Raw genomic sequence first — 144,179 nt, 5'->3', positions numbered from 1 at the left:
TTATTTATTTATTTATTTTATTGTGAATAATTATTACTTTTATATAGATAAAAATTTAAAACGTAGATGTTTGTTATAAATTATAATATCATAAAAACACAAAATTATAAATTTATCTATGAATGCATGTAACACATGATTAATAATCGTTATAAAAGTATTAGTTACATTTGTAAGTTCAAAATACATAACTAACTATTTATACAAATCATACTTAGATTTAAAAATAATTTTTCATTTGTCACCTTTGCTATAATCTAATTTTGAGTTCTTAAATTTTTTTTATGTAAGAAATATTTTCTCCTTTTAAATATTCAAAAATAAAAAAAAATCAAAACAATAAAATTAAAAAAAATTCAGGGGATAGCAAGCATGACACACAAAAGCCAAAATATATTTTGGTTATTAAACCATATGAGTCCTATATAGTGTTATTAAACCCGACCCGGCCTAGTGGGTCGACTTGAGACCCGGTCAACCCGGTGGTTGGACCGGTCCAGGTTTAATAAAAGATCGGCTGAGGCAACAACCCGACCAAATCCGGGCGACCTGGTGGGTCGACCCATCACCTGGTCGACCCTGGCAAACCCGGACGAGACCCTTTTTTTTTTCAAATGTGGATTTGAAGCCCTTTCGTATATATACTCTATGTTCCCATGAAAAGGATATATATTTTTTCAATGTGGGATTTGAAACCCATTAGTATATATACTCTATGTTTTCAAGAAAAAAAATCATGTTTTTTCAATGTGGGATAAAAAAACCTTTTAATTTAAATACTTTAATTTAAAAGGATATCATAGTATCTTCTCAATGTGGGATTTGAAGCCATTTCGTATATATACTGTATGTTCCCATGAAAGAAGTTATATTTTTTCAATGTGGGATTTGAAACCTATTAGTATATATACTCTATGTTTCCATGAAAAACGTTATGTTTCTTCAATGTGGGATAAAAAAACTTTTTAAAATATTCTTTTAAACTTTATTGTTTACAATATGTATAACCTATATTTACATGATTTTTTCATATGAAATATTAAAACTTTAATTTTTTTTTAATTTTTCCAAGTTAACCCGAGTTGACTCGGGTTAACCCATGAAACCCAGGACTCGATCCCTTGGCCGGGTCAACCCCCAGGCCGGGTTTAATAACTATGGTCTCATACCAACAAAACAAAATTGAAATCATCTTACATTTCTATCTTTACCGTTTCTTTTTCTTCTTTAGTTACCGGACTTAAGAAAATATTTTGAACTATTTTCAAATAAAGTTGAATAAAAAAATATTTTAATTAAAATAAAAATAAATAAACTCTAGCGTCCATCTTTCATCAAATTAGAAAAACAAAGACAATACAATATGATGGATGAATGAATACATAGATGTAAGAAAAAACGAAGAAGCAAGATTAATAAGATAATTGTTGTCATCATGGTGAACCAAAATTCTCCATCATTTATCATGCACACAACCAGGTGAAAGTCGTTCTGTAATTAATTCCCCTGACATGGCCATAGGCTTTAATCCCCACAAATGTTGACCAGAATATCACCATCCTTCATTGTAAGTTCACACTTTTACTTTTTAACAAAGTAATTTTTTAAGAATATTCTATTAAAAATTTACTTGAGCAATTAATGAAGATTAAAAACAAAAAAAGTGAAACGAAGCGAACTCGGTTAGGCCTTGACCTAACTTAATATCACATTTAATTAGGGTTAGCCGCCTAGTATGGTAGTTGTCCTGAGGTTTGGTTAGCCCAGATAAATGCAGTTATGTTCCTAAAAGCCGCGAGCTGATAAGAAGAGCGAGGGGAGGGTTTTTTTTGCTAAAACCCCTGAATTTTCTAGCTTGAAGCTTTATGAAATTACAAGAACAAAGAATAACATGATTAAGAGAGATAACTTGGTCTGTAGACACTCGCCCTCCTTCTAAGGATGGATAGAAATGGTTGGGGAGTGCCGAGGCCCAACCAAGCCACGCTAGACTTAGTTGGATTGATGCCTAATTGAGTTTCCACATTCAGTTAGGCAGGTAGGCCAGGTTCCATGTTAGACTTGAAAGGACCTGCTCAACTGAGTTCTCCCTCTCTCTTTTCTTTCTCTCCTATCACTTTCCCTCTCCTTTTAATCTCTTTTTATTATTACAAGTTACAATCCTATTACAACTTTACATGGAAAAATAACAGAGAAATAGGGTTGCCACTTCAAGAACCTGAAAGATTTTTTCTAGATTTTTTCAGGTTTGTTTTTTAGCTACAACATGTTGTGTTCTAGCAAGAAAAAAAGAAGATTCTCTAAACACAATACAAAAGAAAAATATCCTACTCTATCTCTCTCTCTCTCTCTACTTGTTGTTCTTACATAATATCTATCTAAAAACCATAAAATGATTTTAACTTCCAAAGTTCTTTCTTTTTGCAAATAACACTCCCATTCAACTATTATCATGCATCCATGATGGAAGCTCAAATTTAGTGAAGGTTTTTCAAGCTTCATCACTACCCCCCTCTTTTACTCCATTAATCTACTTTGAACTAATTAAGTTTTTATATATGTTTTAATTAAGTGAGCGTCACAACGTTAAAAAACAAAGTTATGTTGGTTAATTGTCGTAGTTTATCTTGCCAAGCCTTTCAAGTATGAGTATATATGGCCTCTGGGAAAAAATCATAACTGAGATTATTAGAATTTAGAATATAGTAAGGCAAGAGACTGTCGTTATGCATAAAACTGTATACGCTTTTGCAAAGCCAAAAGAGCATGATTTTCTTGTTATTGGCTCTCGCTCGCCAGCAAGCAGTGCATCTTCCACGAGCACAAGCCAACCTCCACAATTTCGTTGCCATCAGGATCAGGGCATGTCAAATAAGTTGTTGGTTTCCATGAAATGTGAGAGACTACAAGGTGGTGCTAAAATAAAATGACAAAGATCTTTTATTTTTATTTTTATTTTCTTTTGTTGTAAAGATAAAAAAAAATATGGTGCAATTAAATTCAATGAAGTAATATTTTTGCCAAATTTTAATTAAAACTCTCCCTTTTATTTATTTATTTTCACTTTGCATTAATAATTTATTTAAATTTTAATTAATACCCTCCCCTCTTATTATTTAAAGTATTTAGTTAATCTTTTCTAAATAATATTGCATTTCTTAATTGTTCTTTTTAATTCTACAACATTCAAAAGATTATTGCAATTTATTTTCAAATTTTTTCATTCATATTTTAGGTAAATAAGCTGTATTTGCATGATGTGTTTATAAAAATAAAAATTATTTTTTTTTGATAAAATAATAACGAAACATCAAAATTAAAAAGAAAAATCGAGGTTAAGTATTTGCATATGCATTTTGTTTGTAGCTTTTACGAGAGAGAGAAAAAATAAATGTTATTTTAATATTTAATTATCATGAAAAACTCTTTCTTGATATATTTTTTAGAATTTATATATTTAACCTTTTAGACCACCCTTTTGGAGAGCTTTAATGTATTTAACCTCTAATTAATGATGGAAAGTTTCCTCTTCCTAAAAAACGAAACCTCAAATGATGGTTTTGTTTGCTTTCCCATTCAAGCATAGAAATGAAGGGTTATTTCCTTCTGTCTACATTATACTATTATTCTGACTGGAAGAAACACAGACATACATGCTTAGAGAACACACGAATTAAGACTATTATATGCTTACAGCGGATTAGACAAGTTCAGAATCATTTTCCTGGTGCAAAAGCATTTCAACTACTTGGCTCATTGTTGGTCTCTCATCTCTGTCTTCAGCTACACATTTTAGAGCCACCTCAAACAGGATTTCCATCCTACCCTTGTCATATTTTCCTTCCAATTTGGGGTCTATGATCATTTCTATCCAAGAGCTCATTTCAGTAGCTTGCTTCATCTTTTCTCTCACCCATGTAACCAGCCTCCTGTTCTCTATCTCCTCTGCTGGACACTTTCCACTGATCATCTCCAGCAATACCATGCCATAGCTATAAACATCCACTTTCGAGGTGATAGGCAGATTGAAAACCCACTCCGGAGCCATGTAACCTCTAGTTCCTCTTATCTTTGAGAAGCCTTTGTTACCTTGGCCACCTCTTTTCAGTGGCCGAGATAATCCAAAATCTGACACCTTTGGCTGGTAGTTGCTGTCGAGAAGTATGTTCTGAGGCTTTACATCACAATGTAAAACCCACTCTAGGCATTCTTCATGTAAATAAGCAAGGCCTTTAGCAGTCCCTACTGCGATGTCAAACCTCTTTTCCCAACCAAGTGAATTGGAAGAGAGTTGTTCTGCCAAGGATCCATGCTCCATGTACTTGTATACCAAAAGCCTGTGCTTTCCTTCTGCACAATATCCCCACATCTCTGTCAAGTTCATGTGATTAAGTTTCCCAATTGTGCTAACTTCTGCCTGGAACTCTGCTTCTCCTTGGTAAGCATCATGCAGTCGCTTAACGGCTGCTATTCTATGATCAGATAACATGCCCCTGTAAACAACTCCTCCAGCACCTCTTCCAATCTCTTTGCTAAATCCTTGCGTCGCCTTTTTTAGCTCTGAAAGGGTGAATTTTCTGAAACCAGTGGTAATTCTGTGGTGATTTTGCGTACCTGCGCTTGAGATCCGGTGAGTTCTTATAAAAAAGCACCGCACTATGAAAATGACACCGAGCTCAACCGATCCAACTACCATCGCAAACCGAACAACATACTTTAGTGATGCATTTTCTTGGTGTTTTGTGTATGTTCTGTTCAGCTGCTTGACAACTGTGCTGGAGCAATCTAACCCAGTTTCTTGAATAGGCAAGCTGGTTTTTGGCACCTTCAGATACATGTCTCCTTTGAAATTTTTTCAATGTGGAATTTGAAACCCATTAGTATATGTATTTTATGTTTCCAAAAAAAAAAATCATATTTTTTCAATGTGGGATAAAAAAACCTTTTAATTTAAATACTTCAATTTAAAAGGATACCATAGTATCTTCTCAATGTGGGATTTGAAGCCATTTCCTATATATACTGTATGTTCCCATGAAAGAAGTTATGTTTTTTCAATGTGGGATTTGAAACCTATTAGTATATATACTCCATGTTCCCATGAAAAAACTAATGTTTTTTCAATGTGGGATAAAAAAACTTTTTTTATTTAAATACTTCAACTTAAAATCTTAACATAATATCTTTTTAATGTGGGATAAAAAACTTTTTAAAATATTCTTTTAAACTTCATTATTTACAATATGTATAACCTATATTTACATGGATTTTTTCATATGAAATATTAAAACTTTAATTTTTTTTAATTTTTTCAAGTTGACCCGAGTTGACCCAAGTTGCATTAGTAAGTTCAAAAAGCATGATTAATCATTCATACGACTTAAGAACAATTTTCCATTCATCACCTTTGTGATAATCTAATTTTGGGCCTTAAAATTCTTTTATGTAAGAAGTATTTTTTTTCCTTTTGAAATATTCAAAAATCCAAAAAAAAAATCTAAACAATAAAAACTAAAAAATATCTTAGGGTCACAATTTGGCAAGAAATTTGAAGGTGGTAAAAATGGGCTAAATAGGGATTTAATCATATAATTAGAAGTTAGAGGATCAAATTAGACCAAATAACAAAGGTTAGGAACTCAATTGTAGCAACAGAGGGCCTAATTGAAGAAAACAATGACAATTTACATTCAAATTAAAGAAAGATATTAAAAATCAGGGCAGACGTGTTGAATAATCAAGTTTAAGGACTTAATTGAACTTTTAATCGCCCTAATTGATTAAATCAAGGGCTTAATAGAAATTAAAATTAAGTTTGAAAGTCATTTTAGACAAAATTGAAAGAATTAATTAAGTTCAAGGATTTAATTAAAATTTTAATTGGTTTAATTGATTTAATTAAGGATTTAATTGAAGAAAAATTAAGTTTGGAAGCATGATTTAAGTCAAATTGTAACAACTAAAAGCTTTGAGGATCAACTTTGAAGAAAAGAAAGTTTAAAGGCCAACTATGGGTTTAATTGAAGAGATTCAAAATGAAGAACCAATATGCAAAACATGTGTAAATTCAAGGATTAGAATTGATTGAATTTGGGGTTAAATTTTGATAAATTAAAAGTTTAATGGTCAACTACCGATAAAAGGACACAATATGAAAACTAAGGACCAATTTATAAAAGACAAGTGAATGAGTCCTTCAACTTAAATTTTACATGGTCTAGCTCTTTGTGCTTGTGATATGATGTAATTTGGCCTTTGACTCATATTTAATTTCTGGGTTTTTATATTGTTTTTTTTAAGCCCTTTCTCAATCGTTGGATTTTTTTTTCTTTTTTTTTAACCTTCCATTTTCTAATGATTCTATCAGTGTCTTCAACATATCTCTCGTTTGCCCCCCAGGGTGGGGTGTGATTCTAGTCATGGTTTTTTTTAAAAGGAATATTCTACTTGGCTCAAAATGGGATTGCAAGGGAATATCCTTTCAAGAACTGTGAAAGGATAACAAAGATGACATTTTCTCATTCCAAGCAAGGTTGGTTAAAACCAATAAATTTTGACCTCATCCAGTGTAATGATTTGGACTTGCAAGAATCCTGATTCACGAGTCCATAACTATCGAATCCACTATGTGTCATTATGCATACTACTAAAACCTAGCTACATGATGTGTGGTTCAGTTTCATGTGTAAGTTCAAAATTATTTGGTCACCTCATACTATTTTAACGAGCATCGAGTCATTTCTGGAATCCAAACACTTTTAATCATTAAGGATTGATTAACCTTAATCGCATGTTGGAGTTTGATCAAAATGTTTTGTCAAAATACCATTCGAAAGAAACATCTCATGATTTCAAGACAATAATAAGAGAAAGAATAAAGCATAATTCATTAAACATATGTGATGCATCAACGATAAGTGAAAACATATCGCAACAAAATACAAATGCTCATTTTCTAGATAATTGCATAATGTTTATGCCTTTGTTGGCGTTTTGTAAGCTACTGGTCATTGTTGAAGATAGAGGTAACTATGTGGTAGGTACCATCACTCTTCACACACTCAATCCGCCCCTTGCTTGCCAGCTTCCGGACTTGATACATGAAATTTTTGTAGTTTTCAATTGAATGGCTTAGGACTCCACTATGATAATTACATCTCTGGTTTGGATCATATCATCTAGGAAATGGTGGTTGCATGGGTTTTGACAGAGTCGGAGTAAGAATTCTGGAGTCTAATAGATATTAGTAGACAACCTCGAGTGGAAGGGGTATGTTGATCTCTGACAGAGGCATTTGAGTAGTTGATGCTATAACGAGACCTGACACACAACTAAGGTTTCCCAATTGAAAGTCATCTTCAGATTGGTTTGTCCTCATTGTTCTGGAATCCATGGTAGAACTTTCAATCTTTCCCATCTTGATAGCTTGTTCAATTATTTTAGCAATCCTCATAACTTCATTGAAATGTTGAGTTGAGCTTCCTATCAAATGCTCATAATAAGGGGATTGAAAGGTGGTGGCAAGCAACATCACCATTTCTGTATTCATAGTAGAGGTTGAACATGTGCTGCCTTATCTCGCAATCTTTGCGCATATGCCCTCACAGTCTCTTGATTTTTCTTCTCCATAGCCATTAGGATGGTTCTGTTAGGGGCAGTTTCCAGATTAAATTTATAGTGCTTTAAGAAGGCATCTACCAGATCTTTCCATGTTTTGATCCTTATATTGTCTAGTCTCATGTACCAGCTCAAAGCGGATCCAGTGAGATTATTTTGAAAAAAGTATATCAACATCTTATTGTTATGGATCATTTCAGCCATCTTGTTGTAGTATGATCGGAGATGAGTGTTTGGGTATTCTAGTTCGGTATACTTGACGAAGTCAGGCACTCTAAACTCCTTTAGCACCATAATATTTGGAACCAAACAAACTTCAGCTGCTATCACCAAGTGAATCAAATTATTTCCTTCAACTGCTCTCAATCTTTTTTCTAAGGTGGATATCTTGTCGAGGTTTATGAAATCGATGGACCTATTTTCAGAAGGCCCATCCGCTGTGACATCCACGATGGTTGGAGCTTGAGTTGGCTGGATAGGGATGGCAAGCACAAAGTGCTGCTTTGTTACATAATATGCCCCTAAGTTCTGAGATGTTGTGGGGATGTGAGCTGCTGATGCTCCTATAAGTGGTTGTGCAGAAATCCCTTTTTTCCATTCTTGGAGCTCAGCACGTGTTCAAGCAAATGTGTAAGTATAGCTAATTCACCTTTGATGCTCTCGATTTCATTTTGATAATGGGCCTCCAACTGAGCTCTTCCTTCATTTTTCATCTTTCAAGTGTAGCATATCTTGGGCGGGGAACCTATGTTTCAACCTGGAGTGATGTATGATAAATGTACGATAAATGTATGAGTATGTTTCTAAATGATGGACTCGCCTTTCAAGGGGTGACATATGGTCGTAACTCTTGCATGATGAAACAAGAATCTTGATTCTTGCCCAAACTCTACAATAAAATTTTTCTAAGTAACGGTCATTATGTCACCCATAATTCTTGAGTTCAAGATGCGTCAAGAAAGGTTTGCCTTTGTGCAAATAAAAATGGCACATATAACCTAAGGACATGCTCTATTCATTATGTGAGACAAAAGGTAAGTTTTCTACCTAGTCTCAAAACGGGTCTCATATATGCCCAGTGACCATCTTCGTAAAGACAGTATGGGGGCGTTGCAAGGAATAGTTAAGGCACATATGCCTACCATTACCAAGCAGGCATTCAGATATGAGTTAAGTGTTTCACGCATCTGAACCCTGACCAATAGTCATAGGGTAGATCGCTAATTCTCCCACCTAACTTAGAAGTTTGTGTGTGCTTTCCAAAAATTAAAGCATGTGATGCGTGAGGCAATTCTATACAATGCGTGAACAAATATGTACAAAATTTAAAGCGTGAAAGAAAATAAATAAAGGAAATGCATATTAAAATTAAACACGCAAACCACAACAATAACACAAAAATCAGACAAAACAAAGCTTAGTCCACAAGGTTCCCAGCAGAGTCGCCATTCTGTCGCACGTGTGCGGCGTCACAGCGATCGTCCACCCTCTCAAGAAAAATGTAATGGTCTATCTGGCAAATGTGGAGAGACAAGGAATTCTTGTCTCTTATAAGTGGGAAATTTGAATGGGAGTCGCCACCTAGTATTCTGGTCACTAGAAACCCTAACTGGTTTCAGAGATTGGGTACGGAGATTGGTTGCGTAAAGGGAAGGTATTAGCACCCCAACTATGCCCTACCTAAGGTAAGCTGCATTGTTTTGTTGTCTAATAAAATCTAAAGTCTTGTTGTGGTTTCTAATTGTCGGTCTGTCTACGATTTAAGAAAAGTCCTTCTCTGTAAGGAGATACTTATATTATCGGGTAAAAACCTAAATATTCTATGTTGTCAAAAGAAAATACTTTTTTAATATCAGGAATACGTTTTACATATAGATTCGTAATCCCTGATACTAAAACAACACAAAATAATTTTTTTTTGATATTTTGGCCTATGTTCTCTCTTGACTTTAATAAACTAGTTATTAAAGCCAAAATGCATGCTAAAACATTGTTTTTGGATGTATGAAAAACAAAATATGATTTTTTAGCTTTGAGACACTTGACCGTATGCACAAAAACATTTTTTTTCAATTGTTTTTTGTATTTTTCAAAAGTTGACAAAAACCGGGTATTTTAATACCAGATTTGTATTTTTACGGTGTAAAAATATAAATCGATATTAACCAAAATGGATTAAAAAAAACACGAGAAAATCACTAATGGTTTTTTTAGAATGGGCTAGCACCGGCCCAAAAATTATAATTGCTCACGTTCTGCATGCAAATGAAAACAAAGGGATACGAAGCAAAGAAGGGGAAGAAGGAAGAAGAGAGAGGTGGGGGAATTGACCTGCGGTGGCTGTTGTGGAGGCTCCCGGTGGTGCTCGCTGGTGACGGTGATGCTGGCGGTGAAATGATGAAAAAAAACAGGTGGCAGTCCTTCTCTCTTCTCTCCTCTGTTTTCCTTCTCTTCTTCTCTGTTTTTTTACTCCCCTCCCCCCCTTTCTTTTTCTTTTGGTCTTCAGCTCTCTGTTTTTTTTTCTTCGGTCTTCAAAGCCTCTCCTCTCTGCCCTCCTGTTCTTTTTTCTTCTTTTTTTCTTTCTCTCTATGTTTTCTTGCTCTCTCTCTCTCTCTCTTCCTCTGTTTTCTTCTATTCTTCTGTCTCTCTCTTTTTTTTTTTGTTCTTTTCGGTCCTCCCTCTCTTTTTTGTGCCTCTTCTCTGCCTCTGTTTTTATAGGCAGAGAAGGGCGGTGAAATGGCCTGCTTATGTCCGGTCAGGGGACAGGGCAGGGCGGTTAGGGAGCCTCTGTATAGCCACCCTGCGACTGCCCGAGGAGGCACATCTACTCCTTTTCCTCCAACACGTGGATTGGTCGATGTCTTTTTAAGAGAGAGATGGCGGTGGAAAACAGAGGAAGAAAAATCTTCTTCTTCCCCTACTTTGCGTGTTCAGGGGAAGAAGAAGACATATGGTGCTGTTCAAAACAGCACCGTTTTTGCTTTTTCTTTTTATTTTTATTTTTTTTTTAAAAAATGTATGAAACGACGTCGTTTTTCTTAAAACACGCCGTTTCATTTAAATGAAAACTAGCGCCAAAACGCATCTGATTCAAAATCAGGCCTTCAATTTGCGGGCTTTTGCATTTTGGTTCTTGGTTTTGGATTTCTTCAATTAAGTCCCTAATTGGCCATCAAACTTCAATATTATGCAATTAAGCCCCTGATTTGACCTAATTAACTTTCAAAAATTATAATTTGACCCCAGAACTTTAATTTATTCCAATTAAAGCCCAAATTAACTCCAAAGTCAATTTTTCTTGCAATCAAACCCTCTATAAATTCAATTAAACCTTCAATAAAATTTAATTGAATCCATAAATGTCTGATTTTGGACTTTTCTTCCTTCAACAAGGCTTTCATCAGTCAACAAAATACTGTCAAATTTTAATCTTTGTATTTTTGAACGTCCTCAACCAATTTTTGACCATTTTCTGAGCGCTCTGACATTCTTTTTTTACTGTTATTATTTTTTATTTTTTTCGAATATATATATTTTTGATATTTTTGATTTTCTTTTTTTTTTTGCGGGGACCCAAAAATAGGTTACAACATGCATCATGAGAATATGGATGTTCATATTATGATTATGCATCTCAAAGAATTATTTGATAAGGCTAATAGGACTGAGAGATATGAGACCTCATAGGAATTGTTCCACTGCAAGATGATAGAGGGTTCTTCAGTGAACATCCATGTTTTGAAAATGATTGGCTATATTAAGAAACTGAACCAATTAGGTTTTGTTATGGACCATGAGTTAAATGTTGATTTAGTCTTGCAGTCACTACCCCAAAAATTTTCGCAATTTATTATGAATTATCACATTAACAAGCTGGATAGTACATTGCCAGAATTGTTTAATATACTTAATATTGCTAAACGAGCCCTTAAAAAGGAAAAAAGATCCAGTTTTTCTAGTTCATTCTTCTAGAATGTCTAAGAAGGATTAGAAGAATAAGAGTGTTGTCTCTAAAACAAACAAACTTACTTGGGGCATAAAGAAAGACAAGGGCTGATACGAATCAAATTATGTTCAAATTTAGTCTTAAAATATCTCGTGGCTAGTTTTGCGAGATGGGACATAACTTAGACATGAGTGCTGTTGATTTTGAAGATTGTGTATGTGGGACATGGGAAATATTTTGGACAACAGCGAAATTGTCAGTTTGTAAGGAAAAAATATGGTGATAATTTTGGCGAGATGGGTAATTATAAGTATCGGGACCATATACTGAGTTAGGTTGAAGTTTGGATACAATAAGTTGAAAATATAAGCTTTTCAAGAAAAGAATGATCTAGAAATTTATTTAGAATAGAAAAAGAAAATGGAGTGGATTTTTTAGTGTCATAGTTATTTGGACATCAATGTGATTAAAATGAGATAAGTTATTATATTAGTCAATCTCAAAATTAATTTTAAATTTCATGAATGAAAAATATTTTCTTCAAAATTTTCAATAATGATTCATTGAAAATAAGCACTAATAATTTACTAGGAGCATTGAGCCATATTTAGTAGAGTTTAGATTCTTGAGGACTGATATCTAAAATACGTTATAGGTTGGAGGCTAAGCCATAGTTATTCTTAAATTATTTGTTATATAATCAATATTGATGTCATAATTAATTAATTTTTTTGTTAGAATTGTGTATTTTATTCATTAAAAACAACAAACATTATGTTTGCTTGGTGAAACACATGAAAGCAATATAATTGAAGAAATTCTTCCAACATATAGGGAGTTTCTGAAAGCATAACAACCGTATTCATTATACATAACACCCACAAAAATTCATCGTAACCGCGATTATTATACCTACGATCGTACTATGATCCTAACTCCATCTATATCCATCAATGCTGCTAGAGCCGCGTTGGTATCACCACAACTTGATCAATGCAACTCTGCTTTCGAAAATTACTTCTTAGGGCCCATACCTTTAGCAATTTCCTTGAGCACAAACTTTTGAATCTTCCCCGTTGATGTCCTTGGAAGCTCATCTTTAAACACTACAGTCTTCGGCACCATAAAGTGAGGCATATTGTTCCTACAAAAATCAATTATATCCTTTTCGCAAGGTTTTTGGTTCAGCCCATCTTTCAAGTCCACAAATGCACAAGGCGTCTCCCCCCAAAACTCATCAGGTCGACCCACAACAGCTGCCTCATGAACAGCAGGATGTGTATACAACACAGACTCAACCTCCACGCTACTAATATTCTCTCCACCGCTAATGATCACATCTTTGGACCTATCTTTGATTTCTAAATAACCATCTTGGTGCATAATGCCCACATCCCCCGTGTAAAACCAGCCATCCTTCATGCATTTTGACGTACCCAGTGGATCCTTCAGATAACCTAGCATTAAGCACCCGCCTCTCAAAACTACTTCTCCAACTGAAACCCCATCTCGTCTCATGCTCTCCCCTGTTCTGGGATCCACAACGTCCATCTCAGTAAACCCAGCCATGGTAACTCCTTGTCTTGCTTTTAGTCTAGCTCTCTCACTTGCTGGAAATGTATTCCACTTTGGTTTCCATGCACAAGACACCACAAGCCCTGCTGTCTCAGTTAACCCGTACCCATGACTCACCACAAAACCCAGTGACTCAGTCCTGAGTATCACGGCTGCTGGGGGTGGAGCTCCAGCGGTTATGATGTGCACTGGGTTCTTGAGGGGCTCAACGTCAGGAGATTTTGTTAGGATGTTTAACACCACAGGAGCACCACTCATGTGAGTCACGCCGTGTCTATGGATCAAACTGTAGATTGTGGAGGCTTCCACTTTACGGAGACAGATATTGGTCCCACCAACGGCTGCCATGCCCCACACATGGCTCCATCCATTGGTATGAAAGATTGGTAACGCCCACAAGTATACGGGTTGTTTTGGAACTCCCCAATCAATCAACGCTGCAGCAGACACGATGAAAATACCTCTATGAGATTGGACCACGCCTTTCGGAGACGAGGTAGTCCCTGACGTGTAGTTTAGGACGACTGGGTCCCACTCACTTTGTGGCTGGACCCACTTGAACCCAGGATCACCTTTCTCCACCATGTCCTCATAAGAGCAGCTAAAATGACCGGTCAGTGATGAAGATGATGATTGGTCTGCATCAGCGTCAGCATCATCAGTGATGAGGACGAGTGTAGGGCGTTTTGTGTCTGGAGGAAACAAAGACACGGCTTCAAGGATGAGCTCTCGTGAGAGGTAATCAACGAAAACGAGCTTTGACTCGCTGTGACGCAGGAGTATGCAAACATTTCGTGCGTCAAGACGTGTGTTGATGTTGTGGAGAATGGCACCAGCCATGGGCACGGCAAACTGAAGCTCATACGTGGCAGGGACGTTGGGGGCCAGAACGGAGACCACGTGGCCAGTCTCGATGCCGTAGGATGATAGAGATGATGCTACTTGGAGACATCTACGGTTAGTTTGAGACCACGTATAAGTGGTATCGTTGTAGATGATGGATGGGCAATCAGCGTATGCAATAGCTGCTCTTTCCAAGAAAGCTATTGGTGTGAGGGGAGTCGAGTTCACTGGGCTTGGCTTTAGTTCGTCCATTTTTGCTGCTCTTTGAGTTCGTGGTTTGCACTTGATGGCCTTTTTTCTTTTCTTTGTTCTTACGTTAATAATGTTCTTTTTAGGAGCATGAGTATAAATACAAGTGCTCCATTGATGAAACATAAGACGGTGGATGGAGTTTTGCTAAAAAATAGGAAACGTAAGACGGTGGATGGAGTTTTGCTAAAAAATAGGAAACATGATTTCCAGTTTGAGGAACGATCTTTTGTGTGTGTTTTTTCCCTGTGGCCTGCATATAACATATTATAACGAAGCCGCGTGAATTTGTATTTCATTTATTAGGAAGAGAAATTCCACTATAAAATTGTTTTATATATATATATATATATATAAAACCTAAGCGGACCACATATATAGGACAAAACTTTTAGGTGTAAATAAATTTATTTAATTGAGATCTTTTCATGTTTTTATAACAAGATATATTATTATACTTCTCAATTTGAAGTCATTAAAAATTAATAAATCAATGAATTACTAAGAATCACTAAGATGTTAGTAGCAAATATCTACATGGCAATGGAATACAATCATTTATTTTTATTAACATTGTACACTTCTAATTTTTTTTTATGTAAAATCAAAAAGGAAAAAACTATTAAAAAAACAAAAAAAAATGTGGTGCTTTTTTTTGTGCATCACCTTACAAAGTATTACTCATTTTAATAGTGTTTATTTGTTAATATATTTTTCTCTCAATTTTAATTTTATCATTTAACATTTAATTTTTAAAAATTGAACTTCAAAATCTTTTTCGATTTACTTTATATGAAGTTATTTAATCTCATAACCCAAGTTACAGGTTTAATGAATTAACATGACCTACTCAAGTTTTATTTTTATTTGCTTTATTTTTAAATTTCATCTCTTAACATTTTATTGATTGAGAATTAGACTTTCTAATTTGTTTTGGTTTACTTTTAATGAGGTTATCCTAGTTTCATGACTATTTACACGGATTTTACGAGTTAACTCAGGTTGACTTGAGTTATTTTTTTGTTTTCCTTCTATAAGGTTATCTCGGTCTCATGCTCCATGTCATGAGTTTAGCAGGTTAATCCTTGTTGACTCGAGTTATTTTTTTTTTCTAATTGGATTCTTTTTTCAATTTCATCCTTCAACATTGGATTGATTAGAAATTGAGTTTCATAATTTATTTTGATTCTATTTCTATAAGATTATTTAGTCTCATGACTTAAATCATGGGTGTTGTAACCCATTTTTGGGTCCCCACAATATATATATATATATATATATAGCCAAAGGAGGTTAGAAAAATAAACAGGAGGCAGAAGCGCTCAGAAAATGGTCGGAAAAGGGGTCAATGAGGTTAAAAATACAAAGATTGGATTTTTGACAGTATATTCTTGAAGGAGGAGAGCCCTGTTGAGAAGAAAAATTTGAAATTTGAGGAGAAAAGCCCAAATTTGGATGTTTCTGGATTTAATTGGATTTTTAAATGAATTTATAGGGGATTTAATTGCGAGAAAAATTGATTTTTAAGTCAATTTGGGCTTTAATTAGAAGAAATTTAAGTTTCGGGGCCAAAATATATTTTTTAGGAATTTATTAGGTCAAATCAGGGGCTTAATTGCATAAATATTGAAGTTTAAGGGCCAATTAGGGACTTAATTGAAGAAATCCGAAACCAAGGGCCAAATTGGAGAAGGCGCGTAAGTATAGGGGTTGTAATTAACGAAATCAGGGGCCTAATTGAAGAAATTGGAAGTTTATTGATCAATTAAGGGCTCAATTGCATAAATCAGAGGCCAAGGACTAAAGTGAAAAATGCAGCCAACAAGAGGGGCGGAGACCGAATTTGACAGGGATGCAATTGAAATGAACAAAAGATGATTGAGGGCTGATTTGAACATTGGCGCGTTCTGGCTCCACATATAAATAAAACGGTGCGTTTTCTCCAAAACGACGCCGTTTCATACATTCAAAAAAAAAAAGAAAGAGCAGAACGATGTCGTTTTGAACGACACTGTTCCTCTTTCTTCTTCCCCCCGAACATTGCAGCGGGGAAGAAGGAAAAAAGGGGCTTTTGTTTGAATTTTGTCTGGCCCTCTCTCGCCTGGAGCCCACCGACCGAACACACTGGCCGACCACGCACCTGCTAGAAAACCGGGGGGAGCCGAACCTTGGCAGTCGCGCCCAATGGCCGACCAGCCGGCTGCTCCCCATGAGAACAGTAAAAAGCCACGCCCTTGGCTCTATAAATAGACCCAAGAACACTGAAACTAGGGAGGAAAAGAAGGGGGAGAAAGACCCGAAAGGAGAGAACGGAGAGAAGAGAGAAAAAGTGAAAAAAAAGGAACCGAAGAGAGAGAGGAAAAGCTAAAGAGAAAGGAGAACAAATCAAAGAGAGGAGAGAACAAACCAAAGAGGGGGAGGAAACGAAAAAGAAGGGAATCGGGTTGAGAGAGAGTGAGTCGAAGCAAAGAAAACCATTAGGAAACCCAAGAGGAGGGGAAAGAAAAGCTTGAAACAGGGGATGAAATAAGAAAAAAACATAATAAAAGGAAGAGGAAATGCAGTAGCAGAAGAAGAGGAGAGGAAACGGAGGAGAAGGAAAGAGGAAGAATCCCTCTCTCCGCCGCTTGAGACAGCAGCGCCTTTGCTTGGAGTCGCCGTCCGTGAGCCAAGACACCACCATCGACCTCCGCCACAGCACCGCCAGAAGCGCAGCAAGCCACCGCCTCCCCCGCGCCAGGTAACTCTTCTTCCCCCTCGTGTTTATTTTTTCCTTCTCTGCATGCAGAACGAATAGCATTCTGCATTCAGGGGTGGGGGGAAAATAATTCCCCCCGCCCGTTTTGGTTGCTGGGCCAGGCGGATCCTGGCCCAGCCCTGCCTTCTGGGCCGGGTCTGGCCCAGAAGAGAAATACCAGATTTTTGTTGGGCCGAGATCTGCCCAACACATTTTGGGGCTGAGCCTGGCCCAGTTCATTGGGCCGGCCCAACCAATTTATATTATATATTATGTATATTATATTGTGTTTTGTATTATTTATATATATATATATATATAACAAAATTAATTAATTTCCTCGAAAATTATTTCAGAAAAATATGTGATTTTATGTAATTTTAATACTGTATTTTGATCAATATAGGTTTGTATTTTTATACTGTAAAGATACAAATCCGGTATTAAAATACCCGATTTTCGTCAAGACATAAAAAAAATATATTATAAGCTAAAAAAAAAAATGTTTTGTTTTCATGCATCCGGCCTAGTCTCTCCAACATATATATATAAATATTATAACATCATATTTTCACACAACAAAGGAAATTTCAAAAACAATATATGTATTAGCATGCATTTTGGCTTTAATAACCAGTTTATTCAAGCCATGAGAACTAGGCCAATATTTCAAAAATTCTAAAAAAATCTTTTTGTCCTCTTTTAGTATATGAGATTACGAATTTATACGTAAAACGTATTCCTGATGTTAAAAATATGATTTTTACATAGACGTTAGAATGGTTAGGTTTTACCCGATAAGATAAGGACCTCCTTATTGAGGAGGACTTTTCTTGAACCATAGACGGACCAACAACCAAAAATACAATAACACCTTAGCTTTTTATCAGACAATCAAACAATGCAGTTTACCTTAGGTAAGGCGTATTTGGGGTGCTAATACCTTCCCTTTACGCAACCAGTCCCCGTGCCCGATCTCTGAGACCAGTTAGGGTTCCTGGTGACCAAAATACTAGGTGGCGACTCCCACACCATCTCTCACTGCTAAGAGACAAAGAATTCCTTGTCTCCCTATATTTACCAGATATATATATCCCCCCATACATTCGAGGGTGGACGATCGCCGCGACGTCGCTCACGTGCGACAGAATGGCGACTCCGCTGGGGACCTTGTGGACTAAGTTTTGTTTTTGTCTGATTTGTTTTTTGTTTTCGTGGGTTTATTGTTAAATATAGAACTGTCTCATGCGTATATGCTTTAAATATTTTACACATATTTTACACATATTGTTCATGCATTATATAGAACTGTCTCATGCATCACATACTTTGATTATTGAGAGCACACACAAACTTTAAGTTAAGTGGGGGACTAGCAGCTTACCTTACGACTGTTAGTCAAGGTTTAAGTTTGTGTAAACCCCAACTCTTCGCTGAGTGCTTAGACTGGCAATAGTTGGTACATGTGCCATCTTATTGCCTACAAGCCCCCATATTGCCTCCACGAGGGCAATCACTGGGACAACAAGAGACCCTTTTTAGAGACTGAATAGCCAACCTACCCTCGTCAAGCACAAAAGAATTAGAACCGGCTATAGGGTGTATGCTCCACAAAGTACATTTTGCATAAAACAACCTAAACTATAAAGCATTTGGTTTTCAGGTCTTTTGAAACGATAAGATGGCCATCATTACCAAATTTACTACTGTGGAATACGGGCAGAATTCTGAATTGTCACAACTATCAGAGGGAGATTGCTCTAGATATGATGCAAGGAAGCTTCCAGTAGTCAAAGACCTGAATTGCGTAGTATATGAGATGAAGAGAATATTGGGCCATAGTCAAAACATTGATGAGGCGGCATTCTTCGGGAAGTATGGGCGATTGTTGGAAATAGCAAAGATAGAAGTATTGAACCCAGCAATCAAAGCTTTGATTAACTTTTGGGATCCCGATTACAGATGCTTTTCCTTTGGAAATGTGGATTTGTGTCCCACTATAGAGGAGTATGGAATGTTGATGGAGTTTCCCAAACACCTGCACCGGGTTTATTTTCCTTTGAGAAATGACAAGGTGATTCCTGAGTTGTCAAAATTGCTGAAGATTCCACATCTGAGCAGATTTTTAGAGAAGAATGGTAGCGGTTTAAAGTGGAAATTTCTGGAGGTTGAACTAGAAAAGAAAAAAGAGCAATACGGGTCAATGCTAGAAAGAGACAGGTTAATCGCTCTGGGGATCTATGGGCTCGTGTTATTTCCAAGCTTAATAGGGGTTATAAGCCTAGAAGCTGCTGCTGCATTCGTGGAATATGAAAATACTCATGTCAACCCTACAACTGCCATATTAGCTGAGACCTTTCTGACCCTCAACCATTTTAGAAAGACGGGGAAAGGCGCAGTGAGATGTTGTACTCAATTATTATACATCTGGATGGTAAGCCATGTTGAAACTAAGAAGCCGATCTTTAATAATTTTTGGTGGTTTAACCAAAAACCCTTGAAGATAATGGAGGAAGAAGAATGGGGAATCCTAGGTGATCAAGGTTGGATGAAAAAACTGCAAGAGTTACCTAGTAGCAGCTTTAGTTGGAAGGCCCCTTGGGTTAAATCAGTTGATGTCATAGTAAGTTGTGGACAAAAATGCTGGGTACCTTTAATTGGCATCACAAGTTATGTCAGCTATGCTCCGGCTCTGGTGATAAGACAATTAGGTGGCATACAACACATCCCAAGAACTGTGGGACTTGCTGAATTTTTCAGGTTTTTCAAGGATCAATCCGAGAGAGAAGTTCTTGAAACCATCAAACAAGATTGGTGCCATTTGACTGTAATTCAAAAGGAGTCAGAAAGTTTGAGAGACCCTAGCTCAAGTGAAGGATATGTATATTATATTGTGTTTTGTATTATTTATATACAGATATATATATATATATATATATATATATATATATATATATATATATATATATATATATATAACAAAATTAATTAATTTCCTTGAAAATTATTTCAGAAAAATATGTGATTTTATGTAATTTTATTACTATATTTTGATCAATATCGGTTTGTATTTTTATACTGTAAAGATACAAATCCGGTATTAAAATACCAGGTTTTCGTCAAGACATAAAAAAAATATATTATAAGCTAAAAAAAAAAAATGTTTTGTTTTCATGCATACGGCCTAGTCTCTCCAACATATATATATATAAATATTATAACATCATATTTTCACACAACAAAGAAAATTTCAAAAACAATATATGTATTAGCATGCATTTTGGCTTTAATAACCAGTTTATTCAAGCCATGAGAACTAGGCCAATATTTTAAAAATTCTAAAAAAATCTTTTTGTCCTCTTTTAGTATATGGGATTACGAATTTATACGTAAAACGTATTCCTGATGTTAAAAATATGATTTTTACATAGACGTTAGAATGGTTAGGTTTTACCCGATAAGATAAAGACCTCCTTATTGAGGAGGACTTTTCTTGAACCATAGACGGACCAACAACCAAAAATACAATAACACCTTAGCTTTTTATCAGACAATCAAACAATGCAACTTACCTTAGGTAAGACGTATTTGGGGTGCTAATACCTTCCCTTTACGCAACCAGTCCCCGTGCCCGATCTCTGAGACCAGTTAGGGTTCCTAGTGATCAAAATACTAGGTGGCGACTCCCACACCATCTCTCACTGCTAAGAGACAAAGAATTCCTTGTCTCCCCATATTTACCAGATATATATATCCCCCCATACATTCGAGGGTGGACGGTCGCCGCGACGTCGCTCACGTGCGACAATGGGTTTGACAAGTTAACCTTGGTTAACTTGGATGATTTTTTAGATCTTTTTTAATTGAATTTTTTTATCTCATTCTTCAAAATTAAATTGATATTTGGAAACTAGACTTCATAATTTATTTTGATTTATTTTTTATGGGTTGTCATGGTCTTATAACCATGGTTGCAGATTTGACAGGTTATATCCGAGTCAATTCAATATGTTTTCATTTTAATATTAAAAAAATCATTTTGATTTATTTTTTTTATAGTCAAACTACATTTATATTAGCTATTTAGTTGTCTTTGAACCCGTCAAGTCGACCGAGTTATATCAAGTTAACCCCACACGATTTAAAAAAAAATGTTAGAAAAAACTTAGCAACGTATGAATATTTTTTTATGTTCAGAAAGAAATTTGATCTAATCCGCATTGTAACACGGACCAACGATCTAGACCTTTAATTTATTTTTATTTTTATTTTTTTCCTTTACATTCTATAATTATATTCTTTTTAAAATAGATTTATGAAAAATATGTTTAAATAATTATCCAATTAAATCATTATTTTTGAAAAACAAATATTAGCATCTTTTATAATAAAATTATTTTTCAAATAATTAAATATGAACCTTAAATTTTCAATGCAGAAGAAATATGTGTTTATTTAATTTTTTTATTATGAATTGTTTATATAAATGTTTTCAAGTTTATTACTCTTATATTTTTTATATATCATCTTCAAAATTACCAATTTCTTATTTTTTTCTTATTAAAACCTTCGTTTAGAATTATGATAATTTCTTTATTTATAAAACAATACTTTTGATAAAAACATTATTAAGAAAAAGTAATGCATTAATAAGGGAAAAGATATCTTTTTTTATCCTTATTTTATATTTTTATGTTCTTATATTTATTTAAATTACTTTGAGTTTTTATACAATAAATAACATAGTTAAAAAATATTTTTTTCTCAAGTTTATTTTTCATATATTTTTAAATATATTTACATAAAAATATCAATTCATTATGTTTTTTTTTAATTAAAACTTGCTTCTAAAACTACAATAAGTAATTTATGAAAACTATGCTGTTTACAAAAATAAATTGTCAAAAAAAAGAGAACGCATTAATAAGATAATGGGGCATTAAAAAGAACGCCTTTTCATCCTTTTCTCAAATCATTTAGATTTTTTTGGACATTTATTTTAATTTGTTTCATGATTTTTTGAACATTTATTTTAATTGGTTTCATTTTTATGCTAAAAAAATATATATTTTGTTAAAAAATATATTATTAACAAAAAAACAATTTACACTAAACTACAGGGTTTAAATTATTGTTTCTCTTATGAAAATTAATTTTTATTACCATATAGATAAATAATTTATTTTCTGAAAAGCATTTTGTTACATGAGATTAGATATAATGAACATTTTTCTTTTATTTGAGGAACATGTTCCATAGAAAGGATTATAATTCAGTTTATTAAAAATATCCCATTTGAAGGCTGAATTACAATTGAGCTCTCTATTTGTACTAAAGCTTTGCTTGGTAGCATGGTCACATCTTGATTAACAAAATTTTGATATTACTTTAAAAAATTATTTTATTTAAAAATTTAAATGCTTAAATAAAATCTTAAAATATAATTTATATAATTTTTTAAAATCACTAACTACGCAAACCAATATGAAGGAGTTGAATATTTTATAAATAGTTATTATTTGGATTGGGTTTCCAAATAAATCCTAGGGTTTTGAGCATGTATATTATCCCCGAGAGAACATTTCACCCAAAATTTCTTTGTATATTATATAAATTGATACTTATAAAATTGATAAAACAACTACATTTTAGTATTAACTATATTAGATGTGTGTTCAGTAATGGATACATCAAATAATTAATATTCAAAACCTGTTCTGATCAAGTTCTTGTATCCAACACTCACAGCCATCGAATAATGAATCCGATAAAAATAATAGTTTATAATTCAAATATGAGTATAAATAATATCAAAAACTAACTTATGAGTATTTATTACCATCTCTACTGTATAGATTATGTTATCGTGCTTTCAATTCACTAATATAAAATAACAAATCACGAATTTAAAAAAAAAACACAAGAAACAAGGTTCGGAATAATTTTTTTTTTTTAAAAAAGTCCAACCATTGTTAATGTGCAAGAGAAAAAATAACAATTATGAATTCAAAATCTAACACTTATTGGACAACATTGTTTATGAAAGTATTGAGACAAAAACATATTATATCGATCCGGGTAAATCTGAGTTAATCAGTTAAATTTATGACCTAAGTTATGAGACTGTGATAACCCTATAAAAACTAAATCGAAACAAATCATGATGGACAGTTCCCAACTAACTTCGTATTGAAGGATAAAATTGAAAATAAAAATATTCAATTAAAAAAAAAACAAAAATTCTAGTTAACTCGGGTTAACCTACTAAACTCACAATTCAGGTAATGCACCCTATTGGATTTCACTAATGTTTATTCCAAAATTGTTTTTCATTTAATTATAAGCTAAACAGGTGCATGAGATTTTTTTATCTCGAACAACAAATTTTATTTTTTTCTAAAAAGGAAAATATAAGGGTGGTGTTTGGGACTAAAATAAAAATATAGTGCTAATTTTTTAAAAGTTTGATAAAAATTTTTATGTCCCAAAAAAAATCTTTAAAACACAAACAAACAATGAAATGGTGTATTTGTTTTTATACGTTTAAGAGGTTGAAAGTACATTAAAAAAAAAGGCCATACACAAGGTTTTAGTGGCATCCATGTTTGGATGACCGAGATTAAATGTGTAGACCATTCAATCTTGACTGGGTCTAGTAGCATCTATGTTTGGATGATCGAGATTAAATGTTTAGACTAGTCAACCATGTTATTTGAATCACTTCTTGAAAGATGTAGGTAACTATGACTTGTATGATTATTTAGTAAGTTTAGCATCGTGAGTAAAATATAGACCTAAAATGGTGTGTATGAATTGGAATATGGAAATGAACTATAATTTTTTAAAAGAATAAATTCATAGATAAATTAGATATGTATGGGATTAATTATTAAATCCTTATAATGTATTCTAACACATTGTATAAATTGTAACATGTTGACATGTACCTCTAATCCTAGAGCATATTATTAGATCTCAGTTGATTATCTTTCTTTTGTATTAGGTTTAATTATATAATTTGTAGGCAAAACTTAAATATATATTTAAATATTGTTTAACTTTCTTTTGAGTTGTATAACCAAGTATAATATAGATGTTTATGAAACTAATGACATGTAATGCATTAAATTATCTTAGTGAACCAAATATAAATGTATTTGATGAAGGACGGGTGTGTGTGTGTAATACAGTTACTTCTTATGAAAAGTATTCTATGTAGAATTGTTGTTTTTAAATGATATGGTTGTGAATGAGTTTGAGGAAAGGTTCAAGATGATTGGACCATAATTATGACATTGTTTTAGGATGTATAGAAGTGTATCGATAACTTGAGATAGTCTTAATATAATGAAATTTCTATTGAAATTCTGGTAGAAATTTGGATAGAACATATGTAGTTAATGCTATAAATTTTTTTTCCATGGTTTTGGTTAACCTATGGGATAGACATGGGGTTTTTCATGCTAAAATTTAGGGATGTTACATATTAATACTATAGATAGAATCTTAGAGTAGATACTAAAGGAGAGGACACATAAAGAAAAGACAAAATGTTTCCCACAGAAAAAAAGACCAAAAATCCCTTTACAAAATTCACTCCCATAACTCGAGTTGATTTGGGTTATTTTCTTGGATTTCTTCTATAAAGTTATTTCGGTCTCATGACCCATGTCATGAGTTTAACAGGTTAACCCGTCTTGACTTGAGTTATTGTTTTTAATTTTTTTTTTAATTTCATCCTTCAACATTAGCTTGATTAGAAATTGAGTTTCATAATTTATTTTGATTTTATTTCTATGAGATTATCTCAGTCTTATGACTCAGGTAGTAGGTTTGACAAGTTAACCTAAGTTAACTTAGATGGTTTTTAGATTTTTTTTAATTGAATTTTTTTAGTCTCATCCTTGAACATTAATTTGATTGAGAATTAGACTTCATAATTTATTTTGATTTATTTTTTTGTTGGTTGTCATGTCTTATGACCATAGTTGCAAATTTGACAGGTTAAATCCGAGTCAATCTAATATGTATCCATTTTAGTATTAAAAAAATATAATCTTGAATTTTATTTTCAATCAAACTACATTTATAGTGGTTGTTTGGTTGTCTTTGAATCCGCTAAGTTAACCGGGTTCTATCAAGTCAACCCTACATAGTTTAAATTTTTTTCTCTGTTAGAACAACCTTAGCAACATATGAATATTTTTTTTATGTTCAGAAAGAAATTTGATCCAACTCGCATTGTAGCACGAACCAATAATCTAAGTCTTTTATTTATTTTAATTTTGATTTCTTTTCTTTTTTCTTTTATAATTATATATGCTTTTTTTAAATAGATTTATGAAAATATATTTAAATAATTATCCAATTAAATCATTATTTTTGAAAACAATATTAGCATCTTTTATAATTAAATTATTTTTGAAATAATTAAATATGAACCTTAAATTTTCAATGGAGAAGAAATATATGTTTATTTAATTTTTTATTGTGATTTTGTTTTTTATATAATTGTTTTCACGTTTATTACTCTTATATTTTTTATATATCATCTTTAAAATTACCAAAAAAAAATTTCTTATTAAAATCCTCGTTTAGAATTATGATATTTTATTTATTTATAAAACAATACTTTTGACAAAAAATTTATTAAGAAAAAGGAATGCATTAATAAGGGAAAGGGGCTTTGGTTAATGAGATATCTTTTTTATCCTTGTTTTATTTTGTTATTTGTTTTATATTTATTTAAATGAATTTGAGTTTTTATGCAATAAACAACATAGTTAAAAGAATATATATTTTTAAATTTTCTCAATTTTATTATTCTTATATTTTTTAATATATTTACATAAAAAATATCAATTAATTATGTTGTTTTTTATTTATTAAAACTTGCTTTTAAAACTACAATATGTTAGTTAAGAAAACTATGCTTTTTATAAAAATATATTATCAAGAAAAGAAAAGAAAAGAACGCATTAATAAGATAACGGGGGTGTTGATTAAAGAGGTGCCTTTTATCCTTATCTCAAATCATTAGGATCTTTTTTGGATATTTGTTTCAAATGCTTTTATTTTTTATGAAATAAAAAACATAACTAAAAAAAAATATATGCTTTGTTAAAAAATATATTATTAACAGAAAAAAAGAAAATTTTCACTAAACTACAAAGTTTAAATTATTTTTTCTCTTATGAAAATTAATTTTTATTACCATATAATTAAATAATTTATTTTTTTAAAACCATCCTGTTACAAGATATTATATATCTTTGAGCTTCTTGCAGTTGTTTAATCATGTTAATAAATTTTTATTTATTTATTAATTTATATAATTTTTAATTTATTTTATTAAATTTTCACCTCAATTTCTAATTCTCAATTAAAATGTTTGATGTTGTTCACAAAACGTCTTCATTTTTCTTTTATCTAAAAACCAACTCTATAGAAGTTGTACCGGTTTTACCTGCAGGAACCCTAGTATATATGTCTGATGTGTATTTATTTATCACATGAATTTTTTTAGGTTAGGTACTTCGTTGAAAAAATGGGATTATATGAAAAATGTGATCCAGTCACAACATATATGAATGCTCCCAAAAAATTCAATTTTTTTTTTGCTAAAATTTAATATGGTTTGTATGTTTTGGATCGTTTTGATGTGCTGATATCAAAAATAATTTTAAAAAAATAAAAAAATATTATTGACATGCATTTCGGTACAAAAAATTATTTCAAAAGCAATCGCTACTACATTGTCAAATACTCTCATAATATGAGGAGTAATATTTGAGGAACATGTTCTATAGAAAGGATTATAATCCAATTTATTAAAAATGTTCAATTTGAAGACTGAATTACAATCGATCTCCTATTCGTACTAAATTTAACAACTTATATTTTTAATTTTTTTTGAATTTTTTGAATTTTAAATTATTTTCTTTAGTATTTTAAGATTATTTTAATGTTAATGTGATGATGTTAAAAAAATTTAAAAATAAAGAATATTATTTTAATATATTTTTAAATAAAAAATATTTTAAAAAATAATTTTTAAAGCATTTATAAAATCTTAAAACAAATCCATGGCAAGGCAATATTAGAAATTGGGCCCTCCAAATTTTTGTGTTGATAACGTTGCTGGGAGAAAGAGAATAAATGCCACATTGTGACAAAATAAGGATTTGGTGGAAAGACAGTTGGAAATTAACATCCTTGCTTAACTATGTGAATTGGGGCCGGCAATTAAAGATTTCTGTCGCGAATAGGAATGACAATTTATGATGTAAATAACTATTTTAATTATTTAAAATTATTAGATAAAAATTTAAGATATAATTTATATAATTATTTAATATATATTTTTGAACTTAAAATTTATATATACTCATATTATTTTGTATTTAATTTGTATTAAAAAAAATAAAAATAATGATATTTAAACTTATGACCACTTGATCAACAAGATTTTAATATCATATTAAAGAAATATCTCATCTAAAAATTTAAATAATTAAATACAATTATATAATAAATCTTAAAGAAGAAAGTAGGGTTTTGAGCACGAATTGAATATTACTCTACCTAACCGACTCTATCTAACCAAAACCTGACTCACATTTAACCCAAAATTTCTTTGTATATTATATAAATTAATACTTATAAAATTGATAAAAACTACATTTTTAGTGTTAACTATATTAGATGTGTGTTCGGCAGTGGATATATCAAATTAATACTCAAAACCTGATCTGATAAAGTTCTTGTATCCAAAGCTCACAGCCATTGAGTAACGAGTCCGATAAAATTTCTTTGTAGATTATGTTATCATGCTTTCAACTCATATAAAATAAAAAATAATGAAGGCCACAAGAATCAATTTCCGTTTTGTTTTGATAGATCAATAATAATAAAAAGGTCACTTAAACATCATGTAGTTACCATTGAGCTATGCGGTCTGCGTAAAAAAAGCTTTACAACGCAAAAAAATGAATATGCAAGTATTTACAACTTGTTTTTTTTTATATCAAGAAAAAATTATAATCACAATAAATTAAAAATCATCTATAATAATAAATATCAAAAAATCGTTGAAAATAACTAAGTTGATAAAAATAAAAACATAATCCTAATTTTTAAAAGTTTCATAAAAAACAAATTTATGTCCCAAAAAAAACCCTTGAAAAAAATCAACAAACAATGAAATGATGTATTTTTTTTTATAAGTTTAAGGGGTTGAAAGTACAATAAAAAATCTCATGAATTAATTGTTAAAAGATAAGAAATTCTGTATTTTATGTTTTGGATCTAGCTTCTTGTGACATGTTTTTTGTCAAGTTAGAGTTTCAAAATGAGAATGTGAGTTTAATGTAACTTGAAATACACATGTCAAGCTTTCCATGAAGGTATTATGGGCAAAACTCCGATCTCATTTGGACCTCGAATCAGACCTGCAAACTCGAGCCAAAATCCTTCTTGTAGCAGGATTCTATGCTTTCACACTAGATATTCAAATGAGAATATCTTGAGCTTCTGATATCAAAATCAGGCGATTTTAAAACCCAAATTTATCTACACATATAGGACTACAACTTTCATGAAGGACTCAAAGTTAGATAAAATCATTTTGAAGAACAGAATCCAAACGCAATTTGGTTGGTCGAAATGGATCTCTAGATCTGATTTGGAAACTGACAATGCCGAGCATCCCAATACGACTGAGAGTCTGGCATAAGAACATGAGAATGTGGGCTTAATCTAAGTTGAAATAGACATGTCAAGCTTTCCAGGAAGGTATTATGGGCAAAACTCTGATCTTATTTGGACCTCAAATCAGACCTGCAAACTCGGGCCAAAATCCTTCTCGCAGCAGGATTCTATGATTTCACACTAGATATTCAAATGAGAATATCTTGAGCTTTTGATATCGAAATTAGACGATTCAAAAATCTAAATTTATCTAGACATATAGGACTACAACTTTCATACAGGACTCAAAGTTAGATAAAATTGTTTTGAAGAACAGAATCCAAACGCAATTTGGTTGGTCGAAATGGATCTCCAGATCTGATTTGGAAACTGACAATGCCGAGCATCCCAATACGACTGAGAGTCTGGCATAAGAACATGAGAATGTGGGCTTAATCTAAGTTGAAATAGACATGTCAAGCTTTCCAGGAAGGTATTATGGGCAAAACTCTGATCTTATTTGGACCTCAAATCAGACCTGCAAACTCGGGCCAAAATCCTTCTCGCAGCAGGATTCTATGATTTCACACTAGATATTCAAATGAGAATATCTTGAGCTTTTGATATCGAAATTAGGCGATTCAAAAACCTAAATTTATCTAGACATATAGGACTACAACTTTCATACAGGACTCAAAGTTAGATAAAATTGTTTTGAAGAACAAAATCCAAACGCAATTTGGTTGGTCGAAATAGATTTCCTGATTTGATTCGGAAATTGACAATGCCGAGCATCCCAATACGAGTGAGAGTCTGACATAAGAACAGTGGGTCTTAAGACCCAATAAAGGTTCAAATCAATCCTTTAACATGTCATGAATGAAAGAATATAGTTGGAATGGTCAGATATTGCAAGAAACCAAGTCAGAATCAAAGTCTAAATTGCAATAGAGTTGGTATGACAACAGAATTGTGATAGCAGCAGAATCAGTTTTCAACACAAATTCTGAGAGATTTATCCAACCTTAAAGAGCAAATAAAGAAGGAACGAATTTAGCATAATGAAAACTCCTAATTAGTCTAAGAATCCTGAAGATTTCAGCAGTAAAAGGGGAGGATAAAGAGACCAGAACACAGCTGAAACATGGTTTCGAAAAACATTCCTTCCTTCTCTGCTTTTGTCAATTTTCCTGCAACAATGAACTAAACTACTGAATTCGATTCAAGAGGGATACACACCATCTCTATTAGCATGTTGTGAGAAGTAACATTATCATTGTAATTCATTCAGATTCAAGTATTTATTTTTTCTTGTTCAGAATTATGCTATTGATTGTTATTCAAGCTTATTGAATTATTTTGAGATGGCATGTATGCTTTCTAGTTTGTTTCAATCCATAATTGTAATTAGGGACTAGAGTAAGAGGCAAAAGAATTAATTTGATTGCTACAACTCTCATCTTGATTTATTAGGGGAGAATAAACCAAGTTAAATTGTCAAGCTTTTGAACATTTGCTTATAATAAATACATAGATTTTATTCCTAGACTACTGCTGAGTGAATGAAAATTGCTCTCAATATTACATTCTCTTGATGATAAGAAATTGATTAAAGAGCTTTTTCTAATTAATATACTCATAATTTCATTGATTTTCCTTAGCTTTAAGGGATATCAAATTTATTTGCTTGACGTGAAAGAATATTTATTTTACTTCGATGATCAACAGATTTATAGGAATAGATGTGTGGACCTTTGAACTGATTTAACGACATATCAATGTATTACTTTTAGAATTATTATTTCTTGAATTTCTCATTCAAATCCCCCATTCTTTCTCATTTCAGTATATTGTAGGAAGATTAAACGAAATTTCCCTTGGGTTCGACCTGGTTTTCACGATCATACTATACATTTATTTTGTTTATGATAGTTAAGTCAGAATTATATTTTGGTGGTTTCAATGACCGACCATCACCACATAATGGAACTTATTTTGCAGCGAGCGTAAGATCTTCTCTACTACACGTGTCTCTTTTATCTCCCCATATCTCTTTATTTGATTGTATATGGCTATTACTCTTGACTATTTTGAAATATTCTTTGATTCAAGCATATGTAACTTTTCAAAGTCACCACGTAGTTTTTGTAGATGTACCTCTCTCACATTGTTAGCTTCTTGGTTAGATTCTTGCAAAACTTTTCATGTTTGCTTGGCAGTAATTGCATTGGCCACTATCTTAAAAGTGGCGTCATCCAGACATTGGTGGATGATTGTTAGTACTAGTTGATCCTTCTTTCATGTCTTTTGCATGGCATCTCTCTGGGCTGAAGTCAACGTTCCTCCATCCATAAGCTCCTCAAAGCCTTTTTCAACTGTCTCCCATATATCTTGGGAACCTAGCCAAGCTTTTACTTGAATACATCAAGTTTGATAGTTGTCCTTTCAATCTAGAACATTGAAGTGGAAAATTTGAATTGACCATGTTAAATAATCAAATCTAAGCTCTGATACCACTTGTTGGTAAAGAAGGATAGGGTGTGGTAGCTAATTTATAAGAACAAAGTTAAAGAACAAGAAGAAAAATGAGAGAAATGATATTTTATTAAGAGTTTTCTTAAAAGATACATATTTATAGCTCTTCTCTATATCTTTCTATACTTGTGTATTATGTTTAAGACTACAAGCCTATTTATAGGGCTCAAGTCCTAAATAATCATGGGATTAAATTACTTAAAGAAAATTCTAATCTTATAAAGAATATTTTAATAAACTATTTTATTACAAATTCTTTTTCATTAAGAATTCTTATATTAACCAGGATTCTTCTTTTAGCTAATATTAAAATTTTTACAAACTCTAAATTTTATTAGACTAAATCCTAGTTGATATTAAACTTCAACAGTTTACGAGGCCAATTCTTCATCAAGATATGAGATGTTTTCGACAAGAAAGATTCTTCGCTTATCACTTTCATGAATACAAGAACTCGTGCGCACGAGGACAACACTATTGAAAGCATTCCGAAGGACACAAATCCTTGTGGAAAGCATATACTATTATTCTGACAGGAAGAAAATACATAGATCACTACATCGTACTATTAGAAACCTAGTTAAACCCACCAACATAACAATTAAACTCAGCTCATCCACCACTACTGAAGGCAATAAGGATTAGGCTAAGACTAACTCAAGTGTATCTCAACCTCCCTAGTTTATCTCTTGCTCTTGTGTATCCAGTTATCTCATACTACAAATACAAGACCTTAACCTGTGTCATAGTTAAGCAGCCAACATATTATATTCTATTATATGGTATCAGAGCACACCTGTCTTACATCAAATTCTTTCTTCCTCCCTCACCATGTCTACTGTAACAACCCCCTTCTCCATTCAAACATCACCTTTGATTACCTTCACCAACTTCAATCCTGTTAAACTCACTCGGGACAACTATCCTCCATGGGTCCCTCAAATTGTTCCTCATCTTAGAGGCGAAAACCTCTTCGGGTATGTCAATGACACTACTCCCCCCCACCGTCTACTGTCCTTTTCACCATTGATGGTGTTACCAACACTTCTCCAAATCCTGCCTTCTTACATTGGACTATGCAAGATCAAATCATTCTTGGTGCAATCAATTCAACTCTCACCGAGAAGATGCTTACCCATGTTACACGGTGCACAACCTCCAGATCTCCCTGGACAACATTGGAGACATTGTTCATGTCCCAGTCCCGGGCACGCACCATACAAGTTCACTATCAATTGGCTACCCTAAAAAAAGAAAGCTCCTCTGTCGCTGACTACTTTCAGCAGTTCCAATCTCTCACTGACTCCCTGGCTACTGTGGGTCAGCCCCTCAATGATTTTGAAATAGTGGCTTTCTTACTTGCTGGACTAGGCCCAGACTATGATCCTTTTGTGACGTCGGTTACAACTCGAGTTGAACCCCTTTCCGTGGAAGAGATCTACGACCATCTCCTCTCCCATGAACTCAGACTTAAGCACCATCAGTCTGCCATTGACCTCTCTGTTACTGGGGCTCATTATGCTGCCTATGGAGGCAATTCTTTTTGCCACTCTCGTAGCGGCCACAATTCTATCCTTGGTGCCCCACCTTCTGGACGGGGGCTTTCCCGTGGAAATTCCAACCGACAGTTACGTGGAAGGGGGCGTAACACTCACTCCTTTCCTGGTCGTGGCTCCTCATCTTGCCCTGTTTGCCAAGTTTGCAACCGTGTGGGTCATATCACCTTTGATTGCTACAACCGCTACAATGAGTCCTCTAGAGACTCCCTTTAGCTCCCGCAGGCCTATCTCTCGGCTCCTTCCCATGTTCCTGACCCCAATTGGTATCCAGACTCTGGTGCGACTCATCATGTCACATCTGACGTGATAAATCTCAACCTTAAAGCTGAGGAATTCCATGGCTCCAATCAAATACGAATCGACAACAGTAAAGGGCTGTCTATTCATCATATTGGACACACCCGTCTCTTTTCTCCGACTCTTTAATTTGATCTTCTTAATGTTCTCCATGTTCCTAAAATTTCCAAAAATTTATTTTATGTTCACAAATTCACGATTGATACTAACACTTTCTTTGAATTTCACCCGGATTATTTTCTTTTAAAGGATCAACGTTTGAAGAAGTTGCTACTCCATGGCCCAAATAGTTATGGTCTCTATCAATTTCCATTATGCAATAATAAACCATCCCCTTCTGCTTTAATTGGTGAACGCGTCTCTCTTCCTCAATGGCACTCACGGCTTGGCCATCCTTCCTTCAAGCTAGTCAGACAAATCCTTTCCTCCTTCAAACTTCCAATATCCACTTCTAAAGTCTCTAATCCATGCTCTGCGTGCCTCAGTTCCAAATCCAAACAATTACCATTCTCCAAGTCTTTCTCCCGCTCCACTTGTCCTTTAAAGCTCATTTATATGGATATGTGGGGTCCTACCCCCATTTGCTCTACATCTGGTTTTAAATATTATGTTTCCCTTTTAGATGATTTTAGTCGATACACTTGGTTGTATCCCATTTCTTGTAAGGGTGATGTCACTAGCATTTTTCATAAATTTAAAATTTATGTTGAATGCTTCTTCAAGGAAAAAATATGTGCTGTCCAATCTGATTGGGGTGGTGAATACCGCCCTTTTCACAAACTCCTTCAATCTTTCAGCATCTCCCATCGTGTCTCTTGCCCACACACACATCAACAAAACGACAAAATTGAGCGCAAACATTGACACATTATCGAAAATGGCCTAGCCTTACTTTCTCACGCAAAAGTCCCTCTCCAATTTTAGGATGATACATTCTCTATGACATGCTACCTTATTAATCGCATGCCTACCCCTGTGCTCCAAAACAATTCACCCTTTCACACTCTTTTTCGTCGTGAACCTGATTATTGTTTTTTACGCACTTTTGGATGTGCATGTTGGCCAAATTTACGTCCATATAATAAAAATAAACTCCAACCACGGTCTCTATCGTGTCTCTTTTTAGGTTATAGTCCTTTTCACAAAGGGTACAAATGTCTTTATTTACCATCTAATAGAGTTTATATTTCACGGGACGTGGTTTTTAATGAAAATTCCTTTCCATGCACGTCTGCTTCTCCTCCATCCTCTTTGCCCCCCAACATGTCTATGTAGGTGTTCAACAATCCAAGTCCACTACTCATTTCGCATGACTATAGGCCCACGACAACATCTTCTTTAGACACTCCATCATCAACAGAAAACATCATCCAACATACTCTTGGCACAACACCATCCCACAGTCCATCATTATCTACTTTAGATCCCTTATCTTCCCTTCCCTTACCTGCTCCTTCCAATCTTACTCTCCCTGTCACCAACATACGAACACCTCAACCCTCATCTTATGACTATATGGTTTTAGATGGTTCTTTGACATAGTATCAGAGTCTTGATGACTAAGCGGTCACGAGTTCAAATCTCACCATCTCTATTTATTTGATAAAAATTAAATACAAAGTAATGTGAGCTTGTGTAAGTTTCAAGCCCAAAAGGCTTTCACTTGAGGGGGTGTATTAAAGAATAATATAAATCATATCTCGGGACCTGACCTAAAAGTTTAACCTATTGGATTGAGACGGTTCTTTGACATGTCAAAGAACCGTCTTAAGACAGACTTGATTGTTTTCCATCGACAGGTTGGTCACGGTTTGCTATCCAAAATGTAGTGCAGTTTTAGTTTTCGTAACAGGAAGGTCTACCAAACCATATTGCAAAGCAACGTGCATTATCTCCTACTGGAAACACTAGCAGAAAATCGGAGAACACCAACAGAATTACCGACGTAATATTTTTGTCAGAAATTTTTACCGACGGATATAATTCCGTCTCAAAATCTGTCGATATTTACCGACCGATATAGTCCGTCGGTGACATCGTCGGTATATACCGACAGAATACGTTTGTCGGTATATACCGACCATATCGCCGACGGCCGAGACACTTTTTTTTGAAAGTTGCAACGGGGTGATGACATGGATTTTTTCAAATGATTTTACCGATGAAATTACTGAGGGATTCAAACCGGGATAGCCGTACATCGACGTGGCACTTCCACTAACAGAATCACCGACGGGTATACTGACGGAATGTGTTCGTTGGTGATTCCATCGGTAAAAGCCAGTATATACCCACTATGCCGACACTCTCTTCCTCTGTTTCTCCTTCTTCTTCCCCTTCTTCTTTCCCATCCCACCTCTCCCCTCCCAAACTGCAGCCAGCCACCCATCCCAACTCTCCCCTCTTCTCAACACAAGCACTCAAGTTTCTTATACTTTTGTACGTGGTCACAACATCCGTTCTTGTGGATTTTATCATTTTTTGTAAGTAAATCTATCCTTTTTAGTTTTAACATTTAAATGTGAATTTTATTATTTTTTTAGTATATGTATTTTGTTAACGTATGTACTGGTTTGATTGTTATTTGTCAAAGAAACTTGCAGCATGAATGTATAATTTTGTAGTTGTTATAGTTTGTTTTAGATTTTGTCAAATTATATTTGTTTGTAAATTGTTGAAATTTTGTTTGAATTACACCGAATTAGATGTGTTGTGATGAAATAAATAATAGCTTGTTTAACGGGTATGTTTTAATTGTTATCAATTCTATTGCGAAGTTGTAATTTCCGTAAATTTATATATGTATAAATTTGTATGTATGAACGTTAATAGTTGATAATTGATAATGAATATTTAACATAAGAAACCAATATTTTTGTTATACTTTATAGAGATTCAATAGAAGTCATGGATGATGGTTCATGGATGTATCGGGACTCACCTCAAGGATTGCGGAGGATGGATTATTGTAACGGTGTTCAGGGTTTTATTAATTTCACAACATCTATCTCGAGGAATTTTACTGATGGCGGTATTAGGTGTCCATGCAGGAAGTGTAAAAAATTAAAGTTTTCGCATCAAGATGTTGTAACGATGCATCTTCTAACCAAAGGGTTCAATGAGGATTACCTGTGTTGGTATGCACACGGAGAACTATTTGTTCCTAATGAGAGCATGGTTGAAAGGGTGGTCGGGTCAATTTCTAGTGCTAGCAACATGCATGAAGTTGGAAATGAGAACAGTAATATGGTTATGGATGCAATGAGAATGAGTGAAGGTAATGTCAGTGAATATCCAATCATAGAAGAAGAACCTAATGCAGATGCAGCAAGGTTTTTTGATCTGTTGAAAGATTCTGACGAACCATTATGGGATGGTTGCACGAACCACAATAAATTATTGGGTGTAGCACAGGTGTTCACCATCAAGTCAGATCACGGGTTGAGTGAGGCCGGCTATGACAAGATTATCGAATGGGTGATAAGCATTTTACTTTAAGGGAACAGACTGAAAGAGAACTTCTATGCTGCCAAGTCCATGATGAAACCCCTCGATTTAGGATACCAGAAAATTGACATGTGCCCTAACTTCTGCATGTTATACTACCTTGAAAATACTAAGCTGACCGAGTGCATGACATGTGGGCATTCCCGTTACAAACCCCAAACTGGTAGAGGGAAGACTCTCGTGGCATATAAAAAACTTAGATACTTCCTAATCACACCTAGACTGTAGAGGTTATTCATGTCACCAAGGACTGTTGAGCACATAACATGGCACCAATCACATCATGCGGTTGATGGAGTGATGGTTCATCCTTCTGACGATGAAGCCTAGAAACACTTTAACAGTGTGCATCCTCACTTTTCAGCTGAATCAAAGAACGTGCGTCTTGGGTTGTGTACAGACAGATTCAACCCATTCCGGTCATTTGCTACTCCTTATTCTTGTTGGCCGGTCATACTGACGGTTTATAACTTGCCACTGGAGATGTGTATGAGGCCGGAGTTCATGTTTTTATCTATGGTCATACCAGGTCCGTTGATTGATGAGTTGACGCAGTTGTGGTCCTCTGGAGTTTTGACTTATGACATCTCGAGGAAACATAATTTTGTTATGAGAGCGACTTTGATGTGGACTATCAATGGTTTCCCAGCTTATGGAATGGTTTCTGGCTGGAGCACGCATGGAAAGCTAGCATGTCCATACTGTATGGAGAACAACAAGGCATTCATGCTAACAAACGGAATAAAGCTTCTTTTTTTAACTATCACCGTCGTTTCTTGCCGCCGAATCACAGGTACAGAAAGAACATAAATGATTTCTTTGTTGGCAGAGTTGAAAAGGATGTTGCACCCCCGTGTCTTTCCGGTGAAGAATTGCTTGATGTTGTGTCAGAGTACGGTGACATTGTGTTTGGTCTCCAATCAGGTAAGCAGAAGTTTCCTGGTTTTGGTTTGACCCATAACTAGATTAAGCGAAGTATCTTTTGGGAGCTTCCTTATTGGAAGACCAATTTTCTCCGCCATAACCTTGACGTCATGCACATTGAAAAGAACGTGTTTGAGAATGACACGACCAAAAGATTGATGTCTTCTCCCAAGTGCAGGAGTGTCGAAGTAATAAATAACCCGGCAAGACCGGGGTCGAACCACAGGGAGGTTAATTGTATAAATTATAAACAACAATAGTACAACAACAATAGGAACAATAATAACAATAATAATAATAACAATAATAATAATAGTAATAGTAATAGTAATAATAATGAAGAAGAAGAAGAAAAAGAAGTTGATGAGAACTTTGAGATGGAAGATTAATGTAAGGATTAAACAATGATAGCAACAAATATCAAGGTTAGAGGATCCACTAATGGTATTTCAAACAAGTATAGTATAAACTCTTATTATTCAATTGGAAACCACACACAAAGGAGGTTACAATCAGATTATAAATTGTTGACATGATTACATTAGTTATCTTATTCGAATAATGCTAATACTTGTAAATGTTGTCAGACATTCATGATTATAACTTATGTTAACAACAAATCAAGTTCCTTTCATAGCTCAGGTGTCGGTTATACCATACAGTATGGGCTATGAAAGTGCCAAGTATTTGTTGTACCAAGTGTTATACAACATAAATCTAGATTAACCATTTAACAAGCAAAGTATTAAAAGTGAACAAGATAACAAATATAAAGCATGTTAGTATCCAACATTAAGGTCCATGTTAAGTTTATATTATACTTATTCTTACACCATTAGTGTACCCTTTTCACCTTGACATAATTAACTTAGCTACACATAATGAAAGAAAGAAACATAAATAAACAAGATAAGAACATAAATGAGAAATAAGTTAACTAAGTAAAGAAAAGGAAATGAAAGGCATAAACAAGAGATTAATATAAACAAAACTTAAGCATTACAAAATATAAAGAGAGAGCAAGAGCATGATCTTGATCTGAACACCAAGATGCCTAAATACATGGCAAATACCTCCTTTTATAGGCCAAAATTCGGAACTATTGATTTGTTGACTAATTGATGAATGGGTGGCCACATCTTGACTTGGTGACAATTCTTATCTTCTTGTCTGCCAAAACCGTCATTGATAACGTCATAATTTGAACAGACTTAAATCATGAAAGTTCTAGGAAATTGTCTCATCTTTCTAGGGTAAAACTTTGAGATCATTTGGACTTCTAGAACTCAAGATATGGGCTGAACACTGAACAGTGTCTAGGCTGCAGGACAGATTTAGACTTCTTCGTTGTTGCTACAATTTGGACTTGAAAAAGGCTTTGTTAAATCTTGGACTCCCTATAAAAGTTGTAGGCCTATGTCTTAGCTTTCCATCCATATAAGGCAGACCTAAATCCGAGATCTACAGCTCCAGATATGACCCGATTACCAAACAGTGTTCCAGTTTGGACTGCACCAATCATCTCTTTTCTAAGTTTGGCCATCTCTTTGTTCTTTCAATTTCAGTACTTCAACTCATCAATTAATTCTTTCATTTATGTGATAGGCCTGCATTTAAGATGAACATTTACCATAAATTAAAGGTATCTTATATTATTAGATATATTATTATAAAACATGCTTTAGTTAAGGAGTTATTGATACTTCAAGTGCAAAATGATGATATAAAACCTTGATAAAAATGCACTTTTAAGTACTAATCAGAGAACATTTTCAACACCGTTATGGATGTGAAGAGGAAGACAAAGGAGAACATCAAGGATAGATTGGATGTAGCGCAGTGCTGTAACAGTAAAAATATGAAGTTGCTCTGTAATTCTCTCTCTCTCTCTCTCTCTCTCTCTCTCTATATATATATATATATATATATATATATATATATGCAGGTACTTGTTCAATCTAAAAAAAAAAGGTTAAGAATAAGATGTATGTTGAGGCGTCAATATGTGAGGCCTATATTGTTGAGGAGATCTCAACATTTATCTTATACTATTTTGAACCTCATTTGAGAACGAGGATCAACCGTGTTTCACGGCATGATGATGGTGGTGAAGTGCCTTCAAGTGAGAACTTGTTAATATTCTCCAATCCTAGACGACCCACATCTAAAAATGTCGTGAGGGGAAGATATTTGTCTGAAATAGAGTTCAGACAAGCACACAATTATGTCCTATTTAACTGTGATGAGCTGAGACCTTTTATCAAGTAAATAGATGTTCGACATAAACTTTGTCAAGAGTGTACTATTTATGTTTTGTGATACCATAAACTCATATAATTTGGAACAACCTTACAGGCAACATCGACGATACTTACTGTCCAATAACTCACAGCTGACCGAATCCTAGATCTTTCAATTACAAGATGAAGAATTTGCCACATGGTTTATAACACATGTAAGTCCTATCACAAACTCATTATCTCTTACAATGTAATTAATTATACGTCAATATTACATAATATCCGTTTATTGATTGTTGTTGTATTTAATATACAAGGTTTATCAAATGGGAGGTAGTGTTGTTATTTCACTGTCTTTATTAAGCCTGGGTCCTGAAAGAAAAGTCAAGTGCTATAACATGTATTTTGTCAATGGATATGTCTTTCATACTGAAGAATACGGGCATGGAAGAAAGACATACAACAATGGTGTTTGTATTAAGGGATCGACTTCTAGTGAGTTTGAAGTTGACTACTACGATAGATTGGAAGAGGTCATTGTTGCGATGTTGCGGTCGCACAAAAAAAAAAAGCCGGAAGGCCTCCTTCCCCGATTTCTGCATTTCATTCTCTATTCGGCCCGCCTCAAACAAAATGAGAAAAAAGGAGAGGCCTTCGCATTCCTAATCCGGTAGGGCCGGCCGGCTTTGTTTGCCCCGGCTTGGCGAATCGCATCCCCGCGCAACGACATTCAAATTAATTACCCTAGCTTCAAACACAACACACAAGATAGTATAGAGCAAGCAAGGGGTCGATCCCACGAGGAAGGTTAAAGTTTGATTTTTATGCTAGATGATATGCAATTTTAGGGGGGGTTGGATGGTATCTAGGCTAAAGCAAAAGAAAACAGAAAACTATCAAGCAAAATTAAATAAAATCAGAAAATTATCAAGAGAATAAACCTTGGTCGCAAGCACACATCCACCTACAGAAATCAGAACTAATCATGGAAACGAAACATCAATTTATATTCTGAATATTTATCTCTTCTTAACATTGGTTAGTTAACGGATCCGCCGTATAACTAACCCTAACCATCAAACAACCACAGTGTCCGCACTAGTAATTTAATTCAATGGCAGCCTTAAGAATTAAATAAGTTAATTAATCAAGAAAATATAACTGTCCGCAGTCTATGTTTGATTTGATTGAATATTCTCCCTAAGATTAATAACGTAGATCCGCCATAATTATTAAACTCAGTTGCTTCACAAGTTCATATACCACAACTCCGGTTTTGATATCAAACTTAGCAATAAATTGTCTACAATAATAACTTAGAGTCCACTCTAGCAATTAAAATAAACAATCATAGGAAAAATAAGCATAGGAGAACAAACATATTCATCATATAAACTGAAAAGAAAAGGTAAAATAAATCTCACAATTCTTGAAATCCGAAGGTTTTCGTGTCCTTGCAACCAAGAAAAAGTGTTTAGCCTTGCATGTTTGTTGAAAAACTAATCAAAAGAAGGAAGAATGCATGATTTCAAGTTTCTTAGAGGAAGGGGGAATTTTTCTCTTCTTAGCTGGCTCCCTCCCTTCTCTTCTCTCATTCTTTTTATATCCTAGGAAACCTTAGTCTCTATTTTACAAAATAGTCCTCCCTTAAGTAGACAGTTTACATTTAAGTACTTCAATAACTATTTTCCTAAAAAAAGAGAAATAGCCTTGCATGAAATCTTCAAGCTTTGACTTAGAGGAGCTAAATTGCTGAAATAAAAACTTGGATATCGGTTTAGATGCTTCGGAACGTAATTTGTGATTGTTTCTTCACGAAACCTGTTTGCTTGCAGAATTTAGTTATCATCTTTGAAAAATCATATCTCCCTCATATGACATTGTTTTTCGCTGAAATTTGTAAAGTTTATAGAAATTAGAGTCAGGAATCCAAAACAATTGAGTTTGAATCAATTGGACTTCTGTAGCTCCAGATATTCAAGTCGAAATGGCCGAAGGTCAACACTAGCAGATTGAGAGATTTGACTTTGAAGGCTGCGATTTCCATGATCTTCCTTATTTTATTTTCTTGCCTTAGATTTATAGAAAGGTATGGATGTTAGCTTTTTAATACCACTGGAATCACTTCATTTCGACCTCTAGAGCTCACGCTCTGCACAAAACATCGATTGAAGGTCAAATCTGCCAATTACCTCCAATTATCCCCTTTTTGCATCTTTCATCCAAAAGTACCTTCAAAACATAAAACAAAGAATATCAAGGCATTTTATATATAAAACATAGGCAAAACACTAGTTAAATATGGGTGAAACTATCGAATAATATGGTTGCATCAGTCATCAAACTGCAATATCATAGCGAGCAGAATAGAGTGTTTTTATTCAAATGATATTGGTATGACACAACTGATAGAGGAATCAGAGTAGATCCTCACTATGGTCTCGTTGAAATCAACTCAAAAGCTAGGCACCGCAATGTAAACGACGTCTTTGTTTTCGCAAAGCAATGCCAACAAGTTTATTACACATACACCCCTTCCTTTAGAAAGGACCGATCAAGAGTTGACTGGTTATCCGTTTTAAAAACGAAACCCAAGGGTCGTGTCGAGGTTGTTCAAGATGAGAACGAAGACATAAGTGTGATATATGAAGTCTTTCAAGCTAGTGAGTTGGTTGAACCATACCGAGTTGCTCCTTCGATTGACTTAGAAGAAAATTCAAATTTTCTTGTTTTCGACAATAGTCTTGTTGATGTTGACGAAGATGGGTTGAATGCTGTTTTGAGCTCTACTAGTGGATTAGAGAATGTTGATGAAGAAAATGATAACCACATTGAAGAGTGCGATGAAGCTGATGATAACAATTCAATTGAGGATGAAGATGAAAATTCTGACTAAACATGTTGTAAAGCCTTATTTTTATAATATAATATTTTGGAACATGAAATATTTATTCTTCTTTAATTGTCAACTCCTGTTATTGTGCTGTGTGTGATGTAAGTTTGCAATTCAAGATTTTGTGCAGGAGGATAGACAAAAATACTTGGAGAAGCTGCAAAAATATTGATAGTTTCACCGATGGCTACGCCGACGGTTGGTACCCGTCGGTATTTTACCGATAGTTGGAAAAACAATTACGGACTTGTGCCACAATTATCGACTGGTACACCGATGGATTGGTACAATTACCGACGGGTACACCGATGGATTGGTACCCGTCGGTATTTTACCGAGAGTTGGAAAACAATTATGGACTTGTGCCACAATTACCGATGGGTACACCGATGGATTGGTACCCGTCGGTATTTTACCTAGAGTTGGAAAAAAATTACGGACTTGTGCCACAATTACCGACGGGTACATCGACGGAAAGCGCACATCCCGAAGCGCACGCCTGTCAGAGGCGTGGTCGGTTGGCACGTTTACCGACAGAATTGCTAGTGGCACTGTTTCCGATGGATTGGCTAACAAATCGAAAAGTCAAGCGGGATTTTTGAAATTTTTGGTGCGAATATCAATTTATTACCGACGGAAATTAATGCTACCGACAACAATTAATTATCCGTCAGTAATACCATCAGAAAAATTGGTATATAAAACCCCCCCTCCCCCCATTTGGTTCATTTTTTCTCTCGGCTCTCATCTCTATTTCTCTTCTCCTCTCTGTTTGAGTTTTGTTTTTGGAAGAGATTTTATTGTTTTGGTGGTAGTTTTAAACATATTAAAAGGTATGTAATCTTTTTTCTTTATCTTTGTATTTTTTTATTTTAATTATGATTATTTTTTTGGTGTTCTTTGTTTTGTGTATTGTTTGTAGATAAAATCTTAAAATCAACACACTATTAAGGTAAGCATTTTTTATTCCTAAATTTATTTTGAATTGATGTAGTGTTTTTTTAGTTTATGTATTGTTAGTTTTGTATTTAGGATGTTTTGTGTAGTGTTATTTTGTTTTTTCATTTTATTTATTAATTTTATGATATTATTGTTTGTATTGCAATAATTGTTATTGTTGAATTTATGTTTTAAATGTGAATTGAAATATAGAATTAAATTTAATTAGTTTATCTTAATTTTAGGATATTATTGTTTGTTATGTTGTTTCTTATTTTGATTAATTTTAATTGTTATTTATGAACTTGTATTGATGGTAGTTGAAAATATATAGACGTTGAATTCTATAGATGTTAGGTTGTATAGAGTGATTTTGCAATATTTGTGTAATTATCAATATTTGTAGGTATGAAAACTGTGGGTAGTCTCTAATTTAGGGAGGTGCTATCAAAATTTTTTTAATGATTGAATTTCTATAGATATTAGGTTGTATATATGATATTGCTGGAGATTATATGGATTGTGGTTATTGTAAAGATTATAGGATTGAAAACTATGGGTAGTCCCCAATATAAGGGAGGTGCTGCCGAATTTTTGTTAATGATTGAATTTCTATAGATATTAGGTTGTATATATGATGTTGCTGGAGTCAATTGGATTGTGGTTATTGTAAAGATTACAGGTTTGAAAACTGTAGGTAGTCTCCAGTATAGGGAGGTGCTGCCGAATGTTTTTTCAATAATCAAAGTTAATTATGTAATAATTCATATACATTTGTGTAAATGCGTCGAATGAAATCTATAGCATGTCGTCAGCAGACGGTTGTAGCTAGTTCTTCTAGCAGCGAGGAGGACATCTCCTTAGGTGCTGATTACAGTGATGCATCTGTGCCAACTTGTGATGCTGCCTCTTCTAGCGCGGTTTCACAGCGCAGAGGCGGTGTACTTTCACAGCGAGGTCAATTCACCTGCAAGTACCAGGCACAATGGAAGGATGACCTCTCAATGTAAGTTTGTTTAGGTTTTAGTTTTTTTTTTTATATACTTATAACATAATTTATGAACAACTAATTAATTTTTTATTATTTAATTTCAGGTTCACAAACATTGAGGCTGCCAGGACAATTACATTGGCGTTTAAATCGTCGATGGAGATTCCATTGTTTCAATTGAGTCAGGTCTTCAGATATCCTGAGTGGAGACCTAATATCGATGCCTGGTTTCAGCGATTTCAGGTAGGTGTTAATTTTTAGTTTCTAGTTTATTTTTAATAAATAATTTTTGTAATTTTATATCTTGTACTATTTTTATTTTCAATGAATTATTTATATACACAGAATAAATTTGAGTGGGATAGCGCGGACAACAATGTTGTCAGGAGGGTATGAGAGAATCACGCGGCAGGCAACTAGGTAACATTGAAAATAATATTTATTTTTGATTTATAATTTTATGTTCTAAATTCTAATTAGTTACTATGGAAGTAGGTTGCGTGATTTTTGGTATGACACCCAAAAAAAGGCGAAAAGATATGCGAGGGACAACAGTCTTGAAGGATGGAATCAGGTGGCGGTTTGGCAGGAATTCAAACCGCCATTCATCTCGGGAGATATATGGGCGGCATATATTGAGCACGTGACATCTGAGTGGTTCTCACGGCGCTCACAATCCGGAGCCATCAACCAGAACTGGCAAATTCATGGTTTGGTGACCACGCACACCGGCGGCTCCGTCCCGTTCAACCCATATGCAAAGCGGATGGTAAGATTAATTTAAATGAAATATATCGTTAATTAATTTGTTGTTGCTTATAAATATATTTAACTTGCAATCTTTTTTTTCCTTATAAGCTATGTCTCTTGGACGTGAGCCGAGTCCAATGGAGCTATTTGTAGAGACGCACGTGCGGAGTCAAGATCGCCAAAAGGGGGTGCAGCAGTACGTGGACAACCGTGCTCAGCATTTTGTGGTATGTTCGTTCAATCATTCTATTTTGTAAGTTATTATTTTCTTGAATTGAATATGATGATTTTAAAAAAATAAATTTCAGGAGACCTATAATAGCCGGTTGAGAGAGAGATATGAGGACGATCCTTCGAGCCATCCAGATTTCAATCCGGATTTGTGGATGGAGGTCGGATCGTCTGGTGGACCCGATAAAAATCAGGTCTACGGGCTCTCCAACACTACGGTCGAAAAATTGTTGTCGGCCCGTAGTGTCTTAACCGATGGGAGCTCTCCATCAGTATCGAGCACCCAGTCAGAGGAGTTCTTAGCCTTGAAACAACAATATGAACGCCTCTCGACGGATTATGCTCAGCTTCATCAAATGGTCATGGAGATTAGATCAAAGATGGGTAATGATCCATGTGCTGCTCCTTTTTGGCAGTACGGTCTCGACAACAACCAGCCTCCTCCTCCTCCTCCTCCAGCTCCGTCGCTATTTTAATTAGTTTAATTTTGTTTTTTAAAACATTAAATTTGTAATGAATATTTCGATGAATATTATTTAACATTATTTTTACATTTTTAATGTTTAATACAAATTTATTTGGTTATTAAGTTTTTTTTACTGTTAATAAATAATTTTTTTTAAATATTTTAAATAAATACCGACGGCTTTACAGAGGGAACGCCGTCAGTATTTTACCGATAGTTGAAACAAATTTACGGGTCGTTCCACAATCACCGACAGATCAATTTCTTCGGTATTGACCATGACTATTACCGACGGAATAAATCCGTCGGTATTTGACAAAGTCTGAAATATTTACCGCCCATGCCACAATCGCCGACGGATAGTCCGTCGGTAATTACCGTTGAAAATACAGACGGAATTATTCTGTCGGTAAATTTCTCGCGGGGATTTTTTTTTTGGCGCGCTTAGCAGTCTATTAACACCGTCGATGTTCCGTTGGTGTTTGGTTTTTTTTAATTACCGACAGAATTGGCGACGGAATGAGAAATTACCGACGATCATGCCTCCGACAGACTTATTCCGTCAGCGATGCTGTCGGTAAAAGTATTACTGATGGTTTTCGTGACTCACACTGACGGAATTAATCCGTCGGTAAAACTGTTTAATGGTGTAGTGAAAGAATCAAGTGGAGAAAAGGTTGGTGAAGTCAAAATATCATTTAGGTTCTCCACTGACAGAGATGAGCCTTTGCTTAAACTATCAGAAGATGAAGTTGAGAAGGAAAAGGATAATATCAGTGGTAGAAGAAGCAAGAAAATTTTGGTAGTCATGGAGTTTATGGAAGTTTCATAGTTAAGAAATGAGAGCAAGTTTGGGTTATATTTTTATGCATTTTCTGCGACTTCAGGGAAAAATACATGGGGATACGCAAGCATGACATACAAAAAGCCAAAATATATTTTGGTTATTAAACGCTTATAAGTGTTTGATTAGGTCCTAAAACCAATAATAAAAAAAATAAAATTGAAATCATCTTACATTTCTATCGTTTCTTCCCCAATGGCCGGAATTGAGAAAATATTTTGAACTATTTTCAAATAAAGTTGAACATAAAAATATTTTCATTAAAATAAAAATAAATAAACTTTAGCATCCATCTTTCATCAAATTAGAAAAATAAACACAATAGAATATGATGGATGAATGATTGAAAACAAAGACCAACCATGTGAAACGGTAAAGAGTTGAAGGTGAACCAAAATTCTCCATCACGTACACAAATCATGTGACAGGTGTTATGTAATTAGGCTTTAATTCCCACAATATTGATCAGAACATCACCATCTTTTAATGTAAGTTCATACTTTTATTTTTTAATAAAGTAATTTTTTAACAATATTTCATTAAAAATTTACTTTGAGCAATTGATGAAGATTATTAAAAAACAAAAAGTAAAGTGAACTTGGTTGGGCCTTAAACCAATCTAATCTCACACTCAATTAGGACAAGACCTAACCGAGCCATGCTAGACTTACTTGGTTGGATTGAGGCCCAATTAAGTCTACACTCGGTTAAGTCAAGATCCATGTTAGACTTGATTGGGCTTAGGCTCAACTAAGTTTTCTCTCTTCTTTTTTTTTCTTCTATATATCTCTTTTTTTTTATTTTTTTTATTATTATAAGCTACAATTCTATTACAACTCTACGTGGAGAAATAACAAAGAAATAAGGATACCACTTTGAGAAGGTTACATAGATAATATCTAGATTTTTTTAGGTTTTTTTAGCTATAAAATATCATGTTTTAGAAATAGAGGAAGATGATTCTTTAAACACAATACAAAAGAAAAATATCTTACTCTATCTCTCTCTCCTTTTTTTTGTTTTTACATAATATTTATTTAAAAATCCTAAGTTGATTTTGGCTTCGAAAGGTATTTTTTTTTGTAAGGAACACCCCATTCAACCGACTACCATCCATGAAAGCTAAAATTTAGTGAAGTTTTTTCGAGCTTCATCACTATTCCCCATCAAATAAGTGGGTCTCTTTTATTCAATTAATCTACTTTGAACAAAAGTTTTTAAATTTCAAGTGTGTCACAACGTTAAAAAACAAAGTTATGTTGGTTAATTAATTGTTGTAGTTCATCTTGCCAAGCCTTTCAAGTATGTGCATGGCCTCTGCGAAAAAATCATAACTGAAATAAAGCATCAATTAGTTATTAGAATTTAGGATATAGCAAGGCTAGAGACTGTCTTCATGCATAAAACTGCATACGCTTTTTGCAAAGCCAAAAGAGCATGATTTTCTTGTTAGTGGCTCTCGCCAGCAGTGTATCTTCCACAAGCACAAGCCAACAACTCTCACAAAATTAAGAGCCATTGGCTCTGGTACAACTCCCAGCAGTACTGTAACTTCCACAAGCACAAGCCAACCTCCACAATTTCGTTGCCATCAGGAGATCAGGGCATATCAAATAAGTTGTTGGTTTCGATGAAATGTGAGATACTACAAGGTATTCAACCTCTAATGATGGAAAGTTTCCTCTTCCTGAAAAACGATACCTCAAATGATGGGTTTTTTTTTAATTTCCCATTCAAGCATAGAAATGAAGGGTTGTTTCCTTCTGTCTACATACGATCTGATCGAAGCAGAATACTCTACCGAATTCAACAAAGCCAGCTTCCCTGGTTTCAAAGGCCAATTCTTCGTCAAGACATGAGATGTTTTCGACAAGAGAGATTCTTCCCATATCACTTTCATAAATACTAAAACTAGCGCAAAAGGACAGGACTACTGAAAGCATTCCGAAGGACACAAATCCTTGTGGAAAGCATATACTATTATTCTGACGGGAAGAAAATACATAGATCACTACCTCGTACTAACACACACACACAGACATACATGCTTAGAGAACACACGAATTAAGACTATTATATGCTTACAGTGGATTAGACAAGTTCAGAATCATTTTCCTGGTGCAAAAGCATTTCAAACACTTGGCTCATTGTTGGCCTCGCGCGATCGCATCTCTTTCTTCAGCTACACATTTTAGAGCCACCTCAAACAGGATTTCCATCCTACCCTTGTCATATATTCCTTCCAATTTGGGGTCTATGATCATTTCTATCCAAGAACTCATTTCAGTAGCTTGCTTCATCTTTTCTCTCACCCATGTAACCACCCTCCTGTTCTCTATCTCCTCTGCTGGACACTTTCCACTGATCATCTCCAGCAATACCATGCCATAGCTATAAACATCCACTTTGGAGGTGATGGGCAGATTGAAAACCCACTCCGGAGCCATGTAACCTCTAGTTCCTCTTATCTTTGAGAAGCTTTTGTTTGCTTGGCTACCTCTTTTTAGTGGCCAAGATAATCCAAAATCTGACACCTTTGGCTGGTAGTTGCTGTCAAGAAGTATGTTCTGAGGCTTTACATCACAATGTAAAACCCACTCTAGGCATTCTTCATGTAAATAAGCAAGGCCTTTAGCAGTCCCTACTGCGATGTCAAACCTCTTTTCCCAACCAAGTGAATTGGAAGAGAGTTGTTCTGCCAAGGATCCATGCTCCATGTACTTGTATACCAAAAGCCTGTGCTTTCCTTCTGCACAATATCCCCACATCTCTGTCAAGTTCATGTGATTAAGTTTCCCAATTGTGCTAACTTCTGCCTGGAACTCTGCTTCTCCTTGGTAAGCATCATTCAGTCGCTTAACGGCTGCTATTCTATGATCAGATAACATTCCCTTGTAAACAACTCCTCCAGCACCTCTTCCAATCTCTTTGCTAAATCCTTGAGTCGCCTTTTTTAGCTCTGAAAGGGTGAATTTTCTGAAGCCAGTGGTAATTCTGTGGTAATTTTGCGTACCTGCGCATGAGTTCCGGTGAGTTCTTATAAAAACACACCACACTAAGAAAATGATACCGAGCTCAACCGATCCAACTACCATCGCAAACCGAACGACAAACTTTAGTGATGCATTTTCTTGGTGTTTTGTGTATGTTCTATTCAGCTGCTTGACAACTGTGCTGGAGCAATCTAACCCAATTTCTTGAATAGGCAAGGTTTTCGGCACCTTCAGATACATGTCTCCTTGGAAATTTGGTGAATGTTGCCCGTTCAACAACTGTGTCTTAGGGTAACAATAAGGAATGTTACTGCGATACTTATGCTTGATGAACTTCAACTGGAATCCTTTGCAGTCACATATCTGCAAGCACAAGTTTTCACACATTCCGAAGGTGTAATTGGATAAGAAGCCGTAGTCGTAGCCATAAAACTCAACATTAGACAGCTTAAGGAAACCTGTCTCATTTCGGGTACTAGTGAGATTGAATTCTTGTACATCCCAATGACCAGTCCGTACGATCCCTGATCTTGAATCCTGGTAGGCATGAACATTTCCTACAAAAATGAGGAACGTAGCTACAAATACTGTTAGCTCCACAAGTCCCGTGAATCCTGCAAGGTCGAGACATGGCTTGCCATGAAACAGTCCACTTGTCCATCCTGTTTTTTCGACTGTATAGCCGAATATTACCATCGAAATCTAGTTTCAATATTCTCTGGACTCTTTCTCCATAACCAGCAGAAATAAAATTAAAATTGTCAGATGAGCTAAAGTAACCCAATGAATCTAGAAAAGCAATTCGGCTGCTGTTAAAAGTTGACCTCCTAGCTTCCCAGCTCATACGCCACGGATCCGGCCAATAAACGGTGATTTCGGGACCTCCGTACAGAAGACGGAGAACGTTATCGTCATCAAAATAAAGCTTATAGAATCCTGAAGAATAGTTCCCTTGGCTTCTAGATGAAACAAGCTGCATATCCTTGGTGAGTAGTTGCTGAGGAAGTAGAGTATCTGTCGGAGAATCGAAGCTTTGCCAAAGCACACCACCTTCCGACTTTTGTAGTATAAGATTACCATTTTCATGGAGGTATAGAAACACAGAGGATTCTGAAACAGTATCTGTGGACCAAACAGTGAGACGGCCAGCATCGGTAATGATGACATTACCCGATTTACGTAGAGAAAGCTCTGACTTTCTTCCGTTAACTAGCTGGTCACGGTTTGCCATCCAAAGGTGCGGTTGATGCAATTATATTATTCAATAATTTTATTTATATTTAACTAGTGTTTTTTTTATATTTTATATATAAAATATCTTGATATTTTTTATTTTATATTTTGAAAGCACTTTTGAATAAAAGATGTAAAAAAAAGTAAATTGGAGGTAATTAACAAAATTGTCCTTCAGTCAATGTTTTGTGCAGAGCGTGAACTCTAAAGGTCCAAATGAAGTGATTCTAGTGGAATTACAAAGATAACATCCATACCTTTCTGGAAATATAAGGAAAGAAAATAAAAAAAAAGTAAGAGCATGGAAATCGCAACCTTAAAAGTCAAATCTCGCAATCTGCCAGTGTTGACCTTCGACCATTCCCACTTGAATATCTTCAGATACAGACATCCATTTGATGCAAACTTAATGTTTTTGGATTCCTGACTCAAAGACCTATCAATGTACAAAAGTTCATCTAAAAAAGATCCCGTATTAGGGAGATATAATTTTTCTAAGATGAAAAATGAATTCTGCCAACAAATAGGTTTTGTGAAGAAACGAGTCCAAATTACATCCCGAAGCATCCAAACCGACATCCAAGTTTTTATTTCATCAATTTAGCTCCTCTAAGTCAAAGCTTGAAGATTTCCTCCAAGGCTAGTTCTTCTTTTTTAGGAAAATAGTTATTGAAGTACTTAAATGTAAAATGTCTACTTAAGGGATGACTATTTTGTAAAATAGAATAAGGGTTTCTTAAGGTATAAAAAGAAAGAGAGAAGGAAAAGAGGAGAGAGGAGGGGACGACCAGTAAAGAGAAGAAAAATGCACATTCCTCCAACAGAACCTGAAATCATGTTTTCTTCCTTTTTCTTTATTAATTGTTCAACAAACATGCAAGGCTATATTCTTTTTCTTGGTTGCAAGGACACGGAAACCTTCGGATTTCAAGAATTGTGAGATATATTTTACCTTTTCTTTTCAGTTTATATGATGAATATGTTTGTTCTCCTATGCTTATTTTTCCTATGATTGTTTATTTTAAGCGGACTCTAAGTTATTATTGTGAACAATCTATTGCTAAGTTTGCTATCAAAACCGGAGTTGTGATATATAAACTTATGAAGCAACTAAGATTAATAATTGTGGTGGATCTACGTTATTAAACTTAGGGAGAACATTCGATTGATCAAATCAAACATGGACCGCGGATAATGATGTTGTTTAGATTAATCAATTTATCTAGTTCTTAAGGCTGCCATTGAATTAAGTTACTAGTGCGGACACTATGGTTGTTTGATGGTTATGATTAGTTATACAACGGATCTGTTAACTATTCAACATAAGAAAAGATAGATCTTCAGAGTATAAATTGACGTTTCATTTCTATGATTAGTTTTGATTTCCGTAGGTGGATGTTTACTTGAAACCAAGATTTGTTCTTTTGATATTTTTCTGATTTTATTTAATTTAGCTTGATAGTTTTATGTTTACTTTTTCTTTAGCCTAGATAACCTCCAAACCCCACCCAAATTGCATATCATTTAGCATAAAAATTTGACTTGAACCTTCCTCGTGGGATCAACCCCTTGCTTACTCTATACTATCTTGTGTGTTGTGTTTTAAGCTAGGGTAATTGGCCATGTTAGTGGACAAAAATGCTTGCGGCAGAGATGTGGCAGAAGAGTCTGAAAGGACATAGGGGCCGTCTTTACTCTAACCAGAAAGAAGGACTTCCTTGGTGATTACATCCTTGACATAGAAAACAGAAGAGTGAAACTAAAAAAAGACATAATTTTCACGATAAAATTGTTGAACAGATAATAATTTTTTTTAATGTAAGGAACATGTAATATGTTGGACAAGGTGAAGACTTGTTTTGATGTATGAAGGAGATTATGTGCAATATTAGATATAACAAGTCCCTTACCATCACCAACATGCAATTGATCATTACTAAGATAAAATTTTGCATGTGTCATACCAGTAATGTCCAGAGTTGGATGGGGAGGCGAGAGCAAGTTCAAGGGTGCTCCAAACATTGGCAAAATTCGAACAGTCAACCAAGAGATGAAGAACTTCAACTGAAAGAGAGGACAATAGAGCACTAAGGATGAGTTGGTCTTGTTGTTTCCAAGTTAGAAACGCTTGGCAGTGGCCAGATTTGAAGGTAACAGAGACAGTAGAGACCGTACTGGACAGATCGTACGAATAGGGGCATGGAGTCGAGCTATCAACAAATGAGAAGACTCCTTGACCAATCAGATACGACTTTATCTGCATACGCCAAAACAAATAATTGTTGTTGTTGAGTTTGAGATTGATAACCTGCTAGGTGTTGGAGAGGGGAATAAGTGTTATCGCAGCAGAGGGAGTCATGGTTGTGTTGGTTGCTGTTGTGAGTCTAGGAACCGGAGAGAATGAATTTGGAGAAGGAGGACTGACATTAATGCTAGCAGCAGAACTAACTGATTGATCCATAGTAGGATGACAGAAGCTGAGACCGGGAGAGACACTACAAGATTTCACAGCTTTACCGACGAAAATATTTCATCGGTCTGTGATTCAGAGTTCGTCGGTAATTTTGTTACCGACGACATCCCCGACAGAAAATGTCCGTTGACTTTTCTTTCGTCAGTAATACCTAATTCAGTCGCTAAGTCGGTCAGTAAAAAAAACAATCGACAATGGTTTTACAGACAGAAATTGCACGTCAAAAAAAAATTTCCCATTTGACATATACCTACGGATTTATTCCGTCGGTGATAGTGGCATATCCAGTAAATATTTTTTAGCTCCTGGTTAAATGCCGACGAATTACATCCTTCGGTAAATTTATCGGTGAGTGTGTGAAATACTGACAGAATTTATTCATTTGTAAATTCGTCGGTGATTATGGCATTTGCACCAAGCTACTGTGAAAGACCGACGGAAACATTTCGTCTGTAAATTCATCGGTACGATTGGCATTTCATGCTCTATGTCAAATGCCGACGGAGACAATCCATAGGTGATTATTTTTAAATATTTTTTTAAAAAATATTTAGAATAAATAATATAAAATTATATAAAGTAATTGTAAAAAAACCAATTATGCAAATAAATTTTTTATTAAACATCAAAAACAAAAAAATAAAGTTAAATAATATTCATTACAAATTGAATGTGTTTTAAAAAATATATTAAATTAACTATTAAAGTTAAATAATATTCATTACAAATTAACATAATGGTGGAGCTAGAGGAGGAGGAGGAGGAGGAGACTAGTTGTTATATGGCCAAAAAGGAGGCGCACATGTATCACCACTCTGTGATGCCATGTTCATGACTATTTGGCGAAGCTGTTCATAATTCGCTGAGAGTTGCTTGTATTTCTCGGTGAGATGAGCCTGTGTTGTTCATAAGTTGCCGATAGGTGCTCGTATTTTTCGGTGAGCTGAGCCGTGTGTTGCTGCAAGGCCACGAACTCCTTAGATTGGGTGCTCGATATTGATTGGGAGCTCCCAACAGTTGAGACACTACGGGCCGCCCGCAAGTTCTTGTTGTAGTGTTGGAGAGCCTGTACACCCGATTTTTATCGGGTCCATCGGACGATCCTACCTCCATCCACAAATCCGGAAATCCGGATGGGTCGAAAGATCATCTCCATATCTCTCCCTCAACAGCTATTATAGGTCTCCTGAAAATGAAAAAAGAAATCATCATATTCAATTCAATAAAAATAATATCTTACGAAATAAAATGATTGAACAAACATACCACAAAGTGTTGAGTACGTGCGTGTCAACAAATAACTCCATTGGGCTCGGCTCACGTCCAAGAGACGTAGCCTGTTGACAAAAATTAATTAAGTAACAACAAATTATTTAATGATATATTTCATTTAAATTAATCTTACCATCTGTTTCGCATGTGCAACAAACGGAAGGGAGCCGCCGGTGTGCGTTGTCACCGAGCCATGAATTGGCCGATTCCGGTTGCCAGCACTGGACTGTGAGCTTCGTGTGAACCGCTCAGATATCACATGCTCAAGATATTACGGCCATATATCTATCGGGATGTATAGCGGTTTGAAATCCCTCAAAACCGCCACGTCGTTCCAGCCTTGGAGACCCTAATCTCTTGCAGTTTTTTTTGCCTTTTTTTGTGCTTCATACCAAAAATCATGCAACCTACTTCCATAGTGAGAAATTAGATTTTGAAACATAAATTTTTTTCTAAAAAATCTTGTATTGTTTTCGATGTTACTTAGTTGCCGCGTGATTTTCCCACACCCTCCTCACAACAGTGTCATGCACATTGTCCCAATCGAATTTTTCCTATGTATAAATAATTAATTTTAAATAAAAATAATAATTTATTTACAATTATATTAATAATTTATTAGAAATAAGCTAGAAATTAGAAATTAACACCAACCTCAAATCTGTCAAACCATGCATCGTTTGAGGTATCCATTCAGGATGTCTGGATACTTGACTCTATTGAAATAATGGAATCTCCATCGACAATTTAAACACTGATGGTATTACTCGAGCGGCCTCAATGTTTGTGAACCTGAAAATAAATTAAATTAATGAAATATTGATTAGTTGTTCATAAATTATGTTATAATTAAAAAAAAAAACTAAAACCTTAATAAACTTACATTGAAAGCTCATCCTTCCACTGTGCCTCGTCCTTGCAGGTGAATTGATTCCGCTGCAAAGGCACGCCGCCTCTGCACTGTGAAACCGCGCTGGAAGGGGCAGCATCAGTTGACGGCGCAGGTGCCTCTTCTTGACAGGCACCTAAGGATATGTCATCCTCGCTGCTAGAAGAACTAGCTGCAACCATACGTGAGCGACGAGCTGTGGATTTCGTTCTACGCATCTACACAATTTTATACAAATAATTATATAATTAAATTCGAATGTTAAAAAAATTCGGCAGCACCTCCCCTATAGAGACTACCCAAACTTTTCAAACCTGCAAATATTGATAATAGCCACAACCAATATATATACTAATCTTGTATATAAGATAACATAACATCTATACAAATAACATTCATACTAATTACAAGGTAAATTCAACAATAACAATTAAAATTCTACAAATTATTCAATTATTATGGAAATACAAACAATAAAATATATTCAATAAATTAAAAAAAAAACTCTAGACTAACAATTAAAATTAATGGAAATAATTAAACACAAATCATGCAATAATAGAGTAAAATTGAGAGAAAATAATTAAATTTATTCCAACATATTCAATTACTAATTACAAGGTAAATTCAACATTAACAATTACAATTCAACAAATTATTCAATTATTATGGCAATACAAACAATAAAATATTGCCAATAAATTCAAAAAAAAAAAACTCTAGACTAACAATTAAAATTAATGGACATAATTAAACACAAATCATGCAATAATAGAGTAAAATTGAGAGAAAACAATTAAATTTATTCCAACATATTCAATTAGTAATTACAAGGTAAATTCAACATTAACAATTACAATTCAACAAATTATTCAATTATTATGGCAATACAAACAATAAAATATATTCAAATTTTTTTTTTAAAAAAAAACTATAGGCTTTAGGAATGAAATATGCTTACCTTAATAATGTGTTTATTTCAAGACTTTATCTACATTATAAAAATACACCAAAACAAAAAACATAACAAAAATAACAATAACTAAAACAAAGGAAAAAAAATCTTAAAGTAAAATGAAGCAGAGGAAACACATACCTTTTAATTTGATGAAGATTCAAGTAGAGATTACAAGCGAAACAAACAAAAGTCTTGAAGGAAATGAGAGGAAAAAAATAAAAAATGAAAGGGGAATAACAGAGCAGATGAAAAAATAAACTGAAGGGGCGGTCGTTGGGATTTATAGCGCAGTTTTACCGACGGCTTCACCGACGGACATTAAAAAAAATACTATTTTAAATTATTTTGTCGGTGATGTTTTGAAAATCCGTTGGTAACTTTTGAATTTCGCAGCATCATTTTTAATTACCCTCCATATTTTTTGCAGTCCATTGGTAATTCCTTCAGCAAACTGACGCGGTCAGAGATGCATTTAATGCCCCGCCCTTTGAAATTTGAATCATCCGTCGGTGATTTTGTCAGTAATTTTGACCCGCCGACAACATACCGACGAACTGGAATCCGTCCACAACGTCGTCGATGATTGTGGCATTTCTAGTAATATTTTTTCAACTCTCTGTGAAATGCCGACGGACGGTAGTCCCTCTGTAAAATTATTGGTGATTGTGGCATTTCCAGTAAATATTTTTCAACTCTTTGTGAGATACTGACGGACAGTAGTCCGTCTGCAAAGTCATCAGTGATTGTGGCATTTCCAGTAAATATTTTTCAACTCTCTGTGAAATACCGACGGACATGAGTCCATCGGTATGGACGTTGGTGATAATGCATTGTACAAGAAAGTTGATGTTTGTATTGCCTATTTACCTTCCTGCAAACACTTAAATGATAAACTATCCATCGCACAAAACAATAACAATAGTGCTTAAACAATACAAACTTATAAAATAAATATTTTGTGTTACAAAATATATCATCCATAATATATATTACATGAAAAAATGTTTTACACATGGCTTCATTCTGATAGTTAGTCATAATTTTCTTCTTCTTTGTCGTCAATTGAATAGTCATCACCTTCATCACAATCTTCAATATGGATATCATCATCTTCATCGATATTTGCTTGTTCGCTAGAGCTCAAAACAACATTCAACTCCTCTGCGTCAACATCAACAAGACTATCATAAAAAACACGAAAATTTGAATTTTCTTCCAAGTCAATCGAAGGAGCAACTCGATATAGTTCAACCAACTCCCTAACTTAAAAGACTTCATCTTGCACACTTGTGTCTTCGTTCTCATCCTGAACAATCTCAACACGATCCCTGGGTTTCATTTTTAAAACGGATAACCAATGAACTCTTGATCGATCGTTTATAAAGGAAGGGGCGTATCTGTAATAAACTTGTTGACATTGCTTTGCGAAAATAAAGACATCGTTTATGTTGCAAAGTCTAGCTTTTGAGTTGATTTCGACCAGACCATAGTGCGGATCGACTCTGATTCCTCTGTCAGTCGTGTCATACCAATAGCATTTGAATAAAAACACTATATTCTGCTCGCTATGATATTGCAGTTCGACGACATCTTCTAATCTACCATAGTAGTCAACTTCTAACTTACTACTAGTAGATCCCTTAACACAAACACCATTGTTGTATGTCTTTCTTCCATGCCCGTATTTTTCAGTATGGAACACATATCCATTGACAAAATACTCGTTGTAGCAATTAACTTTTCTTTCCGGGCCTAGGCTTAGTGAAGACAATGACTTCGCATCACTCCTTCCTATTTGATAAATCTAGTGTGTAATATACATCAATGAACAGTAAACAAGAATTTCGTAATGACATGCATACAGTAATTTTGCAAGTGATAATGAGTTTGTGATAGTACTTACATGTGTTCTGAACCACATGACAAATTGTTCATCTTGTAATTGAAAGACTTGGGATTCGGTCAGCTGTGAGTTATTGGACAACAAATATTGTCGATGTTGCCTACAAGTGATAATGAGTGTATGATATTACAATATATAAACAATATATTATTTAAAAAATTTAATTAGTAGTACACATATATATACTTCCTGAATAAAAGGTCTCAGCTCATCACAATTAAATAGAATATAATTGTGTGCTTGTTTGAACTCTATTTCCGACAAATATCTTCCTCTTACGATATTTTTAGGTGTGGGTCGTCCAGGATTGGAGAATATTGACAAGTTCCCACTAGAAGGCACTTCACCGCCATCATCATGCCGTGGAACGCGATTGATTCTCGTTCTCAGAAGAGGTTCGAAATAGTACAAGATAAATGTTGAGATCTCCTCAACAATATAAGCCTCACATATCGAAGCCTCAACATGCGCCTTGTTCTTAACCTTTTTCTTGACATTGAATTGTTGGAACATATATCTCTAAAGAAATGACTGATCTCCGTGAGTGCATCCCATATCCCCTTTGGCAACAAATCATGAAAAACTAATGAGATGAGTGTTTGCATAAACACGTGGCAGTCATGACTCTTCATTCCATTCAATCTGTATTCCTCCATATTAACCAGCCTTGATATGTTCGAGGCATGTCCATCGGGAAAACGCAGACTCTTAAGCCATTTGTAGACTAATAGTTGTGCATTTTTCTCTAACACGAAGCTTGCTCTTGGTTTTGCGACTCGTGACTCATCACAAACCAACTCCAAATTTTTACGGTTATAGAACAAAGTTATATCCAATCTAGCCTTGATGTTGTCCTTTGTCTTCCCCTTCACATCCATGACGGTGTTAAAAATGTTCTCAAACACGTTTTTTTCAATGTGCATGACGTCAAGGTTATGGCGGAGCAGATTGGTTTTTCAATAAGGAAGCTCCCAAAAGATACTTCGCTTTACCCAATTATGGGTCAAACCAAAACCATGAAACTTCTGCTTACCTGATTGAAGACCAAACACAATGTCACCGTACTCTGATACAACATCATGCAATTCTTCACCAGAAAGACATGGGGATGCAACATCCTTTTCGACTCTGCCAACAAAGAAATCTTTTCTGTTCTTTCTGTACCTGTGATTTGGTGGCAAGAAACGACGGTGATAGTAAAAAAAAAGTTTTACCTCTGTTTGTTAGCGTGAATGCCTTATTGTTTTCCATGCAATATGGACATGCTAGTTTTCCATGCGTACTCCATCTAAAAAGCATTCCATAAGCTGGAAAATCATTGATAGTCCACATCAAAGCCGCCCTAATAACAAAATTTTGTTTCCTCGATATATCATAAGTGATTAGTACTTAAAAATGCATTTTTATCAAGGTTCTATATCATCATTTTGCACTTGAAGTATCAATAACTCCTTAACTAAAGCATGTTTTATAATAACATATCTAATAATATAAGATACCTTTAATTTATGGTAAATGTTCATCTTAAATGCAGGCCTATCACATAAATGAAAGAGTTGATTGATGAGTTGAAGTACTGAAATTGAAAGGACAAAGAGATGGCCAAACTTAGAAAAGAGATGTTGGTGCAGTCCAAACTGGAACATTATTCGGTAATCAGGTCATATCTGGAGTTGTAGATCTCGGATTTAGGTCTACTATATATGGATGGAAAGGTAAGACATAGGCCTACAACTTTCATGAGGAGTCCAAGATTTAACAAGGCTGTTTTCAAGTCCACATTATAGCAACAACGAAGAAGTCCGAATCTGTCCTGCAGCCCAGACACTGTTCAGTTTTCAGCCCATATCTCGAGTTCTAGAAGTCCAAATGATCTCAATATTTTACCCTGGAAAGATGAGACAATGTCCTAGAACTTTCATGATTTAAGTCTGTTCAAATTATGATGTTATCAATGACGTTTTTGGCAGACAAGAAGATAAGAATTGTCACCAAGTCAAGATGTGGCCACCCACTCATCAATTAGTCAACAAATCAATAGTTCTGAATTTTGGCCTATAAAAGGAGGCATTTGCCATGTATTTAGGCATCTTGGTGTTCAGATCAAGATCATGCTCTTGCTCTCTCTATTTTGTAATACTTAAGTTTTGTTTATATTAATCTTTTTTTTATGCCTTTCATTTCCTTTTGTTTACTTAGTTAACTTCTTTCTCATTTATGTTCTTACCTTGTTTATTTATGTTTCTTTCTTTCATTATGTTTAGCTAAGTTAATTATGTCAAGGTGAAAAGGGTACACTAATGGTGTAAGAATAAGTATAATATAAACTTAACATGGACCTTAATGTTGGATACTAACATGCTTTATATTTGTTATCTTGTTCACTTTTAATACTTTGCATGTTAAATGGTTAATCTAGATTTATGTTGTATAACACTTGGTACAACAAATACTTGGCACTTTCATAGCCCATACTGTATGGTATAACCGACACCTGAGCTATGAAAGGAACTTGATTTGTTGTTAACATAAGTTATAATCATGAATGCCTGACAACATTTACAAGTATTAGCATTATTCGAATAAGATAACTAATGTAATCATGTTAACAATTTATCATCTGATTGGAACCTCCTTTGTGTGTGGTTTCCAATTGCATAATAAAAGTTTATACTATACTTGTTTGAAATACCATTAGTGGATCCTCTAACCTTGACATTTGTTGTTATCATTGTTTAATCCTTACATTAATCTTCCATCTCAAAGTTCTCATCAACTTCTTCTTCTTCTTCATCTTTATTATTATCATTATTAATAGTATTATTGATATTATTATTACTACTACTACTATTACTATTACTATTGGTATTATTATTATTATTATTACTATTACTATTACTATTACTATTACTATTATTAATATTATTACTACTACTAGTATTATTATTATTATTATTATTATTATTATTATTGTTACTATTGTTGTTGTATTATTGTTGTTTATAATTTATACAATTAACCTCCCTATGGTTCGACCCCGGTCTTGCCGGATTATTTATTACTTCGACACTCCTGCACTTGGGAGAAGACATCAATCTTTTGGTCGTGTCAAGTTTTTGGCGCCGTTGCCGAGAAGGTAAATTCTTGTACAAATTATGGTATTTATTTTATTTTCTCTTTTCACTTTTCTTGTATCTAACTTTGTTTATTTTTTGTTTTGTTTCTTTTTCTTTTTATTCTCTTTTTACACGTGAATGAGAGTGTGGTCACGTACATTAAGTGATAGACTTTGTAGGGTATCCTCATCATTTTCAGAAAATATGGCCGAAGAAGATAACCAATCGCTTCATAATGAGAATAATGAGAATATTCGGGTTAGAACATTTAGAGACCACATGAATCCCACAAGAACAAGTGCACCCTCATGCATAGTTTTTCCCCCTGATGCATCTCATTTTAATTTTAAGCCAGGCATTATTCAACTTTTATCTTCTTTTCATGGCTTAGATTTAGAAAATCCATACTTGCATTTAAGGGAATTTGAGGAGGTCTGTAACACCTATAATGACTCAAATTGTAGTATCAACACCATTAGATTAAAGCTTTTTCCTTTTTCATTAAAAGATAAAGCTAAAACATGACTATAAAATTTGAGACCTGAATCTTTCGTGCTTGGAATGAAATGCAACAACAATTTTTAAAGAAGTTTTTTTCCGTCTCACAAAACAAACTCTTTCAAAAGACAAATCATTACTTTCACTCAAAAACCAGGAGAAACATTTTAACAATGTTAGGATAGGTATCGAGACTTGCTTAATACTTGCCCTCATCATGGTTTTGAAACATGGAGGTTGGTTTCACATTTTTATGAATGGTTAACTCCTAGAGATAGGCAAATTGTTGAATTGATGTGCAATGGAACTTTTGAGGATAAAAACCCCAATGAAGCAATGGAGTACCTAGACTTGCTAGCTGAAAATGCATAAAATTGGGACACTACAGGCATTTATAAGGCACCAAGTAAAACCCAACATCATACATCTAGTGGAGGTATGTACAACCTTAGGGAAGATCATGACCTCCAAGCCAAGTTTGCATCTTTAGCTAGAAAAGTCGAAGCACTAGAATTGAAAAAGAGAGGTCAATTAAAATCTGTTCAAGACATTGTGTGTCAAATCTGTGAAACCAATGAACATTCAACCAATGACTGTCCAACTTTGCCTTCTTTTAAGGAATGTCTCCATGAACAAGCCCATGCTTTAAACAGTTTCCAAAGGCCCAATCATAACCCATACTCGCAAATATACAACCCTGGTTGGAGAAATCACTCAAATTTCAATTGGAAGAGTGATAACAATAATGCACAAACTTCACAGCCACCATTTCAAGCATACCATAATTTCCAAAATTCTCATGGATATGCACCTCCTTATGCTCCACCTCCTAGAAGAAATCTTGAGGAAACATTGCATGCATTCATTGAAAAGCAAGAGACAATCAATACTCAACTTGCTCAAAGCATGATAGATTTTAAAGATACTCTTGCAAAATTGACATCTGCTCTCAGTTTCCAAGAGAAAGGTAAGTTTCCATCTCAACCACAACAAAATCCCAAGGGGCAATACAATGTGAATGCAAGTAGTTCTGGAAGCCAACACATGGATCAAGCCAAATCAGTCATCACTCTTCGCAGTGGTAAGGTTATTGAAAAACCCATTCTTGAACCTTGTGAGAAAGATGATGAGTCAATCTCTGAGGGTAAGGAAGGGGTTGAATCTGAACATTGCGAAGAAAAGACTGATTCCCCGCCAGCACTTCCATTTCCTCATGCCATGACCAAACAAAGGAAAGTCAATCACAACTCTGAAATCTTTGAAACTTTCAAAGAGGTAAGGATCAATATACCTTTGTTGGATGCTATTAAACAGGTTCTTTCTTATGCTAAATTTTTGAAAGATCTGTGCACTGTGAAGAGAAAACTGAATGTGAAAAAGAAAGCCTTTTTAGCCGAACAAGTAAGTGCCATTCTTCAAAACAATAATGCTTTGAAATATAAAGACCCTGGTTGTCCTACAATTTCATACTTTATTGGAGAACATAAAATTGAAAGAGCTTTACTTGATCTTGGAGCTAGTGTGAATTTACTTCCATATTCAGTTTTCAAAGTCTCAATCTAGGTGAGTTAAAACCAACTTCTGTAACTCTTTTACTTGCCGATACATCTGTAAATGTGCCTAGAGGAATAGTTGAAGATGTGTTAGTACAAGTTGATAAATGCATTTATCCTGTGGATTTTATTGTCTTGGATACACAACCTGTTGAAGCATGTAATTCATTTCCTGTTATTTTAGGGCATCCATTTCTTGCAACTTCTAATGCATTGATTAATTGTAGGAATGGACTGATGAAACTATCTTTTGAAAACATGACATTGGAGATGAATATTTTCAACATTTGCAAGCAACCTGGAGATGATAATGATTTACAGGAAGTGGACTTTACTGAAAAATTAGTTCATGACCAATTTCAAACCACTTCCAGTGAAATTGAGATTGATGAATCTAATGATTTGCAAATGGTTTATTTTCAGGAAGAATCAAAGACAAATAGTTGGAGACCGAAAATTGAGGAATTGCCACCACGATCAATTGAGTCCATACCTTCAAGTGTTCAACCACCAAAACCGGATTTGAAGCCGATACCATTCAATCTCAAATACTCATTTTTGGGAGAAAATGAAACTTTTCCGGTAATAATCTCTTCCAAACTTAATGCACATCAAGAAGGTAAGTTATTATAAACTCTGAAAATGCACAAAAATGCATTAGGATGGACCATAGCTGACATAAAAGGAATTAGTCCTTTGATTTGCACACACATGATTTATTTGGAGGAAAATGCTAAACCCTCTAGAGAAATGCAACGAAGGCTTAATCCTAATATGAAAGAAGTAGTGAAAAATGAAGTCATTAAGCTTCTAGATAATGGAATCATTTATCCTATTTCTGACAGCAAATGGGTAAGTCCTACCCAAGTTGTACCCAAGAAGTCTGGAGTCACTGTGATAACAAATGAGTTAATTCCAACTAGGACTATTACTGGTTGGCGCATATGCATTGACTATAGGAAACTTAATTCAATGACTAGAAACGATCATTTTTCTTTACATTTCATGGATCAAATCCTAGAAAGAGTTGCAGGTCATGAATTTTATTGTTTGCTAGATGGCAATTCAGGTTATAACCAAATTGAAATTGCATTGGAAGATCAAGAGAAGACTACTTTCACATGTCCATTTGGTACTTTTGCATATCGAAGGATGCCTTTTGGATTATGTAATGCACCAACGACATTTCAAAGATGCATGCTCAGTATATTTAGTGATATGGTTGAACGTTTTCTTGAAATTTTTATGGATGATTTTTCTGTTTTTGATGATTCATTTGATGATTGTTTGACTAACTTAGAAAAGGTTTTGAGCAGGTGTGAAGAGAAGAATCTTGTACTTCGTCACATTGTTTCATCGAAAGGAATTGAGGTTGACAAATCTAAAATCGAGTTAATTGCTAACTTGCCAACACCAAAATCTGTTAAAGATGTTAGATCATTCTTAGGACATGCTGGTTTTTATAAAGGTTCATCAAAGATTTTAGTGTGATATCTAAGCCCTTAAGTAACCTTCTAACAAAGGATAATATTTTTTAATGTACTGAACATTGTGAAGAAGCCTTTGTTAAACTTAAAAACTTGCTTACTTCCGCTCCTGTCATTCAACCTCTTGATTGGTCTTTACCTTTTGAAATAATGTGTGACGCTAGTGATTATACTGTGGGTGCTGTCTTGGGACAAAGAAAAGATAAGAAACCTTATGTGATTTACTATGCAAGTAAAATTTAAATAGTGCTCAAATGAATTACACCACCACTGAAAAAGAATTACTTGTAGTAATATTTGCATGTGAAAAATTCAAGTCTTATCTTGTTGGCTCACCTGTTGTTGTTTTTAGTGATCATGCAGCATTGAAATATCTTCTTTCTAAGAAAGATTCTAAGGCTAGATTGGTGCGGTGGATTTTGTTACTTCAAGAATTTAATATCACAATCAAAGACAAGAAAGGCACCGAAAAGGTTGTCGCAGATCATTTGTCATGATTGACAACAGATTCCAAATCTGACATCACACCAATCAATGACTACTTTTCTGATGAATCTTTACTTTCTGTCTCTACATTGCCTTGGTTTGCTAATATTGTTAATTTTCTTATTTCAGGACAATTGCCAGCTCATTGGAGTACCCATGACAAAAGAAAGTTCTTGAACGAAGTGAAGAACTTTTATTGGGATGACCCTTATTTATTCAAATATTGTCCTGATCAAATATTTCAAAGATGCATTCCTGACAATGAGGTAAGTAGTGTCATTAAATTTTGTCATTCTGAAGCATGTAGGGGCCATTTCTCATCAAGAAAGACAACTGCAAAAATCTTACAATGTGGATTTTACTAGCCCACTATGTTCAAACTCTCACATGCATTCTGCAAGACTTGTGAAAACTGTCAAAAGTTGGGATCTATTTCAAAACATCACATGATGCCTTTAAATCCTATTCTTGTCATTGAGATCTTTGACTGTTGGGGTATAGATTTTATGGGTCCATTTCCTTCATCATTTGGTTTCGTGTACATATTAGTCACAGTAGATTATGTTTCAAAATGGATAGAAGCAATTCCAAGTCGAAACAATGATCACAAAACAGTGATAAAATTCTTGAAAGAAAATATTTTGAGTCGATTTGGAATCCCTCGAGCCATGATAAGTGATGGTGGAACACATTTCTGCAACAAGCCATTTGAGTCTTTAATGAAGAAATATGGAATCACACACAAAGTTACCACTCCTTATCACCCTCAGACAAGTGGACAGGTAGAGCTTGCTAATAGGGAGATCAAACAAATCTTGGAGAAAACAGTGAACTCTAATAGGAAAGACTAGTCCTTAAGACTTGATGCACTTTGGGCTTATCAAACTGCTTATAAAACATCATTAGGTATGTCACCTTATAGACTAGTCTATGGAAAACCTTGTCACTTGCTTGTGGAACTTGAACATAAAACTTATTGGGCTATTAAAGCTTTCAATTCAAACCTTGATGATGCTAGTCAACTGCAAAAATTACAAGTAAATGAGCTTGAGGAAATAAGAAATGATGCATATGAAAATTCAAGAATTCATAAAGCAAGAATCAAAGAGTTTCATGACAAGAAAATGCTGAGAAAAACATTTAATGTTGGTCAAAAAGTCTTGCTTTATAATTCTCGACTCCATTTATTTCCTGGAAAACTAAGATCAAGATGGAGTGGTCCTTTCATTGTGAAACATGTGTATCCATATGGGGCTTGTGATATCGAGAATCCAAAGAATGACAATGTTTTCAAGGTAAATGGACATCGTTTGAAAGTTTACTTTGACAATTTTTCAGTTGAAAATGACTCTATTGAATTGAGTGATCCAGTATATAAAGATTAATTCTTTTTCTCACATTGTTTTGTGTTTTGTTAGTTTCTCTCACCCCCAGTCAAATGGCGGATAACGGTACTCCGTGACTTAAGTCGATTCTTTCAGTTTTCCATAATAACTAATATCTGTGTATATATTTGTGCAATTCTTTGCTCTTTCTCCTTTCTTTGAATCTCTCTTCCAATTCTCATTTGAAAATGAACACCACTCTTGAAAAATTGAAAAAGTATTTTCCCGCTCTGCCTCAGAATGCGATTACTAAAATTTACCGTGCTAGATGTGCAAGATTGAGATTGTTAATGAATCATGGAATTCCTGAAGATATTCGCTGGTTGATTGAAGCGAAGGTCCGATTATCAGGTGAGTCCTCCAATTCTTTCATTTCACACATGCCTGGAACAGGTAAAAGCACTTTTGCAAAGAAACGTCGTGCAAAACGACTGAAAGTCTTTCACAGATGTGCCAGATGGACTTGTAATGCAACATGTCATTCTTTAGGAATGGTATCTATAAACCGTGAAGATAAAATACAATTCATTAAGGATGGCCTGAGTAAAGGGTCTTTAGATAATCTTTTATTGACTTTTGAGACGCATCCTAGTGGAGATGTGCATCGTGCAATTCATGATTTATGGCCATAATTCCATAAAGAACATGCTCGACATAGTCTTGGGAATCTGACTAAAAAAGACCTTGTTTGCCAGTTTTTAAGAAAACTGGATGGGAAGCCTATCCCCGACCTAGAAAGGGCGTTTAAGCCGTTCTTGGACGTAAAACCAAGGGAAGATGTGAGCCACAATCACAACTGCCTGTACATACACATTCTTTTTCAAAATAAATAAATAAATAAATACATAAAGAGAGAGAGAGAGTGTGTGTGTGAGACTCCAGCTGGCCTACATATAGGTGATATGATTGCATTTTCAATTTCCCATCTATAAAATCTTCTCTTCCTTCCCCTCATTTCCACTCAACCCTTACATTAGACAAATATAAAAGTGTGTGGAAATGGCAGGTCCCTCAAGTTATCACATAAAAAATATTTGTGTTTCTGATGGATCCAGTCCTGGGAAGGAAATAGCGTTTTTAGAATCAGCAAATCATCTTGGTCAAGTACTAGCTGAGAGAAAGATTCATTTAGTATATGGGGGAGGTAGCCTTGGGTTAATGGGGGGTGTCAATAGCTGTATTTTTAGGAGGTAGTTAAGTTTTGGGGGTCGTCCCCAAAGCTTTAGCAAAAGGGCACATCATTGGGAAAACAATTGGAGAGGAACTATAGGTCTCCACAATGTTTGATCGAATGAATGCAATGTTTAACCATGCTAACGCCTTCATTGCCTTACCAGGTGGTCTGGGCACATTGGAAAAGATCTTTCATATTTCCTCTTGGGCCCAACTTCACATTCACCATAACCCTATAGGCTTGCTAAATGTTAATGGTTTTTATGCTAATTTGTTGTCTTTTCTTGATAATGCTGTGGAACAGAATTTTCTAACATCTTCGGCACGACAAATCATAATCTCTGCTGTTGCTGCTGAACAATTGATTGACCAACTACAATCTTTCATCCCTGTAATTGATCCCGCCATGAGTCGTATAAATTGGTCAACTAAGGAAAGCCGTAAAAAGCTTAGATTGGATTTGAGCCTTCGTTTGTAAAAACTTTGTGTCTTTTGGTTTTATTATTGTGTTTTGTTATTTCTTATATTTGTTGTGTGTTTCAGGTTTGTCAGTGTTCGCTATTTCAGGTGATGTCTTCTATACTCTATCTTTCTACCTTAGGACATTGAGGACAATGTCTCGTTTTGAATGGGGGAAAGGGTAGTAGTTGACCAAAAAAAAATTAACTAACTGCATGTGTTTTCTATTTCATAAAGCATGTGCTAAACTGTTGTTACTAGGATGGCAGAGTAAAGGAGTTCTTTTGTTAAAATGACTCTTGAGACGCATCTTAGTAACCATTCTTAATAAGGTCTATCAGAATACTTCTTGAAATATTCAGGTTTACAAACTCTCGCATTGTTATCACTTAATTCTGCTCATATACTCATTTAACAAGTATTCTTAAACCTTCATTTTCACACACACACCTTAACATATGATTGTGGGTTGCCTATTGGATTATTACATTATTTATGTTCTTTTGTTAAAGGTAACAACTAAGGGAAAGGGATGATATATAATTTGCAATAAATAAATAAATAAATAATAACAAAAAAATTTGATGATAATAAAAACGTAGATAAGTTTGGTTTCGTAGCCTCCATAACCTAAGCAATTAAGCCTGAAGGGGTGTTTTAACACCTAATACCCTAAAGTCAACTGACTTGGGAGCTATTGGCCCAAAGCTTGTTACATGGGTTAAGGAGAAAAGCTTAAAGGAATCAAACATTGCACTATCTATGTATCAGTATCTACAACCCGAGTTACTAAACTCGTAGGGGTGTCTCAACACCTAATGCTCTAAGACCAACTGGTCTGGGAGTCATTAGCCGAAAGCTCGTTACATGGGTCAAAGATACATTGTGTTTTAAGTTATATGTATATATATTAAAAGAAAAAAAAGAGAAGAACAAAGAAGAAAAAAAAGTTAAAAAAAGAGAGATAATAATCCCAACCCAAGGAAGTTAACCTTAAACATTAGAACAAAATTCTATTTTCATCCAAGTAAAGCCCCATAACTATGTGTTGATATATTGAGCACAAAAGAAAGGTTTATTAATATCTTGGTAAAGAGGTATTGAGCAGATATATAAATTTAATGAGAGTTTGTTTATCTGGATAGATTAATGGAAGTTGAATGATGAATGCCTTGCTTTGTGGAATTTACAAATTTGTTTTCTATTTTAATGCTTTGATTACTAGTGACTAGTAATAAGCTGGTTGGGGGTGTGATTAGTACTTAAAAGTGCATTTTTATCAAGATTTTATATCATCATTTTGCACTTGTAGTATCAATAACTCCTTAACTAAAGCATGTTTTATGATAATAAGTCTGATACTATAAGATACATTTAAGATTGCTTCAAAATTGTCTTCCTTCTCCTGCTACATGCATATCCTTATGAGCATCTCAATAAAAAAGGGGGGGGGGAATTAATAAGGCACAAAAAAAGGACAAGTATTTGTATTTATTTACCAATTATGGAGAAAAGGATTATGCACTTCTTTCCTTTGCCCCTGAGAAGTTAGAGGATTTCTTATTGAGATGATCTTTTGCAGTACTCGCTCTCTTCACACTAGGAATCACAAGTGGTGTCCTCCTTATGTGGGCAGATGTTTGAGCACCATCTTCCTTGCCTAAATCAACATCAACTGCTTGCTTGTCTCTTTTATAAGTAGGAGAAGATCGTTTTTTTTTTGTTAAGAGGGGGTCATTCTTCTTTTTTTTTATCCTTCAAGATACTATGGCAACATTAGCAGGACTTTTAAGAATGATCTTCATCTCTGGAGAACAAACTTTGGACCACTTCAGAGTCCACCAGTCCATGTAACGTTTAGTCACCAAAGGAAGTTTATCATTTGGGGGCAACGGAAGCTTGCACTGAGAATGAGTGTTGAGTTTGGTAAAACTATGCCAAAGTTGGGATACATCCTCCAAGGTTGGAACTCTAGTTCTCCCTCCAAAGTCACGGGGAATATGCTGGCAAAACCCAAATTGTCTACTGAATCTATCAGGACAGTAAGACTCAATAATAAAAGTATCATTATAACGAAGAGTCAAATAGCCGGATCGAATACACATAAAGTAGTCACTCTTGAGGACTGATAAGTTGCCATCATCACACAAGATCACAACTTTGGCTAGGGGAAGTAATGCAGGAAATATGACTCTCTTCGGATCTCTGAAAAGAGCATTAGCTTGAGATTCATTGAAATGTTTTGTCGACCCCACGCCGGCATATTTTGTCATCCCAACTAACTTGGCAGGGCTAATGGCTATTTGATGGGTGCCAAATTTTTCTGCAAGCCAACTACTGAGAAAATGAATAGGAAAATGGATGTCTCGTGCGGTCACACTTAATGCAAATTGGACTTCCTTTAGACCTTTGAAGATACTTGTTAGAACTGGTATCGCAAGAGAGAATTGCCTTCCAACCGCCATCATGGATGCTACTTTGAAAGTACTAAAACGAATGACATCAACGTCCTTGCTAGGAAATACAAATTTGCATAGCCAGCATGAAAGAAAAGCCGCTAAATAAACTTCATCTTGAATATGAAAAGGGACATTAAGCTCTTTAAAAGGATGAATGAATTTGCTGGAATGAAGACGAGACTTGTCAATTGAGCCAGATGGATAAGTAGTCTTATTTGATCCGCTAGAATTACCCACAGAAAAAGGTACCTTGTATCTCAAGTCATCTCGAAACCAGAAATCTACCCAATCTTGAAGGGTCATTACATGGTTACCATCAATGGTCTGACATTCTTTATGAAAGGCGATGAACAGGTACTTACAGCTCTTTGGAAGAAAAGAACGTCCTTTCTTCATTAAGTTCATCAGTAGAAGGGATGACTTCATCATAAAAAGTACCAAAAATAGGAAGGCCGCTACATGATTTTAACTCCCAAAGGGATACAGACTCCTCGTCATTCGGGGTAGATAGCGTGTTAGTAGCAGGATTTCAATGGTTATAGAAAGAAAGGATAAAATTCATCTGCCAGTCATATGTAAAAAGGGATGCAAAAATAGTGTCTCGAATATGTGCCCTCTTGAGGATTAGCTCGTAATGTTTCAAAATATCTTCTGTCCATTCCCAATACTTGGGAGTATACTCAAGTGCATCAGAGATTGGGAAATAATCCTTGCAAGTAGCATTTCCATCACGTTTACGATAGTCTAATGACGGCAGATCAACTAGAAAAGTTGTTGAATGTGGAAAGGAGTATTGAAGTTGTAAAACTGATTGAGGCAAACCACCATAACCATAAAGTTCATAAGAAGTCTCCAATGACCAGGAAGTCAAATGCTTGATGCTTTCGGAAGACCACTTCTTAGCAAATGGACCAATGGCAGGTTCATATACGCGAAGGCTTGTTTGACGATACTTCTCATCAATTACTAAGAATCTTTTAGTGGAAGAAGAAGAATTCCTGAAAAGCACCATCTAAAAAGAAAAGAGAAACATATAAAAATGCTTGAATTAGATGCATATTTGAAAGAAAAGAGGGGGAACAAGATTATAAATCCCATGATATTTATATGTCATAAGAAAAAAATCTAATGATAAAAAAGGGAGAGAATAAGGACTTACCTTGATCAAGAGCCAAAGAAAAGTGATGCTCCAATATTAAAAAAATTTATGACTTGCCAAAATTGATGACGTGTTAAAAAAACAGCAACCGTGACCCTTAAGAAACAACTCGTCAAGCACCAAGGCTTGTGAAGTATTACGGCAAGAGAATTCAGATCACCCAAAGAAACCTACAACCCTGCAATAAGAATAGATGTTAATTAATGGAAACAGGCGGGCTCACCAACAACTCAATCAGGCTTAGTCAAGTCTATTTCAATAACAAGTTTTCGCCATCGATCATGCAGTTGCAGAAGCAGAAAAGGTTGCTTTTGGTTAACACACACATGTCAACACTCTTCCTCAACAAGAAAGCTGCTACGACTCCTCCAAATATATTTTTGAAATAGAAGTAAAATCAGGATGCCGCAAACCCCAACAAGAAAGCTGCTACGACTCCTCCAAATATATTTTTGAAATAGAAGTAAAATCAGGATGCCGCAAACCCCAACAAGAAAGCTGCTACAACTCCTCCAAATATAATTTTGGCGTCCATATGTTCTCTTCCAGTACAAGCTATCTCTTTGGATGTGCTATCAAGAAACTCTGCAGTGCTCCAAGGCTTTGAAAGGAGTTCTTTCATCTAGATAACGACAGTCGTGAAACAGCTTTTCCAGAGCCTGCTAAGGTGAAGTTAAAAAAAAATTGTTGTTGTTGCTGCGGCATCCAGAGCTCACCCTTACTGTCAACACAAAGAAAATGATTGCCTTCTAGTCGCTGAGCAATCACCATCCCTGCATCCCCATGTAATTCGACCATGGCAGATAAAATAACACATGGCCAAATGCAGTTTCACTACGTCACTATGTAATTCAACGAATAGAGGACTGCGGATTGTCAAGTTTTCCATGTCACCTCTTAAGACTATGCAAATTGCTGGAAATATTTCGCTGAGCAGTCGCTTCCCTTTTTGCTTTATTCTAGGCCATACATAATTTCACTTTTCTCCATGCGGTCAAAAATAGGAAGATGATGCAAGTGCATTTATAAAATAGAGTTTAAATTACTATCATCATGAGCTTTGGTTAGAAGTTTAAAGCTTATTTCACCTGCACAAACTCAGAATTGTGTCCTGCATACATATAAAAAAAAAAAAAAGACTTGCAGTTGTAAAACAAATACTGAAGAGCTATGCATACCTGCTAGGACCGTCGGTGATGTTGAGCTGCTAGGTGGATGCTACACAGTTAATGAAGGAACAGAAGGACTGCTAAGTTGGTGACACAAAAAAAGAAAGACAATGTAGTGGCCTTTTATAGCCACACTATAGGCCGTTGCCTGATTACAAAAGAAGAAAAAAAAACTCGTATTCTGTTATAGAAAGGTCGGCTATGCAAGTTGCTTTTCCTCTTCTGAAACAAGAGCAATAATTCCGGTTTAGTTCTGCAAATTTTTCCTATTCAAGTCATAGCGAAAAAAGCGATAATTCCTGTTCGGTTCTGCACTCTTCATTTACCCTCTTTCGGCAGTTCATTCAGGAAAGAAAGGATATGACATGCTACCCAAGACAAAGTTTTCCTATACTGTTGAAAAGGCAAACTATCTTTCCTAACTTGAAAAGCATCTGATTAGTCTTTGCTCTCAATCGGTTAAGAATACAAGGAATTATAAAGGAAAGAACATTTAAAGGGGAATGAAGCAAATAATTCATCAAACAATGAGTGCACGCATATCAAGAGAAGAAACAGAATATGAATCAAAATCTTTAATATGTGATAATTCATTAACCGCTACTCGGAATCACAAACGGATTGCGTCATTGGATTCAGAACAACGAGATCTTTAAAACAAGATGTTACAGTGACCACTTCCAGTTAAAAACAAAACAACAACAAAAAATTCCTGCAGCCCGGTCAAAGTGTTGGGTTGCTATTCGGGTATAAAGATAAATTTTATTTGGTCCTGAATATGCAACAGTTTCATATGAGGTATTGTAACTGAATATTCTATCATTTGATTTGATAAATCTCAATCAATATTGATCCATAAATTTTTAATTTTAATTATTTTATTTTATTTTCACAATAAAATTTATCTGCTTGTTGTGAAAATCTAATATGATCAAATTAAATTTTAGTCGGAAATATAAAACCCTCTCAGCCATATTTTTCGAGACATGCCCACTTGTTTCAAAAGTAAGTGAACTTGTCTCGAGGGGGCATCTGTAGAAACACAAATTTTCTACCAATTAAATTTCGCCATGTGTTATTTTATTCTTTAAAAGAAAAGATAAAATAAAATTAAAATAAATGACATGGAAAATAAATGAGTCTTCATATATTTCTTAGCTAATGAAAAGTTGACACTTGGGATGAGATATTCAAGATATCTTGTCTTAAATACAAGATCTCATCAAATATCTTTTCATAAATGCAAGATCCCGTCAATAAATATCAACCAATAAAATTATATCATGTGGCATTGGAAAATGACCTGAGAGTCCTTACAACTCTCTATAAATAGAGGGCCTCAACCTAAAGGAAAGGGGATTCCGGGAGATACAAATTTCCTTCAAGACAAGCTCTTCAAGCAAGGAAGCTCTCTCACTCTCTCTCTCTCTCTCTCTTCAAGTAATAAGGAAGCTCTCTCTCAAAGAGTTCTCAAGCCTCTTTCATCTACGCTTGAAGTTTACAAAGAACGAAACTCTGTTGGATCAAGCCAAAACGCCCCATAAAAGTTCTTCAACAACACTTTGAAGACAAATCAAGGTACTCTTCAAAGCATCAAATCACAACATCTTGCTTCGCAATACACGCCCAAATTCACGTTCTTGCAAAGCACAAATCTTGGCTTGATTAATTTCTCAAATAAATCAAGTCATCATACATCAAATTCAAGGGAAGAATCAGAGGATTGTCTTATTCTTTTGAAAGAATATATTACATAGAGATTGTACCCATTCATATATTTAATAAAATTATATATTTATACTCGTGTGCTTGTTTAATTTTAGGTGCTCAAAATTGTGTCTACATTGCCACTATAGACAGCCCCTGCTGCCACTATAAACAACCACTGCATAATTCCCCCACACTTATCATGGACATTGTCCTCAATGTATGTTGTAAAGAGAGATGGGAGATAAAGAAAACTGCGCTGATGACATGCTGGGTTTGCCTTATTTGGCAGCCACGGTAGCAACTGCCATATCTGCCAAACGTGTTGGCTTGATCTCCATTCGCTGGTTCTGGCAAGAGCTCTTACGTTGCTCGAATTTGCACACAAAGGAAGGTAATGAGTCATATATCAGATGTGAGAACAGAATCAAACACAAAAAAATTAAAAAAATTAAAAAATTAAATAAAATTTCTCTTTTTTTATGTGGAATGTTTCCACGTTGGGTTGCCTCCCTGAAGCAACTTTCTTTATTGTCTTTCTTCGCGTCATGCATCCATGTAGATATATGGGATCAACTAGTTTAACTTCCTTCTCAGCAGTGTCTCCAAAATTCTCAACGAAAGGCTTAAGTTTGTGGCCATTCACCTTGAAAACTTTGTTAGTTTCACTACGTTGGATTTCAATAACACCATGAGAAAAAACATTTAAAAAAACAAATGGTTCAATCCATCTAGATCATAATTTTCTCGGCATGAATTTCAATCTAGAGTTGAAAAGTAATACTTTCTACCCAACAAAAAGTTGTTTGCGCTGTAAAAACTTATCGTGAAGATATTTGGTTCGCTCTTTATATAGCTTTGCATTGTCATATGCTTCCAATCGAATTTCTTCAAGTTCTTATAGCTGCAATTTGTGTTCTTCTCCTGCCTTTTTAGCATCAAGATTGCATTGTTTCACTGCGTAAAAGGCATGATGTTCAATTTCCACCGATAAATGACATAACTTATCGAAAACCAACCTATACGGTGACATTCCGATTGGAGTTTTGTATGTTGTGCGATATGCCTAAAGTGCATCCTTTAAATGCAGGCTCCAATCCTTTCGATTGGGGTTTACTGTCTTTTCCAAGATGTGCTTTATTTCTTGGTTTGAAACCTTAGCTTGTCTGTTGGTTTATGGGTGGTAAGTTGTGGCTACTCGATGATGTACTCCATATTTTCGCATCAATGCTTCAACAATTTAGTTGCAAAAATAGGTGTCTTGATCACTTATCATTGCTTTTGGAGTTCCAAACCCACTGAAAATGTTAGATTTGAGAAATCCTAGAACAACTTTAGAATCGTTAGTATGGGTAGCCTTTGCTTCTACCCATTTCGAAACATAATCCACAACAAGCAAAATGTAACGAAAACCAAAAGAACTAGGAAAGAGTTCCATAAAATCCATGCCCCATACATAAAAAAATCTCACAATATAAAATAGGAGTTTGTGGCATTTCATTCCTAAGGGATAAACCACCCATTTTTTTGACATTTTCACAACTTTTGCAAAATCGGTAAGCATCCCTAAAAAGAGTTTCCCAATAAAACCCATTGTCTAAGATTTTCCTAGTTGTTCTTTTGGGTCCAAAATGCCCTCCATGTGTATGATTATGACAATAAGTAAGAATGGAATGAATTTCATCGTTAGTTACACATCGACAGACAATATGATCAGAACCTATTTTCCAAAGGTATGGTTCATCTCATATATAATACTTAGAGTTATTTTTTATTTTGTCTTTCTTTGCCTTAATTCAAATCATTAGGTAACATTCCAGTAACTATGAAATTTACCATATCAGCAAACCAAGGTTCCTTACCTTGTAGATGCAGTAGCTACTCATCGGGAAATGTCTCAGCAATAGGCAATGGTTCTTCCTCACACACAAGTCTGCTCAAATGATCTGTGATTAGTACTTAAAAGTGCATTTTTATCAAGGTTTATATCATCATTTTGCACTTGAAGTATCAATAACTCCTTAACTAAAGCATGTTTTATAATAACATATCTAATAATATAAGATACCTTTAATTTATGGTAAATGTTCATCTTAAATGCAGGCCTATCACATAAATTAAAGCATTGATTGATGAGTTGAAATACTGAAATTGAAAGGACAAAGAGATGGCCAAACTTAGAAAAGAGATGTTGGTGTAGTCCAAACTGGAACATTGTTCGGTAATCGGGTCATATCTGGAGCTGTAGATCTTGGATTTAGGTCTACTTTATATGGATGGAAAGGTAAGATATAGGCCTACAACTTTCATGGGAGTCCAAGATTTAACAAGGCTGTTTTCAAGTCTAAATTGTAGCAACAACAAAGAAGTCTGAATCTGTCCTGCAGTCCTGACACTGTTCAGTGTTCAGCCCATATCTCAAGTTCTAGAAGTCCAAATGCTCTCACATTTTTACCCTAGAAAGATGAGACAATTTCTTAGAACTTTCATGATTTAAGTCTATTCAAATTATGATGTTATCAATGATGTTTTTGGCAGACAAGAAGATAAGAATTGTCACCAAGTCAAGATGTGGTCACCCATTCATCAATTAGTCAACAAATAAATAGTTCTGAATTTTGGCCTATAAAAGGAGGAATTTGCCATGTATTTAGGCATCTTGGTGTTCAGATCAAGATCATGCTCTTGCTTTCTCTCTTTGTATTTTTGTAATGTTTAAGTTTTGCTTTCATTAATATCTAGTTTATGCCTTTCAATTTCTTTTCTTTACTTAGTTAACTTCTTTCTCATTTATGTTCTTATCTTGTTTATTTATGTTTCTTTCTTTCATTATGTTTAACTAAGTTAATTATGTCAAGGTGAAAAGGGTACACTAATGGTGTAAGAATAAGTATAATATAAACTTAACATGGACCTTAATGTTGGATACTAACATGCTTTATATTTGTTATCTTGTTCACTTTTAATACTTTGCTTGTTAAATGGTTAATCTAGATTTATGTTGTATAACACTTGGTACAACAAATACTTGGCACTTTCATAGCCCATACTGTATGGTATAACCGACACATGAGCTATGAAAGGAACTTGATTTGTTGTTAACATAAGTTATAATCATGAATGCTTGGCAACATTTACAAGTATTAACATTATTTGAATAAGATAACTAATATAATCATGTTAACAATTTATAATCTGATTGGAACCTCCTTTGTGTGTGGTTTCCAATTAAATACTAAGAGTTTATACTATACTTGTTTGAAATACCATTAGTGGATCCTCTAACCTTGACATTTGTTTTTATCATTGTTTAATTCTCAAATTGATCTTCCATCTCGAAGTTCTCATCAACTTCTTCTTCTTCTTCTTCTTCTACTTTATTACTATTATTATTATTATTACTATTATTATTATTAGTATTAGTAGTAGTAGTATTATTAGTAGTATTATTAGTATTATTATTGTTGTTATTGTGTTGCTGTTATTTATAATTTATACAATTAACCTCCCTGTGGTTCGACCCCGGTCTTGCCGGGTTATTTATTACTTCGACACTCCTGCACTTGGGAGAAGACATCAATCTTTTGGTCGTGTCAATCTGCCATAGAATTATCAGCTCCTCTTCGGTCTTTGATTTCTAAATCAAACTGTTGCAACAAAAGAATCTAGCGTATGAGTCTCGGTTTGGATTCCTTCTTTGCCAATAAATATTTGAGGGCAACATGATCAGAAAAAACAATCACTTTAGATCCTAATAAATATGATCTAAATTTGTCTATGGCAAATACAATAGCTAAAAGCTCTTTTTCAGTGGTTGGATAGTCGTATTGAGCATAATTCAATTTCCTTGATGCATAACAAATGACATGACTTTTCTTTTCCTTTTGTTGGCCAAGTACAACTCCTGCAACATAATTACTAGAATCACACATGATCTCAAAGGGCATATCCCAACTTAGAGGCTGTATAATTGGCGCTGAAGTGAGCGTTGTCTTTAATTTGTCAAATGTTATTTGACAATCTTCATTGAAATCAAAAGGTACATCTTTTTGCAATAACCTTGAGAATGGTTGTGCAATTTCTGAGAAGTCCTTAATGAACCTCCTGTAAAAACTTGCATAGCCAAGAAAACTACGAATGTCCTTAACATTAGTAGGATATGGTAAGCTTGTAATTAAATCAACTTGGGCCTTATCAACCTCAATACCTCTAGCTGAAACAACATGATGCAAAACAAATATTCCTTATTGGACCATGAAATGATATTTTTCATAATTTAGAACCAAGTTGGTGTTAATACATCGTTTCAAAACCTTGATCAAATGATCTAAACACTGATCGAAAGAATTGCCATAAATAGTAAAGTCATCCATAAAAATTTCAAATTTTCAATCACATTAGAAAAAATGCTCATCATGCATCTCTGAAACGTACTAGGGGCATTACACAATCCAAAAGGCATACATCTGTAAATGAAGGTCCCAAATGGACAAGTGAAAGTTGTTTTTTCCTGATCTTTGTGAGCTACAACAATTTAATAATAACCAAAAAACCCATCTAAGAAACAGAAAATTGACTTACTGACATGACCAAAAGATTGATGTCTTCTCCCAAGTGTAGGAGTGTCGAAGTAATAAATAACCTAGCAAGACCGGGATCGAACCACATGGAGGTTAACTATATAAATTATAATAATAATAATAATAATAATAAGTTGAAGAGAGCTTTGAGATGTGATATTGATATAAGGATTAAACAATGATAAAAAAAAAAAAACAATTGTCAAGGTTAGAGGATCCACTAATGGTATTTCAAATAATTATAGTATAAACTCTTTTTATTACTCAACTGGAAACCACACACAAAGGAGGTTCCAATCAGATTATAAATTGTTAACATGATTACAATAGTTATCTTATTCGAATAATGCTAATACTTGTAAATGTTGTCAGGTATTCATGATTATAACTTATGTTAACAACAAATCAAGTTCCTTTCATAGCACAGGTGTCGGTTATACCATACGGTTGAGTTATGAAAGTGCCAAGTATTTGTTGTACCAAGTGTTATACAACATAAATCTAGATTAACCATTTAACATGCAAAGTATTAAAAGTGAACAAGATAACAAATATAAAGCATGTTAGTATCCAACATTAAGGTCCATGTTAAGTTTATACTATACTTATTCTTACACCATTAGGTGTACCCTTTTCACCTTGACATAATAACTTAGCTAAACATAATGAAAGAGAGAAACATAAATAAACAAGGATAAGAACATAAATAAGATAGAACTTAACTAAGTAAGGAAAAGGAAATGAAAAGGCATAAAAAAGAGATTAATATAAACAAAACTTAAGTATTACAAAAATAGAGAGAGAGCAAGAGCATGATCTTGATCTGAACACCAAGATGCCTAAATGCATGGCAAATGCCTTCTTTTATAGGACAAAATTTAGAACTATTGATTTGATGACTAATTGTTTAGCGGGTGGCCAGATCTTCCCTTGGTGACAATCATTATCTTCTTATCTGAAAGTTTTAGGAAATTGTCTCAGCTTTCCAACAAAAAACAAATTAGTGCATTTGAAGTTCTAGAACTCGAGATATGGGCTGAACACTGAACAATATCTGGGTTGCAGGACAGATTCCAACTTCTCCATTATTGCTAAGATTTAGACTTCCAAATAGCAGAATTGAGTATTGGACTCCTGATTGTGCATCAAAAGTATCATTAAGTCTCTTATTTTACATATGTATTTATTGTTTTTATTTGGGTTTTTTATAATAATTGATGTGCTTTTTAGTAATGAAGTTTCTTTTAATATTTCGATAGGTTTTTGGAGCTTAAATGAATTATTTTAGAAAATTCAACGTCGGAATTCGAAACAAAGAATTGAAGAGAAATTTAGTTGAAGATTGAAGAAAATCTTGGTTCAAATAAGTGCTCCAAATTTACCCCAAAAATCAATTCTATTCCAATTCTAGAAAAGAATATCATATGATTTATTTCAAGCCCAAACTTGCCTTATGTTGTGTGCAAACTTCAACCATCAAACAATCAAGGTTTTAATGTCAATCTTAGCCCAAATAATAGGTACATTTGTATCCTTATTTGATGCTTAAATTCAGCCCCAAATCAGCCCTAAATTAGCCTCCAAATCAGCCCAAGCACAATCCATGATCTTACATGTCCACACAACAAATAACATTTGATTTATTTTGGATAATTCATTGATCCAAGAGGGCAAGCACATGGATGGAAAGCTGGAGGGGACATTGTCACATTATTTTGGGTCAAAAAGAAGAAAGAGACAGCTCACAAAGGAGGAAGAAAAACGTGCACCAAAGTGTTCTCCAAACTGGCCTGATTTGATTTTCCAGAACACCTTTCGGTGTTTTGCCCATAACGTTTGACTCAGATGTCCAAATAAGATGTTCTTTAATGATCTGGAAAGCTAACAGAATGGCCATAAATATGTCTCTAATAGCCATCTTCAAGGGAGGCTTCTAAGAGGGTCGAATTGCTGTCCAAAGGTAGAGTCATATTTGTGTCCGAATATTTACTGAAATTGTGTTGTGTTCTTCTTTATAGATTTCGGTTCTTTAGCTTGTAAAACTTATTATTTCAGTGTGATTCAAGTTATTTCATGTTTATTGAAGTGTTCTTATATATAATCATGGTTGGCTAATCTCCTTCTTGGATCCAAATCAAGGATGATGGTGATTGAGGTGAGTTCTTTAAGATATGAATGAATCTTAATGTTTATCTTCTTATTTTCTTCATGAATGTTTTATTATTGCAAAGAAATTTTAGAAATCATTTAGGTAATGTTATAATCTTGAATTTTTATGCACAAACCTTAGTTTTGGTATAGAGATTGCTTGATTCAATGTCTTACTTAATATGAAAGTACTTGTTCATTCTTAAGCAATAATCAATCTTCATCTTTTTAAACTTCATTGTAATATCTTCCGATCTAATATCACCATCGTTGATATTAGGTTGAGTTATCTTATATATGTTGAAGGAATCACCAATACATCACCATTAAAATTGATTTGGACCAAGACTTACTTTTTCTTGTCATTTAAAATCTATTTACACTTTTTCATCTTTGAAAACAAATCCATCAATCATTTTCAACCAAGTTATTGTTAATTTAATTTCTCTTGAGTTTTTTTTGTTACCTAGCTTAATTTCCAGATCTAGCTCTCTGTGGATATGACCTCGATCTTACCGAGTTAATTGCTACATCGCACACTCGTGCACTTGCGAGTTAAAACAAGCCGAACATAAAAAGCGGTCAAGCAACTCCCATGAATGTTTTAGGCCTATGTCTTAGCTTTCCATCCATATAGAGAAGACCTAAATCCAAGTTCTACAGCTCCAGATATGACCTAATGACTGAACAGTGTTCCAGTTTGGACTGAACCAACATCTCTTTTCTAAGTTTAACCCTCTCTTTGTCTTCTCAATTTCAATAGTTAAACTCATCAATCAATCCTTTGATTTATGTGATAGGCTTGCATTTAAAATGAACATTTACCATAAATTAAAGGTATCTTATAGTATCAGACTTGTTATTATAAAACATATTTTAGTTAAGAAGTTATTGATACTTCAAGTGCAAAATGATGATATAAAACCTTGATAAAAATGCACTTTTAAGTACTAATCACTTACCTACCAGTCTTTCTAGCATTTCATCAATGAAAGGAATTGGGAAATGATCCTTTCTTATTGGTAGCATTCAATTTCCTGAAATCGATGCACATTCTTCACCCATTTTGAACTCTCATGGGCATAAGTTCATTAGGAACAATAGTCAACCCTGTCTTCTTGGGAACTACATGCATTGGACTAACCCATTGACTGTCGGATATAGAATAAATGATTCCTTGGTCAAGTAGCTTCAAATTTCCTTCATGGTTGGGTTCAGCTTACATTGAGGCTCTCTTACGGGTTTGGCATCATCTTTCAGTAAGATTCTATACATGCAGATTGCAGGGTTTATACCTTTTATATAAGCTAAAGTCCATCCGATAACTGTTTTATTTTCTCTTAAAACCCTCAATAATTTTTCTTCTCTTGTTGCTGTGAGATCATTTGCAATGATCACCGATAATGTCTCACCTTCTCCTAAGTACACATACTTTAAATGCTTGGGCAAAGACTTCAATTCCAACTTTGGCGCTTGTTCAACAGAGAGTAAAACCTTTTCATGAGAATTAGGTAGTTGTAAAGGGGAGTTTACTAACCTGTTTGACATTTGAAATAGTGAATACAAAGACATAATTGTTTCCTTTATGTCTTCATTATTCTCCAACCTTGCATCCCTATCTGTCTTGCTTTGTTGTAATACAAAGTTCAACTCATCTTGCAAAAAATTTTGTTCGAATTCATCTTGCACAATAGGGTCAATTACATCAACATGAAAAACATATTCAAAGTCATTAGGATATTTCATAGCATAAAAAATGTTAAATGTTACTATTTCCCCATCAAACTCACAAGATAAAATTCCTCTATGCACATCGATCTTATTTCTTGCTGTTTTTATAAATGGTCTACCAAACAATATATGAGTTGAGTTTGACGCAAATTCATCATCCATGTTTATAATGTAAAAATCCATAGGAAAAATCAACTCGTTTATTCTAATTAAAACATCCTCAACAACGCCTTCTGGGTATAAATTAGACCTATCTGCCAATTGAATTATTACCCTTGTTTCTTTTAAAGGTCCTAGATTCAAAACCTTATAAATTAAAAGTGGCATAACATTGATCGAAGCTCCTAAACCAAGCATAGCTCTTTCTACCCTATGATTTCTAATTACGCATGGTATAGTGAACATACCTGGATCTTTGCATTTCTGAGGCAATTTCCTTTGTATGACCGCATACACATTCTCTCCAACTCTTATTTTCTCATCAATGTTCAACTTCTTTTTGTTGGTGCACAATTCCTTGAGAAATTTTGCATATCATGGAATTTGCTTGATCGCATCCAATAGTGGAATGTTAACTTCAACCTTCCAAAAGGTTTCAAAAATATCATGTTCTGACTCTTCCTTGCCTTTGCTAATCTGCCAGGAAATAGAGGTGGAACTAGATTCTTAGTGATAGGAAAGATGGGCTTACCAAGATTGTTGGTTCTATTTCCAGCTTGCTGTTCTTTGTTGCTACTGATTCTAGTGTTGTAGTAGGCTAGGTAGTCTGCACTATAGTAGCTGCTAAATCTGTCTCTGTTCTTGATGTTGTTTCCAACTTGTTGTTCCTGATAGCTGTTGATTATAGTATTGCAGCTGGCAGCACAACAGTGGCTGACTTTAGGGTTGCAATTGGCGGTATATTTCCTGTTGAATCTATTATTGCAACTAGAAGCACAACAACTACTAAATTTGGGGTTGAAACTGGCAGCCTATTTGCTGTTGATTCTGGCGTTGCAGCTGGCAACACAGCAGCTGCTGAATTTAGGGTTGAAACTAGCAACCTATTTGCTGTTGATTCTGGCGTTGCAACTGGCAGCATGGTCTATACTTCTCTTCCACTTCTAAAAGTCATGGCACTTATGTTTTCTCTTGGATTAATTTCAGCTTGAGATGGCAACTTCCCTCTATTTGTCTCAATGTTCCTCATAAATGTTGCAAGTTGTGAAATTTGAGTCTCCAAATTCTTGATGCTAGCTCTTGTTTCTTATTGGAACATCAACGTATTAGTGGCTAAAGATTTCACAGTTTTTTCTAAAGACATACCTGTATTTGATGCTTAGTGAGGAGGAAAATCTGAATTTCCATGAGAATATGACTAAAAAGGTTGCTGATTTGGAGGCTGACAATACTTCAAGTTTGGGTGGTCTTTCCAACCAGGGTTGTAATGGTATGAGTATGGTTCATTCTTCCTTGGTTGATTACCAAACCCTCCTATTGCATTCACCTAAGGGACTGCATCTTCTTGAAGTTATGGGCATATATCACTAGAATGTTCTTGGACTACACAAATGCCACACACTCTGGATTGCCTAACTTGTATCACAAGAGAAGTTGGTTTTGAAAGTTGTGCCTCAATATTAGAACGCATCACCTCATTTACCTTTCTAGGAGTGTGATCTGTTATGATTCCAAATTGCTGTGAGTTTGCTGCCATTTTAGAGATCAAATCTCTTGCTTCCACAAGAGTCTTTTCTACAAGTGCACCACCACTTGCAACAACTATCATGCTTCGGTCCATAGGCAATAATCCTCCATAAAAATATTGCAGCAATAATTGGTTAGAAATTTGGTGATGTGGGCAAGTTGCACACAACTGATCAAAATGTTCCTAGTATTCATATAACATTTCCCTATTATTTTGGTGAATTCCACTAATTTCTTTACGAATTTTTCTAGCTCGTAAGGCTGGAAAGAATTTTTCCAAGAACTTTTTCTTCAAATCATTCTATGTCATAATTGATCTTGAAGGAAGGTAATAAAGCCAGTCCTTTGCCTTGTCTGCCAAAGAGAATGGGAAAGCCCTCAATTTAATTTGTTCCTCTGTCACTCCTTGTGGCTTCATGGTTGAACAAATCATATGGAATTCCTTCAAGTGCTTATGGGGGTCTTCACCTGCAAAGCCTTGGAAAATTGGTATTAAATGAATCAAACCAGATTTTAACTCAAAGGCTACATCAATATTTGGAAATTCAATGCATAATGGTTGTTGGTTCATATTGGGAGTTGCTAAATCCCTTAATGTTCTATGTTCTGCTGTGTTTTCAAAAGCCTCTGCTTCTTTTTTGCTTTCAGAATTTCTGGTTGAAAGCATTACAGTTGGCAAGTTCTCCTCTCGCCTCTTTGCCTTCCTATTTGCTCTTGCGGTTCTCTCAACTTATTGTTCAAAAACTAGTTCACCTATGTGAGAAGATCTTGGCATAAATTAGTTTACTATTGAAAGAAAATTAGATAAAAACTTCCCTAGCAACGACGCCAAAATTTGGTCGATCGTTGGAATTACCAAAATATAACTCTGATTTAACTATCACAAACAAAATAAATTTGTAGTATGATTGTGAAAACCAGGTCGAACCCAAGAGAAATTTTATTTAATCTTCTTATAGTATACTGAAATAAGAAAGAACGGGGGATTTGAATGAAAAATTCAAGAAGCAATAATTATGAAAATAATAATTTGATATATCATTAAATCAATTCAAGAGTCCACACATCCAATCCTATAAATATGTTGATCATCGAAGTAAAATAAATATTCTGCCACGTCAAGATATTAAATTTGATATCCCTTAAAGCTGAGGGAAATCGATGAGATTATGAGTACATTAATTAAGAAAGCTCTCTAATCAATTTCTTACCATCAAACGAATGTAATATTGAAAGTAATTTTCATTCACTCGACAGTAGTCTTAGGAATAAAATCTATGCATTTATTCTAAGTAAACGTTCAAAAGCTTGATAATTTTAACCTAGTTTTTTCTTCCCTAATAAATTAAGATGAGAGTTACAACAATCAAATTAATTCTTTTGCTTCTTACTCTAGTCTCTAACAACAATTATGGATTGAAAGAAACTAGAAAGCATACATGTTATCTCAAAACAATTCAATAAGCTTGAATAACAATCAATAGCATAATTCTGAACAATGAAAAATAAATACTTAAATTAGAAATAATTACAATGATAACGTTAGTTCTCACAACGTGCTAATGGAGGTGGTGTGTGTCCCTCTTGAATCGAATTCAGGAGTTTAGTTCATGGTTGCTGGAAAATTGACAAAAGCATAGAAGAAAGGAATGTCTTTCGGACCCCTATTTCAGCTGTGTTTTACTCTCTTTATCCTCCCCCTTTGCTGCCGAAATCTTCAGGATTCTTAGACTAATTAGGATTCTTCATGATTATAAATTCATTCCTTCTTTATCTGGTCTTTAAGGTTGGATAAATCTTCATTCCTTCTTTATATGGTCTTTAAGGTTGGATAAATCTCTCAGAATTTGTGTTGAAAACTGATTCTACTGCTGCAACAATTCTGCTGTAATTCAAACTCTGCTGTAACTTATACTTTGTTTCTGACTTGGTTTCTTGCAATATCCAACTATCTTAGCTGTATTCATTCATTAATGGTGTGTTAGAGGCTTGATATACATATTTCTTGGGTCTTAAGGCCCACCGTTTTTATGTCAGACTTTCAGCCGTAGGAGGATGCTCGACATTTTTGGTTTCCTGATCAGAGTAGGAAACCCATCTCGTCCTCCAGATTGCATCCAGAGTTTGACCTTGAAATGATTTTATCTGAATTGTAATCCTTCATAAAAGTTGCAGTACTAGATATGTAGATGAATTTGGGCTTTTGAATCTCCTGATTTCAATATCTGAAGTTCAAGATATTCCCGTTTGAATATCTAGTGTAAAAGCAGATAATCCTACTTAGACTAAGATTCTGACCCAAGTTTGCAGGTCTAATTAGAGTTCCATATGAGATCGGGTTTTTTCCATGATACCTTCATGGAAAGCTTGACATGTGTACTTCAACTTAGATTAAGCCCACATTCTCATTCAGGAACTCTAACTTGGTGAAAAAAACTGTCACAAAAAGCTAAGTCCAAAACATAAAATGCATAATTAATTTCTTATCTCTTAACAATTAATTCATGAAATCTCTTCTGTATGCCAAACTCATAAAAATAACTTATAATAAACTTAAATAAGTTCAAAATACAATAACAAATATAGTATAAAAAGAATAAAAAATATGTATATTTTGCATTTCTCAAGGTCTCCTTTGAAATGTGGCCAAATATGTCCATTTAGCAATGCTGTCTTTGTGAAACAATACGGAATATTACTAGGATAGTCAAACTGGAAACCTTTGCAATCACACGTCTGCAAGCATAAATCCTCGCAGGTCTCTAGGGTGTAATTAGGATAGAAGCCAAAATCATAGCCAAAAACTCGACATTAGTCAGTTGAAGGAAGCCAGTCTCATTTTCACCACAATAAAGATTGAAATCTGGTTCACAACCCAAAGACCAGTCTGTATGATCCTTGATCTTGAATCCTGGAAGGCAAGAACATTTTCTACCCAAATCAGGAACATAGCTGCAATAACTGTTTGGTCTACAAGTCCCTTGAATCCTACAAGGTCGAGACAGGGCTTGCCATGAAACAACCCATGTGTCTCTCCCATCTTCCTGGCTGTATAATCGAAGATTCCCATCGAAATCAATCTTCAATCTTCTCTGGTACCCTACACCATCATCTGCTGACATAAAAGTAAAATGATCAGTAGAGCTAAAGTTGCCCAAAGAATCAACAGCAGCAATTCTACAACTGTTGTACGTAGACCGCCCCAGCTTCCCAGCTTGTTGCGATGTCGCGTTCGTACAAATTAATTACCCTAGCTTAAAACACACAAGATAGTATAGAGCAAGTAAGGGGTCGATCCCACGAGGAAGTTTCAAGTTAGATTTTTATGTTGTACGTTATGTAATTGGGGGGATTTGGTTTGTGATTATCTAAACTATGGCAGCAATTAAACTAGCAAACAAAATCAATTAAAACCGAAACTTATCAAGAAAACAAATCTTGGTCGCAAGCACACATCCACCTATGGAAATTAGAACCGATCCTTGAAACGGAAATTAGAACCGATCCTTAACGAAAATTGTAGTTTATGTTCTGAAATTTTATCTTTTCTTAACGTTGATTAATTAACGGATCCGCCGTATAACTAATCCTAACCAACAAACAATCAAAGTGTCCGCACTAATGATTCAATTTAATGGTAGCTTTAAGAACTAGATAATTTCATCAAGATTAACATACAAGCTGTCCGCAGCTTGTGTCACTCTGTTCAAATGCTCTCCCTAAGTTCAATAACGTAGTTCCGCCACAATTATCAAGCTTAGTTGCTTCACAAGTTCATATATCACAACTCCGATTTTGATATTAAACTTAGCAATAGATTGTTCACAACAATAACTTAGAGTCCGCTCTAGCAATCATCAACAACAATCATAGGAAATATGCATAGGAAAACAATCATACTCATTCATAACATAAACTGAAAATAAAAGGAAGAATAAATCTCACGGTTCTTGAAATCCGAAGGTTTTTGCGTCCTTGCAACCAAGAAAAGAGCTTAGTCTTTCATAACTATTGAACAACTACTTTTAAAGATTGAAGAGAGCATGATTTTTGGGTTTGTAGAGGAGAGAATTTGTGTTTATTCTCTGCTGGCTGCTGCCTCCTTCTAGCTCTCCCTCTTTTCTGTTGACTGCTAGCCTCTTCTCTCTTTCTTTTTATATGCTAAGAAACCCTAGTCTCTATTTTACAAAATAGTCCTTCCTTAAGTTGGCAGTTTACATTTAAGTACTTCAATAACTATTTTCCCTAAAAAGGAGAAATAGCCTTGCATGAAATCTTCAAGCTCTGACTTAGAGGAGCTAAATTGCTAATATAAAAACTTGGATGTCGGTTTAGATGTTTTGGAATGTAATTTGGACTCGTTTCTTCACGAAACCTGTTTGCTGGCAAAATTTAGTTGTCCTCTTTGAAAACTCATATCTCCCTCATATGACATAGTTTTTGGCTGAAAGTTGATAGGTCATTGAGTTAGGAATCCAAAAAAATTGAGTTTGCATCAATTGGACTTCTGTAGCTCCAGATATTGAATTTTGAATGGGCAAAGGTCAACACTGACAGAATGCGAGATTTGACTTTGCAGGATGTGATTTCCATGATCTTTCTCTTTTTATTTTTCTTGCATTACATTTGCAGAAAGGTATGGATGTTATATTTTTAGTGCCACTGGAATCACTTCATTTCGATCTCTAGAACTCACGTTGTGCACAAAACATCGACTGAACGTCAAATCTGTCAATTACCTCCAATTTACTCCTTTTTACATCTTTCATCCAAAAGTGCCTTCAAAACATAAAACAAAGAATATCAAGGTATTTTATATATATAACATGGACAAAATATTAAGTAGATGTGGGTAAAACTATCGAATAATATGATTACATCAAATACCCCCATACTTAGCTCTTGCTCATCCTCGAGAAAGGATAAATAAAATTAAATTGAAAATAACTATGATCAATCTCTTAATCTCCCATCAATGTCTAAGGGTACAAGCATTATAAATAAGAATATAATAAGAAAAGGATAAAAAAAAAAAATTTCATGAATTTGTTTACATGCAAACTTCAAAACTCAATCAATCGTCGAGATTTAAATGAAATCTATGTCATGCCAAAGTGATAGGTCCTCTCATTGATATACACTCCAACACTCATGTGTTTAGGGTTTATGTGTTTAAATCTCTCAAATTCAATCAAAGAGTATGTTCTACCATAAGCTTGCTTTTCAATCTCATCTCCATTACTAACATATTACAAACAATGCATGAATCAAAAGGTCTTATTTTCTGGTTGTAATGGGGCTAAGGTTAAGGTGAGGTAAAAGAGAGTAAAAGAAAAGGTTCAAACCAAAGAAAGTAGAGCATTCTGAAAAAATGATATTTCAAACAAGATATTTCATCAAAGCACATAAATTTTTCATCTTTAATCACCAATGCTTAACTTCTTTTGATTTCAAGCTCTTTCAACATAAAATCTTAAGAACATAAAGGAACACTTTTTTTTTCCTTTTTTTTTTCTTTCTCTTTTTTTTTTTTTTTACCTTTGGCAACTTTGCCCATCTTTTCATCAAGCATCACTTCTTTTTCCTTTTCACATAATTTTCAACCATAATTCCATGAGATATCACAAGTATATGCTCTACTAATCCTTGGCCAGGGGAAAAGGAAAACATATAAAAAGTTAAGGCTTATACATGGATAAAGCAAAGAAAAGATAAACAAGCTCAAAAGGGGCTCACTAAGGATAATATGTTTTAGGTTGGCTTTTTGGCTCAAGTGGTTAAAATTTCTAATGCCTTTATCATCTTCATGTATATATGTAATGCGAATGTAATGCGAATGTAATCTTAACAAGATATGAAGCAAGTTCTAGAGATACATATCATTGAAAGAATGCACAATCAAAGAATATAATGTTGAAGGCTCAAAAGCTTGCATTGGTATAACACTATAAAGTCAACATGACATATTCTCAAACTCAATCCCCAAACCAATTAAACCTTAAAATTTGCATGCATACTCCTTCATTTGATTTATATCTTCATCTATCTCAATTAATTATCATACATAATACTCATATTCTCAAAAACCAATGGGAGTTAAAAAGATCAAACACAATTTTTTTTTTAAAGAACAACAAAGAAAACTAAAATTCTCCCAATACCCCCACACTTAAAACACAACATTGTCCTCAATGTTGAAATAAAAGCAAAGGAACATAAGAGAATGACAGAAAATAAATTAAAATGCGAAAAAAATAGAAGATAAGGAAAAAGAAAGCAAATCTGATTTTTTTTTTTTGTGCTGGGTTACCTCCTAGTAAGCGCTTTTGTTTTATGTCATTGGCTTGACATGTGGCATGCTCATTCTTCATAGATTGGTTCAGCTAACTCTACAGAAGCGGTGAGTTCTACCGTCCAACCTTCATAGAAAGGTTTCAAACGATGCCCATTGACCTTGAGTACTTTGTTGGTTTCTAAACTTGTAATTTCAACTGCACCATAAGGAAAAACATTAGAAACAACAAAGGGTCCAATCCAACGAGAGCGCAATTTTCCAGGAAAAAGTTTCAAACGCGAATGATAAAGAAGGACTTTGTCTCCAACATGAAACTTCTTTCTTGTAAGCATTCGGTCATGAAGATTCTTAGTCTTTTCTTTGTAAATCCTTGCATTCTCGTAAGCATCATTTCGAATTTCTTCTAACTCTTGCAGTTGTAGTTTTCTTGCAATCCTAGCAGCATCATAATCCATGTTACATTGTTTAATGGCCCAAAAAGCTTTGTGTTTAAGCTCCACCGGTAGATGACATGCTTTCCCATAAATCATTCTATAAGGTGACATTCCTATAGGTGATTTATAAGTAGTCCGATAAGCCCAAAGTGCATCTCCAAGACGTAGACTCCAATCTCGTCGGTTAGGTTACACTGTTTTCTCCAAAATGAACTTGATTTCTCGATTTGAAATTTCAGCTTGGCCATTCGTTTGAGGATGATATGCTGTGGAAGTTCGATGAGTCACATGATATTTGCGTAGCAATGCTTCCATGGAACGAATGCAGAAATGAGTGCCACGATCACTGATGATAGCTTTAGGGATTCCAAACCTGTCAAATATGTGAGTCCTGACAAAATCTAAAACAACCTTAGCATCGTTAGTTCTTGTGGCTTTCGCCTCAATCCATTTGGACATATAATCAACAGCAAGAAGAATATAAAGATTGCCAAATGAAGAAGGAAATGGACCAATAAAGTCAATACCCCAAACATCAAAAATTTCACTTACAAGAATATTCGTTAAAGGCATTTGATTCTTATGAGTGATATTACCTGATCTTTGGCATTTTTCACATGATTTGCAGAAGTGATATGCATCTTTAAAAATAGAAGGCCAATAGAAATCACTTTCAAGTACCTTGTGGGCTATTCTTTTTGCTCCAAAATGCCCACCACAAGAATGAGAATGATAAAAAGTGAGAATGGAATGAAATTCATCTTGTGGTACACAACTCCTAACTACTTGATCCGCACAAAATTTCCAAAGGTAAGGATCGTCCAAAAAATAATATTTAGCATCAGCTCGTAACTTATCTTTTTGGGGTTTAGACAAACCTGGAGGGAATTCTTTGGTGACTAAATAGTTTACCAAATCAGCATACCATGGTCTTGTAGAGGAATGCAACATATACAACTGCTCATCGGGGAATGTCTCTCTTATTGTTTCGATCTGTATATCCTCGGTCCTCAGTCGGCTCAAGTGATCAGCCACATGGTTTTCGACACCTTTTTTGTCTCTGATCTCAAGATCGAATTCTTGTAAAAGCAAGATCCACCTAATCAGTCTTGGTTTGGACTCCTTCTTCTTCAAAAGATACCTGAGAGCAGCATGGTCAGTAAAAACAATGACTTTTATACCAAGTAGATATGACCTGAATTTTTCAAGAGCAAACACCACTGCAAAAAGTTCCTTTTCAGTTGTATGGTAATTGCATTGTGCTCCATCCAACATGCGAGAAGCATAGGTGATAACATGCAAATTCTTTCCAATTCTTTGCCCAAGCACAGCTCCTACTGCATAGTCACTCGCATCACACATTATCTCAAAAGGTTCATCCTAATTTGGTGGTTGGATGATAGGGGCAGATGTGACACGTCTCTTAAGCTCATCATGGGCATCTTTACATGCTTGATCAAACACAAAATTCCACTTCTTTGGCTAATAGTCTGCACAAGGGTGCTGTAATCTTCGAGAAATCTTTGATAAAGCGTCGATAGAAACCTGCATGGCCTAGAAAAGAACGAACTTCCCTCACGCATGAGGGGTAAGGCAATGATGAAATAACATCTATCTTAGCTTTATCAACCTCTAATCCACGTGAAGACACAACATGCCCAAGAACTATTCCTTGTTCTACCATAAAATAACATTTTTCATAGTTCAAGACAAGGTTAGTTTCAATGCACCTTTTCAAGATCAAAGATAAATTTTCTAGACATTTATCAAAAGAATCACCATACACCGTGAAATCATCCATAAAAACCTCGATTATTCTTTCAACATAGTCAGAAAAAATACTCATCATGCATCTTTAAAAAGTTGCAGGAGCATTACAGAGACCAAAAGGCATTCTCCTATATGCATATGTACCAAATGGACATGTAAATGTAGTCTTTTCTTGATCCTCGGGATTAATAACAATCTGATTGTATCCACTATATCCATCAAGAAAGCAATAAAAAGACTTACCTGCTAGGCGTTCAAGCATTTGATCCATGAATGGTAATGGGAAATGATCTTTGCGTGTAGAAAGATTGAGCTTTCTGTAATCAACACACATTCTCCATCCACTCGAGATGCGAGTAGGAATGAGCTCATCATTTTTGTTTTTCACCAACGTGATTCCGGTCTTTTTGGGCACCACATGGATTGGCGCGACCCATTTACTGTCAGTGATAGGGGTAAATGACTCCTACATCTAACAGTTTCAAAATTTCAGCTTTCACTACCTCCATCATAGGCGGGTTCAACCTCCTTTGCATTTCCCTTGTTGGTTTTGCGTTGTCCTCTAATAGTATGTGATGCATACACATTGAGGGACTAATGCCCTTGATGTCGGCTAAAGTCCATCCAATGGCCGTTTTGTGATCACACAACAACTTCACAAGTTTTTCCTCTTGCATACTTGTCAAACCTTTTGCTATGATAACGGGAAGTGTATTGTTGTCGCCAATGAATACATACTTCAAATTATCGGGCAAAGGTTTTAATTCTAACTCAGGGGCCTGTAAAATAGATGGCAAAAGCTTTTTATGTGAGAGTACTAAATCAACAAAGACATTACCATGGGGAACGGTTTGCAAAGCTTGTAAGGCCAATACTGATTCGTGCACGTTTTGGGGAACACACACGTACCTCTTCATCTCTTCTATCTTGGTGAAATCATAGTCATAACTCAAAGCTATGCTTAATCCGTCTTCGCAATCAAAATCACAAACTTGCTGCACACACTTATCAATTTGGTCATAGCATGTGATAGAATAAACATTGCTATAAGGATATTTCATTGCATCATGAAAATTGAATTCAATTTTTTCATCTCCTACCTCCATAGACAAGGTATCCTTACCACAATCAATCTTTGTGTTGGCAATTTTCAAGAATGGTCTCCCAAACAATATAGGAGTGCTGGTTGATGAATCACAAGAATCATGTTCCATATCAAGAATATAAAAATCACATGGAATAACCAAACTATCAATCTTGACTAGGACATCTTCTATCACACCAAGTGGGTAAACAAAACTACGATTCGCAAGTTGTATTACAATGCTAGTTTTATTCAAAGGCTCAAGACTAAGAGAATCATAAACATGTTTGGGCATAACACTAATGGATGCACCTAAATCGCATAAAGCTCTTTTAAAACTAGCATTACCAATAACACATGGGATAGTAAACACACCTGGGTCTTTTTGTTTCAAAGGCAGATTCTTTTGAACAACGACAGATACAACTTCACGCATACTTACCGTTTCATGACCTTTCAGTTTGAAAGCTCTCTTGGTAGTATACAACTCCTTCAAGAATTTGGCATACTTGGGAATTTGCTTGATAGCATCAAGTAAAGGAATGTTGTGTTCTACTTTCTTGAAAACCTCTAAAATCTCTTTTTCTTTGTCCTCTTTCTTTGACCTAGAAGAATTCACAGGAAAGGGTGAAATTGTTTTAAAACTGGAATTCATTGAGTGTGGACTTACCTTTAGAGTGTTAGTCGTGGTTTCAATTTGTGAAGGAGAAGGATGTTCCTTCTTTGTACTCAATTCAGTTTCTATCTCTTCTTCTTCCTCCATCTCATTTTGTTTTGACCTTTTCTCTTCAAGTTCTTTCCCACTTCGTAGCATGATTGCACTAACATTCTCTTTTGGATTTAATGCTTGGGAGGGCAACTTTCAATTCATTTGTGCTTCCAATTTCCCTACACTTGAAGCTACTTGCCTCATTTGCTTTTCCAAGTTGTGAATACTTGACCTTGTTTCCTGTTGAAAAGACATAACATTTTGTTGCAAGGTAACAGTATTAGAAGCCAAAGTTTTCATCATCTCACGAAGATCATCATTGGATGACGACCCCATAACATTGGAGTTTGTGAATGGAGGGGGTTGTCTTGCTTGATAATTCTGTTGGGGCTGAAATCCATGGGGATGGAACTATCGGCCTTGATTGCCTGGTTGGGATGGGTTGTCATAGCGTAAGTTGGGATGATCTCTCCATCTGGGATTGTACGTGTTGGAAAAGGGATCATATTTACGTTGGGGCTGTCCGTTGAATGCTCCATCAATTGCATGAGCTTGTTCAATGTAATCTTCTTGCATTGTTGGGCACATATCCGAAGCATGTCCTTGTAAGGAGCATATGCTACAAACTTTCACCTGCTGCACATTTCCACAAGCCAAAGAACGCACAAGAGAAGTAAGATCATTAACTTTATTTTCAAGGTTAGAAATACTTACCTCATTTACTCGTTTGTTGGAGAAGTCTCCACAAGTGCCAAATTGTTTTGAGTTGGCTGCCATGTTTGAGATCAATTGGCGTGCAGCCTCGAGTGTCTTATCCACCAATGCGCCTCCACTTGCAGCATCAATGATACTACAGTCAGTAGGCATCAATCCTTCATAGAAATATTGAATGAGCAGCTGATCGGGTATTTGATGATGAGGACATTAAATGCATAGTTGCTCAAATCTTTCCCAATACTCGGAGAGAGTCTCTTCATGAGATTGCTGAATCCCACATATTTCTTTTCTTATGTTGGCAACTTGAGATGCTGGGAAATACTTCTCAAGGAAAATCTTCTTCATGGCATTCCAGTTCCAATAGATCCTGGGAGAATAGAGAAAAGCCATGCCTTTGTTGCCCTCTTCAAAGAGAAAGGGAAAGCTTTCAACTTAACTTGTTCTTCATCAACTCCATTCGGTTTCATGCCACACACAAACCATATGGAACTCCTTGAGATGAGTATGAGGATCTTCTCCTGCAAGACCATTGAATGTTGGTAACAAATGTATAAAACCAGATTTGAGCTCAAAGTTTACATTATTGTCAATGTTTATGCACAATGATTGATTTTCTACGTTAGGAGCAGCAAGCTCCTTGAGTGTTTGTTGTCGTGCAATCGCCATGGTGTTGAGGCGAGCTTCTTTTCTTAACCTGCGTAAAGTGCTTTCTATTTCAAGATCAACCTACACTTGAATTTGATTAGTAGAACCGGTCACAGGCATAAATCGCTAAGAAAACTCAAAGGAAAGCAACCACACAAGAGATTAAAAAAAAAAAACAATGCAAATTATATGAAAATCCTACGCTAGAAAACTAAAACTGCCTAAAAACCTTAGAAAACAGTGGAATTTGGCCTCGATAGGGTGGGGCTAGTGCTGTCCTATTCAGAACGTCGTTTCCCTTCAGGAAACAAAAGGTCGAAACATAATTCCATAAAAAATTATGTTTTGAACAGTACCACTGCCGCAAGCAAAAATTATGTTTCTCTTTTTTTTTCAGAAATATAAATAACAATCATAGCTGTCATAACCCATTTTTGGGCCACTCCCAAATTTTATTTTATTTTTTTTCTTCTTCCAAATTACATTTCTTTTCCTTAAAAAAAAAAAAACAAAACCAAAACAGTGCCGTTTTGAACGGCACTGTTCCCCTTCTTCCCTGCCCATGCAGAGGCAGGGAAGAAGATTTTAAATCTTTCCCCGCTCAGTTTATCACCCTCCCACTTGCACTACTTACACAACCCATACCCTCATTAATGAAGAAACAGGAGACCCATGCCCCCCCACCATGATGAAAAGAGAGCCATGCCCTGCGAGCAACTCCCCAGCTCACCTTACCCTGCGCCATGACAAGGGTAAGGTGGCCCTCTCCTCCTCTACCTATAAATACCCGAGGAGGGGGTGCCGAGAGAGGGGGGGGGAAACTGAAACAGAAAGGGATTAGCGAAAAAAAGAGAAAGAAGGGGAGCCAAAACGGAGGGATCGAAGGAGAAAAAGGAGAGCTGGAAGGATTTTTTAAAAGAGAAAGTGAGGGAGACCGAGAGGGAGAGACCGACAGTTTTCTTGGAGAGAAAAAGAGGTGAGACCGAAAGAGAGAAAGAGCAGGGTTTTTTTTGAGAGAAAGGAGTGAAGAGAAGCAGACCGAAACACTAGAAATTAGAGGGGAGAAAAGAAAAGGGAGAGAGACCGAGAGAGGAGACAGTTTTTTGAAAGAGAAAGGGAAGCCATCAAAGGAGACAGAGGAGAGAAAGGGGAGTGACAGAGAAAAAAATATATACCAGAGAAGAAGAGCAACCGCAGCTGCCACTGTGCTTCCTCTCCACCGCCACAGCACACCACCTGACCGCCGCTGACACTGCCGTCTCCAACCGCCGCTGACAGCCACGAAGAGACAGAGGAGAAGAAGAGAAGATAACGGAAAAACAGAGGAGACAGGAGAGAAGGAAGGATAACGCCGCCGCTGTCACCGCCACCTTCCACCACCGCCGACGACCACAACCGTGCTTCCCCACTCCAGGTAACCTGCTCACTCCCGCTGCCTTTTGTTTACTTGCTCTTCCCTGTTTTCATTCTTTTTTTTGCATGCAGAACGTGATTCACGTTCTGCAGCAAAGAATGAAATAATTAGGTAGTTACTGTGCTGAGCACAATAACTACCTAATTATATTTAGTTGGTTACTGTGCTCAGCACAGTAACCAGCCGTTGTCTGGTGGGCTGGAACATCAGCCCAGCCCATGCGGCTGGGCTGAGGCCAGCCTTGTAGTTGGGCCAATGCAGGCCCAGCCCAGGATGGGTGGGCCGGGCCCGGCTCCGTTTTTTTTTTAAAAAAGAAAAAAAATAAACTTGCCAAAAAATATTGTTTTGGGATTTTTTTACAATTTCCTCGCGTATTTGTTACGTTGTTTTTGATCAATATCGGACTTTATTTTTATGTCATTAAGAATACAAAATCCAGTATTAAAATACCCGGTTTTCGTCAAAACTTCCAAAATACAAAAAACTTTGAAAAAAAATTTTGTGCATACGGCCAAGTGTCTCAAAGCTAAAAAATCATATTGTGTTTTTTATACACCAAAAAAACAATGTTTTAGCATGCATTTTGGCTTTAATAACCAGTTTATTAAAGTCAAGAGAACATTGGCCAAAATTTCAAAAAACAACAAAAAATTTTATTTTGTTTTGTCTTTTAGTATCCGGGGTACGATATTACACGTAATACATATTCCGGATATTAAATCTTTTTTCAACGTTAGAACAGTTAGGTTCTACCCCATAAGATAAGAAACTCCTTATTGAGGAGGGCTTTTCTTGAATCTTAAATAGACAGGACCAATAATTAGAAAACACGACCAAGCCTTAGATTTTGATCAGACAAATAAAAACAATGCAGCTTACCTTAGGTAGGGCGTATTTGGGGTGCTAATACCTTCCCTTTACGCAACCAGTCTCCGTACCCGATCTCTGAGACCAGTTAGGGTTCCTAGTGACCAGAATACTAGGTGGCGACTCCCATTCTATTTTTTCCACCGCTAAGAGACAAAGAATTCCTTGTCTCACCATATTTTCAAGATACACCCACACACATTGAGCGAGGGAGGACGATCGCCGCGACGCCGCACACGTGCCACAGAATGGCGACTCCGCTGGGGACCTTGTGGACTAAGCTTTGTTTTTGTCTGATCATCGTGTTTTATTGTTTGGTTTTGTGTTATTGTTAATTTTCTTTCTCATTTGCTCATACATTTTAATTTTGTACATATTTGTTCATGCATTATATAAAATTATTTCATGCATCATTCACATTTGAGGGGAATTATATACCTTTAGGTTAAGTGGGGGACTAGCAGCTTACCTTATGACTTTTAGTCAAGGTTTAAGTTTGTGTAAACCCCAACTCTTCGCTGAGAGCTTAGACTGGTAATGATTGGTGCATATGTCATCCCGTTACCTACTGAGCCCCTATATTGCCTTCATGAGGGTGATCACTGGGACAGCAAGAGACCCTTTTGAGACCAGGTAGAAAGCCACCCATCATGTAATGGCCCAAACCTATCCTTAGAGTATGAACGCCCTAATACGCTTGTACATACATTTGCATCGTACACATACATCCATTCATTATAAATAACATACATACATGCAGCAGGTTGAAATATAGGTCCCCAAAGAGTCTACAACACCCGACTTCGAGCAAGAAACATGGAAGATGAAGAGCGCGCTCAACGTGACGCCCATTTTCAAGAAGAGTTAGAGTCTCTAAAGACAAGTGTGGCTCGCCTCACTAGCTTACTCGAGCAAACACTAAGAAATACCTCTGGTGAAGGTCCTTCTAACCGACCAGTCACTTTTAATCAGACTCCAATAACGGCTCAGCCCAAAGAAAGGATGAGTGAACATGGTCAAGAGCCTCAACATAATCCAGCATTTGTGCAGTCAGCGACACCTGCACCAGCCCCCACAGTCATGGATGCATTTGCTAACGAGTCCCACCAGGCCAAGTCATCTGATAGCCTTGATCAAGAAAAGATAGCGGCGCTGGAAGCTAGAATCAAAGTCATTGAAGGGGTAGACTTATATGATCCTGTACGGGCAGCGGAGATGTGTCTGGTCCCAAATGTGGTTGTCCCGAAGAAGTTTCGTGTTCCTGAGTTCATCAAATATAGTGGAACACAATGCCCCATGACTCATCTCAAATCCTATTGCAATAAAATGACAGAAGTAGTACATGATGAAAAACTACTGATGCACTTTTTTCAAGATAGCTTAAGTGGGGCAACATTGAGCTGGTACATGAGATTGGACAACACAAAGATCCGGAGATGGAAAGACCTGGTGGATGCTTTTATCAAGCAGTACAAGTACAACATGGACATTGCTCCTGACAGAACCAGCTTGTCCAATCTAGAGAAAAGGGACAAAGAAAGCATAAGGGAATATGCTCAAAGATGGCGAGAATCAGCTGCTCAAGTCCATCCTTCACTTTTGGACAAAGAGATGGTCACTTTATTTGCCAACACACTCAAAGCACCATATTATGAGCATGTGATGGATAGTTCGGCCCAGCAATTCACTGACGCTGTGGTAGTGTGTGAACGTATAGAGCAAGGCGTCAAGAGTGGTAGAATTTCTGCACCCATCGAGAAAAGAGGCTTCGAAAGGAAAGAGGTCAACCATGTTGGAGACGACTATAGGGGTAGGAAAACCTCATCCCAAAGCTACCATACTCCATCCCAGGTTGCCGACATCAAAAAACCTGAGCCCCAAAACTTTCAAGCCAAAAGCCAAATTGGAAATTACCAAAGGGTCCAAGAACAACTACCTCCATTACCGCTGCCCCTGGATGAAATGTACCAGAAGTTATTAAGCATCGGGCAAGTAGCTCCCGAACCTCTGATGCCGGTGCAACCACCTTACCCTAGTTGGTACAAACCAGAGCTCACTTGCGAATACCATGCTGGTATTGCTGGACATAGTATCCATACTTGCAACGCCTTCAAGAGAAAACTTTTGCAATTAATCAAGGCAGGGTGGATAGAATTGGAAGACACTTCTAATGTGAACACGAACCCTCTACCTAATCATGCTTGAGCGGTGGATCAGTAAAGGCACTAGAAGCAGAATGCTCAGAAAGCACCGATGGTCAAGGCAGGGTGCGAAAAAAGGCAGCCTCAATTTTGAAGGACTCAAATTTTGACCACAGTTTTTGTCCCCACCATCAATGAGACCTCCACAAGAGCTGTTGTGGGAAGGCTAGCCTAAAAGGAGATTTATGAAAATGAAAGGATGAAGCCTGCCCTATTATTGTCTTTTGTTTGATCATGTCTATTTTAACTTGTTTCAGTCTTGTTGGTAACTTGGCTCATAATGCAACAAGATTTTCTCTGTCAAATGAGTCTTTCTTGTTAATAAGATCATGTGTTTTCCTGTGTTCAGGACATGCCTTCATTTTTATTGTTGTTTTATGCAAATAATACACTGAGTATAATTTTTACTCACGAAACCACTGGTGTTTTCCCTATTCTTCCCAAAACAATGCATGATCGCACATGTTCACAAAGTTTTTTGGGAATTCAAAGTTTAGTACAAAAACAGAAATCATGTTGGTGTTTGTTCAAACAAACAAGTTCTGAAAAAAATTCAAGTGATTCCTTAGAGAGGTAACCATACACCTAGAAAACCCGAAAAAAAAAAATATCATGAAGTGACTCCAAAGTTGAGTTTTATTTGAATGAATAATGAGAAATCATTTTGCATACTCGCATGAAAGCAAGCTTACCGATCCTAAATGCATGCATTTGAGATGAAGAAAGGCCATCTTTGATAATCCTTTCACAAGGCTGAAATATATCCTTTGCAGTCCCCTTTTGAGCCTGGTAATGTTTTTTGGAAATAACCTTGACTAGGATCACACCCCACACTGGGGGGCAAGTGCGAGAACATAGAAAAAACCTCAACGACTGAAAGTGCCCAAACAATACTGGGGGGGCATAAAAGAAATTTCTCAATCATCAAAAGTGCCCGAACAAAGCTAGGGGCATGAAGAAAAATCCAAATGATCCAAAAATTTTGAGCAAAAAAAAAAAAAAAAACCAATGCAATGATGCTCAAAATCAAATGAAGAAAACAGAGAAACAACCCAAGCCCAACACTGGGGGGCACGATAGATAATTTTGGAAAAGACATTCAAATGACAAAAGGTCAAGAAGCAAGCACAAGTGATCCTTAGTCTTGAAATCCCTTAAACACCTTTTGAGCCTACAAATATCCTTTTCTTCGTAACCAAGAGCCCAAGCCTACATTACGTGCCTAATCAAGCCCTTTCTGATCAAAGGCAAGCAATTTGGATCGGTAGGCAGTGCTTTCTCATGCAAACCAAATCATTATTCATGCAAATAAAATGAATGCTTTGAACACTGGTTCGTTGAAACCCTCACATTAAATCTTAAACCTTTTTGACCAACCAAGTGTCACTTTATATTTTTCACCAAAAGCAAAACAAAAAGTTTTCATCACTTCTGAAAACCTCTCCATAGGAATCACTTGAATTTCTTTAGAATGAGTTTGCTTTGAATCGATGTCAAAATGATTTCTGTGTCTGGAATAGCTTTGAAATTCCAAAATTTCTGCATAAAAACAACTCCTTGTCAAACCTTCCTTCACATAACCTCATCCCCGAACCCGAATTGAACACTTGGGGGCATGATCAAGCTAGGGGGCAATCAAAAAACTCGTGGTAGGGCTGGCTCCATTATTCCCTTTCTAAGAAAAAATGCTGGGCAAAATTGGCAATCCTTGAGATAAAGGGAGGAGGACAAGTATGATGACATCAATTCCTTCCTAGAAGTCAAGATCACAAGATATGACTCGAGTAAGCAAGAGCGAAAAAGCCGTTGAAGTTTACTGTCAACACTCCAACTTTTGAGAAAAGAAAGACACCATGAAGAAATGGGGACCTATATTTCTCAGGTAGGTATACATGCATATCAATCATAATACATTGTTTTCAACATTTCAGCAAATTGTTAATCATTCATCAAACTTTTTAGGTAGTGCGTTTTCTAACCCTACCTCTTTCTTTTTGAGTGCTCCTTTGAGCCCTCATACCTTCTTTTTTTAGTGCGCCTTTGAGCCCTCACTTCTCTAGGTAGTGCGTTTTCTAACCCTACCTCCTTTTGAGTGCGCCTTTGTGCCCTCACTTCATTTCGAGTGCGTCTTTGTGCCCTCACTTTCTTTTGAGTGCGCCTTTGAGCCCTCATTTCTCAGGTAGTGCGTTTTCTAACCCTACCACATTTCGAGTGCGCCTTTGAGCCCTCACTTCTCCGGGTAGTGCGTTTTCTAACCCTACCTCCTTCCGAGTGCGCCTTTGAGCCACCATCTCCGGGTAGTGTGTTTTCTAACCCTACCTCCTTCTGAGTGCGCCTTTGAGCCACCATCTCTTAGGTAGTGCGTTTTCTAACCCTACCTCCTTTCGAGTGCGCCTTTGAGCCCTCACCAACTTTTTTTTCTGGGTAGGTCACCCATTACAATCCGACCACTTCTTCATGTTTTTTTTATCTGGGTAGGTCACCCATTACAACACGACCATCCCTCCACTTGGGTAGGTCACCCATTACAACACGACCACTCTTTCTTTTTCTATTTCTGGGTAGGTCACCCATTACAATCCGACCACTTCTTCATGTTTTTTTTTTATCTGGGTAGGTCACCCATTACAACACGACCATCCCTCCACTTGGGTAGGTCACCCATTACAACACGACCACTTTTTCTTTTTCTATTTCTGGGTAGGTCACCCATTACAATTCGACCACTTCTTCATGTTTTTTTTATCTGGGTAGGTCACCCATTACAACACGACCATCCCTCCACTTGGGTAGGTCACCCATTACAACACGACCACTCTTTCTTTTTCTATTTCTGGGTAGGTCACCCATTACAATTCGACCACTTCTCCATGTTTTTATCTGGGTAGGTCACCCATTACAACTCGACCATTCTCCATGTTTTTTATCTGGGTAGGTCACCCATTACAATGAGACCATTCCTCCACCTGGGTAGGTCACCCATTACCACACGACCACTCTTCATTTTTTCCATTTTTGGGTAGGTCACCCATTACAACTCGACCATTCTCCATGTTTTTTTATCTGGGTAGGTCACCCATTACAATGAGACCATTCCTCCACTTGGGTAGGTCACCCATTACAACACGACCACTCTTCCTTTTTTCCATTTTTGGGTCGGTCACCCATTACAATTCGACCAATTCTCCATGTTTTTTTATCTGGGCAGGTCGCCCGTGAAAATAGACCAGTGTGAGTGTCTGGGCTGGTCGCCCCTGAAAATAGACCACTTTGAGTACTTGGGCAGGTCGCCCATGAAAATAGACCAGTGTGAGCGTGTGTGGGCAGGTCGCCCGTGAAAATAGACTAGTGTGAGTGTGTGAGCAGGTTGCCCAATATAACCAGATCATTTTCTTTCCTTTTGTTTTCTTTACAAGTTTACTACGCAAAGTCTTTGCTCCGTAAGCATTGTAAAGAGGGGGGCAACTGTCATAACCCATTTTTGGGTCACTCCCAAATTTTATTTTATTTTTTTTCTTCTTCTAAATTACATTTCTTTTCCTTAAAAAAAAAAAAAAAACCAAAACAGTGCCGTTTTGAACGGCACTGTTCCCCTTCTTCCCTGCCCATGCAGAGGCAGGGAAGAAGATTTTAAATCTTTCCCCGCTCAGTTTATCACCCTCCCACTTGCACTACTTACACAACCCATACCCTCATTAATGAAGAAACAGGAGACCCATGCCCCCCCACCATGACGAAAAGAGAGCCATGCCCTGCGAGCAACTCCCCAGCTCACCTTACCCTGCGCCATGACAAGGGTAAGGTGGCCCTCTCCTCCTCTGCCTATAAATACCCGAGGAGGGGGTGCCGAGAGAGGGGGGGAAACTGAAACAGAAGGGGATTAGCGAAAAAAAAGAGAAAGAAGGGGAGCCAAAACGGAGGGATCGAAGGAGAAAAAGGAGAGCTGAAAGGATTTTTTAAAAGAGAAAGTGAGGGAGACCGAGAGGGAGAGACCGACAGTTTTCTTGGAGAGAAAAAGAGGTGAGACCGAAAGAGAGAAAGAGCAGGGTTTTTTTTGAGAGAAAGGAGTGAAGAGAAGCAGACCGAAACACTAGAAATTAGAGGGGAGAAAAGAAAAGGGAGAGAGACCGAGAGAGGAGACAGTTTTTTGAAAGAGAAAGGGAAGCCATCAAAGGAGACAGAGGAGAGAAAGGGGAGTGACAGAGAAAAAAATATATACCAGAGAAGAAGAGCAACCGCAACTGCCACTGTGCTTCCTCTCCACCGCCACAGCACACCACCTGACCGCCGCTGACACTGCCGTCTCCAACCGCCGCTGACAGCCACGAAGAGACAGAGGAGAAGAAGAGAAGATAACGGAAAAACAGAGGAGAGGGGGGCTGAGAAGAGAAACAGAGGAGACAGGAGAGAAGGAAGGATAACGCCGCCGCTGTCACCGCCACCTTCCACCACCGCCGACGACCACAACTGTGCTTCCCCACTCCAGGTAACCTGCTCACTCCCGCTGCCTTTTGTTTACTTGCTCTTCCCTGTTTTCATTCTTTTTTTTGCATGCAGAACGTGATTATACGTTTTGCAGCAAAGAATGAAATAATTAGGTAGTTACTGTGCTGAGCACAGTAACTACCTAATTATATTTAGCTGGTTACTATGCTCAGCACAGTAACCAGCCGTTGTCTGGTGGGTTGGAACATCAGCCCAGCCCATGCGGCTGGGCTGAGGCCAGCCTTGTAGTTGGGCAAATGCAGGCCCAGCCCAGGATGGGTGGGCCGGGCCCGGCTCCGTTTTTTTTTTAAAAAATAAAATAAAATAAACTTGCCAAAAAATATTGTTTTGGGATTTTTTTACAATTTCCTCGCGTATTTGTTACGTTGTTTTTGATCAATATCGGACTTTATTTTTATGTCATTAAGAATACAAAATCCAGTATTAAAATACCCGGTTTTCGTCAAAACTTCCAAAATACAAAAAACTTTGAAAAAAAATTTTGTGCATACGGCCAAGTGTCTCAAAGCTAAAAAATCATATTGTGTTTTTTATGCACCAAAAAAACAATGTTTTAGCATGCATTTTGGCTTTAATAACCAGTTTATTAAAGTCAAGAGAACATTGGCCAAAATTTCAAAAAACAACAAAAAATTTTATTTTGTTTTGTCTTTTAGTATCCGGGGTACGATATTACACGTAATACATATTCTGGATATTAAATCTTTTTCCAACGTTAGAACAGTTAGGTTCTACCCCATAAGATAAGAACCTCCTTATTGAGGAGGGCTTTTCTTGAATCTTAAATAGACAGGACCAATAATTAGAAAACACGACCAAGCCTTAGATTTTGATCAGACAAATAAAAACAATGCAGCTTACCTTAGGTAGGGCGTATTTGGGGTGCTAATACCTTCCCTTTACGCAACCAGTCTCCGTACCCGATCTCTGAGACCAGTTAGGGTTCCTAGTGACCAGAATACTAGGTGGCGACTCCCATTCTATTTTTTCCACCGCTAAGAGACAAAGAATTCCTTGTCTAACCATATTTTCAAGATACACCCACACACATTGAGCGAGGGAGGACGATCGCCGCGATGCCGCACACGTGCCACAATAGCAACTAAAAATAACAGTAGAAGCACAAGAATCAACTAAAATTACTTCCCCGGCAACGGCGCCAAAATTTGTTGTGATGTCGCGTTCGCACAAATTAATTACCCTAGCTTAAAACACACAAGATAGTATAGAGCAAGTAAGGGGTCGATCCCACGAGGAAGTTTCAAGTTAGATTTTTATGTTGTACGTTATGTAATTTGGGGGATTTGGTTTGTGATTATCTAAACTATGGCAGCAATTAAACTAGCAAACAAAATCAATTAAAACCGAAACTTATCAAGAAAACAAATCTTGGTCGCAAGCACACATCCACCTACGGAAATTAGAACCGATCCTTGAAACGAAAATTGCAGTATGTTCTGAAATTTTATCTTTTCTTAACATTGATTAATTAATGAATCCGCCGTATAACTAATCCTAACCAACAAACAATCAAAGTGTCCGCACTAATGATTCAATTTAATGGTAGCTTTAAGAACTAGATAATTTCATCAAGATTAACATACAAGCTGTCCGCAGCTTGTGTCACTCTGTTCAAATGCTCTCCCTAAGTTCAATAACGTAGTTCCGCCACAATTATCAAGCTTAGTTGCTTCACAAGTTCATATATCACAACTCCGATTTTGATATTAAACTTAGCAATAGATTGTTCACAACAATAACTTAGAGTCCGCTCTAGCAATCATCAACAACAATCATAGGAAATATGCATAGGAAAACAATCATACTCATTCATAACATAAACTGAAAATAAAAGGAAGAATAAATCTCACGGTTCTTGAAATCCGAAGGTTTTTGCGTCCTTGCAACCAAGAAAAGAGCTTAGTCTTGCATAACTATTGAACAACTACTTTTAAAGATTGAAGAGAGCATGATTTTTGGGTTTGTAGAGGAGAGAATTTGTGTTTATTCTCTGCTGGCTGCTGCCTCCTTCTACTCTCCCTCTTTTCTGCTGGCTGCTAGCCTCTTCTCTCTTTCTTTTTATATGCTAAGAAACCCTAGTCTCTATTTTACAAAATAGTCCTTCCTTAAGTTGGCAGTTTACATTTAAGTACTTCAATAACTATTTTCCCTAAAAATGAGAAATAGCCTTGCATGAAATCTTCAAGATCTGACTTAGAGGAGCTAAATTGCTGATATAAAAACTTGGATGTCGGTTTAGATGCTTCGGAATGTAATTTGGACTCATTTCTTCACGAAACCTGTTTGCTGGCAAAATTTAGTTGTCCTCTTTGAAAAATCATATCTCCCTCATATGACATCTTGTTTGGCTGAAATGTGGAGCGTTGATAGGTCATTGAGTTAGGAATCCAACAAAATTGAGTTTGCATCAATTGGACTTCTGTAGCTCCAGATATTAAATTTTGAATGGGCAAAGGTCAACACTGGCAGAATGCGAGATTTGACTTTGCAGGATGTGATTTCCATGATCTCTCTTTTTATTTTTCTTGCATTACATTTGTAGAAAGGTATGGATGTTAGCTTTTTAGTGCCACTGGAATCACTTCATTTCGATCTCTAGAACTCACGCTGTGCACAAAACATCGACTGAACGTCAAATCTGCCAATTACCTCCAATTTACTCCTTTTACATCTTTCATCCAAAAGTGCCTTCAAAACATAAAACAAAGAATATCAAGGCATTTTATATATATAACATGGACAAAACATTAGGTAGATGTGGATAAAACTATCGAATAATATGGCTACATCACAGCTCATCAGCTTTGTATCTGCCCAATAAATGCTAGAGGTCTCAAGACCGTCATAAAGAAGACGAAGAGCATTATCGTTGTCAAATAAAGCTTGAAGAAACCTGAAGAATAGTTGCTTGAACTTCTCGATGACACAAGCTTCTTGTCTTTCATGAGTGGCTGCTCAGCAAGGAGAGTATCTGTGGGAAAATCAAAGCTTTGCCAAAGTATTACACTGGCCTCCAAGTCAAATAAGATGAGATTTCAATTGTCAAGGAGTTGTAAGTTCATTGAAGATTGTGAGAAAGTGTTTGTAGACCAAACGGTGAACCGACCGGCTTCGGTTAGGACAAGATTACCAGATTTCAGCTAAGACAGACTTGATTGTTTTCCATCGACAGGTTGGTCACGGTTTGCTATCCAAACTGTAGTGCAGTTTCCGTCACAGGAAGGTTTACTAAACCCTACTCCGAAGCAACGAGCATTATTATATACAAATACGACCCAAGTGACACGGTCAAGAGATGAAGCAAGATTACTGAGATAATTATAGTCATCATGGTGAACCAAAATTCTCCATTATTTATTGGTGTGAATGAGAGTATAATTATGATTGTTTTTTAAATTGATTTTCATTTAAAAAATATTAAAATAATATTTTTTTTATTTTAAAAAATAATTTTTGATATCAGCATATCAAAATAATCTAAAAATATCAAAAAAAATATTGATTTGAAGTCAAAAAAAAAAAACTTTTAAAATATAAAAATAAACCGATATTATATACAAAACTACGTGAAAGTTGTTATGTAATTACTTTCCCCACAAATGTTGACTAGAATATCACCATCATAATTTCGATGTAAGTTCACATTTTTACTTTTTGATATGTAATTTTTTAATAATATTTTATTAAAAATTTACTTGAAGCAATTGATAAAGATTAAAAAAAAGAAGTAAAGTAAACTTGGTTAGACCTTGATCTAACCTAATCTAATAATTAGTTAGAATGAGGCCTAATTAAGTCTCCACACTCGGTTAGGCAATAGATCAAGTTTTATGTTAGACTTGATTGGATGTAGGCTCAACTGGGGTCTCCTTCTCTCTTTTCTTTTTCTCCTATCTCTCTCCCTTTCTTTTCAATCTTTTTTTATTATTACAAGCTACAATTCTATTACAACTTTATGTGGAGAAATAAATAGAGGAATAGGGTTGCCACTTCAAGAAGCTGAAAGATTTTTTCTAGATAATATCTAGATTTTTTCAGGTTTTTTCGACTATAAAATGTTATGTTTTAGCAAGAAAAAAATATATTCTCCAAACACAATAAAAAAAAAATATCTTACTTTGCATAAGATATGGTGCAATTAAATTCAATGAAGTAAGATCTTTTATTGGGTGGTACTAAGATAGAATGAGAAAGATCTTTTATTTTTATTTTTATTTTATTTTTGTTGTAAAGATAATAAAAAAATATGGTGCAATTAAATTCAATGAAGTAATATTTTTGTCAAATTTTAATTAAAACTCTCCCTTTTATTTATTTATTTATTTTTACTTTGCATTAATAATTTATTTAAATTTTAATTAAAACTCTCCCTTTTATTTATTTATTTATTTTTACTTTGCATTAATAATTTATTTAAATTTTAATTAATACCCTCCCTTTTATTATTTTAAAGTATTTAGTTAATGTTTTCTAAATAATATTGAATTGCTTAATTGTTCTTTTTAATTCTACAACCATTAAAAAATATTATTGCAATTATCTTTAAATTTTTTTCATTGATATTTTATGTAAATAAACCGTATTTGCATAATGTGTTTATAAAAATAAAAATTATTTTTTTAGTAAAATAATAACAAAACATCAAAATTAAAATGAAAAAGTGAGGTTAAGCATTTGCATATGCATTTTGTTTGTGGCTTTTATGAGAAAAAAATAATTTTTATTTTAATATTTAATTATTATGAACAACTCTTTTTTTATATATATATTTTAGAATTTATATATTTAACCTTTTAGACCACCCTTTTGGAGAGCTTTAATGTATTTAATAGGGGTGATTATTTTCGGTTCGATTCGGTTTTTATCAAAAAAACAACTAAACCGATTTTAAAAAAAAACCAAAATTGAACTGAAACCAGTTCAAACCGACCGGTTTCGGTTCAGTTATTTTAGAACAAAAACCAGTTCATACCGGTTTGGCTCGGTTTTTTCGGTTTGGCTCGGTTTTTTCGGTTTGACTCGGTTTTTTCCGGTGTGGCTCGGTTTTTTTTCTGTTCTTTTTGTTTTGGTTTGGTTTTTTCAGTTTTAGACTTATAAAACTGAAACCGAACTGGTCGGTTTTTGTTAAATTCTAATTAATTTTTTTTAACAATTCGGTTTTTTCAATTTTTTTAATTTAATTAGTTTTATAATTTTTTTACTCACCCTAATATTTAACCTCTAATGATGGAAAGTTTCCTCTTCCTAAAAAACGAAACCTCAAATGATGGTTTTGTTTGCTTTCCCATTCAAGCATAGAAATGAAGGGTTACTTCCTTCTGTCTACATAATACTATTATTCTGACTGGAAGAAACACAGACATACATGCTTAGAGAACACACGAATTAAGACTATTATATGCTTACAGCGGATTAGACAAGTTCAGAATCATTTTCCTGGTGCAAAAGCATTTCAACTACTTGGCTCATTGTTGGTCTCTCATCTCTGTCTTCAGCTACACATTTTAGAGCCACCTCAAACAGGATTTCCATCCTACCCTTGTCATATTTTCCTTCCAATTTGGGGTCTATGATCATTTCTATCCAAGAGCTCATTTCAGTAGCTTGCTTCATCTTTTCTCTCACCCATGTAACCAGCCTCCTGTTCTCTATCTCCTCTGCTGGACACTTTCCACTGATCATCTCCAGCAATACCATGCCATAGCTATAAACATCCACTTTCGAGGTGATAGGCAGATTGAAAACCCACTCCGGAGCCATGTAACCTCTAGTTCCTCTTATCTTTGAGAAGCCTTTGTTAACTTGGCTACCTCTTTTCAGTGGTCGAGATAATCCAAAATCTGACACCTTTGGCTGGTAGTTGCTGTCGAGAAGTATGTTCTGAGGCTTTACATCACAATGTAAAACCCACTCTAGGCATTCTTCATGTAAATAAGCAAGGCCTTTAGCAGTCCCTACTGCGATGTCAAACCTCTTTTCCCAACCAAGTGAATTGGAAGAGAGTTGTTCTGCCAAGGATCCATGCTCCATGTACTTGTATACCAAAAGCCTGTGCTTTCCTTCTGCACAATATCCCCACATCTCTGTCAAGTTCATGTGATTAAGTTTCCCAATTGTGCTAACTTCTGCCTGGAACTCTGCTTCTCCTTGGTAAGCATCATTCAGTCGCTTAACGGCTGCTATTCTATGATCAGATAACATTCCCTTGTAAACAACTCCTCCAGCACCTCTTCCAATCTCTTTGCTAAATCCTTGAGTCGCCTTTTTTAGCTCTGAAAGGGTGAATTTTCTGAAGCCAGTGGTAAATCTGTGGTAATTTTGCGTACCTGCGGTTGCGTTCCGGTGAGTTCTTATAAAAAAACACCACACTATGAAAATGACACCGAGCTCAACCGATCCAACTACCATCGCAAACCGAACAACAAACTTTAGTGATGCATTTTCTTGGTGTTTTGTGTATGTTCTGTTCAGCTGCTTGACAACTGTGCTGGAACAATCTAACCCAATTTCTTGAATAGGCAAGGTTTTTTGCACCTTCAGATAGATGTCTCCTTCGAAATTTGGTGAATGATGCCCATTCAGCAACTGTGTCTTTGGGTAACAATAAGGAATGTTACTGGGATGGGCGTGCTTGATGAACTTGAACTGGAATCCTTTGCAGTCACATATCTGCAAGCACAAGTTTTCACACATTCCGAAGGTGTAATTGGCGAAGAAGCCATAGTCGTAGCCAAAAAACTCAACATTAGATAGCTTAAGGAAACCTGTCTCATTTCTGGTACAAGTGAGATTGAATTCTTGTACACAACCCAATGACCAGTCCGTACGATCCCTGATCTTGAATCCTGGAAGGCATGAACATTTCCTACCAAAGTGAGGAACATAGCTACAAATACTGTTAGGTCCACAAGTCCCGTGAATCCTGCAAGGTTGAGACATGGCTTGCCATGAAACAGTCCACTTGTCCATCCTGTATTTTCGACTGTATAGCCGAATATTACCATCGAAATCTAGTTTCAATATTCTCTGGACTCTTTCTCCATAATCAGCAGACATGAAAGTAAAATTGTCAGATGAGCTAAAGTAACCCAATGAATCTAGAAAAGCAATTCGGCTGCTGTTAAAAGTTGACCTGCTAGCTTCGCAGCTCATAAGCTCCGGATCCGGCCAATAAACGGTGATTTCAGGACCTCCGTGAAGAAGACGGAGAACGTTATCGTTATCAAAATAAAGCTTATAGAATCCTGAAGAATAGTTCCCTTGGCTTCTAGATGAAACAAGCTGCATATCCTTGGTGAGTAGTTGCTGAGGAAGTAGAGTATCTGTCGGAGAATCGAAGCTTTGCCAAAGCACACCACCTTCCGACTTTTGTAGTATAAGATTACCATTTTCATGGAGGTATAGAAACACAGAGGATTCTGAAACAGTGTCTGTGGACCAAACAGTGAGACGGCCAGCATCGGTAATTATGACATTACCCGATTTACGTAGAGAAAGCTCTGACTTTCTTCCGTTAACTGGCTGGTCACGGTTTGCCATCCAAACAATGGTGCGGTTGCCTTCACTATATGGCTCACTAAACCATATAGCAAAGCAGTAAGCATTATCTCCGACGGGGAAAAACCCCGCCGAGAAAACGCCATTCGGCGAAGTCAAAACATCGTCTGCATGTTCCACTGATAAAGATGAGGCTCCGCTTAATCTGTCAATTGTTGAAGATGAAAATGAAGAGAAGAAAATCAAAGGCAGAAAGAACAAGATAATTGATATAGCCATGAGTTGTGAGAAAATTGATAGAGCTTCCTCTGCACACTGGAATATATCTTTATAAATGTGTGGTGACGATTCACGCAAGCAGATTCAGAGGAAGATCAATTCAAAGGTATTTCAATTTTGGCTGGTTGGTAGGACTATAGACCTGAAGAAGCCTTTGAAGGGGCAAGATGAAAGTACGTACTGAACGTAAAAAAGATGTTCGTTCATTAATCTCTATAAATCATATTTCATAACCATAAAGAAAATCAAGAATAATCTCAAGGGATTGGTCTGGTTAATTAAACATTATGTAAAACCATAAATAACACAAAATATTTTTTTTTCTTAAAACATTCCAACCAATATAATATTTTATTGAGACTTCATTTTTTACGACCAAAACTTTTTAAAACAAGAAAATAATAAATAAAAATCCAAAAGAAATAAAATTACTTTAAAATTATAATTATAATAAACTTTTTAAGATTTTATAAGAGTATGATACTAATAGTAATTATAATTATATTTATTATTATTTTTCTTTTGTATTTAAACATGAAAATGCTTAATTAACCCAAGCATTTCTTAATATTTATAGCATTTTATTTTTTCCCAACTTATTATCAATGCTGAATTTTTTTTATTGATTGAAATTGAATTAAAAAACCTTATATCCTACGCCTACTTTAGTCTATAGAACTTTATCTTGCCTTTTATTTTTAAGTGCATGACATTGCTCTTGAATATATTCATATTAGTTGTTGTCATTATTGCCTGTAATGGGTTTTCATATCAAATCAATTGTCAGAAATGAGTAAAGTTAAGGGTGATGGGAGTGGGACCATATTAATACGTAGCTTGAATGGCATATTGATTGAAATGTCAATAATTTGCCAGTGACCAAATTTCAGTAGAGAATATATATATATAAAATATTCCCTTGGTTTTCACCTATCTTTTCCATTAATAATATGCAGAATTGGGTTTTAAAATTCAGTGGGGGAAGGACGTCGCATGTGCTGTGCCGGACAAGCTCTCTTAACTTTCTCGTATCGCTGATGACCGGCCAGCATTACACCCAAAGTCTTTGTAGGGTATATCTAAGGGTTGCTGTTAATCTGTCAAATAATTTGATGGTCAATTATATTTTTAGTTAATTATTCATACCTTACAAGACGGAGAAACTATATAATAAGAACTTAATATTGAAAGGAGTTACGTAACAACCTTGCAAATTCAAATTCCTATGATTGATCATTTTTTCTTGGTCTATTGTTACTCATAGTCACTTATCAATCGTTCTTTTAAATTTCCTAGTCAGTAAAGACTCTTATAATATGGTCTTTTTCATTACAATCGATTGATTTTAATTTTTTTTTTAATTGAAACGTGGATATTTGCTATACAATATTAGAATATCATAAAAATATAAAATTATGAATTTGTCTATGTATACATGCAACACATGATTCATAATTTTTATAAAAATATTAGTTGCATTAGTAAGTTCAAAATGCATGATTAACCATTCATACGACTTAAAAATAATTTTTCATTTATCACCATTGTCATAATCTAATTTTGGGCCCTCAAAATTCTTTTATGTAAGAAATACAAATGAACAAGAAATTTAAAGGTGGTAAAAATAGGGATTTAATCGCATAAATTAGAAGTTAGAGGATCAAATTAGACCAAGTAACAAAGGCTGGGAACTCAATTGTAGCAACGGAGGGCCTAATTGAAGAAAACAATGAGAATTTACAACCAAATTCAAGAAAGATATTGAAAATCACAGCAGACTTGTAAAATAATCAAGTTCAGGGACTCAATTGAACTTTTAATGGCCCTAATTGATTAAATTAAGGGCTTAATCAAAAGTAAAATTAAGTTTGAAAGTCAATTTAGAAAAAATTGAAAGAATTAATTAAGTTCAATGACTTAATTAAAATTTTAATTGGTTTAATTGACTTAATTAAGGATTTAATTGAAGGAAAATTAAGTTTGGAAGCCTAATTCGGGTCAAATTGTAAGAACTAGAATCTTTGAAGACCAATTTTAAAGAAAAAAAAGTTTAAAGGCCAATGGATTTAATTGAAGAGATTCAAAACCAAGAACCAAGATGCAAAATGTGTCTACATTCAAGGATTAGAATTGATTGAATCAGGGGTCAAATTTTGACAAATTAAAAGTTTAATGGTCAATTGCTGACCAAATTGCACAATATGAAAACTAAGGACCAATTTATAAAAGACATGCGAATGAGTCCTTCAACTTGAATTTTACATGGTCTAGCTCTGTCTGCCTGTGATATGATGCAATTTGGTCTCTAACTCGGATTTGATTTCTAGGTTCTTATACTGTTCTTCTTCTTCTTGAGAATGTTCAGCAAAAAACCACCATTTGATCTTCACAAATTCTATTTGAATCATGGGTTGTGTTTATGGGTCTTGGGCAAGGCTGGGAAGCCCAATTCACGTGATTAGGTTGAGCCTTTAAGGTTTAAGATAATATTTGGCCAAGCTAAAATTTATCAAAGAAAAAATATATTTTTAGGTTTTTAAGGTGTGTTTGGTAAACATGCATGTTGTTACCTATTTTAACCAAAAATAGAGAAAAAAGAAAAATACAAATATATACAAGGAAATACACATGAAGCAAGCCTAAAATGAACTCCCAATGTTTGTTAATGAAAGATCATAATGCCAAGTGAGAGTTTATAGACCAAAATATCCAAATTAGCAACCCAAAATTTTGATTGTCAAAGGAGCCCATTAGAGAAAATGCTTTATTTAAGTGTTTAAGGATTTAATTGGAATTTTGAAAGGTTTAAATAAATTTATTGAGTGCTTCATCGCAAGAGAAATCAACTTTTTAGAGTCAATTTTGATGTCAATTGAAACAAATAAAGTTTAGGGACAGAAATTGGATCTTGAAAAGTTTAATTGGTCAAATCAGGATCTTAATTGTACAAGATTCAAAGTTTGGTGAGCAAATAAAGACTTAATTGAACAATTTGTCAACCAAGGACCAACTAGCAAAACACGTGCGACTTTAGGGACTGGAATTAGGTGAAATCAGAGGTCAAATCAAAGAAAATTGAAAGTTTGATGGTCATCCAAGGGTCTAATTAAACAAATCAGAGACCAAGGATCAACTTTTAAAAGACGCTCAAAATTAGGGCTGACAATTGAAACTGGCAGAGATTTAACTATATGAAATTAGAAAGTTAGGGGGAAATTATGGATAAAATCAAACAAAATCAGAAGAATAGGGATCAAATTAAAAATTGTCAAATCCCAAATAAAAAAACCCTAATTAATTTATAGGGATTAACCAAAATGACACCGTTCAAGGTACCGTGCATCTTCTTCTTAATTTTTTATTGATCCCGTAGGCACTTTCAAACGAATGAATGTGACGTTTCTAACTACTTTAAAAGGTGCAACTACTACCATTCAACTGAGAAACACCCCCTCTACAACCCCGTGTATTTAAAATCAAACATTTACGTCTCATATTCTCCATTGATCTTCGTAATATCTTGTCCCTAGTTAGCCAGCACTACAGTTTCAGTCATCATATTGTTTGAGTGGGAACTTTCAAACGTTTGAATGTAGAGCTATAAACTTCCAAATCAAGCAAGAATGGATCTAAAGGCAATATTGATGTCAGAGTTGCTCTAACAAAGCTACGAAAGTAACCAACCCAGTCAGCCTTGACAAGAACACCCGTTCGCAGAAAACCACATAATGTTTTTGTGTGCTTCCACTTAGAAACCCTTAAAAGGTTCTCATTAAAGGTTTAAACCCTCTCTCTAGATCTAAAGGAAAAAAACACCTCACCATGGTCTCCAAGTTTCCTACAAAACCACTTAAACCCAAACTCATTGGTTCTCTGGAAAAACCAAGCTAAGTTTTAGTCGTAAAGTTATTTTTCTCTTCATCCCCTTCTTTCATCTTAACAATGTGATAACCAATTTTCAAATCAATATTACTAAACATACAAGATTCGTGTAACTTATTAAGAATATCATAAAGTCTAGGGATATGATGTTTGTACTTTACCATACTATTGTTGATTACACCCTTTATCAATGCGATTGTGTTTTTATAGTTGAATGATTGTAATATTAAATAGGGTTTGCAAGTCATATCCTGCCTTTTCTTTATTTTTCTTTTAAGTTATGAAATTATTTCTCATATAATTCCCCACGAATATAACTCGAGGTTTCTTGGTTAATTATGTAAATGTTATGTAATTTAGAAATGTAGGAATTTAAATAGGAAAATTATTTTATAATCCAAGATGAAGAAAGAATGGTGGTACAAGGATACAATCATGATGCTCACAAAGGACTTATAAAGATTTGTAGTAGTTATCTAGATTTTGACCACCTAATTCTCTTCAATGGCTCGAGAGAATTAGCTTAAATATGTCCATAATCATGTAATTAGAATGACATACTTTAGGTGTATATTTATATATAAATTGTTATGTGTAAAATGTATATATATTATGTCACGTTATGTATAAACCCTAATTAAATGATAATAAATCCCTCATTAATATATTAAGTACATGTTGAGAACATGAATGGTTGCTTCCGATTTTATATGCATAAAACTAGAGTTTTATTCATGGATAACTTGTTGAGTCACTCAAGGTTACCATTAATCGAATATGTTTAATGCTATAAAATTGAGCTCTACTTAACTAACCTATATGATTTGGATGAGTCACTCATGATCATATGAGGTTAGAGGCATGGGTTTGGCGAAACATATAAGATATGTTTAGACAAATAATTGTCACCTAACTGATTTAGAAGTCACATACATATATGATTAATAAACTATATTATCTACCTAATTTAATTTATTTTGATGTGTTGAGTCACTCAAGGTTGGATAAATTAAATGGAATCCTATACTACTAGGAAAATTTATGCGAGATTTCCTAAATTAATAGGGAGACTAACTTAGAATTAAAGGTCTTATCTAAATTTGAAATTTAAATATGTATGCATGAAACTAATATTATTTATCTTTATATAAATAGGTTGGTAGATTTAAATAAGTTGTAGCATATCCTTACGAAGCATACTTGATGTTAACAGATTGTTAAGACCAATTTTTTTGGATTGACACCGAAATGTAAGAATTGTTCTCAAGCAAGAAAATAGATTGTACATTCTAAAAAATCCAATTCCAAATGCCCTTGCTGAGTGTAAAATCCTAAGTAAAAAAATAATGAATAAATTAAAATGTTATTATATACATGATAAATAAAAGTAATAATTAAGAAATTAAATAGGAAAATATAAAGACATAAAGAATGTGATTCAAATTGTAAAGAAAAGGAAAGAATAGGGGCCAATGTATAATTAGAAGAATGGGGGCTATAAATACCCCAGTCATTCCTCTTTCATAGCAGGCTAGAAACAAAAGAAAAAAAAGGGAGGAAAGAGTGCAGATTTTCTTCTTCAAAAGAGAAGGGAAAACACCAAATCACTTAGGAATACAAACCTAGAAACTCCAAATAGAGAGTAAAACCAATAACAAGGGTTCTAATAAGGATAAAACAAGAGCAGAATTAAAAAAAAAAAAAAAAAGAAGGGGTCGGTTGCATGCTTGAGAAGAGGGGCTAAAATATTCAATTTACATGAGCTAAAATTATGAAATTTCTAAAGGTATGGACACTAGACTTGATTGTATAAAACAAGTTAACAATTAAGTAGGAATTATGTACAAATTTCAGATTTTATAAATTAGGGTTCTTGAAGGAAAAATGAGGGAAATGCAGAAATTGATAGAAATGAAGTTAGTTAAGCTAAATAGGATGCTATGAACTTGAAAGAAACACACACAAAAATTGTTAAACAAAGAAATCATTGATTCAAAACTAGAGTGGTCGGCCATGTGATGGAAATGGGGAGGAAAGGGATTCTGAAATTTGGGGTTGATGAACACTTATGGCATGTGTAGTATGTGGACAATGAGTGTGTGTGGTAAGAAAAATCAGCTAGAGAAAAAGAAAAGAAAGAGAGGGATCCTTAGTTTTCTCAGACTAAGATCGGCCAATAGCCAAATAAAAGGAAAAAAGAAGAATTCTAGTGTGTTATGTATGTTTATGCAGGAACCAACTATAGTAGAAAGCTCACTTAGGAATCACTGATGAATTCTGGACAGATTCATCACCTCTATTCTAGGGGATTTTGGCCCTCAAAATGATAAAATTTGAGAAACATCTCTTCATATAAATTATAGCCTGAGATGTTAGCTTTCCAACGAATCCAACCTCGCTCAATTTGGAGCTCTAGAACTCCAGATATAGGTAAAAATATGAGGAAATGTCAAACCGTCGCCCCTGCTGGCAGATTTGACAGGAATTAACAAAACAGGGGATTTAGTTGTGATAAGGGAAGAAAACCGTTTCTTCCCACCAAAATTCTTGTAACATTGAACCTTAACACCAGTAGGGGATAAACTACATTTGAAAAGTAAAGTTGATGATGTGCGTAACGATTTAAAACAAAGAAATGTAAAGAGTAAATGTTATTGTTGTTGCCTTGCTATTTGCAAAATGAAAATCGGCCATGAACTAATGTAGTATACTTGTGAATTCAGGAGGAACCACAGGGGGATTACAGCAACAACAAGGGAACGCAAATCGAGCATCGGTGGTAGGTAGGTGTCCTACACCTATATTCTCCTTGGTTGATAATAAACTTTGTATTCAAATTTATGCTAGAAATCATATTCGTGAATATGACTAAAGAAAGGAAAGATATGGTGAAACAGACATGGATTTGAAATCTGAATTTTGGTCGTAGACTCCAGAATTTAGAGTTCGGATATGGGTCTATATTATGTATGAAAAAAAGACAAGAAAGAAAACGACCGCCTATGGACTTGATTAGCCGACCTCGGATAGGGGCGGCTAATGATGTTAACAAATATTGTTAACATCGGCATGACCTTGATGGAAGTATAATGAATATTGAACTTGATTAACTATTCGCATCAAGAATAGTTAATGATACTGGTAAATAATGTTGGTATCGTCAAGCCCACAATAACTTGATTAACTTCCTAAGGAGGAAGTTAATAGTGTCAAGAGAACTTGGCATCGGCATTACCGGAAACATCTTCAAGTGTGATGGAGAATAATTGATTGGCTATTTCGGGTTGGAAATAGCTGCATCAACTGATTAAGTTGGTGCCGGCAATGTCAAGGAATTGATTAGTCGATCCGGGTAAGGGTGACTAATGACACTAATAGGAGTTATTAGTGTCGACAGTGACCACCTCAGAATTTAGGGCGAATAAGGAAAAGGGTAAATTAGACCAAAAAAATTAATGTGTGGTAATCGAAAAGAAAACCATGAGTAGGTTGTTGAAGGATAGACGTTAGATGTAGCAAAGGATCTTTTTTTGCAGATCAACTATGATTATGCCCTATCGAGTGGGTACTTGTATGCTTAAATACATGTAGTAGTGACCCTCCATTATTTGGTTGTATTTTATTTATTTAATATAATTATTCTCTTATTTTGATGTTGTAGGTCCTTCCTATTCATGTCAGGAGTAAAATTTAGGTTCTTTGATCCCTTTTTGTATAAGTTAGGAACTTAGGGATTATCCATGTAATTTTGTTATGCAGTAAACATGTAACCTGAATATAATAGTATACTCCTTGTATTATTTTATGTTTGGAATATTAAATGTATTAACATATGCTTGGGGATATTATAATGTACTAGTTTATGTTTAGGAGCTAAACTGTGTTGTGTTTATATATATGGAATTTTAGCGCTTGGATGATTCTCTTAATTACTAATTTATGCATGTGATATGAGATGGAGATTGAGTATGAAGTTTTGTCCTGAGTATATTCTCGAATGAATTAAATGGTTGAATTGGACCCATTGTGGATGAGATTATGGATGGGATGTGATTATAAATGCATGCAGGGTAAATTGTCAAACTTGGGACCTCTCGATATAGGGGAGATTCTGTCGAAATTTTGTGAGAAATTTTGGTGAACTCAATGTAAAAAAACAATTATGCTCCATTTACCCTTTACGTTGAAGTTAAATGGATAAATTGACCTAAATATTAGGGTTGTTACACTGAGGATGCTGAAGAAGAAGTTAGAAATGAACATCAGCATCATGTTGATGACGATGAACAGGCTGCATGTGTGATGTTAGTCAGTATGTCACCTGAACTTCAAAGGCATTATGAGAATATGAATGTTCATACTATGATTATGCATCTCAAAGAACTATTTGATAAGGAAAGTGACACGACCAAAAGATTGATGTCTTCTCCCAAGTGCAGGAGTGTCGAAGTAATAAATAACCCGGCAAGACCGGGGTCGAACCACAGGGAGGTTAACTGTATAAATTATAAACAACAATAATACAACAGCAATAGTATCAACAATAACAATAACAATAACAATAATAATAATAATAATAATAATAATAATAATACTAGTAGTAGTAGAAGTAATAATAATAATACCAATAATACTATTAATAATGATAATAATAAAGATGAAAAAGAAGAAAACGTTGATGAGAACTTTGAGATGGAAGATTAACGTAAGGATTAAACAATGATAACAACAAATATCAAGGTTAGAGGATTCACTAATGGTATTTCAAACAAGTATAGTATAAACTCTTATTATTCAAATGAAAACCACACACAAAGGAGGTTCCAATCAGATTATAAATTGTTAACATGATTACATTAGTTATCTTATTTGAATAATGTTAATACTTGTAAATGTTGTCAGGCATTCATGATTATAACTTATGTTAACAACAAATCAAGTTCCTTTCATAGCTCAGGTGTCGGTTATACCATATAGTATGGGCTATGAAAGTGCCAAGTATTTGTTGTGCCAAGTATATACAACATAAATCTAGATTAACCATTTAACAAGCAAAGTATTAAAAGTGAACAAGATAACAAATATAAAGCATGTTAGTATCCAACATTAAGGTCCATGTTAAGTTTATATTATACTTCTTCTTACACCATTAGTGTACCCTTTTCACCTTGACATATTTAACTTAGCTAAACATAATAAAAGAAAGAAACATAAATAAACAAGATAAGAACATAAATGAGAAAGAAGTTAACTAAGTAAACAAAATGAAATGAAAGGCATAAACAAGAGATTAATATAAACAAAACTTAAGTATTACAAAAGAGAGAGCAAGAACATGATCTTGATCTGAACACCAAGATGCCTAAATACATGGCAAATGCCTCCTTTTATAGGCCAAAATTCAGAACTATTGATTTGTTGACTAATTGATGAATGGGTGGCCACATCTTGACTTTCTGATAATTCTTATCTTCTTGTCTGCTAAAAACATCATTGATAACGTCATAATTTGAACAGACTTCAATCATGAAAGTTCTAGGAAATTGTCTCATCTTTCTAGGGTAAAAATTTGAGATTATTTGGACTTCTAGAACTCGAGATATGGGCTGAACACTGAACAGTGTCTGGGCTGCAGGACAGATTCGGACTTCTTCATTGTTGCTACAATTTGGACTTGAAAACGGCCTTGTTAAATCTTGGGATCCTCATAAAAGTTGTAGGCCTATGTCTTACCTTTCCATCCATATAAAGTATACCTAAATCCGAGATCTACAGCTCCAGATATGACCCGATTACTAAACAATGTTCCAGTTTGGACTGCACCACCATCTCTTTTCTAAGTTTGGCCATCTCTTTGTCGTTTCAATTTCAGTACTACAACTCATCAATCAATTCTTTCATTTATGTGATAGGCCTGCATTGAAGATGAACATTTACCATAAATTAAAGATATCTTATATTATTAGATATGTTATTATAAAACATGCTTTAGTTAAGGAGTTATTGATACTTCAAGTGCAAATTGTTGATATAAAACCTTGATAAAAATGCACTTTTAAGTATTAATCAGAAAGTAAGACTGATATGAGACCTCAAGGGAATTGTTCCACTGCAAGATAATAGAGGGTTTTTCAGTGAACACCCATGTTTTGAAAATGATTGGTTATATTAAAAAATTGAACCAATTGGGTTTTGTCATGGACCATAAGTTAAGTGTTGATTTGGTCTTGCAGTCATTACCTCAAAACTTTTCACAATTCATTATGAACTATCATATAAACAAATTGGATAATACATTGCCATAATTATTTAATATGCTTAATATTGCTGAATGAGCCCTTAAAAAAGAAAAATATTTAGTTCTTTTAGTTCAGTCTTCTAGAATGAAAGATTGGTAACGCCCACAAGTAAACGGGTTGTTTTGGAACTCCCCAATCAATCAACGCTGCAGCGGACACTATGAAAATACCTCTATGGGATTGGACCACGCCTTTCGGAGACGAGGTAGTCCCTGACGTGTAGTTTAGGACGACTGGGTCCCACTCACTTTGTGGCTGGACCCACTTGAACCCAGGATCACCTTTCTCCACCATGTAATCATAAGAGCAGTTAAAATGATCGGTCAGTGATGCAGATGATGATTGGTCTGCATCAGCGCCCGCGTCATCAGTGATGAGGACCAGTGTAGGGCGTTTTGTGTCTGTAGGAAACAAAGATACGGCTTCAAGGATGAGCTCACGTGAGAGGTAATCAACGAAAACGAGCTTTGACTCGCTGTGACGCAGGAGTATGCAAACATTTCGTGCGTCAAGACGTGTGTTGATGTTATGGAGGATGGCACCAGCCATGGGCACGGCAAACTGAAGCTCATACGTGGCAGGGACGTTGGGGGCCAGAACGGAGACCACGTGGCCAGTCTCGATGCCGTAGGATGATAGAGATGATGCTACTTGGAGACATCTACGGTTAGTTTGAGACCACGTATAAGTGGTGTCGTTGTAGATGATGGATGGGCAATCAGCGTATGCAATAGCTGCTCTTTCCAAGAAAGCTATTGGTGTGAGGGGAGTCGAGTTCACCGGGCTTGGCTTTAGTTCGTCCATTTTTGCTGCTCTTTGAGTTCGTGTTTTGCACTTGATGGCCTTTTTTCTTTTCTTTGTTCTTACGTTAATAATGTTCTTTTTAGGAGCATGAGTATAAATACAAGTGCTCCATTGATGAAACATAAGACAGTGGATGGAGTTTTGCTAAAAAATAGGAAACATGATTTCGAGTTTGAGGAACGATCTTTTGTGTGTTTTCCCCCGTGGCCTGCATATAACATATTAATTAATCAATACTCTAAAAAACATGGAGAAAGCTCTTTAACTTTCCCCATTATGATAATTATATTATTATTATTATTATATTATTATTCTATTCTATTATATTATAATATATCCTAAAAAGTACTATAGCTGTCTTTTTTTTTGTTTTTATTTTTTTGTTATTTTTCTTTTAATTTTTTTTTTAATTTAGTTTGTTAATGTTAAAATTTTTTTATTTAGTTATTAGACTTTCATGATACGGATCCCGGGTTTGAAGGGTTAACCTGGTTTGACGAGTTAGGTTATAATAAATTAGGTGTAAATAAATTTATTTAATTTAGATCTTTTCATGTTTTTATAACATGATATATTATTATATTTCTCAATTTTAAGTCATTAAAAAATAATAAATCAATGAATTACTATAAGAATCACTAAGATGTCAGTAGCAAATATCTACATGACAATGGAATACAATCATGTTATTTTTATTAACACTGTACACTTCTATTAACTATATTAGATGTGTGTTCGGTAATGGATACACCAAATAAATATTCAAAACCTGATGTGATCAAGTTCTTGTATCCAAAACTCACAGCCATCGAGTAATGAGTCCTGTAAAAATAATAGTTTAGAATTCAAATATGAGTATAAATAATACCTCTCATAACCTATTTTTAGGTTATCCCCCAAATTCAATTTTTTTCCAACCTAAAAAAAAAAAACCTCTGAAACAGTGTCATTTTGAACAGCATTGTTCTCCTTCTTCCTTTGCACACGCAGAGGCAGGGGAAGAAGGGGTTTATTCCCTTGTTTTTTCCCACTTTCTCCATTTCTCCCCACTTGCCCAAACCCTGACAAAACCCACACCGCTCACTTACCACCAGACGAAAATACAGAGGGGACAACCCCTGCGAGCAACCCTAAGGCAGCTGTCCAGCTGCCGCCCGACCACCCCCTACCCTTGTGCCATGATTAGACAGGGGTAGTAGACATCTCTCCCTATTTTTTCGATAAATACCGACGGAAGAGAGGAGCCAAATAGGGGGGCGGATAGAGAGAAAGAAGAGAGGAGAACGAAAATAGAGAGAGGAGTGAACGAACTGAAAAAAAGAAGTGGAAGAAAGAACCAGAAGAAAACAGGGGAGGTTTGCAAAGACGAACAAAAAGAGAAAGAAGCAGAAACAGAGGGGGAAAAGGTGAGGACGGGTTGAAACGAGGAGATTGTTTTTGAAACCAGAGAGAAGGAAAATGAAAGACAAAGGGAAGACGACATTACAAAGAAGAGAAGTTTTTAGAGTAAAGGAAGAGAGAAAAAAGAAGGAGAAGATAAGAAATTGAACGAAGGAGAAATACAAAAAACGCTGAGAAAGGAAGAAGAATCACCGGCCAAACAACTCTCCCCAGTTTGCCACCGCCACTAGCACCGTGAGCTACCAGCAGAACCGTCATAGCCAGAAAACATAACAGAAAAACAGAGAGCAAGAAATGAAGCACAAAAGAGAAGGGAAAGCTGAAAAACAGAAGATAGACAGAAAAGAAGATAAGCACTGTAATATCTCTCTGGTCTCTTTCTCTCTGTTGCTGTAAGCCACTTCTGCCACCGTGAATGACAGTGCCCCACCGCAAGGTAAGCCTCCTCCTCCTCCTCCTCCTCCTCCTCCTTCTCCTTCTTCTCTTTCGGCCCCGTGACCTCCACTGTTCTGCAAAATGAACAGTGGAGAGTGAATCTATTTTCTGGGCCGAATAGCGCCGACCCATCCCAAAATGATTGGGCCGGGTCAGGCCCAATCCAAAAAAATTCAAAAATATATTTTTGAAATTTTGTGATTTTCCCGTGTATTTTTGTATTGAATTTTGCTTAATATTGATTTGTATTTTTATACCGTAAAGATATAAATCTAGTATTAAAATACCCGATTTTTGTCAAAAAATTGAAAAAAAAATGTTTTTGTTTTCATGCATACGGTCAAGTCTCTCAAAAAAATTCATATCGTATTTTCATACAACAAAGAAAATCCAAAAAATGTTTTAGCATGCATTTTGGCTTTAATAACCAGTTTATTAAAGTCATAAGAACTTGGCCAATATTTCAAAAAATCCAATAAAAATATTTTGTTTTGTTTTGTTTTAGTATCAAGGATTACGAATTTTTACGTAAAATGTATTACTGATATTAAAAAGGTAGTTCTTTTGTTAATGTTAGGAGAGTTAGGTTTTACCCGATAAGATAAAGATCTCCTTACCGAGGAGGACTTTTCTTAAACCGTAGACAGACCAACAATTAGAAATACGATAAAATCATAGCATATATTAGACAATAAAACAATGCAGCTTACCTTAGGTAGAGCGTATTTTGGGTGCTAATACTTTCCTTTTGCTCAACCAGTCCTCGTACCCGATCTCTAAGACTAGTTAAAGTTCCTAGTGATCAAAATACTAGGTGGCGACTCTCATTCTATTTTTCCACTAATAAGAGACAAGAATTCCTTGTCTTTCCCATATTTGTCAGATAGACACCACAAATGAAAGTGGAGGACGATCGTCGCGACGCCGCACACGTGTGACAATACCAAAAACTGACTTATGAGTATTTATTACCATCTCTACCGTATAGATTATGTTATCATGCTTTCAACTCGCTAATATAAAATAACAAATCACGAAGGGCACAAGAATCCAAGAATCAGTTTCCGTTTTGTTTTGATAGATCAATAATAATAAAAAGGTAAGTTAAACATCGTGTAGTTACCACTAAGCTATGCGGTCAGCGTTTCATCACAAGTTGGATAAAAAATCTTTACAGCACAAAAATATTATTATGAAAGTATTTGCAACTTGTTTTTTTAATACAAAAAAAAATTATAATCACAATAAATTAAGAATTATCTATGATAAAAAATATAAAAAAATTTATTAAAAAATTATAATCACAATAAATTAAGAATTATCTATGATAAAAAATTAGAAAATTGAAAGAAAAATGTGTATTAAGATATACGATCTCGCAACATGTGCAACAGACCTGATTGTGTCGAATCATTTTTTTATTAAATTAGATAATCATAAAAATAAAAAAACATAAAAGAAAGAAGGTTCAAATTAATTTTTTTTCTCAAAAACAAAAAAAAATGTCAAGATATTGTTAATGTGTTTTGCAAGAGAACAAATAATAATTATGAATTCAAAATCTAACACATATTGGATAACATTTTTTATGAAAGTATTGAGACAGAAACATATTGTATCGACTTGGGTAAATCTGAGTTAATCAACTAAATTTATGACCTGAGTTATGAGACTGTGATAACCCTATAAAAATCAAATCGAAACAAATCATGATAGACAATTCTCAATTAACTTCATACTGAAGGATAAAATTGAAAATAAAAATATTCAATTTAAAAAGGATAAAAATCCGAGTTAACTCTGATTAACCTGCTAAACTCGCAATCTGGGTGATGCACCCTGTTGGATTTCACAAATGTTTATTCCAAAATTGTTTTTCATTTAATTATAAGCTAACCAGGTGCATGAGATTTTTTTATTTTTATCTTGAACAACAAATTTTATTTTTTCTAAAAAAGAAAAAACAAGGGTGGAAATAAAAATATAGTGCTAATTTTTTAAAAGTTTGATAAAAAATTTTATGTCCCACAAAAAAAAAACTTTAAAAAACAAACAAACAATGAAATGATGTATTGTTTTTATAAGTTTAAGGGGTTGAAAGTACATTAAAAAAAAGAGAGGCCAGACACAAGATTCTAGTGGCATCCATGTTTAGATGACCGGGATTAAATGTGTAGACCAGTCAATCTTAACTAGGGCTAGTAGCATCCATGTTTGGATGATTAAGATTAAATGTTTAGACTAGTCAACCATTTTATTTGAATCACTTCTTGGAAGATGTTGGTAACCATGACTTGTATGATTATTTAGTAAGTTTAACATTAAGAGTAAAATATAAACCTAAAATGGTGTGTATGAATTGGAATATGAAAATGAACTATAATTGTTTAAAAGAATGAATTCATAGATAAATTAGATATGTATGAGATAAATTATTAAATCCTTATAATGTATTCTAAGTTTCTAACACATTGTATAAATTGCAGGGGTGAGCAAAAAAACCCAAATACCAATTAAACCGAGAAAACAGAAAAAAAAAATAACCGAAAAAACTGAATCGTGAAAAAAATTTGATTAAACAGATTAGAATAGTTAAAAAACCAAACCGAACCGAAATTAATAACCGAGAGAAACCAAAACCAAAACCAAACTCATTAGAAATTATAAAAAAACCCCAAAAAACATTATAGTTTTTGGTTTTTAATATAAAATAACTGAACCGAACCGAACCGAAACCGAACCAAAACCAATCGGTTGGGTTTCGGTTTTTGTTCTAAAATAATCAAATTGAACCGAAACTGGTTGGTTTGAACCGGTTTCGGTTTTATTTTTTTAAATTCGGTTTGGTTATTTTTTTAGGTAAAAACCGAATCAAACCGAAAATCATCACCCCTAATAAATTATAACATGTTAACATGTACCTCTAATCCTAGAGTGGATCATTAGATTTCAGTTGATTATCTTGCTTTTGTATTAGGTTTAACTATATAATTCATAGGCAAAACTTAAGTAAGTATTTAAATGTTGTTAACTTAACTTTCTTTTGAGTTATGTAACCAAGTATAATATAGATGTTTATGAAACTAATACTTGTAATGCATTAAATTATCTTAGTGAACCAAATATAAATGTATTTGATGATGGTGGTGTGTGTGTGTGTGTGTGAGAGAGATATGGTTAATTCTTATGAAAAGTATTCAATATAGAATTGTTGTTTTTAAATGATATGGTTGTGAATGAGTTTGAGGAAAGGTCCAAGATGATTGGACCATGATTATGGCATTGTTTTGGGATGTATAGAAGTGTGTCGATAACTTGGAATAGTTCTACTATAATGACAACTCTACTAAAATTATGATAGCAATTTGGATAGAACATATGTAGCTAATGCCATAAAAAAAATTTTGCCATGGTTTTGGTTACCATATGGAATAGACACGGGGTTTTGCATGCTAAAATTTGGGGAAGTTACATATTAATACTATAAATAAAATCTTAGAGTAGATATTAGAGGAGAGGACACATAAAGAAAACACAAAATGTTTCCCACAAAAAAAAAACCAAAAATCACTCTCACAAAAATAAGAAATAAAATAGAAATAAAAAGTTAGTAAAAAAATTCTAAAAAAACAAACCGTTAAAAAAACTTTTCCCTTTTCCAAAACTAAAACCAATCATAATCACCCTCTTTCCCTTTCCCTTTTCACCATAATCTGATCATATACAACTCTCATTTTTTGTTAACCTCCCAATGCAACTAAGCATTGTTCCACGTCTTGCGTCGAAGTCCTAATAACCTATTAGAGTCTCTTCTCTATAGTAGCAAAAAACAGCCTTAACAAACCCTCAACTGAAACCAAACCAGTTACAGATTGAACCAACTCCCAATTATTAATCTGTCATTAATCTACCACTTCCACACCTATACTAACCAAAACCACAACCACCATCCTACAACCAAACACCACAACAAATCGTTCTCAAATTGGTACAAAAATGAACTTCAATCACAACCTCAATTAATCCCCAAATCAACCTCAATCATAACACAAATCAACCCATAAGTAATAACAACCAAATCAACCTAAAATTCTGATTGATTCTATTTTTTTTTTAGGTCCAAAGTCAATAAATGAAATCATTGTCTAACATTTCCTTCATTGTCCATACATGTCATTATTATCTGGGTTGGTTTCAATAGCTTTTAGTCGATGTTATTAGTTCTTAAAGGTCATTTTCGAACTCTAAATCATTTTTTTGTTGAATAATTCTAAATGTATCGTTGATGTTTTTGAATTTTTATTTTTGTGTATTGTATGGATATTTGTGATTGTCTAAGTCAATGTGTTAATCTTGGTGGTACGTTACTGTTAGGGATTTATTTTTTATGGTTTTAAATATATGAGGCATGATAGTTTGGTCCCAAATTAGAAATTTTAAGTATTGTGTTTGAATTATTATATAAGCTGTCATTATTTCAAAAATTCAACCAGTTATAGACTGAACCAAGTCTCAACTATTAATCCATCACTGATCTATAACTTAGCATCACCACTGCCACACCTATACTGTCCAAAACCACAGCCACCAACCCATGACCAAACACCACCATGAATTAGTCTTGAATTAGTCTTAAAATCAACTTCAATCATAGCTTGAATCAACCCAAAACTAACAACGACCAAATCAACCCAAAATTTTAACTGATTATGGGTTTTTTTTGCTGGTCTAAATTCAACATATGGAATCCATATGTTGTCACTACCGAACATGTCATTTACTATTCATGCAGGTTACTGTTATCCAGGTTAATTTCAACAACTTCTAGTTGATGTTATTAGTTCTCAAAGGTTATTTTTAAACCCTAGATAATTTTTATGAATAATTTTAAATGTATCGTTGATTTTTATGAATTGTATGGATATTTGTGATTGTTTGTGTGTTAATCATAGGGGTATGATGTTGTCGAGTATTTATTTTTATAGTGTTAAATTTCCAAGGAATAACAATTTGGTCCTCAGTTTAGAAATTTGAAGTAATGTGTTTGATTTATTATATAAGCTGCCATTATTTTGAGAACTCAATCCAGGATCAAATGACTTGTTAACAACCCCTATCCTTGGATGTTGATTATTGGATAATTGAATTGGTAATGTATGTTTTTGTCTCTTGTGATGTTGTTTTTATATTTATTGAGTTGTAAATAATTGGTCACTTATTTTGAAATCTTAACCCAGAATTAGAGGACCCATTCTCAACTCTTATAATTGGATGTTGATTATCGTATATTTGAATTGATAAATACATATTTTTGTCATTTTTTTTATTTTTGTTTTGTGGTGTTGTTATTTGCTATTATTTATTTCAAGAACTCAACCCAAGATTAAATGACTTGTTCTTGACTTGTATCATTGGATATTGATTATTAGGTATTTTAATTGTTTATATATATCAAGTCCAATGTATGTTCTTTCATTAGAGTGGGGATTAGTCTTTTTTTAGCCCATATCCAAAATCACTTTTTAATTTAATTTAAAATAAAAAATATTAGGTTTAGGCAATTCCCAAGCATAACATACAGATTTCATTTTAAAACAATCAAAACGTAACTTACCTTAGGTAGATGTAATATGGTGACCATATCTTCATTATTGCATAATCAGCCCTTTGCCTAGAACCTCTAAATGATCTATTAGGGTTCTTAGTTACAATAAAACTAGGTAGCGACTTCTTTATCTATTTTTACCCTTAACTCGCCTAGATGTCTCTTATGAAAAATAACGACTCCACTAGGGATTTATTAAGGGCTACACTTTGTTTTGCTTATTTGAAAATGATTGGCTTATTATGCATTTTATTTTTATGTGATTGCCTATATTTTGTGATTTTTTTTCTCTTAATTATTTATTTATTTGTTAATTTCATATATCTTGTTATCATACATATAGGATTGGATATGGAGTTGTGTCATGCTTCTACTGCATGTCATTTTCATTTGCATCACTTTAGGTTTGTATGAGGAATTAATGGTACCTTAATGGGTTCCACCCTGGACTAGCATGCATGAAACCTTAGACTCTCGTTGAAAGTGTACTTGGTTGTGATTAGTAGCTGATATTGCATTACCTCAGTCTATACTATTTACACCTTAGGCGTTGGGTCGACCTTTTAAAGATTGTCTATCTAAGCAATAAAGGATCCCTTTTTAGACCATAGGTTAGCAAACCTACTTGCATATAATGACTAAAACCTTCCCCTAAGACCTATTCTTGTGAAATATTGGGCTGATGTGCAAAATAATCAAGATCATCAGGTATATCCAAGAACAATTCCAATAAAAGTCTAACTGCTAACAAAGAATTAAAAGGTGTTGTTTGAATAAAGAATTTCAACATAAACTACGTAATATAAGACATTTTCACAAGAAACCCATTCATTACAGGCTTTTAAGATTTACTTAGGAAAATGTCATGAGTTCATTATGATAAAGCTTTTGTGGTGTAGATTTCTTCTTAAGAGTAAGTCGATTAGCATTAAAAAAAAAAAGAGTTGATTTGTATGTTAAATTAATGAACCATTTCTTTCTATTTTTGGATGAATCAAAATCTTGAACTTTTCTTCTCAAAATATACAAGTTAATGCATTGAGTTGTTTTAATATTTTTTGGATGAAAATAGATTTCAAATTACCTTCTCATAATATACGAACAATATGCTAAATCATTTCCCATATTTTTTAATGAATGAAAATTTTGGCATTTATTACCAAAATGGATGGATTAATATATTCAATAATTTATCTACGATAAACATTTTTATTGTAACATCTCAATTACTAGGACAATACATCAATCATAAGATAGAAAAAACATGGTAATTTATTTTTTTTGAGATCGAATTCATGCAAGGTTCACTGAAATTTCTACCAAAATTTCAATAGAGTTTCCTCTATAAATGAATATACCAAGTTATCGACAATTGCCTTCATTTTAAAATCTTTATAACCACATAGATCATTCACCTTATTACCCATTTTGTGTCATCTTGACCTCAAAAACATTCTCAACGTCATATATGCATTTCACCTTTCAGTATCAGTATCATATACATTCACAACAATATAACTCAAAATATACGCTACGAAAAGGAACCTATTAAATCACTTATACATGTTGATCCTAAGACATACATGTGTGTGTATGTGTGTGTAAAGAGAGAGAAAGAGAGTATATTAGTCTAAACATGTATAGAAATTATTTATGAAAAATACTTAGTTTGCATCTTACATAAGGTATTTGTCTAAGGACATCATTATATATATAGAATAACATCATTATGAAGGAAAGAGTTTTGTTTCTTTTTGTTTAAGTTACAAAATTTATTACATGCACAACAAAAGTTCTTAATGTCCTGAAATCTATCTATCGCCTAATTACTTGGTCTACCAATATGCTTAGGTCCTACAACAAAGATTATTTAAGCAAAATTTTGTATTTCAAAAATAGTTTTACTTTTAAGTGTAACAAAAATGAGAGTACTCATTATTCCTATCAAATCTTCTAGAAGTTTTCATGAATGATGATTATGACTTTCACAATAATTACACAGAACATGTATGCACATATTAATAAATTAACTAACATGCAAAATCACTCAAAATCTTTATGACAACTTCACCATACTAGTCTTTATAGTTCAATGGTTTCTGAAACCTTTGGTAAACATCTCAATGTTTGCTTTCGCTCATTTCAAAAGCAACTCAAATTCATTTCTTTCTAAAACTTCAAAAACAATCCCAACATTTACTTTCGTTTATCGCGAACACAACTTCAATTTCATTGGTCTCTGAATACTTTAGAAACAATCCCAATATTGATTTTCGCATATTGCAAAGGCAACTCAAATTCATTGGTTTTTGAACCTTGGGAAACAATTCCAATATTGGCTTTCGGTCATTGCTAAAACAATTCAAATTCATTGGTTTCTAAAACTTCGGAAACAATCTCAACATTGGCTTTTGTTCATTGTGAAAGAATTCAAATTCATTGGTTTCTGAAACTTTAGAAACAATCCCAATATTGGCTTTCATTCATTGCGAAAGCAATTCAAATTTATTGGTTTCCAAAACTTCAAAAACAATCCCAATATTGGCTTTCACTCATTGTGAAAGCAATTCAAATTCATGGATTTTCAAAACTTTGGAAACAATCTCAACATTAGCATTCACTCATTTCGAAAGCTATTCAAATTTATTGGTTTCTGAGACTTCAGAAACAATCTTAATATTCGCTTTCGCTCATTGCGAAAGCATCTCAATTTCATTTAACCTCACATCATATTCATAATTCATCCATATTACTATTATGTTCAATATTCATCACTAATCCAAAAATTCAGATCTAACTTCATGAGTTGTAAGCAATTTAAATTCATCGATTTCCGATAACTTCGAAAACGATTCCCGCATTGGTCTTTCGCTCGTTATGAAAGCATTTCAATTACATTAATCGTACATCATATTCATAATTGATCCACATTACTTTCATGTTTCAGCATTCAACATAAATTCAAAAATTCATATATAACTTCATTCCTTGTGGACGAGATTTCATTACCTCCTTCTCTGGTTGAGTGAGCTCCTCCGATAGAAGATCTTATACCAGTGTCCCCCATGAACCATACAAATATTTTCTGTCAATACATTCTTTAACAAGTTTACATACTCATTCTTTACATAAGAATTACTTCTTTTAACTTTATATCAAAATTAATTATGTTCAAACAATACATAACAAGTGCAATAGAATACCATTTAGTGTTTCTCCCCCCACTATAGTTGTAGAACTCGGTTTTATTTGGGGTTTATTTCTTTAGTAGGCTAAGACACAATTACACAACTTTGATGAAGAGGGTTAAACCTAGTTCTGCCATTTACACACTTAAATTTGTCGAAATACAATGGTACGCGGGTCTGACCTGTAATGTACAGCCTGACCCCTTCCCAGTGTTGTATCCATATCTGGAGTTCTATAACTCCAAATGGAGTAATGTTTGTTCCCTATAAAATTTAGCATCATTGAATATATTTTTCTTAAAGACATTTACCCTAAAGTTTCTCAATTGTAAACCTAAATTTTCAGTTTAAGGTCTAGTGCACATTATGTCTAGAATTTTACAATCTGGCCTATCTTCGGGTTTTTACCAATATCTAGAGTTATTCTCTATTTACTTAATCTCATGTATTCATGTTTTAGGAGTTTACATTTATCCAAGATGAAAACAAGAAATGCTCGGTGAAGTTACTCGTGATAGTGACCTAATGATACATTAGACCAATAAGAAAACATTTAGACCTTGAATCTTTAAAAGGCATACCCATAGAGTTTGGTTGCTATAAAATTAGACAAAATCTCCCTCTATAAAAATTACAAATCATAGTGATTATTGGGTTCTTAATTAGCTTCAAGCATTTAACAACTCTCGTCACCCCTCATGAAATGCTACTTCATATTCAATCCAATTGAGTATTCATTTATTTTAGCATGTATGTTCATATGTATGTTCATATTCAATCCAAACATAAATTGTCCTCCAAAGACCAAGCTTCCCCTGTGCACCTACAACACTAGACTTTCTTGGAGCAAAACTACTAGAAGGAAATAAAACATATGAGAAACAAGATAGTAGACTCATTAGTTTGCTTAAACAAAGCCTTTTAACTAGGTCATTTAGGGAATGGCCTTCCAACGAAGAGAATAATTTAGAAAAGTATACCCTATAGCTCATATTTGTTGCTCCTAGAACTCTAGATGTGCCACCTAGTTTTCACCCACATCTGATAGGGATACTTATCAAGAGGTTATAGTTTATACTGGATTCCCGAGAGTGTCTTTGATGCTTAATTTCCAAGAGCTTCTTATCCTCTATTGGTATTACCTTTTTATCATTAGGTAGGGTTGGCCCTACTTTTGTAACCTACTATAGATAAAGTAGTGAATGAAAAACCTAAGAACAAGACGGGGGCTAAAAAATTCTTGTGAATTGAAGAATGTCTAAGAGAAATTATAGGTTTGGATTTATAAGATTCTGTAAAGGCTTCAAAGATATGCCTAGTGTAGGATGTAATTGTCCCATGAAAGTTCAAAGTGTCTAAATTCACCAGGTACCCAGGTGTTGAGTGCCCCGAGACCCACTTAAGGATTTACTATAGTAAAATGGTAGAGGTGATCAATGATGATAAGCTTCTTATCCATTCTTCCATTAAAATATAAGTGGTGCTACCTTTTGTTGGTATATAAGGTTGTATGGGATCAAGATCAAGAAATGGAAAGATTTGGCTTATGCTCATATGCCAATACAATTTCAATATAGAGGTAGCACCCTGACCATTCAAACTTACAGGTAATGGAAAAGAAGGCCAAAGAATCCGTAAACAAATATGCTCAGTATTGATGAGAAATGGCTACTCATATCCAATCACCTCTATTGGAAAAATAATTGGTCTCTCTTTTTATTATTTTTTTTCAAAAGTCCATTTTATAGGTATTTATTGAGAAATGGACTTGCTAGTTTTGTTAAGATTGTACCTGTGGCTAAATGAGTAGAGCAGATCATTAAAGCTGGTAGATTTAGCAAAATAATTGAATCTAGTTCAAAGAATTGGAGAGAATTTTAATAAAAAGAAAGAAAGAAAAGTGTATCATGTGGCTGATCAACCAAAAGGATATAGAAACAACCATGTGAGACCTTTTCACCCTCACTTTTCTCAAAGCAATATGATTAACTCTATTTTTCCACAATATCCTCCACCTTATCATACATACCTCACACCATCAAACATCTCAACTACAACCATCACCAATATATTTTCCCAGGCACCACTTCAAAACAATCAATAACCTTATTACCAAAACACCCAACATTTTAACTTGAACCAACATTCATACCACCATAAAACTCAACCTTATCCTTATCATTGAAATGCCTAGAAAGTAAGCTGAAATCAAGAAAAACTACCACCCCTTTCAATGCATTTAGCCAAGTTATACTAACACTTGATTAAGGTAGATCAAGTCCCCTACATCCCTTACAAGCACCTTACCCATACTAATACAAACCTGAGAAGAAATGTGACTACCATTCATGTGTAATTGGGCACAACATTTAGATGTGCGATTCATTTAAAAAGCATGTTCGTTTGTTAATTAGGGATGGATGCATATGCTTTGAAGAAGAAGCAAACACTCAAAATGTAAACATCAAACTTTTTCCAAACCATACTAACATCAATGTTGAGGGTCTGAATGCACTGACTATAATTTTCTTTTTGTTCTTTTAAAAAAGAGAGAAATATAAAAATAGAAAGTTTTTTTAAAAGGATTGATATGTTTACCTTTGCTATGCTATGCATTTTATTTTAGGCCAACCTCACCTGTGGCGTACCCCATCACCGAGGTCATAATATAAACCACATGATACACATACATGCAATGCAATGAAACTATGTTTTTGGATTTTTCAAAAATAATGAGATGTAAACTTGAAAATGCTTATATGCATGTAAATATGGAAAAAATGGCACAATTAGAAAGAAAAAAAATGTGCTTGAAAGTTTTCTTAAAAAATGAACCTATTATAATAAGAGGTTTGACCCATTATGCAAGAGTTCAAAACATTTTTTTTATTTTTAAAAGAAGACATGGAAAAACAAAATGGCTAAACTTAGGTCATGTTTAGTAACACAAAATAATTTTATATTTTCATTTTCATTTTTCTTCTCTTTTTCTAGTTTTTCTTCTCCAACAGTAAATAGGAAAATATGGTTTTTTAAAGTTACAAAATATTTTTTCAACCCAAAAAACTGGAAAAATGTTCATATTATATTGCTTTTCATTTGGAGAAAAATAGCAAAATGTAAATCGAGTTCAAATTAAACCTATTTTCTATAATATTCTTTATATTTTGATATACACAAATATTTTCTTATCATTATTTTGAGAGAATGTTTCACCTTATCAAATTGAAAGAGACAAAAAATAAATATAAAAAAACATAATATTTTCACTGATAGAGAGTATTTACTTGAATGCCTTCTTGAAGCAATTAAAATTATTTTTTGATTTGCAATGGCTTCTTTAACTAAAACTTATTTTTTGATTTTTACACCTATTAACAATATTAATTAAGATACAATAAATTCTTAATGATTATTATAATCATTTCACAATTGATTTGCAATGGCTTCTCTAACTAAACTTATTTGTTGTTGTTAAGACATATTTACTTGAATGCCTTCTTGAAGCAATTGAAATTATTTTTTGTTGTCATAGTGGATAACTTGGAATAGCATTTAAGATGTTAAACATAGCCTAGCATTTCTAACCTATTTAATCAAACAATAGCTTTATGTATATTAAGAATGCAACCATCAATTATAGTTAGAATTGAAAAGAAACAGTCTTATTATAACTTAATTTTAGACCCCTAAAATCTTCTAAAAATTCCATTAAATGTTTCTTTCAGAAAAATTCATTTTTTTTTAAACAAATGTTTTTAGAAAACATGCAAGAATTTAATTTGTAGCTAGTAAGAAATCAAAATGGATAGGAAGTTTATTGTTTAATTGAAGAAAATTGAAAGAAAGGGATGAAAATGGGAAGAATTGAAAAACCAAGGATCAAAATGGAAAATATAGCAAAGTTGAGTAGTACAATTTGGTCAATTTGAGGACTTAATTGAAGAGAAAAATCAAAGATTGGAGAAAATTTGCATAAATTGGAAAACCAAGGACCTAAATGAAATCGGTGACAACTTGGAATGGCTTGATTGATTCAATCAGGGCTTAATTGAAATAAAAATCAAGATTAAAAGTTAAATTGGTCAAAATTGAAAGAATCAAAGATTTAGGGATTAGATGCCACTTCGGGTGAAGTTTATTCAGGGACCTAATTAAAGATAATTTTAAGATTAGAAAAGCTTTTGGAATTGGAGGTATATGATTGATTTATTCAGGGACCTAATTAAAGATAATTTTAAGATTAGATGACACTTCGGGTGAAGTTGCATTTAATCTAAAAAGCCAATGACCATTTAGTAACTCATGCAAAAGTTCAAGGGCTTAAATGAGAAGGGCCAATGGATAAATTGAAAGGATTTTTTAAAATAAAATTCAATTAGGGACTACATTGAAATTTTCATACATTAAAGATCAAAAGTTCAGGTCTAAAATGTCCCCCACATGTATAGCTATGAAATAAGAAAGAATGGAATGAATTTCATCATCAGGTACACATCTACGAATAATCTGATCAGAACCTATTTTCCAAATGTACGGTTCATCCCATACATAATACTTAGAGTCATTTTAATTTTTTTTTCCTTTGCTTTATTCAAATCATTAGGTAATTTTCCAGTAACTATGAGATTTACAATATTAGCAAACCAAGGTTCCTTACCTTGCAGATGTGAAAGCTGCTCATCGGGGAGCGTCTCCGAAATTGGTAATGATTCTTTCTCAAGTACAAGTTTACTCATGTGGTCTACTACAGAATTGTCAGCTCCTCTTCAATCTTTGATTTCCAAATCAAACTTTTTCAATAAAAGAATCCAACATATAAGTCTCATTTGGATTCCTTTTTTGCCAATAGGTATTTGAGGGCTGCATGATCTGAAAAAACAATCACTTTAGATCCTAAAAAGTATGATTTAAAGTGATATCCAATGCAAACACAACAGCTAGAAGCTCTTTTTCTATGGTTGAATAGTTTCATTGGGTGGAGTTCAGTGTCCTTGACTCATAGCAAATGATATGACTTTTCCTTTCATTTTGTTAACCAAGTATAGCACCAATGGCATATTTACTTACGTCGTATATGATCTCAAAAGGCATGTCCCAATTTGGTGGTTATACAATTGATGCTAAAGTAAGCAATGCCTTTAATTTGTCAAATGCTATTCGACAATCTTCTTCAAAGTGAAATGGCTCATCCTTTTGTAACAACCTTGATAAGGGTTGTGCAATTTTTGAAAAAACTTTGATGAATTACCTGTAGAATTCCGTATGGCCAAGAAAACTATGAATTCCCTTAACATTAGTAGGATATGGTAAGCTTGTAATCAAATCAACCTTGCCTTGTCAACCTCAATACCCCTAGGTGAAACTACATGACCCAAAATTATTCCCTGTTGGACCATGAAATGACATTTTTCATAATTTATAACCAAGTTTGTGTTATTGCAGCATTTTAAAACCTTACCCAAATGATCTAAACATTGATCGAAAGAATTACCATAAACAGTAAAGTCATCCATAAAAATTTCAATATAATTTTCAATGAAGTCAGAAAAAATGCTCATCATACATCTTTGAAATGTACCTGGGCATTACACAATCCAAAAGGCATACGCTGGTAAGCAAAGGCTCTGAATGGACAAGTGAAGGTTTTATTTTCCTGATCTTCTTGAGCTATAACTATTTGATAATAACTAGAAAACCCATCTAAGAAACAGAAAAATAACTTACCAGCTAGTCTTTCAAGCATTTCATCGATGAAAGGAATTGGGAAATGATCCTTTCTTATGTTAGCATTCAACTTACTGAAATCAATACACATTCTCCACCCATTCTTAACTCTTATGGGAATGAGTTCATTTTGTTCATTGGGAATAAGTGTGAGACTAGTCTTCTTGGGAACAATATGCACTGGACTTACCCATTGACTATCAGAAATGGGATAGATGATCACTTGGTCCAATAACTTCAAAATCTTTATCTTAACAACCTCTTTTATGGTTGGATTCAGCTTATACTAAGGCTCTCTTACTGGTTTGGCATCTCTTATAAGTAAAATTTGATGCATACAAATTACAGGGTTGATCCCTTTTATGTCCACCAGTATTCACCCAATCGTTGTCTTATGTTCCTTCAAAACCCTTAATAACTTTTCCTCTCTAACTTTGGTTAGATTATTTGCAATAATCACTAGCAGGGTTTCATCCTCTTCCAAGTACAAATACTTCAAATGTATGAGCAAAGACTTCAATTCCAATTTTGAGGCCTGTTCAACAGAAGGTAAAACCCTTTCATAAGAAACTGTTAGTTGTAAAGGTGAGTTAACCGACCTATGTGGCATTGCAGGTAGTGAATGCAAAGAAATAATTGTTTCTTTTATGTCTTCATTACTCTCCAACCTAGCATCCTTATCTATCTTGTTATGTTGTAACACGAAGTTCAACTTATCTTCCATGAAATTCTGCTCAAAATTATCTTGCATAATAAGGTCAATAACATTAATATGAAAAACAAATTCAAAATCTTTTGGATATTTCATAGCATAAAAAATGTTAAAAGTTATTATTTCTTCATCAAATTCAAAAGAGAAAGTTCATTTATGCACATGAATCTTAGTTCTTGTTGTTTTCATAAATAGTCTGTCTAACAATATATGAGTTGAAGTTGAAGCAAATTGATCAACCATGTCAATGATGTAAAAATCCACAGGAAAAATCAGTTCATTAACTCTAACAAGAACATCCTCAACAATATTGTTAGGGTATGCATGAGGCTTATCTGGTAATTGAATTATTACCCTTGTTTCCTTTGGAGGACCTAGATTCAAAACATTATAAATTGAAAGTAGCATAACATTAATCGATGCTCTTAAATAAAGCATAGCCCTTTCCAACTTATGATTGTCAATCACACCGGGTATAGTGAACATACTTGGATCATTGCATTTCTAAGGCAATTTTCTTTGTATGATTGCGGATATGTTCTCTCCCACTCTAATTTTCTCTTCATTTTTCTGCTTCTTTTAGTTGGTGCACAACTCCTTAAGAAATTTGACATATCATGGAATTTGCTTAATCGCATCCAGCAATGGAATATTGACTTTCACCTTTCGAAAGGTCTCTAAAATTTCATACTCTGCCTCTTCCTTCTTTGTTATAGCCAACCTACCAAGAAATGGAGGAACCAAAAAATTTTAAATAGGAAAAACAAGTGTTTTACTTACCTCTTCAGTTGCTGCCACTAAGGTTGTTGGTTATGTTTCCATTTTTTTTCTCGGATATTGTCAAATCTGGTAGGGTAGTCTACACCACTTCCTTTCCACTTCAAAGAGTTATGGCACTAGCATTCTCTCTTCGGTTAATCTCTGCTTGAGATGGTAGCTTCCCTTTACTAGTCTGAAGTTTATTCAATGATGATGCAAGCTGTGAAACTTGGGTTTCCAAATTTTGGATGCTCGTTTCTTTTTTCCTGTTGGAACATTTGTGTGATAGAGGCTAAAGATTTCACAATTTCTTCTAAAGACATACCTGATTTTGATGCCTTGTTAGGTGGAGGGGCTAGTCTATTATGACCAAAAGACTAATATTGTTGTTGGTTACTTGGCTATCCATATCTCAAGTTCAAGTGGTCTCTCCAACTAGGGTTATATTGGTTTGAATATGGGTCATACTTTCTCGGTTGGTTTCCAAACCCGTTTATCACATTCACTTGAGGAACTGCCTCCTCTTGAAGTTATGACACATATCAGTGGAGTGTTCTGAAAATGTACAAATGCCACAAACTCTGGACTGTTTAACCTTTCCTAAAGCTACTTGTTTAACCAAAAAAGTTAGTTATGAAAGTTGTGTTTTAATGTTGGAATGCATTACCTCATTTACCTTTCTGAGCGTGTGGTCTACCCTGACTCCAAATTGTTGAGTTTGCTACCATCTTAGAAATTAAATCTCTTGCTTCTTCAGGAGACTTTTCTATAAGTGCTCCACCACTCGCAGCGTTTATCATGCTTCGCTTCATTGGTAATAACCCTTCATAAAAATATTGCAGCAATAATTGATCAGAAATTTGGTCTTGTGGGCAACTAGCGCACAATTCACTAAAAGGAACCCGGTACTCATATAAACTTTCTTCGTTGTTTTGGTGAATCCCACTAATTTCCTTTTGAATTGTTCCAGCCCTGGAAGCTGGAAAGAAGTTTTCCAGAAACTTTCTCTTCAAGTCAATTCAGGTTCTTATTGATCCTAAAGGAAGGTAGTAAGCCAATCCTTTGCTTTGTTAGCCAATAAGAACGTGAAAGCTCTCAATTTAAAAATTTTCCTCTATCACTCCTTGTGGCTTCATGGTTGAGCAAACATGGAATTCTTTCAAGTGCTTATAGGGGTCCTTACCTGTAAGACCTCGGAAAGTTGGTAGTAAATGAATCAAACTAGATTTTAACTTAAAATGCTACATCAATATTTGAAAATTCAATGCACAAAGGTTATTGGTTCACATTGGGAGTTGCTAACTCCCTTAATATTTTATGTTCTGCTATGCTTTTAGAGACTTTTGCTTCTCTTTTTCTTTTAAAATCTCTAGTTGAAAGCGTTAAGGTTGGCAAGTTCCCCTCTTGTCTATTTTCCTTCCTATTTGCTCTTGTGGTTCTCTCAACTTCTGGATAAAAAACTAGTTCACTTGTACGAGAAGATCTTAGCATAAATCAGTTCATTATTTAAATAAAAACTTCCCCGGCAATGACGCCAAAATTTGGTTGGTCATCAGAACCACTAAAATATAATTCTGACA

The 144,179-nt window shown here is 34.7% G+C and overlaps 5 protein-coding genes across 5 annotated transcripts; all 5 read right to left on the bottom strand.

The window, feature by feature from the left end:
• Window positions 1–3,657: 3,657 nt before the first annotated feature.
• LOC18108927 (putative receptor protein kinase ZmPK1) lies at window positions 3,658–4,837 on the bottom strand. The gene has a single exon (XM_024583333.2). The coding sequence runs from the start codon at window positions 4,835–4,837 to the stop codon at window positions 3,701–3,703; it is 1,137 nt and encodes a 378-aa protein (XP_024439101.2). The 3' UTR covers window positions 3,658–3,700.
• Window positions 4,838–12,403: 7,566 nt separating this feature from the next.
• On the bottom strand, window positions 12,404–14,437 carry LOC112323813 (2-methylpropanoate--CoA ligase CCL4). The gene has a single exon (XM_024583332.2). The coding sequence runs from the start codon at window positions 14,354–14,356 to the stop codon at window positions 12,578–12,580; it is 1,779 nt and encodes a 592-aa protein (XP_024439100.1). The 5' UTR covers window positions 14,357–14,437; the 3' UTR covers window positions 12,404–12,577.
• Window positions 14,438–48,907: 34,470 nt separating this feature from the next.
• LOC7477749 (putative receptor protein kinase ZmPK1) lies at window positions 48,908–114,023 on the bottom strand. The gene is given in 3 exon segments (XM_002319824.4): window positions 48,908–48,997; window positions 49,000–49,365; window positions 111,859–114,023. Coding segments are annotated over 3 exon segments (2,370 nt in total). The 5' UTR covers window positions 113,788–114,023; the 3' UTR covers window positions 48,908–48,922.
• On the bottom strand, window positions 70,267–73,592 carry LOC18104265 (uncharacterized). Its single transcript, XM_052446560.1, has 3 exons — window positions 73,506–73,592; window positions 72,328–72,505; window positions 70,267–72,180 (listed from the first exon to the last, which is right to left on the bottom strand). The coding sequence occupies exon 3, from the start codon at window positions 71,595–71,597 to the stop codon at window positions 70,467–70,469; it is 1,131 nt and encodes a 376-aa protein (XP_052302520.1). The 5' UTR covers window positions 71,598–72,180; window positions 72,328–72,505; window positions 73,506–73,592; the 3' UTR covers window positions 70,267–70,466.
• A 10,011-nt stretch (window positions 114,024–124,034) lies between the features above and the next one.
• On the bottom strand, window positions 124,035–124,926 carry LOC18104266 (2-methylpropanoate--CoA ligase CCL4). Its single transcript, XM_006376020.3, has one exon. The coding sequence runs from the start codon at window positions 124,893–124,895 to the stop codon at window positions 124,035–124,037; it is 861 nt and encodes a 286-aa protein (XP_006376082.3). The 5' UTR covers window positions 124,896–124,926.
• Window positions 124,927–144,179: the final 19,253 nt, after the last annotated feature.

Source organism: Populus trichocarpa, chromosome 13, assembly GCF_000002775.5.
Source record: "Populus trichocarpa isolate Nisqually-1 chromosome 13, P.trichocarpa_v4.1, whole genome shotgun sequence".
Taxonomy (NCBI): Eukaryota; Viridiplantae; Streptophyta; class Magnoliopsida; order Malpighiales; family Salicaceae; genus Populus; species Populus trichocarpa.
The sequence above is the reverse complement of the archived record's forward strand: the minus strand, read 5'-3'. Positions and strand labels throughout refer to the sequence as shown.

Coding starts and splice junctions, on each gene's coding strand:
- LOC18108927 (XM_024583333.2), bottom strand. CDS start 4,837: ATGTATCTGAAGGTGCCAAAAACCAGCTTGCCTATTCAAGAAACTGGG.
- LOC18104265 (XM_052446560.1), bottom strand. CDS start 71,597: ATGATGAAGTCATCCCTTCTACTGATGAACTTAATGAAGAAAGGACGT.
- LOC112323813 (XM_024583332.2), bottom strand. CDS start 14,356: ATGTTTCATCAATGGAGCACTTGTATTTATACTCATGCTCCTAAAAAG.
- LOC18104266 (XM_006376020.3), bottom strand. CDS start 124,895: ATGTTTCATCAATGGAGCACTTGTATTTATACTCATGCTCCTAAAAAG.